At 44.4% G+C, this 110,297-nt stretch overlaps 3 protein-coding genes across 6 annotated transcripts; 1 reads left to right on the forward strand and 2 right to left on the reverse strand.

The window, feature by feature from the left end:
• Positions 1–4,169: 4,169 nt before the first annotated feature.
• Positions 4,170–44,679, forward strand: ALG6 (ALG6 alpha-1,3-glucosyltransferase). The gene is made up of 15 exons (XM_078771732.1): positions 4,170–4,192; positions 4,284–4,366; positions 5,715–5,799; positions 6,036–6,125; positions 9,369–9,457; positions 9,759–9,841; positions 17,076–17,140; positions 18,578–18,760; positions 18,940–19,075; positions 37,566–37,651; positions 40,214–40,298; positions 41,515–41,585; positions 41,693–41,761; positions 43,348–43,486; positions 43,633–44,679. Exons 1-15 carry the CDS (start codon positions 4,185–4,187, stop codon positions 43,819–43,821), a joined length of 1,461 nt encoding a protein of 486 aa, XP_078627858.1. The 5' UTR covers positions 4,170–4,184; the 3' UTR covers positions 43,822–44,679.
• A 1,667-nt stretch (positions 44,680–46,346) lies between these two features.
• Positions 46,347–59,091, reverse strand: RNASEH2A (ribonuclease H2 subunit A). The gene is made up of 8 exons (XM_068111472.2): positions 58,222–59,091; positions 57,158–57,229; positions 56,539–56,662; positions 56,265–56,352; positions 54,739–54,876; positions 52,088–52,175; positions 46,730–46,850; positions 46,347–46,575 (listed from the first exon to the last, which is right to left on the reverse strand). Exons 1-8 carry the CDS (start codon positions 58,400–58,402, stop codon positions 46,416–46,418), a joined length of 972 nt encoding a protein of 323 aa, XP_067967573.2. The 5' UTR covers positions 58,403–59,091; the 3' UTR covers positions 46,347–46,415.
• A 3,793-nt stretch (positions 59,092–62,884) lies between these two features.
• Positions 62,885–93,827, reverse strand: IPP (intracisternal A particle-promoted polypeptide). 4 transcript variants are annotated; one of them, XM_068111219.2, is made up of 10 exons: positions 93,540–93,827; positions 83,942–84,222; positions 74,822–75,045; positions 70,876–71,086; positions 70,553–70,744; positions 67,806–67,973; positions 66,474–66,611; positions 66,226–66,348; positions 64,113–64,333; positions 62,885–63,789 (listed from the first exon to the last, which is right to left on the reverse strand). In XM_068111219.2, exons 1-10 carry the CDS (start codon positions 93,569–93,571, stop codon positions 63,523–63,525), a joined length of 1,857 nt encoding a protein of 618 aa, XP_067967320.2. In that variant the 5' UTR covers positions 93,572–93,827; the 3' UTR covers positions 62,885–63,522. The 4 variants fall into 4 exon arrangements, with proteins under 4 accessions (XP_067967320.2, XP_067967304.2, XP_078627828.1 ...); XM_068111203.2 differs by having other exon boundaries at positions 83,780–84,222; XM_078771702.1 differs by lacking the exon at positions 93,540–93,827 and adding an exon at positions 93,204–93,371.
• Positions 93,828–110,297: the final 16,470 nt, after the last annotated feature.

Raw genomic sequence — 110,297 nt, forward strand, 5'->3', positions numbered from 1 at the left:
GGGGGATATAATTTTAGATATATATATAGTACGGGCATGCCCTAGTAGTCTCAATCTCCTTTGTCTACAGTCTCAAGCTCCTATGTCTACAAAGTTGGAAGCACACAATAATCTAGAATGTCATTGTATGCTGTAGCGTTAAGATTTCCCTTCACTGGAACTAAAGGGCCTAGCCCAAACCATGAAAAACAGCCCCACACCATTATTCCTCCTCCACCAAACTTTACAGTTGGCACTATGCATTCGGGCAGGTAGCATTCTCCTGGCCTCCGCCAAACCCAGATTCGTCTGTCGGACTGCCAGATTGTGAAGAGGGATTCATCACTCCAGAGAACGCGTTTCCACTGCTCCAGCGTCCAATGGTGGCGAGCTTTGCACCACCCGAGCCGACGCTTGGCATTGCGCATGGTGATCTTAGACTTGTGTGCGGCTGCTCGGCCATGAAAACCCATTTCATGAAGCTCCCAACGAACAGTTGTTGTGTTTATGCTGCTTCCAGAGGCAGTTTGGAACTCAGTAGTGAGTATTGCAACCGAGGACAGACGATTTTTATGCGGTATGCGCTTCATCACTCGGCAGTCCCGTTCTGTGAGCTTGTGTGGCCTACGACTTTGCGGCTGAGCTGTTGTTGCTCCTAGACGTTTCCACTTCACAATAACAGCCCGTACAGTTGCCCGGGGGCAGCTCTAGCAGGGCAGAAATTTGACAAACTCACTTGTTGGAAAGGTGACATCCTATCACGGTGCCACGTTGAAAGTCACTGAGCTTTTCAGTGCGGCCCATTCTATTGCCAATGTTTGTCTATGGAGATTGCATGGCTGTGTGCTTGATTATATATACCTGTCAGCAATGGGTGTGACTGAAACACCCGAATCCACTAATTAGAAGGGGTGTCCGCATACTTTTGGCCATGTATTGTATGTTCAAACTTCAGTCTCCAGTTCGTCTGCAGGCCTTGCCATGATCCAGCAGATAAGTGTATGCAATTCCACTGGCACATCTTCCACTGTGCTGGAAACTTCAATGGAACTGCATTGTGGCTCTGTCTTAGTGAAGTCTTCAATGCTCTGGCAAACAAGCTGGGCAGACTATAGAGATTCTTCATGTTGCCAGTGTCATCAGTAGTGCTGGCAAACTTGACCATTTCTGCCTCACAGGCTCCTAGGCAGTACAACACAGCTGGATTTAACCTGTTGGTTTGCAGAACGGACCTTACATCAGGTAAATACGATAATATATTTTCTTTCAGCCAGTGTCTGGCGGAGGCAGGGTTATGAGTTGCGAAGGCCTCTGCTCCGCCTAGCATGTTCACATACGTGTTCTCGATGTCTGCCATAGAAAGGTATGCCCCATTTTTGGTTTGAACGTCAATGATGTTCACTAGTTCAATGAAACTAGCAGTTTGTAGTGGCCATCCACTCTTCTTGTTTGCTTTGCTTGCATAAGTTGCATCTCTCAGAACATGGAACACATTTTCTGTCCAACAACCTCTGTGATATTGGACATAATGGGTGCCACCTACGGAGATGGAAGATGCCAGTTTCTGCTTGCTTGTTTGTTTATGGAGATTCTTCTTTGAGAGCTTGAACTGCATTATCCGTTTTGACAAAAGAAACACCTGTCTCTGCCCAGTGGTTGTGTCGCAGTCCGCAGACCGTATAAAAGGTGTTGAGGCTGCATCAGAGGTTGATGGTTCACTGCTGTCAAAGCTTATAGACAACCGACGCCCGCGCCCCCTAGGGGTGCGTGACCCATTGGCTAATGAATGCTGGTGGCGGACTCTTGTGAGTTGCCTGTGGACTTCATTGGTGGCGTTGGAGTAGCACTTGCGATGCCAGAGAGCCTTATTTCTCTGCAAAGTCTCGGTTGTGCAGTGCAGTAGACTGTTGTGAATTTGGACAAACTCACCATTATGCAATATTACTCGCTCCTTTTACTGCAGACAACATGTTGAAGGAATCAATTATTGGCTGCAAGAACAATTGACCTGTACAGTCCGTCAGGTCAGTATGGTCTACAACTGCGAGTAGAACCTGAAAGTGAAAAAACAATAATTTCCATTTAGTTAGAGTTAGTACACACTAATGGCTGTGCGAGCATAACCACTGATGACGACAATTTTATTGATTTAACATATAAAGAAATATAGTGTTTTTTGCCCCCAAATCTTAGAAAATATAGGGAACAATAGAGAGAAAGTTTTTGATAGGTTTTCGAACCTGAATGCAAGTTAACATTACAGGACTGACCTCCTATCAGAGTCGTTGACACTCAACAGGTCAGGTGGGCAAGTGCAATGAATTGAGACTGTAGACGTTAGAGATTGAGACTGTAGACATAGAAGATTGAGACTGTAGACATCAGAGACTGAGACAGATCTGCACACTGGGATTGTGTATCCAGGGGCACCGTAAGGGGTGGAAAAGTTAGGATGATTCCAAGGGCCCTGAACTGACAGGGGCCCTAAAAATTATGAGAACATTAGGTAACTAGAACGCCACTCAGTAGAGCGCACACTCCCGCCGTGGGTCAAGTTGGAATAGTACGATTTCACAAAAGTTTGAGGGAGTAGTTCAGTGACAACAGAAGACGAGACAACACAAGACAGACACTGCACAGATATATATTTAGAATATATAGAAGATGTTAAAAAAAAACAAGGCAATTTCACTTACATTTTCGGATTCAGCGTTCAATTCCATATAGGTGAGTGTATTTTGAGGCACGTGTGACTTCAAATACAATTGTAAGCCAGAAAAACGTTCGTTTCATTCCTTCGGGATACAACATGTAAAACTGGCCCAAACGTGAAAACAAAACTCGCTCATTTTAAGTCGTACAAGCTAATGCGACCACTCATTCTTCTGGGAAGAATCCCGTGCACATGCTGGTCACACTTATAACTCACCTAAGTCTTTATAAGTTCATCAAATACTGACACTGCGATTGGACATTCGCTGAGGTAAATGTTGATATCTCTTCTCAGGAAAAAAAAAGAAAAAAAAAAACAGTTTTAAAGCATTATACGTATCAAACGATACATTTCATGAAACGGGGAAACCGAATACACACTTTGGTGGTTCTAAAATGACAGAATATGTCTTTATTAGGAAAAAAAAAAAGAACCTTGAAGACGACGCTGCTAACAAAATACACCGCTCTTTCGCATAACCACGAGTTTAAACTACATTTACAACAAATATGAAAACTATTTTCATATCACAATGTTAAATATAGAATATATAGAAGATAATGTTAAAAAAAAATGAGCCCTATCTTCCAATGGTAAACAATCCTTCAAAACATTCCTGGATCCGGAATAATATCCTGAGCTTCACCAAAAAGTAATCAATTCTTCCTTATCCCAAGGGCAATCATCCCACCAACTTTCATCCAAATCCGTTTAGAACTTTTCCAGATATCTTGTTCACAAACACACGAACACACACGGACACGATCGAATGCATTACTCCCTGGCGGGAGTACAAATGTGCGCACGTGCTTCACAGGGGCCCATTGTGATATCTTTTCATGGGGCCCAAAATCCCTGGCGGCGCCCCTGTGTGTATCAGTCACTCGAGGTTCTCACCATCTTCCGGATGTGGTCCAAGTATATTAAGAGGTCAAGCATGTAGTATTCATTTATTTTCGGTGTTCGTACAGTATATCGAGTGAATACAATTATAAGAGGCCATATTAAAAACACAAAGGCCGTGGCTTCCACCGAGATGGTATTGGACAAGATAAGTTATCGGTAGTCGCCATTTTGAAAATCCAAGATGGCCGCCAGAGACAAAAAAAATATTCCATTTTCAGTGTAATTATCCTAACGATATAGCAAATCTCCACAAAAAGTGAACGAAACTTTTGATCTGTACAATCTGTATATTATGAACTACTCTGGTAGTGATGAAAAACGTCAAACTCATATAAGCTGTTCCTTAGTGAGCTGTGCCGTTTCTGCTGCATAGAGCATTTGCATCAAATGTCTGTCAATAAAGCTTCGGCTTGTCCTAAAATATTCCCACATTGTGACGTCAGTCGGGAAAAGTTTTGGGCACAAGCTCGCCCACGGTCAGTGTAGATTTTGGGGCGGAGCGTGTTTAGACGTCCTTCGCATGGCCCCGCCCACAGGAAATGACGTGTTACGGTCAGTCATCGTAAGTGAAGCCCCGCCCACAGGAATGACGCGGTACAGTTAGTCATCGTTCGCCGAGTCCCCTCCGTTTGTATTATTTTGGAAAGTTTTTTAATAAAATAAAATATTTAATTATTTACTGCAGCATGGACAAATGGCAAGGCGCTGTGTTTGCCGTTTTTGTGGCTCTCGCCGTGCGCTGGGCCGTATCTCTACATCCTTACTCCGGTACGTGGCCTAATTTTGTCACGATACATCATGATAATTTCCCCTAATCCCCTTCCTTTTCGTGCAGCAAATGTTTTATTTCAGGGAGCGATCGTAATAACAAATAATGTTATACCAAACCCAACATTCTTTAAAATACAGTACTCTATTTTACGTCAACACCGAACATTGTATAACACTAACACCACTGCCATGGCTGACACACAGCGTCTAATATGTCCGACTAAATCATATGACTATTTTATAATGCGTTCCAAATAATTAGTAAAAGAACGTGCATATATTACGTACGTACCGCGTGTCGGGAGGATTGAAGAGATTATTTTTATACGGAAGAATCTGAAAGTTCTTTGACGGACACATTTATTCCCACGTCCCTGTGGGGTTTGCCAGGGAAAGATTTTGGCCCAAGTCTTTCACGAACTGGCTGGCCAGGCTTGACGCTCGACTAAGTGGTTCGGGGAGGAATTTGTAATTTGTTTAGGATGCCGGCGATAGCTCGCCGACTCTTCACGCATGACACCATGGGTGGGATCTTTGACGTTCACCAAATAATTCGGCCAGTTTAACGTCCATCCGAGGGACGGCACACACATTGATGAAGCACCCTGCCTGCGAAACACCAGGATGGCAGTTTATAGCTGGGTTGGGATTCGAACCCAGACTGGACAGCTTGGGGAATGGAGGCGAGTGTGTGTACCTCTAAAACATCCTGCCAGTATCAGACCAAGAAAATAAAAAATAATTGGAGAAAAAGGAGGAATGGACGAATCAGTGTGGGCGAATTAGAGAGTCAGGGAAAAGATAGTCCAAGGGGAAATTATATAAGATCAAGGGTAGGTCATCTGGAGCCAATCGGGGCAGAGTGGTTTTTTTTTTTTAAACCCACCATTTTTGCGTACTTAATAGTTCTATGGCTCGTTATCCGTTGTGTTAGAAAAATATTTCTTCGTAGTGTTATTCTTGAGCACTCTGTCTTCAGTAGGCATGATATCCATAATGCTGAGATGTGTACCGAATGTGATAATGATCTACAAAATATCTGAATTTGGAGATCAGGTATTGTTAAATGGGTAATGGTAGTCTCACTGGTATAAATATGTATTTGGGTTGTGTCCGGCTGTCCGTCATAGGTTTTTGTTTCTGCAATAACCTCAGAACAGCCAAACGGATTTAAATCAAACTTGGTGCAAGTATAGTTAATGTTGTAATTTGAGCGCAGGCATATCGGTTGTCGAAGAGTGCCCGTTCTGGTATATTATTTCTATCTCAATAGACTCAAGTGACCTTTTTCAGGCTCAAACTGCCTTGAGTGATTGGAGTGACATGATATCAATTGTTTTGACAGGCAGTGGGCGACCACCCATGTTCGGGGACTATGAAGCTCAGAGACACTGGCAGGAGATTACAATCAACTTACCAACAACTGATTGGTACTGACGGACTATCATCAACAAGCTTTATCTTATCTTTGCATCTCCATTTTCCCAGCATTCGAGTCAGAGAGCTTCCTCAAAGTTTCTGCACTTCATCAAACACTCCCTCTATATTAATCTATCATCTGGCTTAAGATCTTAGGGTCTCGAGTTCGAGCTACCACCTTTGGGGCACTAAGGGGTTGTAAATAATTTAATTAATTAATGCAATTGTGAGAATGTTGTGTTGACAGGTACGTGAACAGCACAGATAACGACCTGCAGTATTGGGGACTCGACTATCCTCCACTCACTGCCTACCACAGCCTGCTGTGCGCCACTGTGTAAGTCTCTACAAGCCGTTGGCTCCGTGTTACCTTTCGCTCCTCTCTATTTATACTTGTTATTCTACTTCCTGTTGTTGCGTTTCCACCTCAATACTACCTTCCTCTGCTCTCCTCAAGAGTTTTGATTCTCCCTTCCATTGTTTTCATGCCTTTCACCACAATAGATTGAACTCTCAAATAGATTGAACAATAACATTGAACTAGATTAATAACTAGATTAATTTAACGAGAATAATATAGAACTAATAACAATAGATTGAACTCTCAAACCTGTCTCCTTCCTCCAAATCCTGGTGGCGTCTGGTCAAATCCGTTTCTGGTGTTTGTTCCCCCTCCATCCCCTCCCTTTCCTCAAATGGCTACACAGTTGACACCGCACGTGACAAAGCCGAATGCCTCAACTCTGTGTTTGCCTCAAAATCTTGTGTCCCAAACCCATCTCTCTCTGTTCCCACCTTTCCCAGTCGAACCCAACTGCTCCTGGTCTCTGTGTCCTTCTCTCCTGACAAGGTGGAGGAGTTTTTGTCTAACCTCGACTCTGATTCTGCAACTGGACCAGACGGCATCATCCCACGGGTCCTAAAATCTTGCTCTGCCACTCTATCTCACCCTCTCTCTGTTCTTTTCACCCTCTCTTTTGCTCAAGGTCATCTGCCAGCATCTTGGAAATCAGCTAACATTACCGCTTTACACAAAAAAGGTGCAAAAACAGATCCTTGCAACTACAGACCAATCAGCCTGCTCCCAATTATCAGCAAAGTAATGGAATCCATCATTGCTTCGGATATCAAATCCTTCCTCTTCTCCAATGGCTTGATCTCCGATCATCAATTTGCATTCAGACCAGGTCATTCTACTCTGGACATGTTGCTTCTGCTGTCTCAACAATGGATGGAGGTCCTCAATGCCAAACAGGAAATCAGAGCTGTCTCACTTGACATATCACGTGCCTTCGATACGGTCTGGCACCCCGCTCTGCTCACCAAACTCTCCTCCTATGGTATCAATGGAAATCTCCACTCATGGCTTGCGGACTTCCTCTCTGGTTGTAGTCAATGTGCGGCCCTGAATGGATTTCTCTCATCTCTCCTTACTGTTCTGGCTGGAGTTCCCCAAGGTAGTGTTCTGGGCCCTGTGCTATTTCTGGTCTTCATCAATGATCTCTCCGACTCTCTGGAAAATCCTCTCTATCTCTTTGCTGATGACTCCACTATCTGCTGCTCCATTCCTCATCCCTCAGATTGGCAGTCTGCAGCCTCCTCACTCTCTGCATACCTGGACAAAATCACAGACGAGTCAAACAAGTGGAACAGGTCTTTCAATCCTGACAAATCTCACACTCTTACTATGTCTCTCCGAAAAGATCGACTGGAAAACCCTCCCATCTACTTTCTCAACAATCCTCTCCAAGAAGTTATGTCGCTCAAGCTTTTGGGTCTCACTATCTGCCATGATCTTTCTTGGGAAAACCACATTTCCAAGCTGGCCTCCAAAGCCAGTCGCCGACTGGGCATCCTCCGTCATGCGAAGTCCTTCCTTGGCACACCTGAGCTCCTCACCACATACAAGGCTTTCATCCACAGCTCAATGGAATACAGTTCCCCCCTCTGGGCCGGTGCTCCTGCCTCACACCTAGCTCGGCTTCACGCTGTTGAAACCAAAGCTTTCAGAATCATTGGAATCTCCTGTGATGAAGCTAACTCTGAGGGCCTTTCACTCACTCACTGCAGGCAGGTTGGTGGTCTTTCTGTCTTCTACCGACTCCTCTCCGGCCTTGCTCCCCCAGCTCTCTCTGTGCTCTGTCCCCAAAATATTCTTTCAGGTCGCACAAGATCTGCCTGCAACCCTCTTATGGTTAAACTGCCAAAATCTAGGCTCTCTGCTCACCTTCACTCTTTTATTCCCCTTTTCTCCCGCCTCTGGAACAAACTCCCCCACCCCCTTCAATCCCACCCCTCTCCAGGTCTTTAAAACAGCTGTTCACCACCATCTCTTATCTTCCCCCATCCAAAACCTTGATCTTTTCTACCCCCACTAATTCACCTCAGAAACACTTTTTTTGAAATTCCAACTTCTTTCCTGGAAGTCCTTGCAGTGTTCATATGTTTTATACCTCTCCCACCTCCCCCCAAGCCCTCCCCCTCCCACATTTCTCCCGATGTCCCTGCTCTCAAATGTTTTGTTTGTGTCCTTCCCCCTCTCTCCCCATCTTGTCTACCGCTCCCCTTATTTTTGTGTTTTATGTGTCGGTTTGACTTTTTGTGTGATTAATGTTAGCTCTTTCACGAGCCACGATCTTGTATACAAAAAAAATAAAAAAATAAAATAAATAAATTAGGCCATGTCCATATTAAGTGTGAAGAAATTATGAAATATTTTACCTCCACCCCCGCCCGTCTACGTTCTCACCGTACATTCTCATTTTAATTATTTCTTTTTTCAAAACCCCTTTCCTCTCTTCTCCTGCCTTCCCTACTTATCCTAATATTGCACAATAACCTCTCTGCACACTCCCATACTTCACCCTCATTCCATCAGTGAGTATGTCGTATATTGCCCTGAACTTTACTAAAGACCTAGGAACTCGCCTGTGGCACTCCAAAACATTAATTTGACTTGCTATCATTTGTATTTGCATCTTTGAGTAAGTACTATGTACCATTTTCCAGCTCACTACTAATCCAATCTTAATTTTTCCTTATTTTTCTTTTTCCTCTTCTTATTCTTGTAGCAAAAGGATGTGAGTTGCATAATTTTCTGGAGCGCCGCTGATGCAGTGTTCCCTGCAGATGAGGGCAGGAATTTGTAATTTCTTCAGGGTGTCCTGGCGCTAGCTCATCCACTCTTCGCGAAGGACGCCGTGAGATATTTAACTTCCACCAACTAATGCTGGCAGATGGGAGCCCAGTTTAACATCTATTACATGCTGATGAAGCATTACGTTACGTGGGAGCATCAAGACGACCATTTGTAGCTGGCCCGGTATTCAAATCCAGGTTATGGACGATTCAGAGGCGTGTGTGTATAGCCTAGGCTATAATACCATCCCTTAGTCTACCCAATTATGTCCTCTAGGTTATTACTTCTCTTACATTTCCTACTTAGCTTTCCTTCACTTCCCGACCTTCACTCATTATTTATTTATTCCCTTTGACCTATAACATATTTCTGTCCCATCGGTCACCCCACATCTCCAGACATATTTTGTTTGCACACGTGTGCGTGTGTGTGTGTGCACAGTGCACAGCTGGTGGATCCTTCCTGGATTTCCCTTTATAATTCAAGAGGTCTTGAGGGGCCAATGCACAAGGTGTTCATGAGGCTAAGTGGTATGTCATGCTACCCTTGGCCATAAATCAGCACGCAGTCATTTTACATGCCATATTTTACTCAAGGATGGTGATTGGGGTGGGGAATCCACAGAAAAAAAAATCAGATATTTTGAATGTTGCTTCGAATTGTTGTACCTGCCCACCGACACAGATTGACACGAGGCCTTCTCGATCAAGACTAGTTCTTCATTCCGTTATAAATAACAGTTTTAAAAAGGAATATATATTTTTGATGAACTGTGGTATTGCAAATTTCAGATGAAGGTAAATTCTGAGCTGCGGTGCGTGCACGCGTCAGTATTTGTGGCAGATATACTGGTGTACATCCCCGCCATGGTGTGGTTGATTTCCGGCGTACCATCGGAGAAACCGAACAACCAGGTGAATTGGGAATTAAATACAATGAAGCTGTAATGTTTTCCTATTAGATAGAAATCCAGCTGGCTATAAAGTGAAAGTGATGACGCCTTAAAAGAGCATACTTGGTAATTTGGAATATTAAAGCGCGGCGTTACGCGCGCTGCTTGTGAGCAAGGAGGAAGCGGACAAGCGGTAACATATAAACGTCTTTATTGTAAGACTACACTGTAACACTGAACTCCTCCGGGCTGGTCGCCCGGGGTATATCATGAGGCCACGCCTACCCCTCGGGCGTGGCCACCGCCCACTCGGTGCGTGGAATGATGTCACCACGCCAGTGGGCTTTTGTGTCCGCCACACGCGCCCCCCCAGAATTCCCGCGCACCTGGAGGGCCAGTTTGCGGGGCAGACGAATGACCCGGCCGAAGCGCCCCCTGGCGATCGGCGGCGTCCGGGGTGCAGGGATACCAGGTGGGATGCCCCTGGCTGCCCCTGGGATGGGTGCAGGACCGGGGGGCGCCGTGGCGGCGGGGCTGGGCGGTGCCGGGGGTCCACCCGCAGGAGGGCGGCCCCGACGTGGGGGTCGGGCCACTGGCGGTGGATGGTCCACATCGAGGTGGGCCGGCTTGAGGCGGTCTACCGAAACGCGGTCAGGAGTACCGCCGATGTCCAGGGTGAAGTGCTTCGCCCCGGTCTCCAGCACGCGGAAAGGCCCGTCGTACGGGGGCCGCAGTGGTGTCCGATGGGCATCGTGGCGGACGAAGACGTACTCCGCCGTGCGAAGCTCCGGGGCGACGTGCGTCGGTGGGTGCCCGTGGCATGCCGTTGGCACCGGGGCGAACCTCTGGGCGGTCTCTTGCAGAGCGGAGCGCTGCTGTGCCGCGGACCATGGTGCCGTGGAGTCGGGGAGGAACTCGCCCGGCACCCGCAGCGGTTGCCCGAAGACCAACTCCGCCGCGGATGCGCGCAGGTCCTCCTTGGGCGCCGTCCGGAGGCCCAGCAGGACCCAGGGGAGCCTGTCGACCCAGCCGCCGTCGCGGAGGGTGGCCCGGAGTGCGGCCTTCAATGAGCGGTGAAATCGCTCACACAGGCCGTTAGCCTGGGGGTGGTAGGCCGTGGTTCGGTGCAGCCGGACCCCGAGCCCCTGCGCAACCGCCCCCCAGAGCTCCGAGGTGAACTGGGGGCCACGGTCGGATGAGATGTCTGAGGGGGCGCCGAACCGGGCGACCCAGGTGGCGATGAAAGCCTGCGCGACATCGGCCGCCGTTGTCGACGCCAAGGGCACGGCCTCCGGCCACCGGGTGGTGCGGTCCACCATGGTGAGGACGTAGGTGAAACCCCGCGAGGGGGGCAGAGGTCCCACCAGGTCCACGTGGACGTGGTCAAACCGGCGTTCCGGCACCGTGAACGGGGCCAACGGGGCCTGGGTGTGCCGGTGCACCTTGGCGCGCTGGCACGCGAGGCACGTCCTGGCCCAGCCGCGGACGGCCTTCCGGAGGCCATGCCAGACGAACTTGTCGGCGATCAGCCTTTGGGAGGCCCTCGCGCCCGGGTGGGACAGGCCGTGGATGGCGTCAAACACCTGGCGCTGCCAGCCCGCGGGCACAATGGGGCGAGGACGCCCGAGGGAGACGTCGCACAAGAGAGCCGCGCCCGCGCCGTCGAACGGCACCTCGGTGACGCGGAGGCCCGTGACGGCGGTCCGCAAGGCCTGGACGTCGGGGTCAGCGGCCTGGTCCGCTGCCATCCGGGCATAGTCGATGCCGAGGTGGACTGCGTGGGCGACGGCCCGGGAAAGGCAATCCGCCACCGGGTTGTCCTTCCCCGCGACGTGCTGGATGTCCGTCGTGTACTCGGACACGGCCGAGAGGTGACGCTGCTGCCGGGCCGACCACGGCTCGGTGACCTTGCCCATCGCGAAGATCAGCGGCTTGTGGTCGACGAAGGCAGTGAACGCCCGGCCCTCGAGCAGATGGCGGAAGTGCCTGACCGCCAAGTGAAGTCCGAGCAACTCGCGGTCGAAGGTACTGTAACGGCGTTCGGGCGGGCGAAGCTGCCGGCTAAAGAACGCCAGCGGTTGCCAAGCTCCACGCACCCATTGCTTGTGCACCGCGCCCACCGCGTAGTCCGAGGCATCGGTGGTGAGGGCGATCGGTGCATCGGGCGCCGGGTGCGCGAGCATGGTGGCGTTAGCCAAGGCGAGCTTCGCGCCCGTGAACGCCGTGTCCATCTGCTCGGTCCAGGTAACGTCGCCTTTGCCCGGCTTACCTCGGAGAGCTTCGTGCAGGGGGCGCAGGAGCTGGGCGATACGGGGCAGGAACCGATGGTAAAAGTTCACCATGCCCAGGAACTCCTGCAGCCCTCTGATCGTGCGGGGGCGCGGAAACCCCTTCACCGCCTCCACCTTGGCCGGCAGGGGGACGGCGCCGTGCCTGGTGACACGGTGCCCCAGAAAATCGATTGTGGCGGCGCCGAACCGGCACTTTGCGGGGTTCACAATCAGGCCATGCTGGCCCAGGCGTTCGAAGAGCGTGCGGAGGTGGCGTAGGTGCTCTTCGCGGGACGCGCTGGCGACGAGGATATCGTCCAGGTAGACATAGACAAAATCCAAGTCGCGCAGGACGCTGTCCATCAGTCGCTGGAACGCCTGAGCCGCATTCTTCAGACCGAAGGGCATGCGCAGGAACTCGAAGAGTCCGAATGGCGTGATGACCGCCGTCTTCGGGACGTCCTCCGGCCTGACGGGGACCTGATGGTAGCCGCGTATGAGGTCCACCTTCGAGAAGAAGGACCTGCCCGCCAAACGGGCGGAAAAGTCCTGAATGTGGGGGACGGGGTAGCGGTCGGGAGTCGTGGCGTCATTGAGACGGCGATAGTCCCCGCACGGTCGCCATCCCCCGCCGGGCTTCGGCACGATGTGCAGCGGCGACGCCCAAGCGCTCTCTGAGCGCCGAACGATGCCGAGTCGCTCCAGGGTAGCGAACTCCGCTTTTGCCACCGCCAGCTTCGTCGGCTCGAGGCGGCGTGCCCGGGCGTAGACCGGTGGCCCGACGGTGGGGATGTGATGGGCCACCCCGTGCTTGACGGCCCCCGCCGAGAAGGTGGGCCGCGTGAGGGCCGGGAAGCCGGCGAGGAGGCGGGTGAATGCGTCCGCTGCCGGAAGCGTACAGACCAACGTGGCCGGAACCGAATCGTTCGGCAAGCCGCTTGGCAAGCCGCTCGTTGAGCTGGGCAACGCACATGCGAGCGAGCTGAACGTCTCGGCCTGGACAAGCCGTCTGCGCTTGACGTCGACCAGGAGCCCATTAGCGCACAGGAAGTCCGCGCCAAGCAGTGCCATGGGCACGTCGGCGGTGACGAACGTCCATCGGAAAACCTGCCCTCCAAACCGCAGAGAGAGGCAGCGTTTTCCGTACGTACGGATGGGCGCCCCGTCCCGTTCGCGGCAAGCAGTGCGGGGCCCCCACCCGCGGCGTGCTTGTCTGACGTGCCGGCGGGAATGACACTCACCTGTGCTCCCGTGTCGCACAGGTAACGGCGCCCGGAGAAGGTGTCCGTTATGAACAGCAGGCTGCTCGAACGGCCGGCGCTCATCGCCACAATTGAGCGCCGGCCCGGGCGTTTCCCGACCCGTTGAAGGAGCACGGCGGATGACACCGCCGAGCTTCGTGGCCGAACTTGGCGTGGAACCAGCACCAGGTGGTGGAGCTGGAGGAGTGCGGCTGGCTCCGCCATGCCGGTGGAGTCGACGGGTTTCCCCGCGGTGGCGGTTTTCGCCGCGGCGGTGGGCGGGGCGTGGCGGCGTTCACGAGGTGCGTATCAGCATGCTGCTGAACCACAGCGTGCTGTAGAAGATGATGCTGTGGAACATCAGCGTGCTGTAGAAGATGATGCTGTGGAACATCAGCGTGCTGTAGAAGATGATGCTGTGGAACATCAGCGTGCTGTAGAAGATGATGCTGTGGAACATCAGCGTCGAAGGCCGTGACGGCCACGCCAACGCTCGCCCGCGTGTCCGAAGCGGCGAAGTACTTGTCCGCCTCGGCCGCCAATGCTCGGGGTTCCGTTAGCCCGGTCCCGGCCAACGCGAGGCGAACCTGCGCTGGAAGTTGGCGACGGAAAAGCGCCCGGAATAGCGAACCGGGGGCTTCGTCGCCCAACAGTGACAGCATATGGTCCATTCGGACCGACGGGCGCGTCTCACCGAGCTCGGGGAGATCCAGGAGGCGGTCGGCCCGTGCGTCGTCCGTGAGGCTGAACGTGGCTAGGAGTAGCCGCTTGAGTGCCTCGTACTTGTGGCCGTCCGGTGGGTGGCGAAGGACGGACACAACTCGAGCGGCCGTGCCGGGCCCGAGGGAGGCGACGACGTGGCAGTAGCGCGTGTCATCGCCGGTGAGGTGCCAAAGCTGAAATTGGGCTTCGGCCTGGACGAACCAGACTTCGGCCTGAGCCTCCCAAAATTCCGGAAGTTTGACGAAGGCGGCCATGGCGATGGCGTCGCGTGTGGAAGGATCGCTCCGGCAGATCCAACGTCGAGGGTCACCAGTAAAGCGCGGCGTTACGCGCGCTGCTTGTGAGCAAGGAGGAAGCGGACAAGCGGTAACATATAAACGTCTTTATTGTAAGACTACACTGTAACACTGAACTCCTCCGGGCTGGTCGCCCGGGGTATATCATGAGGCCACGCCTACCCCTCGGGCGTGGCCACCGCCCACTCGGTGCGTGGAATGATGTCACCACGCCAGTGGGCTTTTGTGTCCGCCACAATATAATAATTTTGATTTTTAAAATGTATTTAAATATAAAATATCGAGAAAGCTCAAACAGGCTCATGAGTATACTAATGTAACAAGACAACATAATTTAACAATACCAGGCCTTGCTTGGGTATATTGTTTATAACTACACATCTGAGAATGAAGGATCCCTATTGAATACCATAGGTCTTCTATTTACGTAAGGGATGCGTTCCTGGAAAACACAGCGTAACGGGAAACAATAGAAATCAAACCATATTTAACCATTGACTCCTCATTCTTTAACGGCCACACGTTCACGTTCTTATGGGGTTGGCCTGCGGAGGCTTGGCCCAAGTCTTTCACGAACCTGCTGGCCAGGCCCGACGTTCGTCTAACTAGTTAAGGGTATTTTGGAATTTGGAACACCACCGGCAAAGATAAAACCGCCCCAATACATTAATTGGGGTCATGCTGATCCTATGTAGCAAGTCTGGATGCAATCGGGCTAGAACTGTGGGAAGAGTATCACGACAAACACACAAACAAACAAACACCTGTCCGTGAATTATAGTAACTAGCAGAGGACCTGCTCTATGGGCGACCTTGTTCTTAGCATGCGACATGTTCCTCTGACACACCTTTATTTGGGTGGTGTATAAGCAACTGACAGCTCGTGCAATCGCTCTCGAAAAAAAACAAGACCGAAAGTCTAACAGCGGTGTACCCGGGTTAGTAAAATATTATAAACCACAAACACACATGATTAGCTTTTGAAACAGTCGCTAATGCCATTTATAACATTAAACAAAGAAATTTGGAAGAATCCAGACATCAGTGAGGTAAGTTTTACTTACAGAACTGAGGGAAGATCTACTGTAATCTAGATTATACCCCACAAGGGTCGGGTACGTACCATTTTGTTGAAAGTGACGTAACGCCGATGCTTTCGATATTTAATGGTCATTTTAACAATCGGTTTGTTTGTGTTTCACACTGAATGATAAACGTAAAGCTAGAGCATGGCGATTATGATATATGACAGGTTCGACGATATGTTCGGCATGAACGGCGCATAAATCAACATGGCGGTGTGTGGAGAGTCAGCCGCCGTACCGCCAAATGACATCAGACGTAATCACATCACCAGATCCTCAGCTCTGATTGGTATACGTTTGAGGGGACATACATACAGACGGACAAACACTGTTCTAGATGGCTTTGCCCTATGGGCTACGCCATTTAAAAAAAGATAACCGGGGTTTAGTGTAGCAGCACAGCAAACCTGTTGTGCATTTTGTGATACAAGCACCAAATTTGGCACAAATGTACATTAATATGTTGCGAACATTTTCAGATATTGGGCCACTTGAAATTCCGTAATTTTTTTTTTCAAATTTTTTCAAATTTCGTAATTTCAAATTTTTCGGGTGACACCGTCACAATTTCGGTCTTCGAGGCCGGCCGATATAGTGGGGCGGCTTAGCCCAAATATTCAAAAGAATTGTGCATTTTGTGATACAAGCACCAAATTTGGCACAAATGTACATTAATATGTTGCGAACATTGTGTGGTCAGCAATGAAGACGAGAGTCTGAATTACATGTATGCAAAAGACCTTGTGAACCAGTGAAGCAAATACACGGGTAAGCATGAATTAAATCTAGGGCATGATATAATTTCCATGATGTTTACCTCTACACTCAATGGTGGAAGGAGGTAATGTTTTGATCCCAGCTTGTCTGTATGTCTGTTAGTCCACAAAATTCCAGACAAAGCTTGTAGTAGTGGTAGTTGTAGTGGTAGTGGTGATAACAGAAATTGTTATATAGAACTGAACTTATATTATTATTATATGCAGAAAATAACTTCATTTCTATATGCCCTGCAGTGGACAGGTTAATTGGTTTATGCACTGAAGGGGTCACCCTGGTGTGCACTGCTGTGTTCTGCCTCACTGAGTTGTTCAGGTATGATGTACTCAGCACAAGCTTCCGGTCGGCCCGGAGGTGGGGGTGCGGGGCCTGTCACGGAACGTCAAAACAAACGGCCTGCCGGGGCCGCCCAAAAGTCGGGCGTGAGGGGCGCGTCCACTAATGGAACGCCTCTCGCTTCCCAGATCGAGGGCCACGTGGTCAGGAGAACCTCGTCCCTTCCGGTCACACTTTGCCTATCGGCCGGCCTCGAAGACCGAAATTGTGACGGTGTCACCCGAAAAATTTGAAATTACGAAATTTGAAAAAATTTGAAAAAAAAAATTACGGAATTTCAAGTGGCCCAATATCTGAAAATGTTCGCAACATATTAATGTACATTTGGGCCAAATTTGGTGCTTGTATCACAAAATGCACAATTCTTTTGAATATTTGGGCTAAGCCGCCCCACTAGTTAAAAAGAATAACCTGTATTCTACAGCAAGATGTTTTTCCCATGGTAGATTAGCATTTTGTGTTTTGTTGATAATCATATAAAACATCGATTATATTGAAGGTGATTTTTGTCCCCTGCTTTTCCCACAGATCTTTAACCTGCTTTGTGTCCTTCTTTATCCGGGTCTCATCCTCATAGACTATGGACATTTCCAGTATCCACACAGATCGGAAGCCAATTGATTAATGAATGGTTTTATATTTAAAATTATACTCTATCAATATTGTATGTCAAAGTGAGTGCTAATAAGACAAGTCAAACATAAACTTTATCGAATCTATAGGAAATGACATTTGCCCATCGAATACATTCTTATGTTGTCTCGGCTCGTTAAGCATTTCTACTTATTACCTCTGCCACCAAAGGTGGATGGAAGTTATGTTTTCACCCCTGTCTGTCTGTCTGTTTGTTTGTCTGTCTGCCCGTTTGTGAACAAAATATCTCAAAAAGTTGTGGACGGATTCGGACGAAATTTGGCAAAGATGTAGCGTATGTGAATTGTGACAAGGACGAAATGATTACATTTTGGTGAATATCTGGATTCGGTTCTGGATATTATAATTTTTTAAAGTGATTCTTCACCTTTGGGAGATAGGGCCAAAAACGCTACATAGCGGGATATCTCAAAAAGTTATGGATGGATTTGGACGAAACTTGTTGGACCGGTTGTGTGTGACAAGGAAGAATCGATTCAATTTTGGTGAAGATCCGGATCCAGATCCAGCTAGTAGAATTTTTAAAGTGATTCTTCACCATTGACTGATATGGCCAAAAACGAGGAGTATTTCAGGGTATGAAAGACTGGACCTATGGTGATTCCTGTGATTGATTTTGATTAAATGTGATTCTGTATTGTGATTTTCTGGTCGACTCTGAGATTAAAAAAAAAAAACGTAAACTGTTCACCAGGCGGAGGTATGCTCTCGACTGAGTTCATTGTACGTTGACCTTGTGTTAGTCTATGGCCTTGCTGTTCTTCAGTAAATTTCATGTACTGTACCTATGTAAAAGTCTTTTATGCATTTCTCATGAGGTCTCATAATAATTGATAGGAATCTTATGAGATCCCATAAATAATCATGGGATAATTTTGTAAGGGGTTGCATTAATAATCATTTATCATAATAATCATAATCCTAATTGCATAATCTCAATCATTCCATGGTACTATTATATCCATCATTGTGGACATTTCTGATCTTCAAGCATGAACTTCTTCCCACGAAATACTCGTGATCTCATTTTGTTGTTCAATTGGAGGTCATGATGGAGGTCATGTCCTTGACATTTCTATTCCTGATCTTCTGTAAATAACCCCCAAAGGCAGGGGCAGAGTGACGTGTGCCGGCGGTATAGACTATATTCTTTACCTCACCTATCGGGGTCCATCCATCCAGAGGACCCAAAATTGGTTAATGTCCTATGGATTAGGTGTTAGGCCTGAAATGCATTTGGTACCTGAATATGATGAGTGAAATAATTTGCTGACAGATACAAGAACTACCTTGTTGAATTATCCCGTTATTTATAGTTCTTTCCTGAGTGCTGCCTCAGATGCGTTGGAATGTTTTTTTCCTTGACACCGCTGCATGTACAATGCGGTGAGCCTGGGGCTCGCTGCATGGGCAGTCCTTGCGGTGAAAAACAACAACAACCTCCTTGGTGCCATTTTCTTTTCACTTTCCCTCAACTACAAGCAAATGGAACTTTATCACTCTCTTCCATTCTTCTGCCTCCTCTTCGGGAGGTGTCTGCGGCTTGGGAAATGCAAAGGGTAACGTATGCTTATTTATCTTTAAATATTCATTCATTCTCATTTGCATTCTCCATCCTTTCCTTCCTCATGGTCTTTAGTTTTTCTTCCACTTTTGCAAAACAAAAAAACACTTCATTAATGATCTTACATTATATTATCAAAACTTTAATCTACTCTCTGTTGTTGCCGTTTTGCAGACTCTTCTTGTTCATGATGTTGTCCTTAACTGTGACACTGACCTTTGCACTGTGTTGGCTGCCGTTTCTGCATACGTCGCAGGATGCCCTGGCCGTGCTTTACCGGCTCTTCCCTTTTGATCGAGGGTTGTACGAGGTCGGATACGGGTTACCTGCTTCCTCCCTTCCTACTGTTCCCTCTCAGTAGTGTAATAATGTTGCTTCTGGGACACCTCCGTTTAACATGGGAAATCCCTATCTAATGTCATTTACCCCCTTGTCTTTTTCAAAAATCATAAACACCTCTATTTCTCCCACCCTCATCTTTATGAACCTTTTGTCTGTAGTACCTATCCTTAATGTTGTTCATTAGACCACTCAAACACTACAAATATTTGTTTTCTCTTATAGACCTATCATCCTTCTTCTACATATCATCTGGCAGATTAATCTTTGACCCACTCAAACATTGACCCATTCACTTCCATATTAATTCTTTCCCTCCCTCATTGCCCCTAAACACCTATATTTCTCTCACCCTGTTCTTTACGAACCTTCTAACCTTTTGACATGTTATCCTTATTCATTAGACCACTTAAACACCTGTGATCCTTCTGACCTCATGGACCTTTTAACCTTTTACTCTTAATATCATCTGGTGAATATAACCCACTCAAACAACGACCCTACAAATATTTGTTTATGCGTGGGAAATAATTTAATTCTCCTACAACTCTCTTCACCATCTAATATATTAACAAAAAATATGTTTGAGTTTGGTTCTTTATTAAGATATTTTAACTGAGCTAAGATAAAATGGTAAACCTCCCTCAATGTTCTTGTTTGAGCGCCTCCAGTGCCACATACCATTTTTTGGTAAGCTCCGCCCACTTTTTGGTAAACCACGCCCATTTTTACTAAGCCCCGCCCACTTTTTGTTAAGCCACGCCCACTTTTTACTAAGCCCCGCCCACTTTTGCTAAGCTCCTCCCACTTTTGCTAAGTCCCACCCACTTTATAAACTCTTCAGCATTGTATCATTTCCAGGTAATACATTACATCATTTTCAGGGAATTTCCATCACATCATTTCCAGTTAAGACACGCCCAGGGAATTTCCACAGGAAGACACACCCAGTCCTTATAAAAGGCACCGACCACACAGGCTTTTTCAAACACGCTTTCTGCTTCACTTGAGAATGGACTACTATGCCGAAATGGAATGGGATAACTTTGCTATTCCATGGAGTCCTACTACCTGTGTAGAACTCAACCTTCAGATTGATGAACTGGACTCTAACCTCTTATCAATGGAGGTAAGTTTGTTTATTTATTTATTTATTTATTTAATTTATTTTTTTTTAAGATGAGACTCGTGTAAGAGTTAACAAAGTTTATTTTAATATTCATAGAGCTTGATTTATACAAATAAAAAATATTGTATTAAATTAATACATTGTTATTTTCTTTCACAGGAAATTGTATCTGAGATACGAAATGAAAATTCTGCTTTTAACACAACTTGGGATGAAGTTATTTTTTTGTTTGAAGACATTTTGAACAACCAAGACCCCCAGAACGAGTTCTACCTTGATGACCCAGCCAAAGAGTTATACCTTGGAGATCCACAAAATCCTGAAAAAGAGTTTTACCATGATGATACTTGTTGTGAGTTATCAAAACAAAACCCACTGAACAAGTTCTACCTTGATGAGCCAGAATACAAGTCATACATTGGAGACCCACAAATTTCTGAAAATTGGGAAAGGAGAGTTCTCCCTGATGGTCCGCAGTTATACTATGTGAGACACATCATAGAAACCCTAAAAAATTGGGCAAGGAGAGTTCTCCCTGATGGTCCGCAGTTATACTATGTGAGACACATCATAGAAACCCTAAAAAATTGGGCAAGGAGAGTTCTCCCTGATGGTCCGCAGTTATACTATGTGAGACACATCATAGAAACCCTAAAAAATTGGGCAAGGAGAGTTCTCCCTGATGGTCCGCAGTTATACTATGTGAGACACATCATAGAAACCCTAAAAAATTGGGCAAGGAGAGTTCTCCCTGATGGTCCGCAGTTATACTATGTGAGACACATCATAGAAACCCTAAAAAATTGGGCAAGGAGAGTTCTCCCTGATGGTCCGCAGTTATACTATGTGAGACACATCATAGAAACCCTAAAAAATTGGGAAAGGGAAGTTTTCCCTGATGGTCCGCAGTTATACTATGTGAGACTTATCACGGAAACCCCCAATATTTCTGAAAATTGTGGTTTTACCTTGGGGACTTGGAAAGATGGTTATATTTTTGGAGACTCGGAATGGGGGTTTTGTTTTGATGACTCGGAATGTGATACCTATCTTGGAGGCTCAACAGGAATGTGGTTATACCTTGGGAACTTGGAAAGTTGGTTTTATTTTGGAGACTCTACCTGTGGGGTTCCTCTTGGAGACTCTTTGGATTCTAAAGCAATGAACAATGTTCTTTATTTAATGACGCTTGATTTAAGCAATATCAAGAAAGTTCGAGGAAGAAAATGCTGGAAAATTCTTTCTTCCCATTTCTACTTCTTCAAACTTAAAAGCCTTGAAAGACAGAATTGGAGGAAGAGGAAAAAAAAAAAAGAAATACGTATTTAAAAAAGAAGAAAAGAAAGATTATGTTAGGGTTTGGGTGGGATTTTGAATGTGAGGGTTAGGGATGGGGTTGGGTTAGGGTTGGGATTTTGAATGTGAGGGTTAGGGTTGGGGTTGGGTTAGGGATGGGGTTGGGTTAGGGATGGGTTGGGTTAGGGTTGGGATTTTGAATGTGAGGGTTAGGGTTGGGGTTGGGTTAGGGATGGGATTGGGTTAGGGTTGGGATTTTGAATGTGAGGGTTAGGGATGGGTTGGGTTAGGGATGGGGTTGGGTTAGGGATGGGGTTGGGTTAGGGTTGGGGTTGGGTTAGGGATGGGGTTGGGTTAGGGATGGGGTTGGGTTAGGGATGGGGTTGGGTTAGGGATGGGGTTGGGTTAGGGATGGGGTTGGGTTAGGGATGGGTTGGGTTAGGGATGGGTTTGGGTTAGGGCTTGGGTTGGGTTAGGGTTTGTATATTATTATGACTCACTCGCACATACACACACACACAAAAGTTAAGCCCCAACTAAAAAGTTGTGGGATTCTGTGTTTGGGGTTCACAGATTTAAAAACGTATCCCCATTATACACACACAAAAGTTAAGCCCCAACTAAAAAGTTGTGGGATTCTGTGTTTGGGGTTCACAGATTTAAAAACGTATCCCCATTATACACACACAAAAGTTAAGCCCCAACTAAAAAGTTGTGGGATTCTGTGTTTGGGGTTCACAGATTTAAAAACGTATCCCCATTATACACACACAAAAGTTAAGCCCCAACTAAAAAGTTGTGGGATTCTGTGTTTGGGGTTCACAGATATAAAAACGTATCCCCATTACATTTTATTTATTTATTTATTATTTTCAAGGGTATTATCTGCTTACTTGTGTTTTTTGTAATTCTTGTGAGTAAAATGAACCCAAGATTTCTTCTTCATTTAAATCATATAATTTGTAGGTCCAAGGGACTGTATCCATTACATCAATGATTTTAAATAATTCACGAGTCCATTTTTGTGTATAACCTTTCTCAAAATGGCTTTTCCATTTGTATATCCTTACCATATCACCAACTTTGAACTTGGGCTTTCTCAAATTAATCTCCTTTTCATATTCTAATTTTGTAAATGTTTCTGATGGTTTTGATTTTGTTGATGAATGAACTGCATTGTTGTAATCATCTACAATATCCTGAATTAAATACACCCATTTTTGAGAACCGAGTTGTGTGAATTTTTTATATAGTCTCTCTTTCAAAGTACGATTAAAACGCTCAATAACAACTGCTTTTCCTTCATTAAAGGTGCTGTATAATTTAATACCCTTCCCCTTAAGAAATTTCATGAATATTTTGTTATAGAACTCTGTTCCCTCATCAGTCCATAACTTCTTTGGTTTCCTTTTATCCCGATCAAATATTAGCTTAAAGGCTAACATTAAAGTATCACCCCTTTTATTTTTTAAAGGGACAACCCAGGCAAATCTACTCCTCAAATCAATAACGGTTAAAGCATACCTGTATCCCCTGTCATTATTCAATTCAATTAAATCAGCGGACCATATGTGGTCGGTGTATTTAGAATAAACCTTCCTTCTTTTAAACTTTGTGATTATAGGTTTGTGTAATTCTTCAGCCAAAAGCTCCTCAGTCTTGATGACATCATTAGAGCCTAATAGTTTTTTGAGGAATAACCAAGACCAAGTTTCAATTTAGCATTTATCAAATTTCTCACAATAAACCTATCAACTTTCTCTCTCAACGTTGGATTTTGTATCAAAGACAAATTATACAACATTTCGCTGTCGGCTTTATGTTTTTCAGTCAACGTAGTGGTTTTCCCATAAGCAATATCATGCTTCATACACACTTCGTCAACCCTATTTGTAGGTTTAGACCAAGGTTTAGGATTGTCAGCCTCATCTAATCTTTTATCCAAGTTTGTTCCTGGACCACAGAAAGAATACCCTGGAAGGTGTAATTCCCCTGGAATTCCAGTTGTTGTAAATTTACTTCCTGACAGAAACTTTTGTATGTCTCCTCTTTTAGGAGAGATGAATTGGCACTTTTTAGAGCCACATACTTGACATATTCCTTTTTGATAAACTCTATTATTTTTAGCTTTAACATAAGAGATATTTTTAGATTTAGTTTTCTTTTTACATTTGAGACAATAACTCATATTTATTTATCAGAAAAATTCCGACAGAGTATCAAAACCTTTTTGGTTTTCAACATATACATTTCAATCTTTATTTTTAAAACATAAAGAATCCTAAGGAATGCCTTCACTCTCTCCTCCATTTATTTACAAATAAAAACTAACTAAAGTCAATGACACCAACATCATCAATCACATAATCTTTTCCTTCTTCTTCTTCTTCTTCTTCACCACTTTCTCGTTTAAATCTCCTCCCTCAAATTGAAGACATTGACGTTCTTATTTTTGAAACCATTATCTTCATAAGAGTTGTTAATTCTTTAATTTCCTCTTCGGTGCGTTGAGATTGATTTATTTGCTTTAATACACTCAATCTTTTATGAATCTCAGTGATTTCCATCTTTTTATATTTTTCCTCCCTCTCTCTTTGCTCCCTCTCCTCCTCCTCCATTTTCTCCCTCTCCTCCTTCTCCTTTTTCTCCCTTTTCTCCCTTTCCTCCTTCTCCCTTTTCTCCCTTTCCTCCTTCTCCTTTTTCTCCCTCTCCTCCTTCTCCTCCTTTTTCTCCCTCTCCTCCTTCTCCTCCCTCTCCCTTTCCTCCTTCTCCTTTTTCTCTCTTTCCTCCTTCTCTTCTTCAACTCCTTCCTCATCCCTTGCTACCCTTGAGTTTGAACCCCAAAGAATATTATACATATACTCATCTGGATTTTGAGATATTCTTGTATCTATAATTATTTTTCTCATAATAGGATACCAATAAGATTTGTTGACGATTTCTAAAAGAGTTTTATATTTCATAACTTTGAGAAGTTCATTTTTATTTAATATTTTAAACAAGTCTCTATTTGTGGGTTTAACAATATCAGTATAAGGCCAGTTTTTTATGACAAAATTCCCATGTATATGCTCCAAATCATAAGGTATGTAATACCGAGCACCCTTTTCTTGTAGGTATCCTTGAATACAAAAATTATAATTCTCTTGTAGTCTTCTTCCTGCCATTTATGTATCAGAAATATATGTGAGATTAATATTATGACAGGTAATACCACCCCATCTTCCCACTACCAAATCGGTTTGTATTCCTCGGCTTTCTATCCTTATCTCATTACCTTCCTTCTTTGTCATGCGAACCATCGCTATACTATCATATATTTTTATTTTCTTAAAATCACGTATTTGTTGTTTACTAATTGTACTTCCACATAAATCCTTATCTTCACCAAGTGGATAATATTCTTCTTTACGAGACTGATTTAAATCATGTAGGTCTTCTATGTTTATTGAAAAAGACCAATTATACCCTAAATCAGGCATATCATACCCCCATTTATTAATTCGCATATTAACTAAATGTCCTTCTTTATAAAATTTAATTGTAAGCAGGTAGTTAAATTCAATGAGGAAAGGTGTATGGTCAGTATAACCAGGTGTTGTGGTTGTAAATTTTACTTGTTTCACAAAACGTGCTGTTTTCTTTAAAGATATATATTGTGATAAATCACTGAATCTAATCAAGTCATTCGCATCTGTAGGGTTTGGATAATTGATTAATTTATAAGTATTCTTCATATTAATATTTTTACTTACACTATATTTTTGTCGTTCAGCCTGTGCCTTTGTATAATAATTTGATAAATCAATATCCTGAGAGGATTTTCCAAAGATAGAACCATCTTTTCCAACATAGGTCATTTATATTAGATAAAAAATGATATCATAAAAATTTTCATTATTGTTGAGTTGAAATAATACATATAAACATAATTGGCCACAACATTTAGAATTAATTTCTTGAACTTGGAATGTTTGATAAACACCATTCTGTAAGAATTGTATTACTTCAACAGGTGGTGGCATACCATAACTATCAAAATAATATTTATCCTGACTATTATGAATACAAACCCAATGAGAACCATTCTGTGTGTCTAAATTCATAATAATATTCTTTGTATTCTTATTTATATGTGTTAATTCATCTCTCATACAAATAACCACATTATCAATTTTTAGTGTTTTACAATACTTAGCTAGTTCTATATTTGACGTTGTATTCTTTCCAAATTGTTTAAACCATTTATCCATTTATTTATGAGAAAGATACAATCCATTACCCCGTTTAGTTAGTTTAACACCCGCTTGAGCGATAGAGGAAAGCATATCTCCAACCAACAATCTAGCTTTATCAGGTAGACTTTCAAGTTTTTGAGCAAAATCTACAATTACACCACTTCCACTAATTTGTTTCTCCAACTCCTTGTTATGTCTTTCCAATTCTTTTTGAGCTTTTAGTTGTGCCTTCCTTTCGTTAGCAGTTTTTACCGCTGCTGAAATACCACCAGTCAATGCTCCCGCCGCACTTAAACCAGCAAATAAAGGAATTAGAAACGGGAGAAATCCTCCTCTTGACTCGTCTATTGAATATTTCTTTAACATAGGTTTCGTCATTTTAATTTTAAGTGATCCAACATCATTTAGTGTTTTTACTTGTGTGTGTGTGAGTAAAACATCAATTCTTACAGCTCCTTTTCTTTGAATTGTATTAACATTAATAATACAAGGCTTTTGATTTTGAATACAAGATGTTAATTTATTAAGATTGATTTGATTAACATATACCCCAACCATTTATTTATGAGAAAAAACCTATGTGATATTAATCATAACACCATTATCTGTATTAATCTGTAATTCTGTTTCCTCCAAAAGCAAACAATATGCATTAACCTCTTCACTCTCCCCTCTTTCAATGTATAGAGAAGTATCCACTCGATTAGACTTTATAGTTTCCTTTTGAGAACTCAGGTCAATTGCGTAGATTGTATATAAACCTTTAAACGCAACCATATCCAAAATAGGATCATTATTACCATTACTTTCACACACCTTTTGGTAGGACTTGTAGGCTTCCGCATAATCATTTTTTTCCCAATCAATTTCCAATCTATCTCGCGGATAAAATGTGCCATCAAGAGAAACCCGAAGTTGTTTCACCTTTGCATTATCACTCAGGGCATTATTCTTATTAGTACCGTCCTCTCCATCTGGTTTTTTAAAAATGAGCCAGAGGTATCGTGGCTTTCCTTGAAGAACACCTAAATTCCAAGTGTAGGTAGTGTGTTCCAGTTTAACGTGTTGACATCTTCTTTTAAGGTATGATACATTTAGCGGTTTCTTTGAGTTAAGTCTTCTATTTAACATCTCTTCCGTTTTAAGATTAGGAGTATATTCACTGATATACCAACACAAATCATTAATAACAAATTTATTATTTTCTCCAAAAGCATTTTCATCCCCAAAAAGCAATCTATTTACATTATCATTCCTTTGTAGTTGAAATCTAATTTTAAGCCCATACAAAACTTTATCATAATCACAAAATCCAAATATACCTTTCAGAGGTACTGCTACGGTAAAACTATTCTCAGCTTTTGCGTCATCATTATACATTGACTTCCTTTGACTATAACCAGGGTCTGCGTTTGTACCCGTTGACATATCAGGAATAAAACCCTCAACAGCTCCCTTACCCATTCTATCACTAAACGAATATAGTGTAAATTTCATCATTTCAGATGTAGCAGAGACATAATCAACCGCTTCAACCTCTTGTGTTCCAATATACAGGCGGACACTGTCAAACATTTTCCAGAAGAAATCATTTACGAGTGTAGCATTAGTATTATTCGCAGCCTTAGTGAATTTAAATTTACACAGCAAGAAACTATCAGCTATATTCAAGTAAGTTTGTTGATTATTTATTTCAAAACTTTTTGTTCCGTTTGAATTCCAGTCTGTTCCTGTTATAGCATTTACCTTAAAATAGTCTTCCTTTTTAGTGGAGTTTGAAATGATAATCGTATCATCCAAATCATAGATACTATCAATCGCTTCCATACTTGTATTTATATAGCATTAAAATTGTTGAAACCCTGACCCAAGTATTTTAATGATTTTTTGTCGTTCTTGTGAAGATAGTTGAGTTTTACCTTTTTTTATTTCTTTGATTGCTTGTAATTTATGAGACTCCTTTTGAGCATCTTTTATACTCTTTATAGCACCCGCAACGGAGCCCACGGCAGAAGCAGTTGAACCAATTAGGTCTTTATGTTTAAGGATGGTTGAACCAATACCCATTAGAGTATCAATTATCCCATCTCCTTTATTTCGAAATTGATGACCTACACCTCGTTGTCTCTTAGGTTTATAGTATCCTCTACCCACATACCTTGTATAGTCTGGTGAAAGGAACATGCCCTCCCCTGTAATTATTTTATATTTTCCCAACTCGTGTTTTCTCACAATAACCATTATTTATTTATTGAAAAACTTCACGTAGGTGAATTCTGATGGATATAATTTCATCATTAAAGGATATCATACGATTATCTTGGTCGGTTATCCTAAAATTTACTCTGTATATGGTTTTTCCTGACACAGGTAAATAGACAAGATTTTTTGGTTCCATATTAAATTTATAACCAATCGGGGTTGAGTATGCACTGAATGAAAATATTGTATTTGTTCTTATTCCATCGTTATAAGCACCATCAATCAAATCACAATGAATTAATACTGAATTTATACCGGAGGATATTTGGATAACATTATCACTGTAAAACGTCCCGTTATTTTCAATCTTTTTTGAAGAGAAACCCAATAGCTCTCTAAACGAATTTTCAATCATGAAATCAACTTTATAATTATTTTTAAGTTTAATAGTTGATTTTGAAGTGTGTTTTTGAATATCTATTACAATATTTTTTGGTTCATCACCTTTTTCTTTCATAAGGCGAGAGACTTCTGAAGATATTTGAGAAATCTCGTAAGCTCCAGGTGAAACGGTTATAGTTTTATATCCACTTCCTGGATTATAACTAAACTTGTTGTTTTTCTCTGTGATATTAAAAAGGGTATTGTAAGTTTCCATTGACAACAAAGATGCCTCATATGAGGTAAGGGGGTCAAGTTGTAGTGGGTAAGGGAATGAAGCTGTGTAATCGCTCGTTGTGAAATTAAAACTAAGAATTGTGCTTCTCATCTTATTTAATATCTAATAAAATATCTTTGTATTGACATTTATTAATTATTTTCATGTTCATCAACTGATCTAAAATGGCTGAGGATTCATTAAAACAATTGTTGTTTCCAGCCTTCTTACTACCTAACAACAATAATAGCCTATTAACTAATTGTGATGGGTCATTTGGAAGAAAACTAACACCCGAACCAAGCTTACTTAAAGCATCAATAATATGTTTCTCCTTCTCATTCTTCTTACTTTTACCAGCAACAGAAACTCCATAATCAAGTGCATTTAGCAACTCAATATATACCCTATCTTCCTCTCTTTCCATATCAAGTGGTTCCTCAAAATATTTTGAACCGCTGAATCCGGGGTTTGTTAGAAGAAACATTAATCTTGGAGTTAATTTAACATTTGGTTGAGTAGAACTCAAGAACATCAATTCATCATTAAATATCAATACCTTTTCTTCCACAAGATGAAACACTGCTGGTTCTTCTGTTGGAATGAGACCTGCTCTGGTTTTTGAACCCGCCGAATATTCATTGTTTTGAAGAGCTTCCACAACATAATTAGGGGGTTGATTTACCTCCTCAAGTTTCCGAAATAATCCCTCGTCATCATATTCTAATTCACCAAGTTCTTGTTTTGTTATCTGACTAAAATCTTTGAGCATTTGAAGTTTTTTCGGAGTAAATTCTACCGTGGGTACTGTAGGTGAGTGTTGAGTTTTCAAAAGTGGTTTAAAGAATTTCTCTTGTTTTCTTTCAAAGGCTTCTTCACCAGTTAGTTTCTGTCTCCGTTTCTTCTTTATCTCTTCCTGTTGTTTAACAACTTTTGAAACTAATTGTTGATGTTCCTTAAACTTTCTTTCTCTTTCTTCAGTATTCATTTTCTGTATTTATTTATTGAAAAATATCATTTAGTATCTCATCTTGTTTCACAACAATATATTTATATTTTCCAATCGTGTGTTTCATATAATTTTCAAATTCTTTTTTACTACATAACGTAGAGCAATTATCTCTCCAAAAATTATTTACATCTATTGAATTTAACTTAAATAAAATAAAAGTATTGGCATTGTTTCTTATTGAGCGTCGAGGGAGTTGAAAATATGATTGACTAAGATATATACAATTACAAGAAGAATGTCTCCCTCTTGTATAGTAGCTATCCATTACTGTTTGGTTTCTCTCATTAACACAATCATCAAAGATGACGAGGTTCTTTTTTGATTTATCTAAATCTTGAGGTGAAGGTATATCATCCGTATTATCACTGAGAATACAAGTTATGGGTTTCGATTTTGATTTCTGTGTATCACAAAATAATTGTATTATATCTTCAATATTATAATCATTCAGTTTGTTTTGAAGTTTAAATAAACCGATAATGTCTTCCTTTTTAAGACCTGCATTAAAACCCTGTGAGAGTAGTTGATACTCGGGTTGAAAACTTGACTTTGTAAAAATTATTAAATTATCATAATCTAAAAAATTAGGACCAAGGAGCATCTTTAAAAGTAAACAGGTTTTCCCACATCCGCTTGAACCAACTATTAGACATCTCAATGAATTTGGAATGTTTTTATGGTTATTAAATTTTATCTTATTTTCCCAAACGGGTAAAAAATCATTCATTTATATATTTGGAAAACAAGTCATCCAACTTTTTTTGAGCTATTTTAGAAACTCTATATTTTATCCTGAGTTCTGGTTTAATTTCAAAATAATTCATTATTTTATTTATGTAGTATCTTGTATTAACATTTCCATTAAAATTATTTTGAATAATAAATATCATTAAACCCTTATACATTTCCTCAATACAAAGAGTCTCTTTCCTTGTAAGAAATGGTGTATTATCACCATAATGCTTAACATTCATCTCTCTTATTAATCTTGTAAAGTAATTCATTTTTGGTTCTAATTTAAAAGAGTTATATGTTTTTTTATATTTCTTATTATCATTAATTAGAATATAATCACAGAATAAACATTGTTTATATGAATCCTCATCATTAAGCCCCACTCTATCACAAGCCGGACAATTCTCTAATTTATCATATGGAGAGTCTGGAAATTCTAAATATCCTTCAGAACTTATCATATTTATGTGGTAAATTTTTACTTAAACTAAACGCAAGTTTATTCATTAATAAATACAATGTTTCAAAGCACAAAAGACAAATTTCAATCAATCTCTACTTCGGTGGAAGATATAGAAAAATATGTCAAAGATGTTAAATTGAACAAAGATAAATATGGAAATTTTTGGGTAAAACCAGTTATGGAAAATAACATGAGCCCCTCTATTTCATTTAAAGGAAGAGCTCTAACTATACCTGGAAAGACATCCATTAAAGTAAATCTAACAAAAGTTTCTCCTCTACTCCTGGCAATTTATTCAAAGCTTGAAAAAGTGATTGACCACGATACTTTGAAAAAGAATGATAAGACCATTAATAATTCTAGAGGAGACATTTGTATTTTCTTTAATAATCCAAAGGGTGTAGATCTAAGTAAAATGAATGATGTTAATATTTCTGGTGAAATGTCATTTCGTTCTATGATAGTTAGAGATTATTTAAAGATAACTTTTGATATAAAAATTGTAGAGATTGAATCTGTTAATGAAAGAAAGTATATAGATATTGATGGGAATATTTTTCTTGCTAATTAAATATGAGTCAATACAGCAGTGAAGATTTTACTATTTCATTGAACTCGGACGATAGTGATGATAGTATTTCATTGAACTTGGCTGATGGTGATGATAGTATTTCATTGAACACAGATGATAGTTATGATACTAATAGTTTGTGCTCAAATGATAGTTATGAGAGTAGCTTTATTGATGACTCTGAGTATGATTCTGAGTATTCATGTGATAGTTATGACTTAGATGATTCTGAGTGAAAAAGTGTTTTAGTTTAAGCACAGTGATATATATAAAACGGAGCTGTAAAGCTCAAAAGTGTTTTATTTTAAGCACAGTGATATATATAAAACACCACGTTTTCTCACGCTATAAATATGGTTTATTGTGATACTTGCGAGAAGGAAGTAAAATATTATAAACAACATATTCTCACCGCAAAACATACATACAACATTTTAAACAAACTTTCCCCTCTTCCACCTGAAACAAAACACTGTTCTACATGTAATAAAAATATCCTCAAGAAAGGCTTCAAAATACATCTTAAAACAAATCTACATTTATCAAATTTTATCACAACTAAAAACTCTGATGGAGCATTCAAAGGACATATTAAAATAAGAGTCTTTAACTTCAAACCTCCTGAACCAGAGTCTATAGTTGATGCTGTAGAAATAGTTAAACCTGCTGTTCAAACGTTGATTGAAAAAACACTAAAGGAAATGAAACCACTTAAATTTTATATGGGAGTAAAATTAGAAATGACAAAGGATGAAGGAGTTATAGATGCACCATACATGAGAACTGAGCCACACTTTATATCTTCATATCAAGATTTTAAAACATCAGGAGTCTATGATGAACTTATTAAACAAGAGCAAGATGTGGATAATTCAATCGTAGGAAGTGGATTCAATATAGGAAAAATTATTTACATAGACATTCATATTCTTAAATCAGATCCTCTAAAAGCTTCTTCTTACATTGATTTACCCAGTGTTATCAAAAATAGAAAAGCAGTTATCAATATCAAAAATAAAGACAATAAATGTTTTCTCTGGTCTATTTTAGCACACTTACATCCTCCACATTTTCATGATGAAAGAGTATCTCATTATAAAAAATATGAGAATACATTAAATACGAAAGATCTAAAGTTTCCGATGACTTTAAATGATATTCCTAAATTTGAAAAGATGAATAATTTATCAGTTAATGTTTATGGTCTAACAGAAACAAACAACATTCAGGTTTTAAAGCTTTCTGACAATTGTAAACAAACTCATATTAATCTTCTATATTTTAATTCAGACGAAAATTCACATTATACATACATCAAAGATATTGCTAAATTAATAAAACCACAAGTCTGTAAGAGAACAAATAAAATATATATTTGTTTGCGTTGTCTTAACTTCTTCAATTCACAAGAAAGATTAGATAAACATTCAAATTATTGTGGCGAACATAAATCAACGGTAATCAATATGCCTAAAGAAGGCTCAAAGATCACATTCAAAGATGAAAATAAAAAGATCAAACATCCATTTGTTATATATGCTGATTTTGAAAGTATTTTAGAAAAAATTGATACTGCTTCTCAAGATCCAAAAGAATCATACACAAATAAATATCAAAAACATACTCCTTGTGGTTTTTGTTATTATATCAAATCATCCGTTGGTGATAAATATAACAAGTTAGAGATGTATAGAGGCTCAAATACCCCAGAGGAGTTTGTGAAACGACTAGAAAAAGACTGTGTTCGATTAACCAAGATAATGAGAGAAACCAATAAACCAATGTCCTTAACAAGTAAAGAAAAAAGGGAATTTATAAAAAACAATGTCTGTCATATTTGTGAGGAGAAAATTGGTAAAGGTCTAAAGGTTAGAGACCATTGTCATCTCACTGGTAAATATAGAGGTCCGGCTCATCAAAGTTGTAATATTAATTATCAACTCCCCTCTTTCATTCCTGTCTTTCTTCATAACAACGCTCATTATGATACACATCTATTTATCAAGGAACTCTCAAAGACTTCTGGAAGTATCTCAGCAATTCCAAACACGGATCAGAAATACATTTCATTCACAAAAACAATTCACACATCTCCTATTACTCATATCAGATTTCTTGATACATTTAAATTCATGGCAAGTCCATTGGTTAACTTGGTTCAAAATCTAAAAGAGTTTCCATGTCTTTCAGAGTATTTTTTAGATAAAGATTTTCTAACACAAAAGGGAATTTACCCCTATGACTATATGGACTCATTTGAGAGATTCAATGAAACACAACTTCCTTCAAAAGAAAATTTCTATAACAAATTAAATAATAGTCATATATCTGATAAAGATTATGTACACGCACAAAATGTTTGGGAAAAATATAACATCAAGAATCTTGGCGAGTATCACGATTTGTATCTCAAAACTGATGTGCTTTTATTGGCCGATGTATTTGAAGCCTTTAGATCTGTTTGTCGCACTGGATATGGATTGGATCCTGCTCACTACTACACAGCACCTGGATTGGCCTGGAGTGCGATGTTGAAAATGACAAAACAAGATTTGGATTTGATAACCGATGTTGATATGCTTTTGATGATTGAAAAGGCAAAAAGAGGTGGAATTTCACAAGTCTGCTCGAGTAGATACGCAAAAGCAAATAACAAATATCTTCCAAATTATGATCCAACGAAAGAGAGTTCTTACTTGATGTACTATGACGCGAACAACCTGTATGGCTGGGCAATGTCTCAGGCTCTTCCTTATGGAAAACTTAGATGGGTAAAGGAAAAAGACTACAAAAACGTTTTACAAGATGTATGTATCTCTACACAAAAAGAATTGGATGAAGAAAAAGTTGGTTATTATTTTGAAATTGATTTAAAATATCCAGAGGAACTCCATAACCTACACAAAGATCTCCCATTTGCTTGTGAGAAAGAAAGTCCAAAGAAAGAATGGTTGAGTGATTATCAACGATCGTTTGATATAGGTGAATCAACAGAAAAATTACTTACTACATTATATAACAAGAAAAATTATGTTCTACACCAAAGAAATTTGCGACAATATTTATCAAAAGGTCTAAGAGTAGAGAAGATCCATAGGGTTCTAAAGTTCAATCAAAGTCATTGGTTAAAGGGGTACATTGATTTTAATACACAAAGAAGAACAGAGTCAAAAACAGATTTTGAGAAAGACTTTTATAAATTGATGAATAATGCGGTCTTTGGTAAGACTATGGAGAATGTGAGGAAAAGACAAAATATCAGACTATCAACATCTTGGGAACAAGCATCAAAATTAATTAATAGACCGAGTTTTACTCGAGCTGAGGTCTTTACTGAGAACTTTTGTGCGATCCATTTGATTAAAGAGAGTATTGAAATGAACAAACCTATTTATATTGGAACAACAATTCTTGATTTATCAAAGTCATTAATGTATGATTACTTTTATAATAACTTGAGGAAGAAATATCAAAATGATGTTAATCTACTTTATATGGATACAGATAGTTTTATTTTGAAAATTAATACCAACGATGTTTATTCAGACATGAAAAGAGACATTAATATCTATGACACGAGTAATTACAGTCCAGAGAGTGAGTTGTTCTCTTCTAAAAATAAAAAGGTGATTGGAAAGTTCAAGGATGAATTAGGAGGAAATGTTATGAGTGAATTTGTGGGATTGAGGTCAAAGGCTTATGCTTATAAATACATTGTGAATAACGTTGAAAAGACTGATAAGAAGTTAAAAGGTGTAAAGAAAAATGTTATTAAAGAAACAATAAACTTTAAGGATTATTATAACTGTTTAACAACAAAGAAAGAAGAGTTTAGAAAGATTAATGGAATAAGAAGTTATAAACATCAATTATATTCAGAAGAGATAAATAAGAAAGCATTGGGGGCTTTTGATGATAAGAGGTTTATTTTAGAAAATGGAATTGATAGTCTCCCTTATGGTTATATAAGTATATAAGTGATAAGATATATATATAAGTGATAAGATATATATAAGTGATAAGATATACATAAGTGATAAGATATATATAAGTGATAAGATATATATAAGTGATAAGTTAAAAAGGGGGGGGGGGGGGGTTGGGGATTTTAACGGGCTACCGCCGCCTTTTTTACTATTATATAAATGATAGAACCAAGTATCAACCAGACTAAAGAGTGGAGGTGTAATCAACCTTGGTATATAAATGGAAAACATAATGAATGTGAAAAATATCAAATAGGTATAATTGAAAAGGCAACTGGTAAAAAAATTCACAAAACAAATAAGAGAATTAATTTAAATACCGGTGAATTGGGTAAAAAAGATGGAAATATTTTTGAGTGGACGGAAAACTTTGATGGTTGTCAGGAAAATATATACTTTAATTTTAAAATGGTATGTGGCACTGGAGGTGCTCAAACAAGAACATTGAGGGAGGTTTACCATTTTATCTTAGCTCAGTTAAAATATCTTAATAAAGAACCAAACTCAAACATATTTTTTGTTAATATATTAGATGGTGAAGAGAGTGGCAAGAGAATTAAATTATTTCCCACGCATAAACAAATATTTGTAGGGTCGTTGTTTGAGTGGGTTATATTCACCAGATGATATTAAGAGTAAAAGGTTAAAAGGTTCATAAGGTCAGAAGGATCACAGGTGTTTAAGTGGTCTAATGAATAAGGATAGCATGTCAAAAGGTTAGAAGGTTCGTAAAGAACAGGGTGAGAGAAATAGAGGTCTTTAGGGGCAATATGGAAGTGAATGGGTCAAAGATTAATCTGCCAGATGATATGTAGAAGAAGGATGATAGGTCTATAAGAGAAAACAAATATTTGTAGTGTTTGAGTGGTCTAATGAACAACATTAAGGATAGGTACTACAGACAAAAGTTTCATAAAGATGAGGGTGGGAGAAATAGAGGTGTTTATGATTTTTGAAAAAGACAAGGGGGTAAATGACATTAGATAGGGATTTCCCATGTTAAACGGAGGTGTCCCAGAAGCAACATTATTACACTACTCCTCTCTCATCTTCATTTCTCATTCCTTTAATTATACATTTACTTTGGAAACTGTGAAGATATAGTTGGGGGGAATAGTGGTGCTTTTGTGCTTTTGTTTGCTTACTTTATACCTCAATTTGATAATTCACTGGAATAACATTTTTTATCACAAATATCTGAGCATTAACAGCCTTCGTAGTTTGAGTTCCCTTCCCAAACCCAGGTAGCACAGACTCAAATCCACTGTCCTACATTGGTGTTTTCATGTCTTTAATTCATTACCTCCGTTACCGAAGGTGGATGGAGGTTATGTTTTCACCACTGTCTGTTGGTTTGTGAACAAGATATCTCAAAAAGTTGTGGACGGATTCGGACGAAATTTGGCAGTGTATGTGACAGAGGTAGTGTATGTGACACGGAGTAATCGATTCGATTTTGGTCAAGATCTAAATATGGATTCGGATGTGAGAGTTATTTAATTTTTAAATGATTCTTCACCATTGAGTGAGAGAGCCACCTTTAGAGGCCATTTTTTCCCGCAGAGCAGGGGTTGGCCTTTTTCAGGCACGTTAGTCCCCTTTTTGAAGCAATGTTTTATGGCCGGATGCCCTACCTGCCACCAACCCTGTTAGTCGCCTCTTGCGACACACAGGGAATTACCAGTGAACTGGTACTCAATTTGCCGACCTCGGAAGGATGACAGGCTGAGTCAACCCCCCTGGTGTTAACTCAGCGATTTGACCAAGATTCAAACCCAGGATCCTAGGATCCCAAGCCGGCACCCAAACCGCTAAGCCAACACCAGGCAATTCTTCACCATTGAGTGATAGGGCTAAAACCGATACATAGCACAATATCTCAAAAAGTTATGGACGGATTTGGATGAAACCTGGTGGAAGGGTGGTTACGTGACAAGAACAAGCTGATTCGATTTTGCTTCAGGTCCGAATCCAGATCCGGCCTATCATTGGGATACAAAACAAACTGTTCAGCCTGGCGGAGGGAGGTATGCGCTCTACCGAGTGTCATTCTAGTTGCAGAATATAAACATAAAGGGACAGAACTGAACAGAACTTGTGGAATGATTTGATTCATGATAAAAGCGGAAATATAAACATCCCATGATTACTTCCTTTCGTTTTCTTTTCAGGATAAAGTTTCCAATGTCTGGTGTACCTTGTCTGTCCTCGTCAAAATCCGCACCATAATGTCTCCACAAACGCAACTGTGGCTCAGGTTTGCTCACCTTTCTCATCACAATGTTTCCTGAATTCATTTCTCAGCAATGTATTTTTGTTACACTGAAATGACTCTTCTGATTTAACTTTGGCAAAGTTTTAATATTGTCTAAAGCTTGTGGAGCAGCTGTAACACAGATCATGGAGACAGAACATGAGACAACACCAGATTCGACACTGAGCTTGGTGGAAGTGATGTAATTTGCTGGTGCACTCTGGGTGGCAATGATGCCATCTTGTGACATCACTTTTCTCTCCATAGTCAATGGGGCAATTAAGGAGAAATCTCTTCCCCACTCCCTCATCCTCCTCACCCCCATGGGATGTCCTTGCTCTGTCCTTGATCCTTCATTTTAATATCGTCCATATGTTCTCTTCTATCCTAATTCCAATACACATTGTATAGACCACGGTTTGTCCATGCTCGATTAAAAATTTACGAAACTCCGAGCATCAAGCAGATGTGACTCGGCTAGAGTCGAGGTTTATCTGCCCCCATACCTCACTCAGAACAGGTGCTCAAACCACAATACCACTGAGTCTGGTACTAAATTTTCCATCATTAATGCACCTGATTCCCATCGAAGCGGGTTTTAATTTGACTCCTATTTGAGAGTTTTAGTCCTTACAGGGGTGCTTCAAATTCAATATGTACCTTTGTTTATATTATAAACTTGAATTTACATGATAAACGTTCTTGGGTGCGAAGCTTGTGTTACAGAAATGATATGTGCTTTTCAACATATTCTCCAGCTCTGGACACACGAGTCCCTTGAGAGTGGAAATATTTGTAAGCCTTCAGTGTTTAACTATGTTCACGGTGTGTACCCCGGTTTAGAATAGGTACACCGTATCCCTGCGCATCGTAAGAGGCGATCAAGGGTTGGCATCAGGAAGGGCATCCGGCCATAAAAAAAACATTGCCTCAAACAGGGAACCATGATTGTCATGGGGCCCGCAAGGCTAACCCCCGCTCTAGCGGGGAAAAATGGCCTTAAAACGATCATTCATTATATTCATTCATTCATTCATTCTTCAGTGTTTAACTAGAACGGCACTCAGTAGAGCACATACCTCCGCCAGGCTGAAAGGTTTACCGTTTGTATCCTACTGATAGGCCAGACCTTAACCAAAGTCTAATAGGTTTGTTATCGTCACCTACCCAACTCATCCACCAATTTCGGCAGAATCGATCCATAACTTTTTGAGATATTGTGCTCACAGACAAACAGTAATGAAAACATAAGGTGGACGGAGGTAATTATTTAGGACGTCGACATAGCCAGGTAAGATATCAATCTTAATGGCTTTGTCTAAAACTTCTTTTGCTCTCGAGGTGAGGTGATCTTTAGTACAGATCTCCTTCACGGTAATCATCACTATCCTTTGCAGCCAGTGATATGTAAAGGCTTGCTTGGGATTAATAGGATTTCTATGATGGGAAATTTTATGAAATGATAAAATCAAATTTCAATAACTCTGTTATTTCATTTCGCAGACTAAATATCCCAAAAATAAAACAACATTAAAAATTAACTTCATAAACATGTACTAAATATTGATGTCAAAACTTCACCTTATTGTGTAAATACCGATTTTTGGAGGGAGTTGCGAAGACTAGGGTTTGGCCTAGCCATGGTATTGTCCTTACACCATATTGTTTGAGTTTGGGTTTGGAGAGTGCGAGCTTGGGTGCGGAGAGTGCAACCTTGGGTATGGAGAGTGAAACCTTGGGTGTGGAGAGTGTGAGCGAGAGCTCAGGTTTGGAGAGTGCAAGCGAAAGTAACAATATGGACAAAAAATGGAAACACCAAATGTAAGGTCACTTAATAGGGCGTTGCACCACTACGTGCGGCCAGCACGGCCTGTATGCACCAAGGCATGGAGTCCACCAGTGTCTGAAATTCTTCAGGAGGGATGCGGCACCATTCTTCCACAAGGAAGTCATTCAACTCACATCTGTTTGATGGAAGTGGAAAACACCATCTCAGGCGTCATTCCAGAATATCCCATAAATGCTCTATTGAGGTGATCTGGTGACTGAGAAGGCCATGGCATATGGGCAGCATCGGTGTTATGTTCATAAAGCTATTGGGCGACCGCACGTGCTCTGTGGATGGGGATATTGGGGATTGAAGGGGGGGAGGGGTGTAGTGTCCTCTTGCAGCCAAGCTAGCCATAATTCTAGGCAACCAGGCCTGTGCAGCATTTTTATGCATGACCCGAAGCATGCTGGGATGTTATTTCCTCAATTAACACATGGACCACACTGTGTGTTAAACGGTGTGGAAGCTGTTGCTTGGTGTCCCTCATTTACCCAGATGTTTCCATTTTTTTTTGTCCACTAGCTGGAACTTAGTCGGTACCTGGTTGGCAATCAATGTTGAGTATAAGTCAGTGTTACATGGGGTGATTTACATGTTCAATACAATGCTTCTCTATTGCATATGCTTTTGTTTTCACATGTGTGCATGTGCGCCAATCTCATCGATCCCCATACTACCCATAGCTGATAAATGACGTGATTGCTTGATTATGTGTGTGTGTGTGTGTGTGTCAGTGCAAGTTGCACGTTGCTGTCCTGCCTTCCATCGTGCGTTACACTAATTCGCCGACCAACCTTCCGAGACTTCAAGCTCTCCTTGGTAAAGTACAACTTTTATCTCGATGCGTATATCCTTCTCCATAAAAATGTTCGTATGCACCTGCTGATACAATATGACATCATATAGTTCACAACATTAAATAACAAACTATGGGTATAGTATTGGAAATCGTTATTGAAATGTACAAACAATAACATCCAATTGCATGCAGAGGGCGATTGTATTATTGGTACAATAGACTGTCGAGTCCACCATTGCTGGGTCCCAACCCCCAAATGAGAAAGGAGGGTTTGGCTCTGGGCTGATAACCCATTCCTGGAAAAAAGAAGACCCTTTCGCAGAAACATCAAGAGGAAATCATAACATCGTCATCGGCTGGAAGGTCTCAGCAAGACAATCAAGAGCCTAGCTCTCCTCCAAGCCCAGAGGAAGTTAGAGGCATGATGGAGGCATTCTTCCGACCCGAAAAGAGGTTCAAGATTGGAACCCGGGATGTGAGGACACTGAGAGAGGTGGGGAGAATTGCTCAAGTAGTAAGATAGATTAGAAATTATGAGTTGGACATCAAGGGACTACGTTACGTCAGATGGGAGGGACACGGACAAATGAGACTTGGGGAAGGAGAAACGATCCCATGTCCATGTCGAGATGATTAGCTACACGGGCGGTGTGGCCATTTTGTTGAAAAAGAGTAGACGAGTCACCCATGGAATGGCATCCTATTGGTGAAAGAAACATGAAAACAAGATTCTTCTCTAAATACTACATAATGATGATAATATAGTATGATGTGCCACTCTATGATGCCAGCAAAGAACAAAAGGACAGGTTCTACCAGAGATTGGAGCGGGTTGTAGATGAAACATCTGGACACGATGCGTTATGCATAACAGGGGACAGGATGCAAAAGTTGGCGAGGACAATGCAGGGAATGAACGCACAATGGGAAAACGTGGTGTTGGAGAACAGAATGATAACGGGAGAAGACCGGTATAATTTTACGAAATAAATGGACAATGTATAGGGAGACACCACCCGACAGAAGAATAAACAACCAGATTGATCAAAACTATGATCAGAGGAATGTGGAGGAGATCCGGAGAGGGGCTGATGTGGTATTCAGCGATCAGCAACTGTCGGTCCCACACGTGGAACTCTGACAGAGACAGGAGTACTCGCTCAGAGATCCAAAAGATTTGACGTAGGCTAGGCCAGAGTAGTGTATGCATTTACACATGCGTTGTGTGCATTTCAGGCCATCTGCTCTCTGGCTTTCTTCTTGTTCTCCTTCCAAGTTCATGAGAAATCCATCCTGCTTGCTGCACTGTAAGTTATCCAGACAACTGCTCAAACCAATCGATCGTAACCACATTATGATGCCGAAAGTGCAGGTGTGCACATGGTCTTACCATTGTATGGCTTGTTCCTTGCAGGCCATTCTGCCTGTTGCTTGTTGAAATGCCTTTTGCCTCAGTGTGGTTCTTGCTCGTCTCAACATTCAGGTGCGTTTGACTCTTCCTTGTTTGAATTTCTTCCTTTAAAACATTCTGTCGACAACAACTCAGTAATACAGCTCGATACAGCTTGTGGTTCAACAAATCGTATGGAAATATGATATTACAATTGTTATGAACTTCTCTGAGTAAGCAAATCTTTTTATGGAGGATAATTAACCTCAACCTTAAGTTTCAAATGATCCTGCAGTTTATTTAGAGTCACTTTGTAGCATCACTCACCTGTAAAACACTGAATATCCTGGTAGAACAGAGAAACTCTAATGACCACTAACGTACCATAACACAATGGCCTACTATTCTAAAAAAGAACACTAGAAGGGCACTTGGTAAGGCACATACCTCTGCCAGGCTGAAAAGTTTGTTTTGTATCCCACTGATGGCCTGGATCAGAATTCAGACCTGAAGCAAAATCGAATCGGCTTGTTCTTGTCACATAACCAACTCGTCCACCAATTTTAGTCATAACTCGTCCATAACTTTTTTAAATATCATGTTATATATCGCTTTTCGCCCAATCCCTCAATGGTGAAGAATCATTCAATCTACTATATAAGAGAGATGTCTGTCTGTGTGTGTGTCTGTGTCGCCATTTTTCTCAGAGATGGCTGAACGGATCTTCGTCAAACTTTCAGCGGTTCATCAGTGAGTGCCTGGGAGTGTTTTTGGCCAAGAAAAAAGGAAATTTTTTTAAAAAAAAAAATCTTTTTTTTTGTTGTTAAAAAAAAAAAATCGCTCGATAGTGCCAAAGCCTTTTTTTATTAATGACAGTTATATACAAGTACACATTCGCGTAAAGAAATACAAAACAATCACCAGACATTTGAACACAAATAAATCAAACAAATTCCGGAAGTGTACGAAGTTGGGAGTACGGCTTCTTCTTCTTCCTGTTCGGCATCACACGACGCAGAAACGGGATGAACGCCACATTCACCACCATATATTTAACGAAAACGTGATGAACCCCCTTCCTCCCCTTCCTCTCCTACCTCCCCCCCTCCCCCATCCTTCCCCTTCCCCTCTCTCCCCCCTCACACCCCTCCCCCTGCCTCCCCCCTCACACCCTTCCCTCCCCCTCACACCCTTCCCTTCCCCTCCCCCCCCTCCCTCCCCTACACTCGCCCCTCCCTCCCTTCTAGCTCTTCTTGTCCTATAGCCCTCCTGTCCTCCTACATCAAATACCATCACCTATCATTGACGGGCACATCCGCTAATTTTGAAAAAGAGACAAGTTAAGTTAACAAGATGTGGATATGAGGAGAGTAATGGCCAAGTGGTACAAAATGGCATTACGAATGTTTATGTGCGACATGCCAGTGATGAGCCATTCGAGGTGACAATCGATTTTAGACACTACTCTCATAATTTACATTGCTGTAGTCGCTGTTGGTGAATGCATATTGGACTGGGAGTTCAATTTTGAATTTAGCTCGCTCGATTTGATGGTTTCTTCGTCTTTTTCTTGAACCACGTGGTGTGAGTTGGACTTGTGGGACTTGAACCAAGTGGTGGGAATGACTAAGGAATCTAAAACTATCCCTAACACCTAAACCTTCTCCCGATGGTTCCAGCCTCCTGCCTTTGATGCTGAAGGACATGCTGTTCCTTCCTTATTCAATCTGTTCACTCATCTTCCTGGTCATGTGCTTGGGCTTGCTGGGAGATCACAAGGGCCTGGTGAAGTCGCAATTCATGATCACACAAATTGCGGTAAGGATGGATGCATTTCTCTTCTGTGAAATTGGAGGTGTGAGATCTGGGTGAGGGTACAAATAAATTGCAACCACCAAGAAGGAAGAGTTTAGAGATGTCCTGTTTCATTGCAATTTCCCCCTCCATCCTCAACTGTTCCCCAGTTCTGGCTGTCGGTGGCACTCATGTTCGTGCTCTCCGCAAGTTCAATCCTCATCTCACCGTCGACCTCACTTCCACACCTTTGGCCACTCGTGGTCTCAGCAGCCAGCTGTTGCCATTTCTTGGCTTTTCTCCTGTTCTTAAACATCCAACAATGTTGGGTCTATTTACCCAGACACAAAGTCGATTAACGGTCCGGTAAATATCTCGGGAAACAATTCCATGAAAAGAAAAATGGCCCCCACGAAGTAGGTGCATTGTAGTTTTCCACCTTATCATGCCACACTTAAGCAGCCATCGTGGCCTTACTACCCTGCCCAATTCCAAATCTGAACTGGTGTAATACCTTGTGAGTATTTGACACCAAAATCTCTAGAATATTTGAATTTTTCCCCACTGCGTTTAGTTACTCCACCCATGTCTTACAATACTGACTGCAGCAAGTTGTTCACCATAAGTAACATCGTGGTGGGTGTCGATCACTTCTTCATTCGCATGCAGCACAAGGCTGCACGGTGGCATCATTGGTTGCGGGCGAGGCTGTGCCACTGATGCATTGGTCTCTGCAGGTGAAGGCAGCAAGTGGTAATTTGTTCAGAGTGCTGGCAATAGCTCGCCAACTCTTCACGAAGGACACCCTGGGATCTTTAACATCCACCAACTAATGCTGGCAGACAGGACACCCTTTTAACGTCCATCGAAGGGACGGACGGCACGATACGTTGATGAATCACCCCTGTGAAACACCGGGGTGACAGTTTATACGGAGTTGGGTCGAGATTGAAACCCAGGCTAAACAGCTTTGAGGCGAGTGTACCTACCTCTAGAGTCGAGACCATCCATAGTCAATCACTGATAAACCTTCAGCTGTAATGGTATCAATGCTTGGATTTTCTGAGAATCAAGTGGAAAATGGCCACATATTTCAATGTTTTCATAAGCTACAATTTTGTCTTTTTAAATGTGAATAAAAGAACAATGTCTGTCTGTTTTTTTTCGTTTTGTATAATAAAAGGGCGAGGCTTCCGGTGCCATTCCGTCAGATTGCTCTTCTTGTCCTATAGCCCTCCTGTCCTCATACATCAAATACCATCACCTATCCTTGACGGGCACATCTGCTAGTTTTGAAAAAGGAGGCTTTCCTGGGAAGTAATTATCATACAACAATTAATTAGTTCGGACATTCAAATATCGAAGTTGTCTTGTTCTTCATCTTTGCTTCACCTCTTTCTGTAACAGTATAGAGCTCGAGTCGAGGCTGGCTTGAAGGACACCATGTGTCACTGACCGAACTTCCAAGAATGAATTAAAAGTGCACATGGAATGAATAAAACATTAAACACTAAATTGACAAATAAATGTAAAGTCTGCATCTTCAAAATGTATTTACAGATCAGTTCTTCATAAAACATAAAAATGTTTATGGGTTCAGTATGCTGTTTATTAAAAAAAACGTTATTCCCAATTATAATACGAGTTCCCTGACAAGGAACTTCGATGCAGGAGGAGGCCATTAGGCCCATTAAGCCTGGGCAATGGTTATCAACATATGGTTATTTGTCCATGCCCTATCCTTTTTTTAATTTATTCTTTGGTACGACTCAGCCAGGGTTCCCATCACTTACTTCCCAGACGCAGAGCAGACGGTCTAAGCATTATCGCCATTATCCGAACCTGGTGTTGGCTTAGTGGTTAGGGTGCCGGCTTGGGATCCTAGGATCCTGGGTTCGAATCCCGGTCGATCGCTAAATGAACGCCAGGGGGGTTGACTCAGCCTGTCATCCTTCCGAGGTCGGCAAATTGAGTACCAGCTTGCTGGGATGAATGATCCCGGTGTGTACCCCGATTCAGAATAGGCACACCGTATCCCTGCGCATCGTAAGAGCGTGACCAAGGGTTGGCGTCAGGAAGGGCATCCGGCCATAAAAACATTGCCTCAAACAGGGAACCATGATTATCATGGGGCCCGCAAGGCTAGCCCCCGCTCTAGCAGGGAAAATGGCCTTAAAACGATCATTCATTCATCCGAACCATTATTATCTATATAATAATAGCGTAAGGACTCGACTTTGTTATCCCTTTCACGCCGCACCCAGTGACCCGATGCCCACGGCACTAATGGATTTACGATCTACGAACCGCGCCCTTTGTTTATCACGTACAGCCATACTCGAAAAATCTGAATTAGCCGACGTTGGGGCCCAAAAGCATCCGATTAACTGCCGATACGACGCCATCGTATTGGCGTCTGCTGGGCGAAGGCGAAGCAAGCCGTCTGCTGATTGGACAGGCGAAGGCGAAAGCAAGCCGTCCACCGAGTGCACAATCCAGAGCATGCATTTGTGCCGGTGTCGGCGATCGTTGTTCATATACGCACTCTTCATTCTTCTCATCTTTCTTCCTAACTCTTACTCGGACAAGCAAATCCCCTATGCCATCCATAATGGTACATTCTATCCATACACCACATCCTCCCTTCCGTGGATGTTCCACGGGTTTCGGCTAGTTATCATTATTACGAATCATTATGATTAACATTAACCGAACCATTACAAACCTTTATGCCTGACGTTTTTTTTTCTTCAGACCTAAACCTTTCCAGGTTAAACCCTGGGAAACTGTTTTCTAATCATGTGTCCATCAAACCGCCTGTAAGAATGTAATGTGTGCTCCATTTCTCTAATGTCACAACAAAAAAACAACTAAGCAAAAAAAATCTCCGTGGTGAACATTTTATTAAAAAGAAAAGCAAAACTACATCCACGTTATGAAAAAGGTTGCACACTTACAGAGTTAGAACTTGACACAAGTTTCGCTCCTTGAAATATCGATGTGGGGGCAAGGGGAGGGGATTGTGTCTGGCTGGGCTGGTGCGGTTCAAAAAGGGGAGGAGCGATGTTTTTCCATTGTTGGTAGAACCCTCTTCCTCTTCATTCTCATGCTCCCTGTTGAGAGTTTTGGGTTGAAACAAAAATACTTCAATATCTATCGATAACGTCATAGAGACGAACCCTGCCTGAAAAATAATCAGTTAGCGTTTATCTCTCCCTCGCCCCCCGAATCCTGTACAAAAACCTTTCACCTCCGGAGTACACTTACCATGTTACGGGGATCGAGTCTTGGAGTGCTGTCTTCACCGTGCTCCAGGAGAAACGAACGAGGCGAGGGTAGCCAAACACCGGATTCATACAGCGGGTTAACCATGCACGTGTCTTGGGATCTAAGCAACAACGGGTTAGGATAACGTTTTGGGTCAATTACCCAACATCGTCAATAACTTTTTATATTTACACTGATATTCTGGGCTGCAGTTACCTTGTGGAGTATCACTGACAGATTAATGAAAAATCACTCAGAGCGGCACCTGGCAAAACCGAACGGCACTCTGTAGAGCGCATACCTACGCCAGGCTGAACAGTTTACGTTTTGTATCCCACCGATAGGCCGGATCTGAACCTTTTTTTTTTGAGACGTCATGCTATATGGCATTTTTAGCCCCATCACTCATTGGTGAAGAATCAATTTAGAAACTTCTCTTGTCCGGATCCGGATTCGGATCTTCACCAACATAGAATCAATTGTTCCTTGTTGCACAACCAACCTGTTCACCAGGTTTCACCCGAATCCACCCATAACTTTGAGATATTGTGCTATACCGTATATCATTTTTGGCCTTATTTCTAATTGGTGAAGAATCACTTAAAGAATTCTGGTATCCAGATCTGGATCCTGACTAAAAATGTGCGCTGCTGTCCTTGGCCGGTCACACCTACATGCACAACAAAATTCAGAACGATTCCGTGAAAACTGTGGGAAAAAAATCGTGCGACAACAACAACAACAACAACATGCATTTTAAAGGCCATTTTCCCTGCTAGAGCGGGGGTTAGCCTTGCGGTCCCCATGACAATCTTCTCCATTTTGTCCTATTTTCTGCATCTCTCCTTGTTAACCCCCTTGCCCGCATTTCTTCTTCCACCATCTTTAGCCAAGTCTTTCTCGGTCTTCCCCGTCTTCTACTTCCTTCTACATTCATTTCCATCACTCTTCTCAACCAGTCACTTTCATCCTTCCTCAACACATGACCAAACCATCTCAACCTGTTCCTCTTCACAGCATCAATCACAGGCTCTATTCCCATCATCTTTCGCAATTCATCATTTGTCTTCCTCTCTCTCAACGATACTCCGCACATCCGTCGAACCATTCGTGCGACAACACAACAACAACAACATGCATTTTAAAGGCAATTTTCCCTGCTAGAGCGGGGGTTAGCCTTGCGGTCCCCATGACAATCTTCTCCATTTTGCCCTATTTTCTGCATCTCTCCTTGTTAACCCCCTTGCCCGCATTTCTTCTTCCACCATCTTTAGCCAAGTCTTTCTCGGTCTTCCCCGTCTTCTACTTCCTTCTACATTCATTTCCATCACTCTTCTCAACCAGTCACTTTCATCCTTCCTCAACACATGACCAAACCATCTCAACCTGTTCCTCTTCACAGCATCAATCACAGGCTCTATTCCCATCATCTTTCGCAATTCATCATTTGTCTTCCTCTCTCTCAACGATACTCCGCACATCCGTCGAACCATTCGTGCGACAACACAACAACAACAACATGCATTTTAAAGGCAATTTTCCCTGCTAGAGCGGGGGTTAGCCTTGCGGTCCCCATGACAATCTTCTCCATTTTGCCCTATTTTCTGCATCTCTCCTTGTTAACCCCCTTGCCCGCATTTCTTCTTCCACCATCTTTAGCCAAGTCTTTCTCGGTCTTCCCCGTCTTCTACTTCCTTCTACATTCATTTCCATCACTCTTCTCAACCAGTCACTTTCATCCTTCCTCAACACATGACCAAACCATCTCAACCTGTTCCTCTTCACAGCATCAATCACAGGCTCTATTCCCATCATCTTTTGCAATTCATCATTTGTCTTCCTCTCTCTCAACGATACTCCGCACATCCGTCGAACCATTCGCATTTCCACCCTTTCCAACCTTCGTTGCTGCTCTACGTTCATTACCCATGTCTCGCTCCCATAAATCATAACACTTCTCACACATGCAGCATACACCTTTCCCTTCAGCTTCAACGACACTCCCCTCATCAGCACGCCACTCAATTCCCGAAACTTCTTCCATGCACATCTCACTCGAGCAACCGTTGCGGAGTCTGATCCACCTTCTCCATTCAGCATGTCTCCGAGGTAGCAAAATGTTTTCACACCTTCCAGCTTCACGCCGTCTCCAAGATCCAACTCAACATTTCCTCCATCTGCAGCTCCCTCTGTGCACACCTTACATTTGAATGTAGCTGCCACACTGGTTAATGACCCTCTCAGACCACTACATTTTTGATGAACCCACTCAGCGCACATTGTACACTGAATGGAGTTCACTCCGACACCCTTCCTACACACAGCACAGGGCCACTTCCCAGTTCTTTCCACCTCACCACATGCTTTACCACTTGCCATCACCTTCGTCTTTCCGATATTCACCTTCAGACCTTTTGTCTCCATACATTCCTTCCACGTGTTCATCTTTTCCTTCAGTCCATCCATACTTTCCGCAATCAACACCAGATCATCTGCATACAACAACTCCCACGGTAAACCCTCCTTTACGTTCTGAGCCAGCACCTCCATCACAGCTACAAATAGTAGTGGACTTAGTACCGACCCCTGATGCACTCCCACCTTCACCTCAAACTCACCATTGTTCCCGTCCTTCGTCCTTACAGCTGTGCGCGCTCTTTTGTACATTGCCATCACTACTCTGATCAACCATTCCTCCACTCCTAACTTCCTCAATGCCCATGTCAATACTTTGCGTGGAACCCGATCGAATGCTTTCTCCAGATCAACAAACCCAAGAAACAACTTCTTCCTCTTCTCCATGTACTTCTCCTGCAACTGCCTCACAATGAAAAGCGCGTCTGTCATTCCTCTTCCTTCATTGCTTTTATCGCTTCCTCAACTTCCTTCTCAGTTATCTTCTCTGCCGGTCCTAAAACTGGGTTACTCTCTATGTTGCCATCCCATTCATTCTCTGTATTCAACAGCATTTCCATATATTTTTTCCATCTTCCTTTAATTCCATCTGGGTCGACAACGATTTGTCCCACTTCATCCTTCAAGCAGCTCACCCCCATCACATCACACCTCTCTTTCGCTATCTGCTTTGCAATCCTGAATACTGCTTTCTGACCCTCTTCCGAATCCAAGCGTTCTCCGAACATTTTCCTACATGCCTCCTGCGCCTTTGCTACCTCTTTCTTTGCAGCCTTCCTGGCTGCCTTATAACTTTCATGCTCTGCTGTTTCTGCTCCCGTACCCTTCGCCTTCTGCCACTCCTTGAACTTCTTCCTCTTCTCGTCAATCCTCTCCGTGCGACTGCGAATCCGAACTCCGTGCGACAACAAATGAAAAAAATCACTCGGAGCGACACTTGGCAAAACAGAACAAAGTAGAGCAGCACTCGGTAGAGCACATACCTCTGCCAGGCTGAAGTTACATTTTGTATCCCACTCATGGGCTGTATCTGACCCAAAATCGAATTCGCTTGTTCTCGTCACCTAATCAACTCAAATCCACCAAGTTTTTGTCATAACTCGTCCACAACTTTGAGATATTATGATATGTATAGTTTTTGGCCCAATCTCTTAATTGTCAAGAATCAAATTCTTGTATTCGGCTGTGAATTCGGATCTTCACCAAAATACAACTGATTCGTCTTTTCACAGACCCAACCTGTCCACCAAGTTTCGTCCAAATTCATCCACAACTTTTTGAGATCTCATACAATATCGTTTTTATCCGCATGTCTCAATGGTGAAGAATAACTAAAAATTTTAATGTTCTCGTGTCCCGATTCGGATCTTCACTAAAATTGTACGTTGCTGTCCTTGGCCAGTCACCGGCATAGACATTTTCAGAACTGCTTGAAAACTGTGTCCAGAAATTGTGTGACAAACACACAGACAAACAAGAAAGATGTCGTGCAGAGCACGATACTTGCGATATCACTAAAAAAATTGAACTTAAAATAAATAATTGGCAGTTCAATTCAAAGTCTTCAAACCTAGCTTGAATTTAAAAAAAAATTCAAACCCCTCTGGGCTGGTGCTCCTGCCTCACACCTAGCTTGTCTTCACGCTGTTGAAACCAAAGCTTTCAGAATCATTGGAATCTCCCGCGATGACGCTAACTCTGAGGGAATTTCACTCACTCATCGCAGGCAGGTTGGTGGTCTTTCTGTCTTCTACTGACTCCTCTCCAGCCTTGCTCCCCCAGCTCTCTCTGGGCTCTGTCCCCCAAATATTCCTACAGGTCGCACAAGATCTGCCTGCAACCCTCTTCTGGTGAAATTGCCAAAATCAAGACCCTCTGCTCACCTTCACTCCAATCCTCTTTTCTCCCACCTCTGGAACAAACTCCCTTACTCTCTTCAATCCCACTACTCCCTCCAGGTCTTTAAAACAGCTGTTCACCACCATCTCGTCTTCCCTCATCCAAAACCTTGATCTCTTCTAACCCCGTTAATTCACCCCAGATCCACTTTTTTTAAATTTTTATCTCGACTTCTTTCTTTCCTGGAAGTACTTGCAGTGTCCATGTGTTTTATACCTTTCCCACCCCTCTCCTCCGCCTTCCCATGCCTCCTACCCCCAAGTCCTATCCCTACCACAGATCTCCCGTTGTCCCTGTTCTCTGCTGTTGTACTTGTGTGCTTCCCTCTCTCTCCCCATCTCGTCTCCCACTCCCTTTATTGTACGTTTTGTGTGTCCGTTTGTCTTTTCTTTTTTTTGATTGATGTTAGCTCTTTCAGGAGCCTCGATCTTGTATTAAAAAAAAAAAAGAGACAAAATATGCAAATCCTGTTCAAATTTTAAGTCCATCAGATGAAAATTGAGGATTTTAGAAATTGCACCCAAGTTGTTGACCTTTGGCATATGTTGACCTTTTGGCCTATGGTAACCTCAAAATAATTGGTGGTTGGATTCAGTGGCCTGATATGCAAATCCTCTTCAAATTTCAAGTCCATCGGATGAAAATTGACAATTAAAAAAATTTGGCCTATGTTGACCTCAAATATAATTGGTGGTTTAATTTGCAGACCTGTTGTGCAAATCTTCTTCAAATTTTAAGTCAATTGGATGAAAATTGATGATTTTAGAAATTGCAGCCAAGTTGTTGATCTTTTGAGCTCAAAATCAATAGGCTTCTTGCTTATGACCAACTCTACCATTTTGTGAACATCGGTTTAAAATTGTGACCTGTGGATGATGGACAGACAGACAAACAGACAGAATAACGCACGAGACCAAGCAATATACTTGAAAAAGTTTCGATTTTTGCAAGTAACAAACAGACACTACCGACCAACATACTTGGCCAAAACTGTCAAAGTGAGGGATGTGCGTCGTTTTGAAGAATAGACAAAGCATAGCATACCATTGGGATATCCAGATCCATAGTCTGCATCGGGATTGTCAAATGCCTCGACAAATTTCCAGCCTTTGAGCATGGAATCTCTGGTTACCTGCACGATCAGGAAATGGAACAAAATTCATATAATAATCACCTTCACATCCTGTGTTGTCGCATGAAGCCTAATGTAATGTAATAAATCAGGTTGGCCGTGTTTTGTGCATTCCATCTGAACCCGTTGCTCAGGTTGAAAGGAACCCAAGTTCAAATTCCACAAAACGTATGAGTTTGGTCATTGCCTATGAATATCCTTGTAATTGATGAGGTCCACTGATATCTATGAATACATGCAATGTGATGGGCGTACATGCTTCTCCATGAGCCTTCGATCAACGTAGAAAAATAAAAATAACTAAGAAGGCCAATGTTTCTGCCGTGTTCCGAGCAAAGTATGAGGGCTACCGTATAATAAGTCAATGCCTCCTGGTTTATTTCTGACAATTTGTCAACTATCGCAAAACAACTTCGACACAGACATTACATTCAATCATCTTTCCACTGAAGTCGCCAAAAATGACAGGCGACGGTTTTGCATTACCCATCCACGGAAAAATTTCTTCCCTTCATTCTCTCATGTGGATTTTCTTCTTTTTCTCACGTAAATCATATCCCATAATGTCTGTGTGTGTATGTATGAGTGTGTGCACGTATATGTGCTTGCGTGTGTGTGTGTGTGTGTGTGTACCCGTGTATAAACTGTTTGATATCACAGGGAGGGTGTTGCATCACAGATTGTACTGACCCACGGATGGACGTTCAGCTGGTTGCTGGCATTATTTTTTTGTCTACAACTGTTGGTTGGTATGATGGACACGAAATTTTCACCACAGGAGTGCCTCCTACTGTAGAATATTTTAATGATAATTATGATGTAATATGGTACAGGGGCCATCTTGGAAAAACCGAAAACCGTTGCACCTCATCTCCAAAACGGCGTCATTGATGCCATGATGACGTCACAAGTCGACAGGGATAACACTGTCTGGTCAGTTTGAAATTTCCTGAGCGTCATCTACGCAATTATATAAATTGATGATGTCATCGCTCACGTGGCGTAGCAGCTATACTGGATGAAAAAGAAAAAAAAACCTTATAAAACAGAAGAGTTGGCGCACACAAAGTTGACTGCGCAGCGCAGAGCAAGTATTCTATGAATATCATCTGGTTTAATTAGTTGGTGTCTTTCACACAAGTTGGTGTCTCATATTGTGAACATCAGTAAGCATGTATTGTATTATAAATCAATGTCCTGTCCTGTTATTCAATTATTCAAATGGTGGTTACGTGCATTGCGGCTCTCAAAATATTGTAGTTTTGACCAAATTTGAAAAGATGGCTCGTCCAGTATTTCGGATTGCTGACCCCTGGCCTAGCGGTATGCACACTCGTCTCTACTATCGAGCCTGGGTAAGAATCTCGGTCCAGCTATAAACTTTCATCTAAGTGTGTGTGTCGTCCCTGGGATAGACGTTAAACTTGGCATTCCGTCTGCCCACATTAGTTGGTGAACATTAAAAATCTCATGGTGTCCTTCGCAAAGAGTAGGCGAGATATCGCCAGCACCCTAAACAAATTACAAATTCCTGCCTGAACTTAACAGAGCGTCCGGCCTGGCTAGCCGATTCGTCAAAGACGGGCCAAAAACTTCCCTCGGCCAACCCGTCGAGAATGTGGGAATAATTGGAGCCGCTAAAGAAGAATATATCGTGCCAGGGGTTAAAGTTTAATTTGGTGATTTATTGATAAAGATATCCACTTTATAATCATTTACAAAGAACAAAGCTTGCCACCTTCAGTAGAACACATTCCTGGCACATTCCCTGGCCGACCTAATAAGGTGGGAATCATTTGAAGACCAGAGACTTAAAAAAAAAAGAAAAGGCATTGCTTCTGGGTCAATCTGTTATATAATGGAGGGAAGGTATGTTGTATGCATGTGTGTATGATCTATTCCTCCAAGAGGATTTGACCAAGGTAGGTGAAACTTTCAGGTATTAATGAGGGCACCTTGAAGTTGTGCATGCACAAGTCTGTTTGATTCCATCAAGTTTTGAATAAAAAAAAACATTTCCGCACGTGTAGGCCTTTTTTTCCTATGGGGAAGCTAGTCAGCGGGGCGAGAGCAATTGGATTTTCCGAGCTAAATAACCATGATGCATTATATATATATATATCCACAAAGCAGTGGGCTCGGCCTGTGTTTGCTTCATATACGTAGCCTGGGTTATTGTCCCCAACCCCTCCAACAAGGTCAGAGATGGCAGAATTTGACATGAGCTCCGTCTAACCGATCGACTGACCGATCATCTGTCCATGCACTTTTGTTTGTGCGATAATTCAAAAACCGTTGAACATTTAGCTTTCACATTGCAGATATCTATTCGTCATGCCATCATCTCAACCTGAGTAGATCATGGCGGTGATTGGTCGAATTCTGTTGCCATTGCAACCATTAGCAAACTTACTATTATGATTGAAAAAAACAAAAAGGGCAACGATCGTGGTAAAATAATACTGATCTTGGCACAATTATGGTATCACAATACCATAGATTAGCAAACTTACTATTAGGACAAAACAAAAAGGGCAACAATTACAGTAAAAGAAGTACTGACCTTTGCACAGATACTCGCGGCACTGACAATGGGGAAAAGGGCATCTGCTTTGGCCCTCACAGTGATTTCTATCCCTGGGAACACTGCTCTCAGTCGTTCTTCATACCGCTGAGCCATTCCCACCGTGTCCACATACACCTGGATAACCAAACGTGCGTTAGCTCTGCAAGGATACTACTCACCCACCTTATCAAAGTTACTGTTGCCTTTAGACACAGAAATAACATTGGCCTGAGAGATAACCTGATATTGGGTAGGGTGCAGTTAAACAGTGATCTGCAAAGGTCAAGGGGGTAATTCCATCCTTGAAAGGAAGCAAAATGTTTTCCTCTCAGATTTCCACATAAATGGTTAGCTCCACTCATTAGTTCCTATTTTTCCCTCCTATGGAATCAACTTTTTTATTTCAGTTTCCAATCGAGGTCTTCAAGAGAGCTCTTCACCACTATCTCAGGTGTCCAAAGCCATGATATTTTCTACACCCGTTAAACTATCCCCCACCCATCCCAAACTTTTGCTGATGTATCCATCTTGTCCACTCCTTGGGTTTTCCCCTACTTCTGAAAAATATTTTTCTTCAACCCTTCAAATACCAATTTTATTTTCGTCAAATTATATACTTGAACCTTGTACAACACAAATCACCCTTTTAACACTTTCAAAACCCTTCTGCTTATCAGTATTGGATAACACATTGCGGCATTTTACGTCACCATGACCACTCAAATTTGCAGCATGCGGACCCTGTCCATGTCCTTGCTTCTCAAGACTGCGTGGGTTAAGGTGTTCTATCAACTCCTTAGTTTCAACATTATGAATCAAAATGATTCGCAAAACCACATATTCAACTTTCATCCTCGTCGGCTTCGGTAAGAGCGGATACACTCAAAGTGGTGCGTCCACTCCAAATCTGGAATGTCGGTGGTTCAAATCCCAGCCGAATCATACCGAAGACTTAAAAACTTGAGGTACCTGCTGCTTCCTTGCGTGACCCGCATTTGAAAGGATAAGAGGATGGTCAATCCCCATTGGTTGGCATCCATGCCGGAGGAGATGTGGCGCCATTGTTGTGACATCACGGGTACCGAGATTGCCCTAGGAGGTGATGGCGCTTCCCCCAAACTCAGTGATTGTGTTTCTCTCATGCAGTTGTCTGTATGTCCATGTGTGTGAGATATGTGTGTTGTGTATTTGGCAGCTCCATTGCGAGCCTCAGATTCCACAAGTACAACCGCCGTCGGAGCAAAATTAGTCTTCCTCTGACGAACCAACAGTGACTAGCAGTTGTAGTAGCCCAGCAATGAAGCTAACCCCAGACATCAAGCAAAAACAATTTGTCAAACGCCAAGTTGTACGAGTATCAAAGTCGTATCTCGTGAATACGTGACAGAACATTATCACATGTTATTCAAACAAAGATAGACACATCCCAAGACCAAAGAACGCCGAGTGACAGCACCGCGATGTGATGAAGCGAGTCTGAGCGTACAAGAATGACGCGATAACAGGTGGTCGACCCCACAAACCTCTGCAAGCTGCACCCCACCATCCAGTGCACGCTGAATTAGGCCAATCGCCGTATCATGGGAAAGAGCATTCAAGTTGTACTTGTGTCTTGGGAAAGGAGGTGGACAGGTGGCACGCATTAGATTTCTGTCTGCCAACTCCAGCAATGCAAGCATGAGCACGCACATCATCATTTAGTCAAAAATCTGTTATCACCGTTTTGTAGGTAGAAAACACACCCCGTGCAGGTGGGAACCCGTGTGTGGAACGAACCACCAACTTGGAATGCAATACCTGCGCTGCATGCAGTTAGAGATGTAATTGGGAGACAGAGCTTGCACGAGGTATCCGATGAAGGGTGTAGTATGAAGTCGCTGGAAAATCTCGTCCCTCTGCTTCTCCGACAATGCCTTGGAGTCTGTGGTGCGAACAGGAAAGCACCAAAAAGGGATTACCTTTCAGATTCGTTTGCATTTGGAGACGGACCATTGCTGAAACCGTTGGTACATCGGTGCTTCAGAATACAAAAGTATAGCTGAGGGACGACGCCAGGCCCCATCGCTCATCAAAAAGATGTTCAACGCTCTTTGGAGCCCCTTACGTATTGGAATTCTCCTATACATTCTCATTCCTCTCTTTTGTTCCCAACTCCCATAACCTTCACTTCATCTTATCCATTGCCTCTTTCTCCATTTAGACATGCCTTGTTGGGAGATAAATAATAATAACACCCATGAGGCAAGGCTTGTGATGCAGATGCACATCCATTGGAAGGGAGCTTTGGGAGGAGGAGGAGGAGGAGAGGGAGGAGGAGGAGGAGGAGGAGGAGGAGGAGGAGGAGGAGGAGGAGGAGGAGGAGGAGGAAGAAGTTATAGAAGATGAAAAAAAAAACTTTTCAATCATAGGACTTCACCTGCGACTTTGAGTTCCTCCAGGTTTTCCTTGCACGTGAGAGGGCAGAAACATGCGGCATACACCATGGGGCCTGCAAGATAGCAATAAAAGGTGAGGCCTATAGTGCCAGTCTACAAATGAATGTCTCGAAGTTTAAAAAGATTCAGAAAATGCACTTCGGAACACAAAAGTTTCTGCCTTCTTTTTCTTTCAATGCTGCGATTATTCCCCCCTTCTTGCGGGGGTCAGCCCCCAGTGAAAAGTTTTCGCCCAAGTCTTTCAGGAACCGGCTGCCCAGGCCTGAGGTTCGACCGCAGGCATCAGGAATTTGCAACTTGTTTCAGGGCGATGGTGGTGATGGGCCGACCGTTTGTGAAAGACTCCGTGGAATCTTTGACGTCCACCAGCTAATGCTAGCAGATGGGACAACCAGCTTTATGTCCATCTGAGATGGCGCGCGCGTTGATGCATATCCCTGCCTGCGAAGCATCGGGATGGTCGTTTATAGTCATACAGGAAATCAAACCCAGACAGGGAAGCACCAATCCGGAATTTTGTAGTTGGTCGAGGAATCGAACCGAGGATAGCCGGCTCAAAGGTAAGGGTGCTACCTATTGTGTGCAGTTTCCATGGCAACCATTAGACTACAATTGCCCAGTTTCATTCACGTTTAACTGTGCGATGGTCTCCCACATAGAAAAGGCTTAATTCCGTTTTCATCAATCATGGAGTGTCACAGAAGCCGAATTTAATGGGTTAAAAAAACGATTTTACAGTAAAGTGTAGTACCAGCATGATCTCATGGAGGTGACGTGATCGCACCGGCTCCTGAAGTTGGCAAGTTATCATTGGCATCCTGAAACAAGTTCCAAATCCCTGAAACCTCCAGTCGAACGGCAAGCCTGGCCAGCCGGTTCGTGAAAGACTTGGAGACGAAAGATGTCCTCCACAAGACAGTGGGAATAATTGATGGCTGCATATTTAATCATAATGACTGATGGTGATGGGATCGATGGGTGCATAATGGGGTAGGGTTGAGAGAGGGGGGAAACAGTAATAAAGGAATGGAGGATCATATCATACCCAGGACAGGGCCCCGTCCCGCCTCGTCCACTCCAAGTACGCAGGGCCCAGAGAGACACTCGGTCGGAATGCGAGACAGCTCTCCTCCTTCTCCCTGCGGACTCCCGTCGTCTCCACACAACGATCGCTCTGCATCTTGCTCGTCTCGAACATTCTCTCCGACGTTCTCTTCACCCTCCATTTCCCGCCGTGCAGTTACCTGGGGGTCCGGGGGGGAGGGGGGTGTGGGGGTGTGGGGTCCGTCCAGTGGGTGGCGCGTTTCGCTTCTAATCGGTTTCCTTATGCGGAATTTCGACGCAGCATGTCGTTCGGTCCAATAAACCTGTGCAATGGTTGCCAACCCATGGTTGTTTGTCCATGCTATAAATGGACGAGTTGTGTATACGTGTGTGAGGCGTTTGTTGTGAAGTTCTACTGGAGCTTTCTGATGTAGAATGTGATACACCGAAATTATCGATATGATCTTCTGAGTTGATTAATCTCATTAATTACAAATAATCCAGGAAAAAAAGTCCATGTTTTAAACGCGCGCCATGTTGAGGTGTATATCGCAGCTTAATAGGTCCTTCCACGGCATGGCGTTCTAATTACAAAATAAATAACAATAATAATGATAACATTTTAACAAAACGTATATTAATTAATACTAATAATATCAACAACAACAGTATAATAGTAACATCATTTGGCAATAATAATAACGAACATATAATCCCCGCCCTGGATCAAGGACAACTGTCAACTGGGGTTAGTGAAAGGCAAGCTGAAAGCTGATGCTTAAGCACGACACTCTACAGACAGCAGGCACTACGGCGGTGCTTTGTTAGCAAGCGATTAAGAGGTGCTTCGTTGTATTAGCAAAAACTAGCAAGGGTACCCACCCTATGGGCGGGGCTTCAATTGGGAGGCCCAAATGAAAAGGAAAAAAATCAGAAATTGAAGGCTTTTGTTTATTTTAAACGATTCATGTAAACATCCGTTGAAACATATCACATGCAAATCATCAAAATCTAAACAGTACATGGCACCCATTTTGAAAAAAGATTGAAATCTGCAAAACGGAAGCGGCCGCCACACGTCTTTCTCAGTCGCACGTTTATGTGAAGAGTGCGCGCCGAATCTGTAACACGGAAGCGGCCGCTACACCTGTGACTCTTAGTCTTCCTGTCACGGTTGGTTCAGATTGGATAAGTAACGACCAAATGTATCGCGGTCAGACAGACACCAAATTATGTATTTTAGCATGATGATGGTGATTGAACGGTAATAACTAAATTAGTACCTTTATCAATTCATAGTTTTTCAATTTTTGTTTTAGTAACTCTTGAAATATTTCATTAATCAAAAGCATCTCACATTGAAAAAGAATGTTGGCGACTCCAACATTAAATTGTATGATTTTGAATGTTTTTATATTGCAAGATCTGTATGAATAAATGTATTGATTTTGTATATTGATAAAGTACAAAATTATTGTTAGTGCAGTTTTAACAACTGTATTCCATCATCGATTTTTCCACAGACACTTGATCTTATTTGAAAAAAAAAAGAAAAAAAAAAAAAAGCAATTGATCATATTTAGTAATAGGAAAAAGCAATCAAAGATTTCAGACCCTCGCCAGGAGGTGTTTTTAGTGGTTTTTAAAGCTTTTGTGTTAAAACAAATATGACGGCCATACCACGTGACCGATGACGTCATCATTTTTTTTTCACCACTAATTCATCCCAAGATGACGCTCATGAAATTTCATCTTTATCGGATGAAGTTTTGTACTTGTCGAATTATGACGTCATAATGGAGGCACCAATTACATCATTAACATATTTTATTCCCCATGGAGAGTTCTTTACAATGAGCCATGCCTCAACTTTTTCTATGCAGCGCTTTCAGAGATATAGAGGTGTAACGTTTTTCTGTTTTCCAAGATGGCGCCCATACCACGTGACCTATGCCATCATAATTATCATTTAAAAAATTACACAGCAGGAGGTGCACCGATGGTGAAACTTTCCTGTCAATTGGACCAACGGTTGCAGAGAAAATCATACTTATTCTGTGCGGACAAATAGACAGACAAACGGACTCAAATGCAATACCCTCTCCTCTGGCGAGTGCAACAATTGCAGTGTTTCCGACCGCTGCTTGGCATTATTGATGGGACATTGTTGCCATAATGGGGATATATACTTATCTGGTACTTGGTTGATTATCCCTTTTCATCTATGGGTAGTTGCTCTTTATCGCTCGATACGAGCCACAGTCCAAAGGGTCTATACACGGGGAAAGGCGACCCTCTGGATTGTGGCTCGTATCGAGCGATAAAGTTATTGGAGCATGGAATGAAGGTATTGGAAAGGGTGTTGGAGAGGAGAATAAGGAGGAAACTGAAGATTGACGAAATGCAGTTTGGATTTATGCCAGGAAGAGGAACGACACGCTTTTTATTGCGAGGCAGTTGCAGGAGAAGTACATGGAGAAGAGGAAGAAGTTGTTTCTTGGGTTTGTTGATCTGGAGAAAGCATTCGATAGGGTTCCACATGAAGTAGTGACATGGGCATTGAAGAAGTTCGGAATGGAGGAATGGTTGATCAGAGTAGCGATGGCAATGGACGAGAGAGCACGCACAGCTGTAAGGATGAAGGACGGGAACAGTGGTGAGTTTTAGGTGAAGGTGAGAGTGCATCAGCAGTCGCTACTAAGTCCACTACTATTTGTAGCTGTGATGGAGGTGCTGGCTCAGAACGTAAAGGAGGGTTTACCGTGGGAGTTGTTGTATGCAGAAAGTATGGATGGACTGAAGGAGATGAACAGGTGGAAGGAATGTATGGAGACAAAAGGTCTGAAGGAGAATATCAGAAAAACGAAGGTGATGGCAAGTGGAAAAGCATTTGGTGAGGTGGAAAGAACTGGGAAGTGGCCATGTGCTGTGTGCAGGAAGGGTGTTGGAGTGAACTCCATTCAATGTACAATGCGCGCTGAGTGGGTTCATCAAAAATGTAGTGGTTTGAGAGGGTCATTAACGAGTGTGGCAGCTACATTCAAGTGTAAGGTGTGCACAGAGGGAGCTGCAGATGGCGGAAATGTTGAGTTGGATCTTGGAGACGGTGCGAAGCTGGAAGGTGTGAAAACATTTTGTTACCTCGGAGACATGCTGAATGGAGAAGGTGGATCAGACTCGGCAACGGTTGCTAGAGTGAGATGTGCATTGAAGAAGTTTCGGGAACTGAGTGGCGTGCTGACGAGGAGGGGGGGGGGGGGTGTGGGTGGGGAGTGTCGTTGAAGCTGAAGGGAAAGGTGTATGCTGCATGTGTGAGAAGTGTTATGATTTATGGGAGCGAGACATGGGTAATGAACGTAGAGCAGCAACGAAGGCTGGAAAGGGTGTAAATGCGAATGGTTCGGTGGATGTGTGGAGTATCGTTGAGAGAGAGGAAGACAAATGATGAATTGCGAAAGATGATGGGAATAGAGCCTGTGATGGATGCTGTGAAGAGAAACAGGTTGAGATGGTTTGGTCATGTGTTGAGGAAGGATGAAAGTGACTGGTTGAGAAGAGTGATGGAAATGAATGTAGCAGGAAGTAGAGGACGGGGAAGACCGAGAAAGACTTAGCTAAAGATGGTCGAAGAAGAAATGCGAGCAAGGGGGTTAACAAGAGGAGATGCAGAAAATAGGGCAAAATGGAGAAGATCGTCATGGGGACCGCAAGGCTAACCCCTGCTCTTGCAGGGAAAATGGCCTTAAAATGCCTGTTGTTGTGTGTTGTTGTATCTATGGGTAGTAATCTCAGCAGTCAGGTAACCTGAATTTTCTCAGGTCCGATGTAGATACAATGTTCTCTGGAAGGCTATTCCAAGGTGTAGCAACTCCCCACAGGGTCCAGGGTGTCCACTCCACGCAGGGTCCAGGGTGTCACCACTCCACACAGGGTCCAGGGTGTCAGCACTCCATGCAGGGTCCAGGGTGTCACCACTCCATGCAGGGTCCAGGGTGTCACCACACGCAGGGTCCAGGGTGTGACCACTCTACACAGGGACCAGGGTGACACGCACCTGCGATGCATGCCACCTTTCCAGGCTTCTTTCATTGGCCTCTTTTCATGGTTCCCAGAAGGAGGCATTGAATGTTTAGTCTTGGTGTTCCACATTTAGAAGATATTTTTTCCATTATTTAATTTTCCCATTTTCAAATGTTAAATTTTTCTTTCACTTAATTTTTTTTTTCAATTGCAGGTAAATAATTTTAATTATTTAAAAACATTTTCACTTTGAATTAATTATTTTAATGATGAAGCAGAATTTCAAATTCTACCAATTGGCTAATATTATGAGTCGACTATACCGGGAACCATCAGAGATCTCCGATCGCAGCCCTCCAGTTTTTATTTCATAAAAAAAAAGAAAAAAAAAAAAAAAAAAAAGGTGGAGCCCACCGATACTCGTCTGACCACACCCAATATCACACACAAGATAAGAATGACGTTTGGTCTCATTTATCTGCATATTACAGTTGCATCACCCCAAGCCCCACCCTTTGGGAGGATCCTCACCACCTGCCATGCTGTCTGCATCGTCTCAGATGAAGATGTAGACCTGAGCCTCGCCCACTGGGCAGCTGTACTAAATTGGTCGTGCCACCCTCATTTTAAGATACTCATGTGGATAACCTTACTCCAGTATTTATTACATTCGTACTCCAGTACCTTCCGAGTATTTACAACATACTGATACTCCGGACTCATGCCAATTTGAAAATACGATTCATTTGTTCAGAGAAAGCAAAAACAAGGCTACAATTCTGAAAACCGAATTTATAATTTATTTCGTTTGGTTAAGAAAAAAGAAATAACAATGAAAACTTTATGAATCTCTTGTATACAAATAAATCTACAGAAAGGCATAAGTGCAGATGAAATCAAAATCAATAAATAACAAAACCGTTAGTTTTCAGCAGACTTGTTAACCAATTCAAATTTGAAATTCCCCATCAATACAAATATCCCACTTCACATTCACATATATTTCAAAGCTTTATTTCCTTTTGTCAAATTTCCCATCCAACTTCTCAAAGAATCCCATCCGGAACCAACTCCAAAAGGAGCAATGTATATATCAAGCAATGAAGGAGGGTAGGAATATCGGGAGTTGAGAGAAATAAAAAGGAAGTTGGGTTCTCGAGGAGACCTGAGAAAAGGAGGAATATGTGGTTGGAGGGCAGGTATATTTGGTTGGTGAGGGAGGGGGAATAAGAGAATGGGCAAAATAGCACATTTCATGAGGTTAAAAAGAAGCAAATGCCCCTTACAAGATAACTAGCCCGGCCTCACACCGGCCTGTGATGAGGGATGAACCAATACTCCAACTGCCACAAACGGCTTCCTGCCCACCTCCAGTCCTTCTGCCTATTACAAACTCGAAAACTTCAACGGAGTTTAGGGAGATGGCAGGTGCTTCAGGGGCATGAGGTGGTGGGGCACGCCCACCAGTGACAAACAGTCGTCCACTGAAACCCACGGCAGAACAACTTGCACGGCCAACTGACATTGGTGGAACGGAAATCCAGCACTCCTAGAAGAGGGGGGAGGTGGACAAAGGGGCACAACCTTGAAGAGGAAGATTGAAAGAAGTGATCTGGAGAATCTTTTCAGCCTACAGGTATTCAAAATAAAACAATCTTTTCGAAAACAGACAAAAACACAGCAAATACCTTATATTCTCAGACAGATAATCTTCTTCCTTTGTATGCACAAGTCTGCAGGCTTTCTGGTTATGGCAGGAATTTTTGTAATTTATCCCCGGTGTAATTGATCCCCTGCTAATAAATCGTCACATCCTGCCATAATCAGACATTTGTTCATTTTAAATAACATGGTATATGATAATAGACTTACAATTTCAGGATCATAGCACTCAACGGAATTGAGTGCACCACTTGATTCGTTCCAGCCGCCCACGGCAAAAAGACGCCCACCTGCAGCCGTCAATGTCAGGTACCCACGCTTCATAGTCATGGAGACTAAAGGTATCCACCGTGCTACCAGAGGATCAAAGCGCTCGGCAGATGCCAATTCTGTGCCGGTTTCATCCAGGCCACCAACGACATAGATGGCACCTGAATGGTCACATGGGTGTAAATGTGAGAAAACTTGGGTTTGTAATGTTTAAATGGTTACATCTTTCTGTTTAATTACTTGGGTGATGAAAAACTCTGAAGAGTTAATTTTCAAAATGCGACACCGACATGCATTCCCCTATTTATGCTCGAGATGTGTTCCGAAAGACCCTCACGTAATTCTAAAAAGCATAAAACAAAAGCACTTTTCCCATATGAATCCTGATTATAATTCACAGACTGGGGTGTGTGTGTGTGTGTGTGTGTGTTTGCGCGTTTGTCACGCTACTCCTACAGCTCTGGGCCAATTACATCCAGACTTGCTAAATAGGATCATCATGACCCCAATTAGTGCATTGAGGTGTTTTTTATTTGCTGGTGGCTTGGGGCACAAATTCTCCATGTAAATGCATATCGTGTAGCGCCGCCTCCAGGTGGGAGGGGGGGTATTACAAGTCCCCACCCATTACAGTACAGTAATCCTGTTCCCACATTTTCCAGTACACTGCCATGTTTGAATTATGCAGAGAAAGGTAATTTGGAACGTTTGAATGAAGATCATAACATAATCCCACTGGCTGCTCCTGTATGGAGTAGGTGCTTTTGGTAATGTTATAAAGTAAGGAAGCCTTTGAGCTGTCATTTTCAGTCATCCTAACTAACACAACCAAACTAAATACCAAAGACAGTAATAAAACGAATCTATGCAAAACATCGATATCTGAAGATATCATAGATCCTCGTTATCTGAAGAAGAGTTATGTGGATCATTATATCAAACTCATTGGCACATTTCCTCGACTTTGACCCTCGATCCAAATACTTTTTCCACATTCTCCATCATCGCGTCTCTACACTTCATGATTCTAACAGTATTTCTGGGGGTGACACTTTCAGCATTTGGCTAAATTTTTTTTGGCGTCAGTAATAATTGTCATCACCATCAAGGGAGGTAACCTGAGTACACGGCCTATGTGCACTAGACGCTCCACACGCTCATGCCGTTTCACCACATCTAATTTCATGTCCAAACTAATAGTTTTATGAGCACTATTATGAGCAGGAGGACTTGCTGGAGTATTTGCTGGTCGTTTTACACTCATGAAGGGTTTTGGGAAAGTTTGACAAAAAAGCACGCAATGAAGGTCAAGCAATACCATTTGATACTACAGACAACGTGCGGGTGTGGCCGATTGGTGCGTCCTTGACCCGATGCTGCCCTGGACAAGTGGAACAACATGTGCGGTGAACCTATTTGGTGGAGTGAAGTGTGGGAGAGTAGCATAGATGTTGTGGTGCAGCTTAGCGAAATTAAGCCGCATCAAAAAACGTAAATGCGAAAATTAGGAAGGGTAAGTGTTGAGTATTTTGTCAATGGTGTTAAGTTGAAAAAGCGTTAATAGATTGAGCATAACTTGCAACTCCAACTCCCACCACCCCACACCCGCCTCCTCACAAACCTGATTGATAGTAAAATCACCATTTTCACTTTATCCTGTGCCCCAGATAATGACCTTCCCATTGGTGTTAAGAAGCACAAAGGTTTGTTTGGAACGCACCCCTCTACGAACCTTTTGGCCTTTCATTGCCCATAACGTCCTGGGTTTTTGCAATACGGGCTGCAAGATATCAACTTTTTGGACGAGTTGATCAGGAATTTCTCCAAAGGCACAGTCTTTTATCGCAGGTCAGTTTCCAAGTATTTTCGGCTTCTTTAAAAGCTCTGAGATGTTTCAAGTTTCAATTCTTATCTGATATACATCCGGCTGCCTCGGTGGACCTCTTTGCTAGGGGTTTCTGCACATGCACACTGAGCATTCAGGGGTGGATTACACCATCTCAAAAGTCGCGTGTTCCCTACCCATTAATTCACCTCACTCGAGCCAACTTACCACCCATCTCACAACAGCCGAAGTGATATCGTGGAGTTGCCATTTCTACGACTTCCTCCCATTTATTCTCGTCTGGATCAAATCGTTCAACTGTCCGTCCAATCTCTGCTCCAACCCAACCACCTGGTATCCAAAACATAAAGCATCCCAGTCACAAACACAGAGCAGGTATTATGTCCGCTCCTCAATGCAATCGTAACGAAGCACATCCCTGCTCTCGCCCTTCACCACCACACTCCCAATCTCACCCAGAGCATATAGAGCACCATTGCAAGCAACAGCACCCAGGCCCATACGAGGATGATGTAGGCAGGCAACGTTCGTCCACTGGTGTCGGCCTGGGTCAAATCGCTCCACAGATGCAAAAATCATGGAATCACTTTCTCCTGTGAAATACAGGGAGTCCCCGACTTATGAATGCCCGATTTATGAACACCTGGACTTACAAACCAACCCCCATAAGGTATCTTTATTAGTATTTAAAAAAAAAAAATGTCTACGATATGAACCTACACTCGTACGTATGAACCGCTCATGAGCAAAGCAACTTGGGACTCGTTGGTTTGGAGGAGCATGACTCTTTCTTCCGCAAGATGCAAAGAGTGAGCGTCACGTGATGTACAGTACCCCATGTATTTCGTTGAGACAGAGTATAGTACCACCACATGGTGGAGACAGAGTACCAGATGGTGGAGAGACTCTTACACTTGTAAAGTATCGGCACAAAAATTCCAGATTTGCTTTCAAACATTATTTTTGCTCTTCTTTCTGGGATAAATTAAACGCATGCAGGCTTCATGAGTTTCAAAATACACACTTGCAATGTATGGGTGCCCACTGATGCATTTGACGAATGCGTGTGCAATGATAAATCAGCCATTTACAGGCAAGGATTTGTATACATTGCAAGCTTACTGGACATGTTTATTTAGAGAATTATTATTAATATTACCTATGCAGCCTTTGCCGCTGATGCAGTGCCCCGTGTTTTCAGTAAGTTGGTACTCATGTTGCCGAACTCGGAAGGATGACAGGTTGAGTCAACCCAACGAGTGTTATTTAAACGCACGGCAGGGGCTCAATCTCAAGACCCGAAGATGTTAAGGAAGTCACCTTAACTGTTAAGCAAACACCTGGCTATTTGGAGAATGTTAAGCTTTTGTCACAAAACAGCTGGATAGGATGAGTGTAAAATGCAGTAACGAGTCTGGATAACCCTGTATGCTTTACACTGCGGGGGAAGGAAGAGGTAATGGCAACCAGCAAACATTTTGCCAGATATATAAAGCACAATTTCATGAAAAGAGTGCTGGACAGAGCATAAGAACATGCTCATTTGGAGTAAAAACAAACAAATAAATAAGTTGGTATACCATTTATACATTTACTTTAAATCAGTAGTCTTGAAACTCTAAGTTCCATTTTTAGTACACATTTTACATGCCAAGGTGTGTGTGTGTGTTGGAACAGGGAGGGTGAATCAATGTCGGTAATATAAAAACTTATCATGGACAAGCCTGGTAGGTGCCAGGTATACGTGAAATGCTGAATGGAAGTACATTTGTTTTGCCAATACTTACCCCCAATAGCATACACCTCTCCGTGTAGGGTTGCGAGTGCCAGGCCACTGCGTGCCTGGTGAAGCGAAGAATCTGCGGTCCAATGTCCACCAAAGGTATCAAAGCGTTCCACAGCACAAAGGGCACGCCCGTCACTCCACCGGGCACCTACCCACCGAGAAAACCCCCCTGGAGAAAGGTGGGTTGGGAAACAGCAATGGTAAAGATGGTGTGTGAATAATTGGTGCTTGGTTGTTAGAGATCATCTGGAGTCCATTTCTTCTCAGTGTGAACTGAGGATGACTTCAGAACATCTTACCATATTGCATGAGGACAAGAATGCATGCTTTGTATAACAAGGAAATGACTTCCTCGGAACCCCAATTGAACAGATGAACGAGATATTTTTGATGTAAAGGGCAACCATCTATAGCTCCTCCCGTATATACAGGTAAAGCTTTGGCGCGCTTTAGTAACTGGCATTATTTATTTATTTAAAATTTTAAAAAGGACAACTGCATTTATCAGTTGAATACAAAGCGCCAAGTAATGTTTGGATGGACAAGGAAAGTTTCCATCATTGGTTCCATCACATATTTGTACCCGTTGTTGAAGAACATTTTCAAAAAATTGGAAAACCAGAAGACAGCTGATGTATTCTCTTACTTGATAACTGCCGTGCACATCCTCAAGGCCGAGCTCGTGTCGGATAACATTTTTACCATGTTCTTGTCAGCTAACATTACATCATTGATATAGAAGGCGAGTCCTGATGTGTAAAAATAAATAATAATGATTTTAAAAATCGATTAATTGTTAAAAATAAAATAAAATAAACGCGAATACGCGAATGTAGAAGCAGGTCACATGTTATGAACCATGAATATGCGGAGTCCATGAATGTTTGGACTGTGAATGTTGAGGTCAAGTTATTTCCATATGTGGGTTTCAAAAGGTGGAACGGAGCACCTTCGTGTGTGTGTGTGTGCATTTAAGTTGTTGTTAGCTGCTATCTCCACACGTGGGTGGGTTTCATGAGATGGAATCCAAACGGAGACCTCAGAGGTATTGAAGTATCCACCTCCGTTAACATGTATGTGTATGGTCATGCTCTACTACATGCCTTAGACTGAAAAAAAAAATTAAAATTAACAACTGTTCCACATACATCGACTAACCGGCACATGGCACTAACCAGCACCTCTCAAGTCTGGCAAGTGCCAGATAACAAAACTTTACCTGTACTTGTTCTTCCAGTTACCTCATCCTGTTTAAACTTCCAAAATCCAGGTTTACTTACCACCTCCACTCTCTCATTCCTTGGTTACGATACGGAAATGGTAACTAGCATATTAGATTACAACATGGCGCATGCTTTCTGATTCGACCAAAACATGTGTAACCCACTGGCACTAGAGAAACTTCAAAAGCACCTTCGAGCTTATCTTCTGAAATAAAGACGGACATCTACAGTCTCTACAGAGGAGAAGAAGAAAACAGTTTCCAATGAAAGCACCACAAATACGTGAAGCTGTACTGGATTGGGATGCTACGAAATAAATAAAAAAACACAACACAAAAAAGATAATTCGACACAAATACAGAAGGTAATGGAATAGATATCTGTCACTGTAACTCACCCAACTGAAATAAAAGATTTACATTTTTAACAAGCGTTACGCCTAGGTCCCCCGTCGGTGAAGTGATGTGAGTTGACAAAGTGGAAGACGCAAGGCGGCCATCTTGGATTTTGACGTGGCGACCCAATTTTCAATAGCGTTCTTCCTTGTGCCTAGATCGTTTTTTTTTCTTGTGCCTAGATACACCCACACACCAGATTAGAAGTTGGTACTTCGTTTATTTTTCAAGATATTTCACTCACAGGGTTGACATATATATGGTGGTGGCCATGTTGGATTTTGACGTGGCGACCCAATTTTCAATAGGTTCTTCCTTATGCCGAGATACACCCACACACCACATTAGAAGTTGGTACTTCGTTTATTTTTCAAGATATTTCACTCACAAGGTTAAACATGTATATGGTGGCGGCCATCTTGGATTTTGACGTGGCGACCCAATTTTCAATAGCGTTCTTCCTTATGCCGAGATACACCCACACACCACATTAGAAGTTGGTACTTCGTTTATTTTTCAAGATATTCAGCTCACGTTTCAGACATATATATGGTGGCGGTCATCTTGGATTTTGACGTGGCGACCCAATTTTCAATAATAATAATAATAATAATTCATTTATTTTGTATAGCGCTTTTCCAGAAGCCCAAAGGCGCTTTGACAGAGTGGCAAACATAATGCATAACAATACATGGAAACAACAATTTCAAAAAAGACAAGAATCAATAGGGAAATATTTAAAGCAAAAGGAGGGAGAAGGAGAAGAGATAGGGTTCTTCCTTATGCCTAAATACACCCACACACCAGATTAGAAGTTGGTACTTCGCTTATTTTTCAAGATATTCTGCTCACAATGTTCAGACATACATGGCGTCACATACATGGCGGCGGCCATCTTGGATTTTGACGTGGGTTGCACCCACACACCAAATTAGAATTCGGTCCTTCGCTTATGCACACACGCGCACGGACGGGAAAACTATAGTCCCCCTTTCGCTCCGCTGTTTGACGGTGGACAACAAATCAAAATAAACAAATATATGGAACTTCGCATGATAGTACGGTATTATAATTGTATAACAGAATGTATACACATGATTCATGACAAGTTGTATGTACTCAGCACTCACCCACAGCATAGACCATTTTCCTCGCCTTGCGACGGGGTTCAGAAAGAGAATTTGAGAGCAAGGAACAGGCAAAAGCAGGCCGAGAATCGCCAGCCCTTCCTCGCCCCTCAAACACTCTCCTGCCCGGTCCCTTCCTTAAAAACCCCGCAAGAAGAACCTGCAGAGCTACACGCAAACTCAGGTCCGATACATCTGCAGGAACAAGAACCAAACGACGCTGAAAGAAATAACATTGTACAATTTTTCGATTTGATAAATGGAAGCACAAATGGCAAGCCACTGGCTCCTCGGTCTTATGCAATGAAGGTTTCAATGAGGCACACCTTGGACAAGGCGGACAGTGCGAGTGAGAGAAAGGAGTGGAAGTCTAATGTGGACAAGGAGGCTCGTTATACGGGAACGACGGGTTGCTGGGGAATACTCCAGCCAACGTAGAGCAGCACTCAGTACTTGTATCTCTTCCGACACCCGAAGGTCCTCACTGGCCAGCAATTGCTGAAGAGTACTCTCCGGCAGTGCAAGAAATTCATCTTCCTTAGGCGGGCGGGATGCACAAAGCAATGGCATTTTCTGCACATGAATAATACGTGCTGCTTTGAAATCTGAGAATTAGCCGAGGAATTCGTATTTACATTCTGCTCCATCTGAGGGGCAGTACACTCCGATACGATGCCCAGCCTGAGTGAATATCTTCCTTTAATCATCAATAATAATTTTAGTGTAAGCCTTATAGTGCATTGTGTGGATTCATTTTGGGGTTTTTGGGTCGAAGTGCATTTGGGTCGTCAATTTTTGGGTCAAAGTGCATCTCAGCGCCATTGCCATTTTGGCAGCACGTGGTGCCTGCGTATCATTACAGGTAGCAAGGATTAATGCACCTCATGACAAGTACATGGATGTGTTGATCTGACAATATTTGGGAACTTGCATGGGTCTATACAAATAGGCTGTTGCTTCAAATTATAATTCCAACTACTTCCCAGAGAGACAAACCAAACATGTGCTTTCTTTCAGTAAAAATTTGCAAATAACCGACCAAATACTGTACTTATGAAAATTAGGATTTTTTTTTTAACGAGCAACAGTACCCGCCCTTTGGGCGGGGCTTCAATTGTGAGGCCCAAATGAAAAGGCAAAATATCAGAAATTGAAGGTTTTTTTTATTTTAAACGATTCATATAAACATCCGTTGAATCATATCACACGCAAATCATCAAAATCTAAACAGTATCTTTAGAATTTAAATAAAAGCCACATCACTGTTCATAAATCGGTAAATATTAGGCCAAGTAAAAAAAAAAAAAAAAAAAGTTTCTCGTCCGGACTTTTTTGAAAAAGGAGGGTTCTTCCCCTTACTATCGGACCCTTACTATTTACTATTTTCATTTTTTTTGCTATTTTTTTCCAAGATGGCTGCCATGAATTGAATGACCACTGTGGCTGACTTAAAGACTCTATAGTTTGTCCAATGTAATGTGAAACATGTCAGTGTTGATTGTTACCGAAAGGCCTGCAATTTCATTTCCAAATTAGCAAATAAATATATGTTTTAATATACGAACGTATGCTTACACACACGAATATCGTCATATTCCCTACTCAAATTTGTACCATTAAAAGAATGAAATGCAAGATTTTTACACGTAAATTGCACTTGCCCAGTGCACAACCGCTGCGAGAATTGACCGTCTTTAGCACAAAGTGTCTGCGTTAAGCCTGGCATGTATTAACCAGGAAGTTCCGTTAGAGGGCGGGATCCATAATAGTTCAGATCATCAATGCACAAGATACGATCAGCAAACGCCCGTTTCTTCGCAAAACGATTTTTTTTTTAAACAAGTATATATTAAAAAAAAAAAAGTATTAAATAGTAAATAAAAGTAGGCGGCGTAAATAAAATAAAAACGAGAAAAAACGAGAAACTTTTAGTAATTTTTTTTACTAAAAGTAAAGTAAAATTTTACTAAAAGTAAATTTACTAAAAGTAAATAAAAGCTTTTAGTAAATAAAAACGAGAAACTTTTTTTTTTTTTTTTACTTGGCCTTATTCCATCGTGTTTCAAATCGTGATCGATACACGATGATCGTGATGATCGTGATCGATAATAGTGTTCATAATCGCTTTGTCGTATGTACTCCCGATACGTGTACCAAATTCCCGATACGTGTAACTGTACCAAATCAGCAGTTAAAAGGATTTTGAGCTGATCGGTGTTACGGCCTTGGCAAGATCGATGGAGACAGCGATCTGTTAGCGTATACACCACCCAAATAGCTATGTGGAATTCTCTCATGTGGAGATGAAACGGCGTTTGAACTTTGGCCGCGGTCATTTTTTACTTTTAATGATGTTTATATACAAATGATGTTTATATTGGTTTTGGGTCGTCCTTTCCGCATATCTCGTGGGATTGTAAGTTGGACAGACGGCCGTGATGGTGGGGAGCGAGGGGATTGGAATTCTCTCAAGCAGGGATTCAACCCGTGTTCTCATAAAAGGTCTTGTCCGAGGTCACCGAGTTCGATCGGTGCAGCCGTGCAGCGATCGGTGCAGCCGTTTGTGCGGCACCCGGGAAAACAACATCGTCACAATGAACGTTATGCGAACGCAAATGTTATGCGGGAGTCCAAACCTGAGAATGCTGGAGACCAAAGCTGAAATTGGGAAAAACTAAATAGCCTATTTTACTCCTGGAGATCCCAGGATTACCCACCCAAAATATCGTTGCGATTGGTTCAGCAGTTTTTACGGTACCTTCGAACGGACAGACAGACGGGCTATTGGTTGAATTATAGCAAGATAGTACTGGTCGATCTTTGGCATTCACACCCAACTGTAGACAGCGGATATGAACACTATGCAACGATTGACTCTACATCACCAACATAAGCAGCTTTTAGTGAATTGAGCAACTTGCTACTTAATCAACTAATACGGCACTCGGTGGAGCACATATTCTCTCATCGCATGCTCATTCTGAATAAAAGTACCATCGTTAACCGAACAAACTATTATGATGGCCCATATACCGTGTCATCCACACACCTTATGATATCACATTCATTGCCATTATCCATAGCTTTATTGATTATTACGATATGTAGTGACCACTTTTACGCACATCAAGGCTAAATTGCGTCAATGAAGGGGAATAGGAAAAATATTTCAAACTGTTTTCCGCATGGCTAGTTGACCGACCATATGCATGAAGTTTCGCATTCATCTGTTAAAGCAGTTGTGGAGAAGAAGATTCTTTCTAGTTTTTTCAATCCAATATGGCCACCAGACCATGTGACTGATGAATTCTTAAATTTAATTCTTCACTCACATTGGGTCATAGATCAGATATATGAAATTTCAGATTTTTCGAATAAGGATTTTGATTCAACCAATTATGGTTGGAATACCACTTCACTGCTGATGTCATTGTTATCGCCCTATATACCTCACAGGGAGTTGATGACATTTGCCAAGTTTCAATTTTGTTTCGTTGAGCAGTTTCAGAGTCGTCTTAATTACACACACACACACACACACACACACACACACACACACACACACACACACACACACACACACACACACACACACACACACACACACACACACACACACACACACACACACACACACACACACACACACACACACCATAAAACTCCCACTGCCATTCCCACCCTCCCCCTCATCCCAAACATGATTAATAGTAAATATCACCATTTTAAAATGGCTCTGTGCATAGACCAGTTCCAAATATGACCTTCCAATCGGTGTTAAGAAGCACAAAGCGGTGGGTAGAATGCACCCATCTACGAACCTTCAGGCCTTTCATGGGCCCACACATTCAAGACGTTTTGCAATTTGCACTACAAGATTTAAACTTTTTGGATGAGTTGATCAGGAAGTTCTCCAACTATTTAATTGTGTAAAAGCACACCCCTTTCTCGTACGTACGTTTACAAATATTTTCGGCTTCTTTAAAAGTTTTTTTTTTTGACGTTTTATTCTACAATCCTCATCTGGCAGGCATTAAATATGTCCAATGTCCAGGCCACCCCGATCGACTTCGTTACTCTGGGTTTCTGCATGTGTGCCAAGCAATCTGCAGTGGATTACATCATTTTGAAAGTGTCATATAATTGTAAAATCACCATTAGATTGGCCACTGTTATTAAATACAAGCTCAAATAAACCAGTCTTGGGTCATTAAACAAAATTAAATTACCATCATTACAAAATCAAAAAAAGCAAATCAAAAAAATTCCTACCTGAACTACTTCCAAAAACTTCTCTTCTACAAATGCTGTGCACTGTTCCACCAGCAATTCACAACCACCTATCCTTGCTGCAAGTTCCCACACTCCCAGGACGTTCCATGGAGTCAGCACTTCAGCAAGAAGGTTTGTGCATACTGCCACTGCTCCAACCACACCCAACATGTCCGCAGCGACAAGCACATCAACCACAGACTCCGTTGTCACAAACAGCTGGCCTAAAAGTAATTGAAGAACAATGGGAGCAACTGTGAGTAAAGCAGATCAATAGAAACATTGTAGAAACCCGGGTCACTCAGATCGCATCGTGATCAAGGATATCTAGAACTCTGAATTAAACTGTACATACTTGTGCAAACATGAGATTAATTTTTGGAAATGCAGCTTAAACAAGGCGTAAAAACCAAAATACCACCAAAAATTCCTGCTAACCCCAATGTTTAATTTCATGCATCGCAATTTCAGTAGTTTCCATGCATTTCAATATTCTTCTGACGGCTTTGCCAGAGGAATGAGACTGGCTTCCAGGCAGCCATTTTATGTATGCTGTCAAGCGATCGGCATGCCATTACTTTGTGCCATTGTTGACCGTTGGTCAAGAGAGAAAATCTAGACGTTTTAAAAATGTTGCCCAATCCACCGGCTTTATAACCACTTGTGTACATTTTGACAAATCTTCTATGATATAAGAAGAAGAAGAAGGAAGAATGAAGAAAAAGCACATCGGTGGTCTCTTGTTCACACTTGGAAAATGGACCTCGGACAGACATTCCTGACACAATGACAGAAGTTGTGGCTGCCATAAAGACATTTGGTGCTTGGTTCGTGTATTTAAAGTGCCATTATGGTGAGTCACATGATGTCTGCATTTGAAAAATCATGAAAAATGGCGACGATAAACAACTAGAACAATGTGACTGTCACCAACATGCCTCCGCAATCCGCATGGTCCTACAACGGGTAGATGCCATCACTCTGCATATTTATGGGTAATGGATCACGTTTGTGAAGTTTCGTGTTCATCGGATAAGGTTCGTTTTTCTATCCAAGATGGCTGCCAAACCACGTGACTTATGACATCATCATTTTCAAACTATAAGCAACAGTGCTGTCAGATGATATTTGTAAAATTTCACATCGATAGGGTGAACGGTTTCAGAGATATAATTATTTAATATTGTCGCGCAACTCCGGTTAACACCAGAGTTGCGGATGGCCTAAATGGTCTTATTCGGAGGCAACTACCCAAACATGGATTCGGCTATATGTAGCGCGGGAGGAAGAAGGAAAATGGAGGCTGCGGAAAAAGCTTACCTTCAGCGCACCGACGTAGCTCCGGTCCTGCAAGGGGATTAACTCAAGCGGGCACAGGTTTAAAGGGGAATAGAAAATAATACATGGGTTTATTATGAATAAAAGCAAGGACAGGAAAATATGCGCCGATAATAAAATAAGGTAACTAAATTGGGATCCCACACACCGACTTCAGAAACAAGAACAAAGGAATGGATTAACAAAAGAAACACGTTCGTTATGTGCGTCTGTCGTGTGCGAGCTTATCTGTCTCTTGTCGTCTTGTCTTTGGCTGCCGTCCAACACGGCTCCGTTCGGCCCAGATGCACCCACGAGGCCTCGCTCCAAGCTCTACAAGCGCCGATCGCACACCACAATGTCCGTCGCTCCAAACTCCAAAGCACCGAGCACCACTCCAAGCACGAGCACCGCTCCAAGCACCAGCACCGCTTCAAGCACCAGCACCGCTTCAAGCACCAGCACCGCTTCAAGCACCAGCACCGCTTCAAGCACCAGCACCGCTTCAAGCACCACGAGTCCCACAGCAGGAAAAGCACCGCGCGTCCAACGCAGGCCAGCGGCTCCAAGCGAGGTCGACAATCAACTCGAGCACGAACACAGAATGACGAAGAACGGCAAAGGGGGGAACGAGAGCGCAAGTCCACTGCCAGAGCAACTGCTCTGAACCAACTGCCGCGCAACTGCTCTGCACCAACTCGGACTCGCGTTCGGCGCTCGCCGATCTTTTTTTCCCAACTCGACCAACTGCCGCGCAACTCACTCTCTACCAAACTGCTGCGTACCAACTGCCGCGCAACTCACTCACTCCACTGCGTCTCAAGACTCACTCGGCGCAAGACCCACTGCCGCGCAACTGCCAAGTCCCTCTCCCGAACCCACTCACTCACGAAAGTCCCGCCGCCCCTCGTATCACTCCGCGGCGGTGACGTCAGCCTTGGCGCGCCACCCAATCAGTGGCCTCCACCGAATCAGAGGCCTGTGGTGTGGTCATTGCACGTGGCAATCGAGGTGGATAGGCCTGTCGGAGGTGTAAATGGTGGCGGCCATGCGGCGGTGTCCTGGCCTGGTTTCCTTTTGCCGGTTCTCTTTCAGTCATGTCAGGGAAGGTCGTTAGTGTTGCGCTAAGGATCTACCTATGGTGTCTACAGGTGTGCAGTGCCAAAAGGGACAAAAGTTTGGCTAACCAGGTGAGGACACACAGGGGTTTATTCTTAATCCCTACATGACTTAACACACGAACCTCCTGGTAGGTTCACAAGTATACTCCTTACCCGACAAAACACATACACATGAAATTACAGGTAGTTTTCCTTACCGTGACACACAAAGCATGTTACCTATTCAGATCTATCGGCTCTACATATCACTACCCCACCAGACATATCATCCTTCAATCCAAAATGGCTGCCAAACTATGTGACCTATGGTCATAAATTTAATATTTCAATACAAATGGGTCATAGATCATGTGCATGCAATTTCAGATTTTTAGGATAAGGAATTCGATTAAAACATTTTTGGCTGGTATACCACTTCACCTATGTCACCATCATCATTATCATGCTTTTGTTCCCCATTGGGAGTACTTGACAATGTGCCAAGTTTCAATTTTTTCCATTCAGCAGTTTGAGAAATAATTTTTTAATTATTTGCTTTTACTCCAAGATGGCTGCCACACCACATGACCTATGATGTCACAATTATCAGAAAAACATTCTGCATGAGTCACTCCTACCCTGAAAGTTTCGTCTCAATCGGACATATGGTTGCTGAGAAAAACTAGGTTTAGGACAGACGGATGGAGGATGGAAGGGTGGACGGACGGACAACCTGAAAACATAATGCCTCCAGCAACTTTGTCGGCGGAGGCATAAAAACTAAAAAGTTTAAAAGCCTGTCATTTTCACTGCTGAAATCAGCTTCAATTTTAGGAATCCTTGCAGAGATGCTCAATTGGTGTCATTTAATCATCTCACTTGTGTACACAATACTATTTATCCTTAATCTTGGATCACTATTGACATGTTGAAGTGTATGATTCCATAGCTTTCCAACCATCAACATATGTATCTTCTATTTAAATATACAAAAACAAGCGTTACGCCTCGGTACCCCGTCGGGGAAGTGATGCGAGTTGACAAAGTGGGAGACGCAGAAAACATGCTATGATATGATATTTCGCTCACAAGGTTCAGACATACATGGAGGCGGCCATCTTGGATTTTGACGTGGCGACCCAATTTTCTATAGCGTTCTTCCTTATGCCTAGATACACCCACACACCAGATTAGAAGTTGGTACTTCGCTTATTTTTCAAGATATTCCGCTCACAAAGTTCAGACATCCATGGCGGCGGCCATCTTGGATTTTGACGTGTCGACCCAATTTTCAATAACGTTCTTCCTTGTGCCGAGATACACCCAAACACTAGATTAGAAGTTAGTACTTCGCTTATTTTTCAAGATATTCAGCTCACAAGGTTCAGACATACATGGCATCAGACATACATGACGGCGGCCATGTTGGATTTTGACGTGGGTTGCACCCACACACCAAATTCGAATGCGGTCCTTCGCTTAAGCACGCACGCCCGCACGCACGCACAGACGGACGGACGGGAAAACCATAGTCTCCCTTTCGCTCCACTGTGCGACTGGGGACAACAATCCTGACCTACCTACCTACCCCATTCATTGAGGAACATGTTACTGGAAACCCAGCATTTATGTTGTTGGCCTACGCAGTGTTGTCCACAAGGGATTCATGCAGGGTGGGTGGAAAGGATTCATGCATTGCAGTAAGGGTAAAAAAAAAAAGAAAAAAAAAAGTATTGCCTTCTGCACATGTCAAACTTTAACTGCAGAGCACATGCACAGATATAAACCCGGACGCAGTAGGGACATTTGGCTAATGCTGCAACCCGAATAATGTAGCATGTGAAAATACCTCCTCTCACAAACACATGAAAAAAAATAGCCCTGAGTGGGCTGACGGTCATCTCTTGAGGTTGTAGTTCAGACCACTGCTGATTTTTGGGGACCCCCTGGAAGCCAGCCTGATTCCCTGGTGGGCCCCCTAATACAAAATCAAAAAAATCTAAGACTGGGCGATCCTGTGGACCATCGATTAGAAGAGCTGTATCGGGTTTCAGAGAAATGGGTTGGTAAATACGGGACAAATTAGAGATCCAAAGTTTCAGGGGCAACCCCTCCCTCCCTGGGAGCCTCCATGATCTGCAATAGAACTAGAACGACACTCTTCGACATCATGACGTCGATCGATATGCCTCCGCCAACATTATGACATCATTATAATACTTGTACCAAGTTTGCTTTAAATCCATTTAGCTGTTCTCAAGGTATCACATTTTTAACTGACATGACCTCTGACCTTTGACCTCAGGACCCCAAAGTCTAATTAGTTAATCTTTACATCATTATTCATACCTGTACCAAGTTTGAATTGGACCATTTCAGCCGTTCTTAAGTTATAGACCTATTAGGACCTTGACCTTTGCCCCCAAAATCTAATCAGTTAATATTGTTATGTTTGTAAGGGGTAGGGATACCTTAGTTCAGGTAGAATGTATAGAAAAGTGTGCTCTGCCTGCCGTGAAGAAGAAGAACCATCTCGATGTACCATTAGTGGAAATTTGTATTAGACCGTGTGTCAGGTTAAGCTCGTGTATTCGTCCCCATCACGAGGGGTGGGGCATGTTAATTAGCTTAGGGATTATGGGTAAATTCCTTGTGTGTCGTTGCCTCTAATTTATTCCTCTGTTCCTTATGACACTGCACTATACACCGAGCCAGAATCCCGCATTTAAACACACTAATTAACAAGCGTTACCCCTAGGTCCCCCGTCGGTGAAGTGATGTGAGTTGACAAAGTGGAAGACGCAGAAAACATGCTATATGATATGATATTTCGCTCACAAGGTTCAGACATACATGGAGGCGGCCATCTTGGATTTTGACGTGGGTTGCACCCACACATCAAATTCGAATGCGGTCCTTCGCTTACGCACGCACGCATGCACGCAAACACGCACGCCCGCACGCACGGACGGAGGGGAAAACCATAGTCCCCCTTTCGCTCCGCTGTGCGACGGGGGACAATAAAAACCACCAGAAACCATGCATCAAGCACTACAGCTGACAACCACCGACTTGGGGAGCACACAGGACGAGTGAATGGTGGGATATCCTGTGAAGCTGTTTACAGTGTGAATTGTGGAATATCCCGCGAAGTTCACTTATAGTGCCGCTAAAATATTTTTATGTGGCCGCGAAAAGCCGTGAAAACGTGAAGCACAGGGTTGTGAATGCAGAAGCCGGTCATGCTCGCGACTCGTGGAAGATACGTTTTAGAATTGTTATGCTCACGGCAAAAAAAATTTGCGCCCATGAAAAACCATGAATACGCGGTACCCATTAATGTTGGGACCACGAATGATGGGGTCCAACTGTATTTACTTTGTTCTCCGTTAGATATTTTGTCTGTCATACATACCTACTAGTGGTTCCCTGGTTCTACCAGCTGAGCCAAGAGGCATTGGCCCTTTTTACTTATTTATTATTATAATGCTCTTCACTACTGATCACATAATCACAAAGAACAATTCTGGGCCAAACATGCCAATTACAATCACATCTTATGGCTGGCTGCCCATGCAGAGACAAACATCTAAAATTGCTTGATACTTGTCCGTTTATAATGCACACTTTTCATAAAGCTGAACTACAGTTTCACAAATTAAATGCAACAATAATGTTATCGAGCAAGGCTGTATCAGAATTTGCATCATACTAATACACCCACTCCGTACGGGACCGGCAGGAAGGGTCATGTTATTATCCTCTCTGGGGTATATAGTGTCGTGTCACCAGCGATTAAGATCGTCTGATGACTGATAACCGAACCAGCTTTAACTCCTGAGGCGGTATCCAAATATATGGCGGGTTTCGTGCACGCAAGATGGATGGCTGCGAGACGTTTATCTGACAAAAAGAAACACGGGTTTATTCCCAATCCCATGAACAAAGAAACATGACACATGAAAATACAACGATTTAATAAAAACAAAGCAATGAATAGAAATAATTGAAAGAAACAATGGAAAGAAATACTGAGGTAAAATTCTACGGTGAGGTACCCCCAGACGGACACAAAGACGTACACAGGGAAAGGTAAGAAAATAAAAAGAAATCCCCTTTCAGCACTTAGCTGGCCTCAGAAGGTCCTTTGAGGAGCTTGGCGGTTGTTGAAGCTCAATGGAGCCACTCGCACGGGAAGCACTTTCGGCTCCACAGGCAGGCGGCGAGTCCCGAAGACGATTTCCTCCACTGTCAGGGAGGGATAGCGTGGCCTCCAGCTCCTCAACAGCTGCAACAGCCTCCTCACACTGACCGCAACAAAGGTTCGTTCCTACAAAGTGCCAAAAATCCATCCAACACAAGAACATATATCGCACCAACGAAACAAAATGGGCAGCGTCTTGTTTGAGCTTCCTTCCCTCCTCGAGCTCTAGCTCTCCTGATGTCACCCCGACCAATCGCGAAGCTCCTTCCAAAACACCTCATTCTCCTCTGGGCCAATCACGTCCATCGGGCGGCATGGCTGCCGGCTCTTTCTCCATCCCCCCCCCCCCTCCATCATACCACTCAAGGGGCGTCTTTCTCCACCCCCCCATCGCACCACTCCGGGGGCGTGGCCTTTTGCCACAAGTGTTCATAGGGCCGGCTTAGCTTGGTTCGTAAATGTAATTTAAATGTGGCTTTCATGGCAGCAAAACGTATAGGGAAAGATTACAGAGGGAAAGCACGCACACACTGGGGAAAATTATCTTTAATCCCGACACTAATTAGCACTGCTTTACCTCCCCCCTCCCACCCCCCCCCCCCCTGTGAAGAACAATTAAAACAACCTTGAGCTACAGTATCCGACCTACTATACATCAAAATTTATCCTACGCATCCAGGGTCCATGCTACTTCCTATACAGTTGTAGCTTTATACGAGTCCTATACGAGTGCTACTTCCTATACGAGTCCCGAAGACGATTTCCTCCACTGTCAGGGAGGGCTAGCGTGGCCTCCAGCTCCTCCTTAACAGCTGCAACAGCCTCCTCACACTGACCGCAACAAAGGTTCGTTCCTACAAAGCGCCGCTATCTCCGAGGGCCTTTCGCTAGTGCCGCTATGACGCTATCTCCGAGGGCCTTTCCGTCTTCTACTGACTCCTCTCCGGCCTTGCTCCCCCAGCTCTCTCTGGACTCTGTCCCCCAAATATTCCTGCAGGTCGCACAAGATCTGCCTGCAACCCTCTTATGGTTAAACTGCCAAAATCAAGACCCTCTGCTCACCTTCACTCCTTCATTCCTCTTTTCTCCCGCCTCTGGAACAAACTCCCTCACTCTCTTCAATCCCACTCCTCCCTCCAGGTCTTTAAAACGGCTGTTCACCACCATCTCTTATCTTCCCCAATACAAAACCTTGATCTTTTCTACCCCCACTAATTTCACCCCAAATCCACTTTTTTGAGGTGACTTTTGACTTCTTTCCTGGAAGTCCTTGGTGTCCTTGCGTTTTATATCCTGCCTCCTCCCAGGCCCTCTCCCTCCAAAAACATCTCCCGATGTCCCTGCTCTCAAATGTTGTGTTTGTGTGCTTCCTCCCCTTATCTCCCCATCTTGTCGACCGCTCCCCTTTTTGTGTGTTGTTTGCTTGTTTGATTTGTTTGTTTGATAAATGTTGGCTCTTTCACGAGCCTCGACTCTGTATACAAAAAAAGAAAGAAAAAAAAAGCTCTCCTATGGTATTCTTTCACCCCACCCCCCATAAACATAACAATAGATTAGAGTAGATCTAGGCTCAGGCATCAAGAACGTTGGAGCTGTGTTCAGTTACCAAGTTTCTTGTAGAGCACTCGCCAAGTGGCTCAAGCATTCAAGCAGGCACTCCATTCAAAACATTTGATAAGTAATTGCTGGCTTGGCAAGCGCTAGATAGCAGTTTGGTAACTGAACACATCCTGGGTTTCTTCACTTTCAGTTTAGTGTTAAACAACGGTAGGCACTGGTTCAAAAGGCAATCATACATGTTTTTGGTTTATCATATTTTGGGGTGCCCCACAAAGCAGCAATACAAGCCATTTATACACGTTGACATGGCATTTGTCCAAGGAGAAAAAACCCCCTTGGGAAGGGGTGGCATTATTAGTATAAATTCTGTTTTGTAACACCATTAATGCTATGCTATTATCACAAGTGTTGTTATTCCTTTTGTTATTAGAAGCTGACTTGGAAAAACGGCACTACGAGCTACATTAACATGGATACAGACCTCAACAAGGATTTCGCCCAAGGCGGACATCCTCCATCGTGTGACCCATAATCCTCCTGTCAAGTTTGGTTGAGATTGGATAGGTAACGACCGAAAAGTATCGCGGTCAGAAAAAGAGACACCAAATTGCATATTTTAGTATGATTATTATCGATCATTTCCACCGATTACAGAAAATGTAGAAATCCACAGAAACAGAAATTTCTCATGCCTGAAGTGGGCCTCAAATTATGCCTCCACATATCCACCATAATCACAAGGACAAGAGCCCACCTTTTTAAAAGCAAAGCACTTACCAGAGTAAATGAAATCCAGAAGTGATCCTAAGATGTCCGTTTCAACCCCATAAATTGTAATCTCTTTTTTCTCTGCCTCAAGCATACCTACATCAAACATTGCGGAAAAGTAAGGGCTTGCAGCAGCAAGCACAGCTTTGTGAGCAAGAAAAGCATGTGCACCTTGCCTCATTTTCCCATGCCCAACAGGTTGTCCCGTAATCCTTTCCTTCACCACCTCTGGATTGTCTTTTCCAATGTTTTGTTCTCCCTTGCATTCACCGCCAAGTGGTGCTTCTCCAACTGCTCCACATGGTTGAAGAGGTACTCCAGACATTAAACCAGCCCCACCAGCAATTAAACGAATGTCACAGAAGCGTGCGCATGAACGAAGCTGGGCAAGACCAGACAGCAAAGTAGCTGCATGTGTTCTAGCAGGCTTGTCTGCAGTAAGGTCAGAGAAACTAAAAGAAAAGAAGAGAGTAGCAGACAGAGATTAGAAGTTAAATAATTCACAATCTTACTATAACTCACCAAATGTCCATCCCTCCGTCCGTTCGAAGGTACGGCAAAAACAGCTGAACCGATCGCAACGATAGTTTGGGTGGGTAATCCTGGGAACTCCTGGAGTAAAATAGGGTATATTGTTTTTGCAATTTCAGCTTTGGCCTCCAAAATTTTCAGGTTTGGACTCCTGCATAACGTTATTTTCCCGGGTGCCGCACAAACGGCTGCACCGATCGGACTCAGTGACCTCGGACAAAGACCTTTTAATAAGGACATGGGTTGAATCCCTGCTTGAGAGAATGCCAACCCCCTCCCCGCCATCACGGCCGTCTCTCCAAATCAAAATCCCACGAGATATGCGGAAAGGACGACCCAAAACCAATTATCTTCTTTTTGATTCGTATATAAACATCATTAAAAGTAAATAATGGCCTCGGCCAAAGTTCAAACGACGTGGGTTTAATCTCTACACGAGATAATTCCACATAGCTATTTGGGCGGTGTATACGCTAACAGATTGCTGTCTCCATCGATCTTGCCAAGGCCATAACACCTAACGGCTCAAAATCCTTTTAACTGTTGACTTGGTAGTTTTTACAATGAAGGAAACATTAACAATGTTGTTAAAAGTTAATTTTTTTATATTAATGCTATTTCATTTGTGATTGGAGTTATGTTGTTTGGAATGAAAAAAAAGAGATTGAATTCAAGTGAATGACGAAATGCCGTGATGGTTTCCACTTTCTAAACGTGAACTTCGCAGATCGCCATATGCAGATTCGCCACGGACCCACGATCGATGTTTCTATACGTGAACGTACCCGTTTGTGTGCGTACAGGTACGTTTTTAATGTAAGTCCTTCACGAACGTGCTGTCCATGTCTGACGTGGTGCGCTGAGGGTACTACAGGAATGTGGAATTTATTGGTTTCATGCTTTAGCATTCGCCGTATCTGCATTGCCTGTTTGTCCCTGGCCTCCCAACCGTGTGTAGCACGGGTATCTCACTAGTAAGCACAATTCTAATGTCATTTCAAGGTTGTGGTGAATGTTGACCCAACAGCTCTGTAGGAAGAAAATATATAACCAATATCACCCACCGGGTTTTGCACACAGATTAAAAATCTGTTTTAGGTTTTCCTCTAGCATATCTAGTTTTCAGGCACATCTGCCAAAAAATCAATATCCCAGTCCAATAAAACTCATGGAAACATCAACCAAAAGCAATTTATTGAAAACAAAGACATCGTGCTCACTTCGAGTTATGATCCCATCGAGTGTGAGCCCAGACAACAAAGCATTGTGACCGGATATCGTACTTGGCTACAAAAAAGGAAATAAGGCATTGCTAATTGAGGTTTCAGTACCCATGGATTTTGGTCGAAACACAGAAATCAAGAAAATGACTAAATATCAAAATCTCGGAGACGGTGGGAGGGATTTTCGAAGCTCCACACGGTCTCCACGTTTTTCGAAGTTAAGTCTGTTCACAATTGTATTTTGTCGAAACTGTATTTATGTTTCGGTGTGTGAAGTTATTGTGTGCAACTTTGGTTGTTTCTCGGTGTTTATCTTTCATAAATTGATCGTCTGTTTGCCGTATCGTGTCTTGAGGCCTTGTACAGTGTGCACTGTACAACCTTGAGGCTTTGTTTTTCTCTCAGCGGTCCGTCGTTTTGTGATCCAATAACTTTCGTTCTCTGTATTCCCAGTCTTTTCACCCATAGCCTACTTCCTTGTGTAAATCTCAACTCAAAAAAAAACAAAACAAAAAAAACATTTCCTTCTCTGTTCTCATTCGTTTATTCATTCTTATTCGTTCGTTCGTTCTTCGACCACGTGTTTCTCCCCCATTTCCCCAGATAGTTTTCACTCATTAACCTTCAATGTTTACACTTTCCCCTCAAGTTATGTATTCCGTCATATTTTATAACACCTTTTTCTTCTTCTTCTTTAAAAGGCTGCTTTCGACTTGCTCACCAAATCAATTCATCCCCAAAAAAATATCCATCTCCTATAGTGCCTTTTTTCTACATTCCCTAAACTCTCCTGCACTCCATCCTCCATCCAGCGTCCTTAAACGTATTTTTAACTCGAAGGTCACAAGAAACTCATTTTGCAATAAATGTTCGTTTCCCATAAATCGTACACTTTCAAAAATCCAATCTCACCCCTCCCCTCCAAATCTTCCCCATAACCCCTCCCCTCCAAATCTTCCCCATCACCCCTCCCCTCCAAATCTTCCCCATCACCCATCCCTTTCAAATCTCCCCCCTTGCCCCCTCCCTCCTAAACTACCCCCTCACCCCTCCCCGCCAAGACGCCCCCTCGCCCCTCCCCTCCTAGACTCCTGCCTCACCCCTCCCCTCCAAATCTCCCCCATATCCCATCCCTTTCAAATCCCTCCCCTTGTCCCTTCCCTCCCAAACTCCCCCCTCACCCCTCCCCTTCAAATCTCCCCACCCTCATTGCTTCTCAATTTCCCCTCTCTCACTCCCCCTCCTCAAAGCGTCCTCCCCGCTTCTTCCCCCTTCAAACTCTCACCTCCATCTCCCCCAACCTTCTGCCTCGCTCTTCCCCCTCCTCAAATAACACCTCATTGTGGCTCACCCAATCACCATCAAACCTTTTGTCCGCCCCATCCTTCCCTTTCTCCGAGCTATTCTGAAATCTCTGACACACCTTCAACAGCTCTCCCTATCTCTTCCACCTCTTCCACATCTTACCCTACCCCTCCTCCCCCCTGTTCTGTATCTGATGCTCCCCCTTCCTCTTCATTAACGGTATGGACCTCAAACATCCGGGGCCTTCGTTCAAACTTAACTGATCTCTCCATACAGGTTGCTTCTGTCAAACCAGACGTGATCTGCTTAACAGAAACTTTCCTCCTTTATGATGTCTCTGATTCCATAGTATCTCTCCCGGGCTACTCCCTCCTCCGGTATGATAGACCTGAGCCTCGTCCTGGAGGCGGGGTTGCTATCTTTATCAAAAACTCTCTTCCTCACTCGCCCTGCACTGCACTCTCTCCACCTCACCCCCAGGAATACCTCTGGCTACGGCTTCCCCTTCGCTCCCACCTCTTGTTCATATGTGTGTTGTACCGTCCACCAAACAGTGATGACTCCATCTACATATCGCTGTCTGATGATATGGACCAACTTCTATCTACTCATCCCAACTCTCTCTTCCTCATATGTGGTGATTTCAACTGTCATCATGCCAGTTGGCTGGGTGTGGGTACCTCTCTCACCAGCCATGGCTCCTCAGCAAAGGACTTCTGCGACTCACTGGGGACTGACACAATCTGTCAATTTCCCGACCCGGATCTCAGTCAACGGAACATCTTCTCTTCTGGACTTGGTTATGACTAACTTCCCTGAAAATGTCTGTTGCTCTTCTTCTGCTCCGATCGGATCATCTGATCATGTCCTTGTTAAAGTGGACATCTCTCTGACCATCCTCAGGGAGCCTGCTCAGCGTCGACGAGTCTGGCATTTCACTCAGGCCAACTGGCACGGTCTTCAAGCAGCCATCAATCATCTGGACTGGTCTCCCATCGCTACCACCTCTGACATCAACTCATCCTGGGAATTCTTCCAAAGTAAATTGCTCTCTCTCATGCACAGATTTATCCCATCTCGTCTTCAGTTGTCATACCCTTCCTCCCGTCCATGGTACACGGAATCTTGTGGTGAGGCTGTTGCCCAGAAACAACTTGCCTTCGTCTCCTGGAAAGCAAATCCAACGGAAGGAAATCTCATTTCCTTTCACAAAGCCCGAAACAAGTGTGTGTCCACCCTCAGGAGAGCCAGGAAACAATATCTCTCCGTTCTCAAGACCGAACTCTATTATCTGTCTCCCTCTTCCAAATCCTGGTGGCGTCTGGTCAAATCCGTTTCTGGTGTTTGTTCCCCCTCCATCCCCTCCCTTACCTCAAACGGCTACACAGCTGACTCCGCACGTGAAAAAGCTGAATGCCTCAACTCTGTGTTTGCCTCTAAATCTTGTGTCCCAAACCCATCCCTCTCTGTACCCACCATACCCAGTCGTACCCTGCTGCTCCTGGACTCCGTGTCCTTTCCTCCTGACAAGGTGGAAAAGTTTCTGTCAACCCTCGACTCTGATTCTGCAACTGGACCCGACGGCATCAGCCCACGGGTCCTAAAATCCTGCTCTGCTGCTCTATCTCACCCTCTCTCTGTTCTCTTCACCCTCTCTTTTGCTCAAGGTCAACTGCCATCTGCTTGGAAATCAGCCAACATCACCGCTTTGCACAAAAAAGGTGCAAAAACAGATCCTAGCAACTACAGACCAATCAGCCTTCTCCCAATTATCAGCAAAGTCATGGAATCCATCATTGCTTCGGATATGAAATCTTTCCTCTTCTCCAATGGCTTGATCTCTGATCATCAATTTGGTTTCAGACCAGGTCACTCTCCTCTGGACATGCTGCTTCTGCTGTCTCAACAATGGATGGAGGTCCTCAATGCCAAACAGGAAATTAGAGCTGTCTCCCTCGACATATCACGTGCCTTCGACACGGTCTGGCACCCCGCTCTGCTCACCAAACTCTCCTCCTTTGGTATCCATGGAAATCTCCACGCATGGCTGGCGGACTTCCTCTCTAGTCGTCGTCAACGTGTGGCCCTGAATGGGTTTCTCTCATCTCCTCTTCCTGTTCAGGCTGGAGTTCCCCAAGGCAGTGTTCTGGGCCCCGTGCTTTTTCTGGTCTTCATCAATGATCTCTCTGACTCTCTCGAAAATCCTCTCTATCTCTTTGCTGATGACTCCACTCTCTGCCGCTCCATTCCTCTTCCCTCAGATCGGCAGTCTGCTGCCTCCTCACTCTCTGAAGACCTGGAGAAAATCACAGACTGGTCAAACAAGTGGAACATGTCTTTCAATCCTGACAAATCTCACACTCTTACTATGTCTCTCCGAAAAGATCGACTGGACAACCCTCCCATCTACTTTCTCAACAATCCTCTCCAAGAAGTTCTGTCGCTCAAGATTTTGGGTCTCACTATCTGCCATGATCTTTCTTGGGAAAACCACATTTCCAAGCTGGCCTCCAAAGCCAGTCGCCGACTGGGCATCCTCCGTCGTGCGAAGTCCTTCCTCGGCACACCTGAGCTCCTCACCACATACAAGGCTTTCATCCGCAGCTCAATGGAATACTGTTCTCCACTATGGGCCGGTGCTCCTGCCTCACACCTAGCTCGGCTTCACGCTGTTGAAACCAAAGCTTTCAGAATTATTGGAATCTCCCGCGATGAAGCTATCTCTGAGGGCCTTTCACTCACTCACCGCAGGCAGGTAGGTGGTCTTTCTGTCTTCTACCGACTCCTCTCCGGCCTTGCACCCCCAGCTCTCTCTGTGCTCTGTCCCCCAAATATTCCTACAGGTCGCACAAGATCTGCCAGCAACCCTCTGATGGTTAAACTACCGAAATCTCGGCTCTCTGCTCACCTTCACTCTTTCATTCCTCTTTTCTCCCGCCTCTGGAACAAACTCCCTCACTCCCTTCAATCCCACTCCTCCCTCCAGGTCTTTAAAACAGCTGTTCACCACCATCTCTTATCTTCCCCCATCCATAACCTTGATCTTTTCTACCCCCACTAATTCACCCCAGATCCACCTTGTTTGAAATTCCAACTTATTTCCTGGAAATCCTGGCAGTGTCCATATGTTTATACCTCTCCCACCCCCCCCCCCCCCTTCACATGCCTCCCCCCCTTCACATGCCTCTCTGCTCACCTTCACTCTTTCATTCCTCTTTTCTCCCGCCTGTGGAACAAACTCCCACACTCCCTTCAATCCCACTCCTCCCTCCAGGTCTTTAAAACAGCTGTTCACCACCATCTCTTATCTTCCCCCATCCATAACCTTGATCTTTTCTACCCCCACTAATTCACCCCAGATCCACCTTGTTTGAAATTCCAACTTATTTCCTGGAAATCCTGGCAGTGTCCATATGTTTATACCTCTCCCACCCCCCCCCCCTTCACATGCCTCCCCCCCTTCACATGCCTCCCCCCCTTCACATGCCTCCCCCCCAAAGCCCTCTCCCTCCCACAGATCTCTCCATGTCTCCATGTCTCTCGGTCCCTGCTCTCAAATGTTGTGTTTGTGTCCTTCCCCCTCTCTCCCCATCTTGTCTACCGCTCCCGATGTTATTTGTTTTATGTGTCTGTTTGTCTTTCTGTGTGATTAATGTTCGCTCTTCCACGAGCCTCGATCTTGTATACAAAAAAAAAAAAAAAAAAAAAAAAAAAATCTCAAAAATGAAGTGACAAGGTCCTGGAATCTGAAGAGCACCTAAATTGTACAAGGCATAATTGGAGCAACAGAATGATGAAGAACAGCCTTACAGAGATCTTAAAAACCATCCCTGGGAACATTACTACAAAGAAACTCAGTTGGAAGCTGTCTGGGGCTCGGTCCCGATCCTGAAAGGAGCCCTTGTAACAAAACAGAGAACAACACTTCACAGCTTGGTCCATGAAACTAGACCCTTTCTCAAATCGAAGGTAGCTACACTTAGAGACCTGGGAAGGCTCCGCTCCACCTTCAGAAACCCACATATGGAGATAACCACCGACGCGTGGACACACACACACAGGGGGACACACACACACACACAGGGGGACACACACACACACACAGGGGGACACACACACACACACAGGGGGACACACACACACACACAGGGGGACACACACACACACAGGGGGACACACACACACACAGGGGGACACACACACACACACACACAGGGGGACACACACACACACACACAGGGGGACACACACACACACACACAGGGGGACACACACACACACACAGGGGGACACACACACACACACAGGGGGACACACACACACACACACAGGGGGACACACACACACACACACACAGGGGGACACACACACACACACACAGGGGGACACACACACACACACACACACAGGGGGACACACACACACACAGGGGGACACACACACACACAGGGGGACACACACACACACAGGGGGACACACACACACACAGGGGGACACACACACACACAGGGGGACACACACACACACAGGGGGACACACACACACACAGGGGGACACACACACACACAGGGGGACACACACACACACAGGGGGACACACACACACACAGGGGGACACACACACACACAGGGGGACACACACACACACAGGGGGACACACACACACACAGGGGGACACACACACACACACAGGGGGGGACACACACACAGGGGGGGACACACACACAGGGGGGGACACACACACAGGGGGGGACACACACACAGGGGGGGACACACACACAGGGGGGGACACACACACAGGGGGGGACACACACACAGGGGGGGACACACACACAGGGGGGGACACACACACAGGGGGGGACACACACACAGGGGGGGACACACACACAGGGGGACACACACACACAGGGGGACACACACACACACACACACACACACACACACACACACACACACACACACACACACACAGGGGGGGACACACACACACACACACACAGGGGGGGACACACACACACACACACACACACACACAGGGACACACACACACACACACACACACACACACACACACACACACACAGGGGGACACACACACACACACACACACACACACACACACACACACACACACAGGGGGGACACACACACACACACAGGGGGGACACACACACACACACAGGACACACACACACACACACACACACACACACACACACACACACACACACACACACACACACGGGGGACACACACACACACACACACACACACAGGGGGGACACACACACACACATACAGGGGGGACACACACACATACAGGGGGGACACACACACACAGGGGGGGGACACACACACACACACACACAGGGGGGACACACACACACACACAGGGGGGGACACACACACACAGGGGGGGACACACACACACAGGGGGGGACACACACACACAGGGGGGGACACACACACACACAGGGGGGGACACACACACACACAGGGGGGGACACACACACACACAGGGGGGGACACACACACACACAGGGGGGGACACACACACACACAGGGGGGGGGACACACACACACAGGGGGACACACACACATACACAGGGGGACACACACACATACACAGGGGGACACACACACATACACAGGGGGACACACACACATACACAGGGGGACACACACACATACACAGGGGGACACACACACATACACAGGGGGACACACACACATACACAGGGGGACACACACACATACACAGGGGGACACACACACATACACAGGGGGACACACACACATACACAGGGGGACACACACACATACACAGGGTGACACACACACATACACAGGGGGACACACACACATACACAGGGGGACACACACACATACACAGGGGGACACACACACATACACAGGGGGACACACACACATACACAGGGGGACACACACACATACACAGGGGGACACACACACATACACAGGGGGACACACACACACCATTATTGAGGAGGTCGGTGTATCTCATTTCTAAACGTTTTCTCATATTTTGTTTGCAACACGGACCACAACACCACCAACCCGCTCTGCCAATTTATTTATCGTTTAGTTTTACTATCTGCAGCAACCGGCTATTATTTATCCAACATTGGATTTAAACGCGAAGAGTGCACGATGTGTAAATAGCATCGTTTACCGTAAACGATGCTATTTACACACCGTGCACTCTTAGCTGTTGCTTTGACATTTCTCACGTAAACTTTACATGAGAAATGTCAAAGCAACAGATGAAGGCAAAATAAGGAGGTGGGAGGGTGCATCTCCACAGGCCACGACCGTGGATCATCGACCACAATAAAAACCGCCATCGTCATGTACCTGCAATCGCAATCTGGCCGCTCGTCCATCTCGCAAACACGGACAGCCAGAATGAAGTGGTACAGGACAGGGACAGGGACTGGGACAAACACACCCCGTCATCAGCGAACCCGGAAGTGCTCGCGATTTCCGATGTTTATACACGTGCATTGGTATTTAGATTCTTCTCCTTCTTTTGAGCGCCATGGCGTTTTGAGAGCAGCGAGGCTCTGCGAACGCGCCTGAACATAGTGTGTTGAAAAGAAAATATATTGAAAAGGAGGCCTACCGGTATGGGATATCCATAAAACTATATAGGTCTCTCACACGCTGGATTCATCCTGTAACAGAACGTACCCTTCGTGGTGGTGTCCCACTGGGATTGCCATTTTTAAACGATCCTGACCCTGGCCGCATTCACAACGTCAGACGGTCCCAAAGGGATTTGGGTGACACATTCGGATGTGAGCGCACACTTGGCTGCAAGATGCTATTTTGCCAATGCTCCATTAATGATTAAATAGCAATTTCTGATCAAATACTAAACTTGCAACGCTGTCGCGGCACACGTTTAAAAGCTTCTTTCGTTTACGCAAACTCCTTGAAAACGCGCGATGACAAAACATCCCTCAATCCACGTGTATTGCTGTATTAACGAATTCCCTGCTGCAGATTCGTCACACTCTGACGGTTTCTCCAACGTCGATTCGACAGATTTTAAGTTCCCAGGACCATAGATATTGTTGCGGATATGGGATTTGGCCTCCATATCCGCTTGTAAATATTCCCCTATTTCCCCAATACTCCCCAACTATCCCCAATCCCCCATTCCCTAGTCCCATTGTCTGTAAACAACACTCTGTAGAACCGACCTTCCCCTTCTTCCCCCATTAAATGTCGTGCCCAGGTCCACCGCATCTCACGTAGACAACTTTCGGACATCTTGCTAGTTATTCTTAGTCTATGTCAGTTAAGGACTCGTTTCCATTAATTCTGACTCTTCGTTGCACCAGAATGTGATTGTATGGCACCAGTAGTGAGTTTAGGACCTTCCCATACCTCCTCCCATCTTCTTCCCCATGAAATAACAACAACAACAACTACAACCACAGCGGGGGTGGCGCGGCCGCGGTGCGGGGAGTGTGCGTCCTCACACCGGCTTGGTTAGCCGCCATTGCCATGTGCGCCCACAGGGTTACCACGAAGGGGCTGGCTGTCAGCTCCTCGTCAAGGGCGGAGCCCGGTAACCCCCCCGCACCCAATGAGAAGCAACGGGCCGATTCCATCTGGGGCGGAGCTAACGAGCCGAGGGCGTGTCACTCCCCGCCGGATATACGCAGCGACTTACCGGACGTGAGGTCAGATGCGCCCCCAGCTTGGAGAGAGAAGTTGCCACCTCCGAGCGCTGAATACCTCCCCGCATCTCTGGACCGGACCGGGTCGATTTTGCCCCTAAGCCAAGGTGCACCTTGAGCCATCGACTACCTGCCCCTCCTTGCCATCAATCCCCGTGTGAGTCAGTTTTGTCCCGTTTATCTGTGGTCTGTCGGGAATAAGATAAGTGTGTCTAAGTGTCACCATAACATCTTCCTATGCTGTCTCTCTCATTCCTGTAATCTAAACGTTCCGAACTAATATAACCTCCTCCGGAGGTCTTGAGAACTGTACCCCTGGTGTCGTGTCATTTTAACCCAGCCGCTGTGTCCTTTCCTCAATTGATCTAGCATAGCGCGACTCGGCCAACGTTCGAGTATAATCGGGTAACTTGTGTGAACACGGCGGCCATTCCGCTCGGCCCACCATAACATCAAAGTCGTGTCCGTAACAATATATATATATAGATTGGCAGTGGGTCACGACAGGGCGAGATTTCCGGCCGCCATCTTGCCACAGGAAAGCTTTCAAGTTGCCATCTGTGGAATGCACTCGCGTCATCGTCATTTGCAAGTTATTGTTGATTAAATTGACTACAACTGGCGAACAAAGTATCAGGTTAGTGTCGTACATTGGATTAAAACACATTCAGTTGCCAGACTCTGATAATGTTGTAACTTTGGTGATATTTAACGCATCGTCTGCCTGTCTACACTAACACTGGTTCATAGTAGTAAAGCGCGGCGTTACGCGCGCTGCTTGCGAGCAAGGAGGAAGCGGACAAGCGGTAACTTATAAACGTCTTTATTGTAGGAGCTCACTGTAACACTGGCCTACTCCAGGCTGGGCGCCCGGTGTATATCATGAGGCCACGCCTACCCCTCGGGCGTGGCCACCGCCCACTTGGTGCGCGGAATGATGTCACCACGCCAGTGGGCTTTTGTGTCCGCCACACGCGCCCCCCCAGAATTCCCGCGCACCTGGAGGGCCAGTTTGCGGGGCAGACGAACGACCCGGCCGAAGCGCCCCCTGGCGATCGGCGGCGTCCGGGGTGCAGGGATGCCAGGTGGGATGCCCCTGGCTGCCCCTGGGATGGGTGCAGGACCGGGGGGCGGCGTGGCGGCGGGGCTGGGCGGTGCCGGGGGTCCGCCTGCAGGAGGACGGCCCCGACGTGGGGGTCGGGCCACTGGCGGTGGATGGTCCACATCGAGGTGGGCCGGCTTGAGGCGGTCTACCGAAACGCGGTCAGGAGTACCGCCGATGTCCAGGGTGAAGTGCTACGCCCCGGTCTCCAGCACGCGGAAAGGCCCGTCGTACGGGGGCCGCAGTGGTGTCCGATGGGCATCGTGGCGGACGAAGACGTACTCCGCCGTGCGAAGCTCCGGGGCGACGTGCGTCGGTGGGGGCCCGTGGCATGCCGTTGGCACCGGGGCGAACCTCTGGGCGGTCTCTTGCAGAGCGGAGCGCTGCTGTGCCGCGGACCATGGTGCCGTGGAGTCGGGGAGGAACTCGCCCGGCACCCGCAGCGGTTGCCCGAAGACCAACTCCGCCGCGGATGCGCGCAGGGCCTCCTTGGGCGCCGTCCGGAGGCCCAGCAGGACCCAGGGGAGCCTGTCGACCCAGCCGCCGTCGCGGAGGGTGGCCCGGAGCGCGGCCTTCAATGAGTGGTGAAATCGCTCACACAGGCCGTTAGCCTGGGGGTGGTAGGCCATGGTTTGGTGCAGCCGGACCCCAAGCCCCTGCGCAACCGCCCCCCAGAGCTCCGAGGTGAACTGGGGGCCGCGGTCGGATGAGATGTCTGAGGGGGCGCCGAACCGGGCGACCCAGGGGGCGACGAAAGCCTGCGCGACATCGGCCGCCGTTGTCGACGCCAAGGGCACGGCCTCCGGCCACCGGGTGGTGCGGTCCACCATGGTGAGGACGTAGGTGAAACCCCGCGAGGGGGGCAGAGGTCCCACCAGGTCCACGTGGACGTGGTCAAACCGGCGTTCTGGCACCGTGAACGGGGCCAACGGGGCCTGGGTGTGCCGGTGCACCTTGGCGCGCTGGCACGCGAGGCACGTCCTGGCCCAGCCGCGGACGGCCTTCCGGAGGCCATGCCAGACGAACGTGTCGGCGATCAGCCTTCGACGATTTCCACCCGTTTGGCGGGCAGGTCCTTCTTCTCGAAGGTGGACCTCATACGCGGCTACCATCAGGTCCCCGTCAGGCCGGAGGACGTCCCGAAGACGGCGGTCATCACGCCATTCGGTGGGCGATGAAAGATCTCGTCGGGGTCACCAGTAAAGCGCGGCGTTACGCACGCTGCTTGCGAGCAAGGAGGAAGCGGACAAGCGGTAACTTATAAACGTCTTTATTGTAGGTGCTCACTGTAACACTGGCCTACTCCGGGCTGGGCGCCCGGTGTATATCATGAGGCCACGCCTACCCCTCGGGCGTGGCCACCGCCCACTTGGTGCGCGGAATGATGTCACCACGCCAGTGGGCTTTTGTGTCCGCCACAGTAGAATGTTAATTCTCTTAAATGTTCTGTCCATGAGGTACATGTACCTCCAAAATGCAGCTCTCATAAATCATTGAATAAAGATAGGAGATTCTGGGGCACATTTGGGACTATCCATGACTCATGAGGAAACTTGGCCATGTTCAGGAATTCTCATGGGGTTAGAATTCTCGATCTTCAACACCAAGGGGTTGACTTATCCTGTATTCAATATTATTGCCAAGCAGTCAAAGGTAGGCCTATTATATTTATATAAGCATTATAAATATAAGCATTAACTTTTACATTGTGCTTGTTCTTTCTTCAAATATAGGAGGGAGTAGCCTAGGCTACAGTTAAGATGCCCAGGCAGTGTGCACATGCAAGATGCCGAAATATACAGAGGAAGGGGAATGGTCTGACATTTCATCTGTAAGTTGAATACCACAATATCTCTTCTAAATATATGACATGTATATCTCTTATTTGTGTTTACAGGGTAGTAGACCTAATAAAATCTGCAGGGTTGAGGTCTGCTTTCCATGCAGCTCAATCAGATTGAATTTAAACAATTAGCTATCTTATTTTCAGCTTCCCCACCAGTGAAGGGCATGAAGAAAGAAGAAGGAAATGGTGTATTCAGATGAAACCGGTAGAGGGGTGGAAGCCAAAGCCCTGGGATGTCGTGTGCAGCCAACACTTTTTACCTGTGGACTTCGATCTTACAGGCCAAACCAAAAGACTACGTCATGATGCAGTCCCATCAAAGTTTGACTTACCAGAGCACTTGCAAAAAGTATGTTTGTGTTGTTTGTGATCTTTTCTAAACGAACTAAAACCTTCATACTTTAATATTTGGACAGTGTGTAAAATGTGTGGGAACTATATGTAATAGTACGCGGCGGCGGACTCTTTTTTGACTCTAACTTTAAGACAGATAAAGTAACTGCATGTTTTATTCTGTGGTATACTTTACATTGACAATATGTGGCTGATGAAGCTTCAGATATGTGATATGTGATATGTGATAAGCTGATGAATATGTGAAGGAAATGACAGCTTCAGAAGAACTCTTTGATATGGGCAATCATATCATTGAAACCCAATATGGCATAGATAATCACCTGTACGACCTGATAGGTATTCTCACCAATGCTTATTATGACCTGAGGCAGCACCACATTGCAAAGACCTACAATGTTAGGCGAATGGGGATGTCAATAAGACACGAGTCAACCAAGCTGGTGCTGTTCAAAGGCCAGTGATTGACAGGCATACCCAGTGTACAGTTACTGTACACACACTCAGTGTACATATGGACATGTGTGATATCACTAACCCGTGTATTTGTGTTTTATTAAAATGTTGTTAACGTGTGATGTGGTTTTATTTCTTAGCTCTGTGTATATCCATGAATATATTACATGTAACAATCTTTGATTCTTTTTATTAAAATTGCGCAATGATAGTGGCATCTTTAATTCAAACAAATATTTCTCCGTTAATATTTGCACAGGAAACCAACAAATGCTTGGCAGAGATTTGGCCACAGCTGCTGGTATTTTGTGTGGGTGTCTGCGTAAGTTTTCTGTTCATATCCCTTCAACTTTGCTTGGGAGAGCAGTTTTCGTTGGTGTTGCGAAGATTGCACCGTCGTTAACTAGTGTGATGTGCTGGTCTGCTGTTGCTGTGAGGCAGAGTTCAAACCGCAAGGAAAGTGTGGTGCATATAATGTAAGCCTATATATTTATTGCTATTTTCAACGCAAAAGTGGACAAGTACAAATGTTAAAGAAAGCAGTTAAATTCAATGATGACAGATCCACATTGTGCTTGTGAGTGACAACCTTCAACTCCTGCAAATAGCAAGTCAAACAATGAACGCCTTGACACTGTTACAATAATTAATATGTGAACATATTGTTCTCACACTGGGGCAAATAGTCCCAGACCCCTCGCTCAGTATAAGGTACTGTATTGTACAATATGATGAATTAATCCTTGTCCAATGTCCATGTATTTAAATGGTCTGTTTATTAGTCCCAAAATGGCTTCAGCTGCGGCTTTGGAGCATTGCAGTCTGGGTTTGAGATCATTATATTAATCCGTACACCAAGATTCATTTTCTGGTGATGTTTCGCTCAATTCTTTATCTTCCATGTTGTCGATATGTTTGTTGCCAGGACCAATATGCATGACTTTGCATTTATCCTTGTTGAATGGTCAACAAATCGCTGAACAAACACGAGTGGTTTAGTTATGCTATTAGCCAATTGATTAAGAAAATATTTTGTGATAATCTTTTATTGATTTTAATTATACAATTAATGAATCAATTAGTGTACACCTCTCCCTCCCAATGCAGCCTCAATGAGCTGCACTGCGGTATTGCCGGGCGCCAGAGGTGCCCCGGCAATGCCGCGCTGTAGGATATTTAATTATTTGGCATGGGAGCGGTGTACTTTGAATGTATCTGCACTTGTTTTTTGTTGTTTTGTATACATAATCGAGGCTCGTGAAAGAGCTAACATTTATCACACAAACAAATCAAACAGACAAACAAACTAAGTGTATAAAAAGGGGAGCGGTAGAAAAGATGGGGAGAGATGGGAAGATGATGATGGGAAGAGATGGAAAAGATGGGAAGCACATAAACACAACATTTGTGAGGGACATCGGGAATGTGTGGGAAGGAGAGGGCTTGGGGGGAGGCGGCGTGGGAAGGGGTGGGGGGGTGGGAGAAGTATAAACACAAGGACACCAAGGACTTCCAGGAAAGAAGTTGGTATTTCAAAAAAGAGGATTTGGGGTCAAATTAGCGGGGGTAGAACAGACCAAGGTTTTGGATGGGGGAAAATAAGAGATGGTGGTGAACAGCTGTTTTAAAGCCCTGGAGGGAGGAGTGGGATTGAAGGGAGTGGAGGAGTTTGTTCCAGAGGCGGGAGAAAAGAGGAATGAAAGAGTGAAGGTGAGCAGAGAGTCTTGATTTTGGCAGTTTAACCATAAGAGGGTTGCAGGCAGATCTTGTGCGACCTTTAGGAATATGTGGGGGACAGAGCCCAGAGAGAGCTGGAGGAGCAAGGCCGGAGAGGAGTCGGTAGAAGACAGAAAGACCACCAACCTGCCTGTGGTGAGTAAGTGAAAGGCCCTCGGAGGTAGCTTCATCACGCAAGATTCCAATGATTCTGAACGCTTTGTTTTCAACAGCGTGAAGACGAGCTAGGTGTGAGGCAGGAGCACCAGCCCAGAGGGGAGAGCAGTATTCCATTGAGCTGCGGATGAAAGCCTTGTATGTGGTGAGGAGCTCAAGTGTGCCAAGGAAGGACTTCGCACGACGGAGGATGCCCAGTCGGCGACTGGCTTTGGAGGCCAGATTTGAAATGTGGTTTTCCCAGGAAAGATCATGGCAGATAGTGAGACCCAAAAGCTTGAGTGACAGAACTTCTTGGAGAGGATTATTCAGAAAGTGGATGGGAGGGTTGTCCAGTCGGTCTTTTCGGATAGACATCGTAAGAGAGTGAGATTTGTCAGGATTGAAAGACATAAATTGAACATTGAAAGACATTGAACACAAATCTCAAACAATTTCCCATTTTATAGTGTCCAATTTCAATATCAGTTTGAATTTCTCTTTCAATATGTCGCCAAAAATACTATAGACTAGACTGATTTATGAAAAAAGGCCATGTGTAAGCTTCTAGTTGCATTTTGGGGTAAAAGTTGTAAAGTTAAAGTAAAAGAGCTGCATGTATACACAAAGAATTAAGTTAAGCACCCCTACACAACGAATTAAGGTAAGCACCCCCTAATATATATTCTTTGTGTATATGTATACATTGGCATATATTCTAAGGTATGTGAGATCAAATAATGATTGGTATGACATTAGCAATTATCCATTGATGAAATGCAGATGAGTGCACTCATCTGTGACGCCCATCGCTCGTGCAGCACGTGTTATCATCCACGTGGTCGTGATTTTCTGTAAATGCACTATCATCACGGGTTATTGCAAGTCACGCCTGAGCTCGTGTGGGGGTTACATGGTCATTTTCTCGTAATGGTGGCTCGTAGACGGTTGTCGGACGGAGAACGATGGCGGATAATAGGCATGATCGAGTCCGGAATGTCCAGAAAAGCTGTAGCTCGAACGTTTGGTTACCACCATTCGGTGATCAGTCGGTTGGTGCAGAAACACCAGGAAACGGATGCGGTGAAGGACCGCCCAAGGTCTGGAAGACCTCGCGTGACAACAGTCCGCCAAGATAGAGCGCTTTTGAGACTGGTGCGACGATATCCCTTCGCCTCGAGCCATTTCCTGAAGGACAACTGGCTGCCCAACAGAAGGCTATGTCACCGTACCGTGAGGAACCGCCTGAAATCGGCCGGTTGAAGGTCAAGACGAGTGATCAAGCGTCCAAGGCTACGCGAACGACATCAGAGGGAGCGTTTGGCATGGTGCCTAGCGCGACGTGGATGGAACATCCGGTCTTGGAGGCGAGTTCATTGGTCGGATGAAAGCCGGTTCTTGCTGTACGTGACAGATGGGCGTGTTCGGGTGTGGCGCCACAAAAACACCGCGTATGCACCTAAAAACATTCAACCAACGGTACCCTTTGGTGGTGGCTCGATTATGGTCTGGGGATGCTTCTCCCATGACTGTAAGTTGGACCTGATAACTGTGCGAGGTAACCTCAACGGAGAGCGATATGCCGAGGAAATCCTGAATACCACCGTAATCCCGCACTTCGATGACCACACCCTCGCCAGCAGACCCATCTTCATGGATGACAACGCCAGGCCTCACCGTGCGAGACGCGTCCGAGCCTTGCTGGAGCAAGGTGCTGTGACAACCATCCCCTGGCCTGCGTACAGTCCTGACCTGAACCCCCTCGAGCACGTTTGGGACATGTTGGGACGACAAATTGCGAAGATGGTCCCTCCAATAGCCAATCTGGATGAATTGGAACGTGCATTACATCGGGAATGGAACAACCTGCCACAGCAACGCATACGACGGCTTACAGGGTCTATGAGACGTAGGGTTGAGTCAGTGATCCGATCACGTGGGTCCTACACACGTTATTGACGCAAAGATCGCTAGAGGTCTTCTCAGAACAATGACTGTACGTTAGAAAACATAAACGTCATCCACACTGTCCGTGATGGACCTATAGCTCCATACTTAAATTGAGGTGAAAATATGCCTAAAATTCCCAAAAATTTTCACCTTAAATTATTCAGAATAAAATATTGAAAACGGCATGATTGTTATGTTTTTATGTGACCATAATATCACTTCTCCAGAAAATATAGCAATATCATGGGTATATTACACTGTTTTGACGACAACAAACTTGTAATGTGCGAGGTTGTAAAAAAACGGGGGGGGGGGGGGGGTGCTTAACTTAATTCTTTGTGTATATATACATGATATATAAATGATTTTTCAAAGAAATTGTCCAAAAATGGCAATTTGGCGGCCATTTTAAAAATGCTACTTAGAGGGTCAAAACCTGAAACGTCGGCTTGGGAACCGGGTTAATCGAATTCAGCATACCCTAATTATGTTAAAAAGGCAGGTTCCCAACTTTTACCCAAATATACACCTAACATTTCTCAGAATTCCATCTAGTCTATGACTGCTTCCAGAGCAGCTGAAACTTCTCAACATTGAGAAGTAAACACAGCAGCAATGACTGCATTGTGCCCTCCCTGTACCTCCGATCTACCAGTCATTGTGTTGTACTTCAGTCGGTTGTCTGTAAAATCTGGTTCAGGAGGACACAGTTCAAGGCTATGAAAGCTTTGTCACCCCTGTGTGAAGCGGGGCCATTGCCGTAAAATACAAAACACACAGGAAATGGCGCTATGTGTTGAGGTGCGGCATTGATGGTCATGTTTAAATCTCAACCAGTCAAAGATCCCCGGGGGGTTAACTATCACGGAAAGGTAAGCTTTGGTCTTGTTTGCTCTCTCCCACCTGTCTCCCTCCTTCCCCTCCCTCTCTCTCTTTCCCCTCCCTCTTCCCCACCCCACTTTCTTTTTCCCACTCTGATTCTCCCACCTCTTTCTCTCCCCCCTCTCTTAGTATTCCCGTAAGTCCAGAGGGATGGAGGGGAAACGGTGGGGGGAGGGAGGGGGAGGGGTGTTGTTGGAATCCAAAGGGAGTGGTGTGGTTGGGAGGAGAGGAGGCAGGGAATGGGTGGAATGAGAGAGGAGAAGGGTTGCGAGGAGGGACCCAGCATTGCCGGGCAATGCCGCACATCTTTGCTAGTTAAAAAGAGGCTTTGTTCGGGTAGTTTAAATTGCAAGAGGTGGGCTGGCAGGTTGGCGTAAATGTACTCACACTCACCTCTAAGCTGTCTAGCCTAGGCTTGAATCCCAACCCAGATATAAATTGTCATCCTGGTGTTTCACAGGCAGGGTGATTCATCAATGTGTGTGTCCCCTCAGATGGATGTTAAACTTGGAATCCCATCTGCCAGCATTACTTGGTGGGCATTAAAGAACCCACAGTGTTAGGATAGAGAGCAGATAGGCTGAAGGACCAAGGTAGGAGGAAAAGAGGTAGGCCATGGTTGAGATGGGAGGATTGTGTTAAGAGGGAGGTGGGGGTAGTTGGAGGGTGGAGATAGTTGGCTGTGTACAGAGGAGAGTGGGGGAGTATCGTGGACAGGCAGGGCAGGAGCTCGTTGCCATTGGACCTCATCCCTTATAAAGGGAAAAGGAGGAGAACAACAACAACAACAATTTGAACACAAATTGGAACATGGATCGGAAAACAAACTGTAGTTTACCAGTACTTTGTCTCTGAATTTGTCCCGATTGCACATGTGCAGAGAGGACTGAGATAATATTGTTACGGTACGCGGTTAAGGATGTTATATTTGCCGAGCGGAGGCTCCGCGACCGAACAGTTGTTCCCCGACTAAACCCGATTCACCCAAACGTTGGCCGTATCGCGCCACAGATATTCAATGGGGAAAAGACTAAGATGACGAATGCAAAGAGGAAGAAGAAGAAGACATACAGAAGAGTAACGGGGTTTATTATTTACACACACATAAGCAAAAAGAGCAGTCACAAGTATTTACAGCGGACATGAAAAAACAGGTAACACAGTGCAAATTACTAGCTTATACTGACTTAGTTTACTACCCAGGACAGCATGAACAGAACAAACTCACGTACGCAAATGGATGGAAGGGTAGGAATCGTTTGGACTTGGAGGGATGAGCAGGCGGGATCACAGGGCACAGCGAGCAGGTCCACTCCAGGCGGGAAGCGAGGAGCCGGCAGCTCCTTGTATTCGGCTTTACAGCGCACGCCGGCAGGGTCACTCGGCTGGTTGAAACGGGGCTGGTTGAAGCGGCTCTTTGTCAAAGGCTTTTCGTATCTCTCACGCAACTCCGGTGCAACTCTGAACTCTCTCTCGGTGGACTGCCAACTCTCTTACGCACCTGGACTCCTCTGCCGTATATCTGGTCTCGCTTGTCCCAGCGATCGTCGCACCCTTCTCTCAAACCTTCAGCGCGGGTCTGTCACTCCCCCTTCGGTTTCGGTACCACCCTCCTCCCCCGTGCTCTGTTTCGTGACCTTGTATGGTAATCCCACGGGCTTGTCTCCTTATTTGGGCATGGCGCCGACGGCACGCCCCTCGTGGCGAGCCACGGGCTTGTTTCCTTATTTGGGCATGGGGCTGAACAGCCCCGCCCTTCGTGGCGCGCCCTGGGCTTGCCTCTCCCTGGCGACCCCGCCCCTCCTGTTCAAACAGAGCACGGAGCACATATTCACTATAGCAGCGAAATGAGAGGGCGTGCATCCCACGCTTGTGACCTGCTTTACCCGCAGATGGAGAGTTTGGCTGTGAAATGGAATTATTGAAGGGGAGCTATTCTTAATTGATTCGGTGCAATGGAGTATTATTTTAATGGAAGACAAGGCCTTACTCTAAAACACATAATAAGATATAAGCTACTGAACAAGGGTTTTATCGGGTCCTTCAATGTGGTGTTTCATGGAATTAACTACCGAGATGCCCTTTTTACCTTTACACAACTCTGGAGGCAGGAGGGGCCATATCCAACAATGTTCATCACCATTTCCAATATAATACAACACAATCAAAAAAATGCAATCCTCATATCGCAACACTGCACCCTCCTCCTCTTAGGCACGGCCCGGGCCGACAACTTTTATTTAGTGTGACACGTAGGTGTAGTTCCCTCTACTTTTAACCTGACCCTGAGTGCGACAGTTTTAAAACATAGATAAATATGTCCCGCTGCTCCATTGCACCCTGCCTAACAGACTCAAGCCCACAGCTAACCGAATTGCGGATTGGTCTTCAAGTGGAGCATTATTTACAATTGACGCTACTTTTATTTACAAAACTAACCCAGGACCTGTAATTGTTCTTTCTGGGGGGGGGGGGGGGGGGGGGGGGAGACAGTCTGCTCTGCATCAATGCACCATGAAAGCACCCATAACGCACCAAAACACCCTCAAGCACCAATCGGTGCAGTCACCACAGTTCATCAATGTTCATGAATGTTCAATAATAAAAATAAATCAACAACCCCTAACCCTGCAGGTGGTCTCTTGCTCTTCGGCTCCCTCTGCTGGCTATTATTATTTTCTTCCAGATGTTGTCATTTCCTTTCATTTTCTTACTGGCGGCCTATTCGAACTGAAAATGAAATGCACCCAACGTGTCCATTTTTATTTATTTTATTTATGGCCCACAGGGCCGACTAGTGTGGTTCACCTGTGGGGCATCGGTGCCCTGTGGCCAAGGTCCGCCAGCAAGATTTCGGGCCTTCATGGCCAGTTCCAGCAGAGGGTCCATGCCCCAACCCATGGGGTCCATAAGTGGTGCTCGGCCACAGACATGTGGTCCATAATGTGGTGCATCGATGCAGGCAGCTGGTTCTGGGAGTTCCGGGCGCACAATGGTGGACTCACGCACGCTCCCCTCGGCGCCCAATGGCGCACAGGTCATGTGGGAGACAAAAGGGGGAAGACAGATGAGCGAGGGGTAAGGTCACAAGGGTACACATCAAACAAGGCAATGCAGGGCGAAATGCGTATGGAGAGCGAAGTGAGAAAGCTCGTCCCTACCGTACGTCACCCCCCTGTCACCGACACTACCCTTGCCCTTACCCCATATGTACAAAATCTACACATTTACAAATTCGTCGCTACTGTCCCGTCTTCCCCATATTTCCCTCATACCAAATTCGTCACCACAATCCCTCTAACCAAAATTTGCCATCATCAATTCATCATCAATCCTCATAAGGAGGGAGAGATGGAACACAAGCACAATGTCACACCCACGTCATGATGCATCTCACAATCCAAAACATTTGCCTCAAAAAAATAATAAAAACAACCTGGCATGGTGTGGAGGTACGTCATCTCAGGTGAGTGCATGTAGATGGTGCGAGGAGCCTTCAATCCTAACTATCCTCCAAATGACTTTAACACACTTTACTCTACCCGGGGTCTTTCCCTGCCAATCCATTGGCCAACTTACACTATGGGTTCTAAAAACCAATTCCCATTGACCAAACTGTGGTCATTCTCAATTTGGGGTCTCACTCCCCCGATTCATCTCCCGGTGCCCTTGCACAATTTCTGGGCTGGGGCGTGTAGCTCTCCCAGCAGGTCTACCCACCTGCACACCTCCACCACTGCAGTTGCCACCCGAGCTTACCTAGCTCCTCACCCTAACCTAACTAACTGGGGAAGGCCCCTCCTGGCTCTGTCACCCCCTGGTGCCCTCTGGCACTGGGCTACCCGGGTCCGTCCTCCGGATCCTCGGGCCCCATCCACAACAACTACTACCGGCTCCCAGAGCCCACCTGCGGCCTCACCTGGCCGACATCCTCACAGTGGTGGAGTGCCCAAACCAACTACACACACTAACAGGCTACACGCCCAGCCATTTCCACAACACTAATGCACCCATCCAATCACCATTCTTCCACGCGCACCACAGATGCCAATATCCAACCACAATTTACCTATACCCTCTACCTAACACTTACACTACCTGCCCCGGGTATTCGTGATGGGGGTCCACTCTTCCCCCATTCACACCTTCGCACCATCCACTCCACTCCACAATTTCCACCATACTCACTCCACGACCATCCATTCCAATACTCCATATATTCCACACTACCATTTATTCCATACACCTGTTCCTCATAGCTGTTGTTGCACACCTGTGCACTCACACCTGGTGCCACCTGCACCCTCCTCCTCTTCCTGGACCAGTTGGTCAACACAACACACATCACCATCACTATCACTCTCACTCATACACTGCTCCATCCACCTGTTCAGTTGCACACCTGTGCAATCACACCTGTTCAATCACACCTGTTCACCATACACTTCCAATACACTTCTCAATACACCTCCAACACTCACACGGCATCATCTAAACTACCTGGTGCCCTGCTAACTTAGTGCTCCCCGTCTTCCCTTTAAGCAAAGCACATACCACGTGATTATCATCCACACTAATCTACCTGCGTCCCCACTACAGGTATCTGTCACTACCTAACCTTAACGTTACCTAATGTCATCTCTCTAGATCCCTACACACGATATATCCTAACCCTCCCGGGCTAGTTTTCACTGCCATCAACCCCATAAACTAGTGCTCCTTTGCCCCCCCGTTTGTGAGAGATGGCTAGGTTGCCATCCCACCACATCGGGGCATTTCCCACTACCATCCCCCCCCAGTCCTCTGACGCTACGAGCCCCCGTCGCAAGAGGTACTGGGTCCTGCCTCGGCATCTAGAGCCGAGGCGATCCATGAGGGCGCCTGCTCGCCGGCATAAGGTCTTATCCGGTCGGCATGGACGATCCGAGGGGGGGCCCATGGCCCCATTTTGATCTTAATGACCACGTCGCAGATTTGCGACAGGACGACTCCCGGGCCTTGCCAGGGGGAGGTGAGTTTTGGGCACCTGCCCTTCTGCCTCCGGGGATTAAAGAACCAAATCTTCATCCCTGGAGCGTATTGACTCCCCTGGCTCCGGTCGTCATACCTGCGCTTCATCTTGGCCCCCGCCAGATGGAGCTGGCGGCGGGCGAAGGCATGGACCCGCTCCATGCCTTCCTCCAGGTGACGTGCGTAACCCTCCCTCGGCGGTGTATCCGTGGTGTCTGGCACGGGACCGCATAGCAAGTCGGCAGGAGCCCGTAACTCCCGCCCATACATAAGCAACGCTGGACTGCATGCGGTGGCCCCGTGCTGGCTAGTTCGGTAGGTCATCAACAGGTACGGGAGATGTTCGTCCCAGTCATCCTGACGGGTGGTGGTGAACAATGCCAGTTGTTGGATCAATGTTCTGTTGAATCTTTCCACCATCCCGTCAGATTGTGGCCGCAAGGGCGTGGTTCTGGTCTTTCGAATTGACAGGAGTCTGCACACATCTTTTAATAATTGACTCTCAAAATTTCGTCCCTGATCGGTGTGCAGCTCCTGTGGAATCCCGTGCCGACATACAAATCCTTCTACGAAGGCCTGTGCCACAACCCTGGCTTCTTGGTTGGAGAGGGCGTAGGCCTCCGGCCACTTGGTGAAATAGTCCATTACAACGAGGATATACTTATTACCTTGGCGGGTGCGGGGCAGCGGTCCTAGAATATCCATAGCCACCCGCTCAAGGGGGGCCCCCACCTGATGTAATTGAAGGGGGGCCCTCATCCTCCGTGCTGGTCCCTTTTTGGCAGAACAGGCGTCGCATCTCCGACACCAGTCCTGTATGTCGCGCCCCATATTCACCCAATAGATCCTCTGGCGGACCCGAGATATTGTCTTTGTCCTGCCCAAATGGCCGCCGGAGCGGGTACCATGCACCTGTTGTAAGATGACGTTCTTGAATTTGTCTGGGACTATCACCAGCCAGGAAGTTCTATCAGAGGGAACCTCCACCCACTTGCGATATAAGATGTTGCCTTTCAACTCCAGGGTCTGCCACTGAGCCCAATACGCCTTTGTTTGCGCCCCGAGGGGGGTGACCTCTTCCCCCTTTGGTCTTTGCCCCAATTTGACCCAATTGAACACCGGCCCCAAGACAGGATCCTCCTGCTGGGCCATGCTCCAAGCCAAATCTCCAAATTCCTCGTCCGCGGTTAGTGGCAAAATTGGCCCTCTCACCCGGGTTGCCCGGACGACGAGAATCGGGGCAGAATCTCCCAATTGTTCCCTCTCCTCGTGTCTCGCACAAAATTTGCAGTTTTCCCCCAGACAAGGACGCCGAGAGAGTGCGTCCGCATTACCATGGGCCTTCCCGGCCCTATGGGTCACATTGAAATCGTACTGCTGCAACTTTTCCAACCACCTTGCAATTTGGCCCTCCGGTTCCTTGAACCGAAGGAGCCATTGCAGGGAGGAATGGTCAGTTCGAACCGAAAATTTCTGCCCGTACAGGTACGGGTGGAAATGGTTCATGGCAGCCAGCATAGCCAATAACTCTTTGCGAGTGACACAATAATTTCGCTCGGGCCTACTTAAGGCCCGACTATAGTAACCAATCACTCTCTCCACGCCCTCCTGTGTCTGAGACAAAACTGCGCCCAATCCTTCCTGGCTCGCATCCGTGTCCAGGGTAAATGCCCCGTTGCTAGTGGGGTAAGCTAGAAGGGGTGCGGATGTTAGACACCCCTTCAATTTTTGGAAGGCCTCGTGGCACTCCCGCGTCCAATTAAATCGCTTCCCCTTCTCCGTAAGCCGGTGGAGGGGACGGGCCAACTCCGCAAATTTTGCCACAAAGCACCGGTAGTAGGAGCAGAGTCCTAAAAATCCCCGCACCTCTTTGATGGTACGTGGTGCGGGCCACTCCTCTCCCACTTTAATTTTGTCAGGGTCCGTTTTTACCCCCTCGCAGCCGATCACGTGACCTAGATAGGCCACCTCTCTTGCAAACAAAGTGCACTTACTCGGGTTCAGCTTTAACCCTGCCTGCCTGAGGCACCCGAACACCTGGTCCAAATTAGCTAACGCCTGGGGGAAGGTCTTGGCATGTACCAGGACGTCATCCAGGTATACCAGGCATGATTGCCATGGCATGCCGCCTAGCACATGCTCCATTAATCTCTCAAAGGTGGCGGGGGCGTTACACAAACCAAACGGCATCACAGTGAACTGATACAGCCCCTTACCTGTGGAAAATGCCGTTTTCTCCTTCCCTGTCCGATCCATCTCCACCTGCCAATACCCACTCTTGAGGTCCA

The sequence above is a fragment of the Myxine glutinosa genome, chromosome 1 (assembly GCF_964187855.1).
Source record: "Myxine glutinosa chromosome 1, kmMyxGlut1.1, whole genome shotgun sequence".
NCBI lineage: Eukaryota > Metazoa > Chordata > Myxini > Myxiniformes > Myxinidae > Myxine > Myxine glutinosa.

Excerpts from the sequence above, each read along its gene's own strand:
- ALG6 (XM_078771732.1), top strand. Across the intron at positions 5,800-6,035 it reads AACTTACCAACAACTGATTG|GTACGTGAACAGCACAGATA; the intron begins GTACTGACGGAC and ends TTGTGTTGACAG. Across the intron at positions 17,141-18,577 it reads ATAGACTATGGACATTTCCA|GTACAATGCGGTGAGCCTGG; the intron begins GTATCCACACAG and ends ACACCGCTGCAT.
- RNASEH2A (XM_068111472.2), bottom strand. The coding sequence starts at position 58,402 with ATGGAGGGTGAAGAGAACGTCGGAGAGAATGTTCGAGACGAGCAAGAT. Across the intron at positions 52,176-54,738 it reads CCGCGAGTATCTGTGCAAAG|GTAACCAGAGATTCCATGCT; the intron begins GTCAGTACTTCT and ends CTGATCGTGCAG. Across the intron at positions 46,851-52,087 it reads TGGATCTGGATATCCCAATG|ATCCCAAGACACGTGCATGG; the intron begins GTATGCTATGCT and ends GTTGTTGCTTAG.
- IPP (XM_068111203.2), bottom strand. The coding sequence starts at position 93,571 with ATGGCAATCCCAGTGGGACACCACCACGAAGG. Across the intron at positions 64,334-66,225 it reads CGGCTGTTGTGAGATGGGTG|GTGCCATCTATGTCGTTGGT; the intron begins GTAAGTTGGCTC and ends GTGACCATTCAG. Across the intron at positions 63,790-64,112 it reads AGTGCTATGATCCTGAAATT|GAGTGCTGGATTTCCGTTCC; the intron begins GTAAGTCTATTA and ends CCCCTCTTCTAG.